Below are 144,179 nucleotides of genomic sequence, written 5' to 3' on the forward strand. Positions count from 1 at the left end.
GTCTAAAGTGCAGTACGACTAAAGCAAATGATCTACATGAGATTTCAAGATGTCCTCTCCTTAGTTTGTTTTGGTGGAATGTAGATGTGCATACATGTGATATTATGGCTGGCATAATTGAAGAAAGCACCCACCGCGTGATTTCGGTTATGTTGTCCACAAATATGCCAAGTGACAAATATGTATTGCTTTACATGTTTTGTAATCATTAAGTCTCAACGTTGCGGCCTACTGCACCAGAATCAGTAGAGAACAACCAGAAATATATTTTTACTAGAATCACATAGTCGTAACAGGGACTTGGTGCATTTTTCGCCCTTGTATAAGAATTGGCTCAAAATGTTTTCCTGAAACAATTTCCAGAAGGTATAACCAACGAGCTGTATATCTCAGCAAGTGAATTCACCCATGAAGCATATACCATAGATCCCAGAGGAAGAGGTACAGAGGAAAGGCAATAATTAACTAATGAAATATTAAAAGAAATACAAATTATCCTCCTAATTTTCTCTGCAATAGAGAAATACTGAACAAAAACATAAATTGATGATAAAAAATCAATTTGTACTAAAGATGAATCAAATTTAGGGAAAGTTGGTACTGCTTTTATAAAACAATAGATTTACTTGAAAATCGATTTGTTTGATGATAACTATGAAGAAATTAATGGATTCTTGAAGGACAAATATTCAATTAGATATAAAGTTACCGCACCACGTATTTAATCTGGCTGATAAATTTACTGACTAAGAAATGCAGCAAATCAACAAATCATAGGGTTTTTGGTTGGTTAATTTGCCATTCACGTACAAAGAATTAAATATTTTCCCAGACCTAAAGTAAAGGGTCTGACTGCTTGGGAGGCATTGCAAAATAAGTCCCACTAGGTTGCAGTGCCGCTGCGCATGGAACCAACAATGTTCATATTGTAAATTTTGTTAGAAAGTTTACAAATCACTGGGACAGTGCAAAAAAAATCAAGCAACCACTGAGGCTAGTGTAAGATTGAAGGGTGTCATAAATATATGTATACACAAAATGGGCTGCCCCTAGTTTGGGTTCCTACAGTTCCCTACAAAATTTCCTCGAGATGCGGCAAAAGTGACGGACTGGCCTCACACACCGCCCGGTGTCATGCTTCATCATAGGCTGTCCTCGCCCTCTAAAAACTTCATTTGATAGAGGGCGGGCATACACCTGAAGACAAGGGATGCACTTCTAAATCTAAGTGGTGGCCCATGAAATAGTGAAAGGTGATCTAAAAACCATTACATTTGTCAATAAACTACTTTTATTCAGGGAGCAAATGCATGGTATTAAAAGAAGTGACGTTATTCTCCCTTCACCGTATTAGATGTGGTCAACATGTTTCTGCCTTCCTGCCCCCGTAGGGTACATAGCATTCGTCAGGACCAAAGGGTTTCTAAACATGGGCTCAGCCTTTTCACACGTAGTGCAAAAAGGATCTACCACTAGAGGGTTGAGGGTCGTGAGTATCAAGTTCCCCGGTCAGTATAGTACTGGGGTGAGTGATTCTGTAGGAAAAAAGGAAACAAGAAAAGACATTCATACCAAAAGTGTAAGTATATATTTAATGGCATTGTTGCCTTTCATGCTTCATCACACCTACTGCGCGCGTGGTGTAGTCTATGTGAGACACGTGACAAACATACGTGTTATCATTCGACAAATGAAATTAGTAGAGTCCACTTCTTACCCTGAATTACTATCCTACTTGCTCCATGGGAGGTCGAGGGTGGAAAGGCCTACTGTGATATTCTGTAATGGAGAAGTACATAGGGTCATAGCCTGTTGATATGAATACAGGTCCGTGACTCCAATTAAAAACACACAGATATGCTGTTTAAAAATTGCCTGCCCAGTGTAGGGAAAAACATATACAATTATCAGAAGGTTAACCCGTTCCCTGCTCATGACGGAACCACTCCGTCATGAGCCACGGGCACCGTGTGCTCATGACGGAGTGGTTCCGTCATGCTGCAGCCGTTGGCGGCCGCTCCGCCCACGCGGCACTGATTCCCCGCCTGTGCGGGCGATCAATGCGAGTGGGCGGAGTCGTGACGGAACCACTCCGTCATGAGCACAGCGCGCCCATGGCTCATGACGGAGTGGTTCCGTCATGAGCATGGCGGCGCCGCGCTGACCCCGAACCCCCCCAGCGCCGTGGCGGAATTCGTGACGCGGCGAAGGGGTTAAACAAAGTTACACCTTCGCAATCATCCATGGCATTCACACTCTTGTTGTCTACTTCAGCGATTGCAGCCGCTCCATCTACGATCGTCCGCTTCGTCTCCCCGCCGTTGGATTGTGGTGAGTGAGGAACGGGTTTATATACTGTGGTTAAGTGGCTGATTAGTCGCTAATAAGTAGGTAAATGGAAATGCCTACTGCGTATCCTGTGTCTCGCTGGAGCCGTGCCTAGTCGCCTGGTATGGGGCGTGCCTTTGTTTGCCCTCACGCATTGGTGGTGCATGCGCTCTCACTAGTTGTGCCCGAGTGACTAGAGCAAATGTGAACTGGTTGCTGCCATTCGCCGCTGCTGAGGAAAAACCTGTGACCGCTAATGTATGTGCACGGAAAGAAGTGTTCTAGCTGCACGCATGCGTTCTCGCTGGTTGCACCCGAGTGACTGGAGCAATTGTGAAAAAGTTGTTGTCATTCGCCTTTGTTGTGCATTTGTGGAACGAGTCTAGGTCATGTGACCGGCATGTCCCGCTCCAACATTGGAACGCAAATATTTGCGATACAGCTAATTGAGAGCTATGTGCACAATGTTGTTCTAGTGTAACTGATATGAGCCATACCTCTATTTGTCATGGTAACCCTGGTGTCGAGGACCTGATATGTGTCGAGTTGCTGGCTCGAGGGTTCAGCCATCACTCTTGCTTGGCAGCAGATACAGATGGAACATGCATATCCATGTCCTTTTATTTAAGTAGTGATTGTGTTCCATTTTTATAATATTAATAAAGGGCTGCTATGCCTGAGGTGGCGCCTATATTGCCTTAGGCTACATCATGCAGGTTTGTTACATTGTTGTGCTCATATGACCACCCACCGGTGGTCCAGACACATGTGATTTGATGGTGGGTGTGTGTTCGGTACATCAGACTAGGTATGGTTACTGCGCCAGTTGTAGCCAAGGTATTTCGTCATTGAGGCCTGTTCCCCACGTGTGCAGCCGGTACACCCAACGTTGTTCCCGGGTGTGTAGTTGTCTGCTGATGTCTGTTTTATGTTTTCTCATCACCTCCAAAATCACCCAACGTAGTTCTGAATCATTGTTTTTTTTTCTGTGAAATGCTTTGTCAATTTGGTGTTGGTCTTCCTGCACCGGATCGTACTGCTGTGTTCGCTGATCCGTATTTTTGCCTTCCTTGTCGTTGCATGGTCAGGAGGTAGATCACGTTTTCCGTGTTACAATTACTGAAGCCTTTCGCTTCCATGGGTTGTCCGTGCTGATGTCAACTTCCTTAGTACTGATGGTCAGACGACAGAACACACAGTTGCCGCACGGGTAGTGGCCTGTTGGTTTTGGTTGACTCCAGAGGGTCATCTGGTTATTGTTATCTTCATGTGTGATCTTGGAGTGCACCAGGTCATCTCTCAAATTTCTACTTCGCTTGAATGCGAACAGTGGGGGTTCCCACTTACATTGTCCGCTGTTCAGAATTGCCCACTTCTTTATGATGTTTTGAATTTTGTTTGAAGTAGGAGTGTACGTGGTTACACACACCAGACGATCATATTATTCCTTCGGTATGGTGTCCAGTAGGGCTTCCCGGTTATTGTTCTTCGCCCTTTTCTTGGCTCGTTTGATCATTCGTCTGGGGTAGTGTCTCTCCAGGAGTTTGCTCTCTCGTTGTTCTGCCTGTGCTTGGAATGTTTCTAACTCAGAGCAGTTTCTTCGAACCCTGAGAAATTTTCCCACTGGCAAGTTCCTGTGAAGAGCCCTCGGATGGTAGCTCTCGTAGAGGAGGAGACTGTTCCTGGCTGTTGGTTTTATGTGCACTTTAGTGGAGATCCCTTCAGTCTTCAGGGTGATATTCAGGTCAAGGAAGACAGCATGGTTTTTCTTAATGGTGTGAGTGAATTTTAGATGGGGGTCTTTACTGTTGACCCATTCCACAAATGTCATGGCTTCATCTGTTGTCCCCTGCCAAATGATGGGGATATCATCTATATACCTCTTCCATGTTTTCATCTGAGTTGTAAATGGATTCACGGGATTGAAGATGTAATCCTCCTCAAACTGATGGACGTAGAGGCACGCCATGCTCGGCGCAAATGTACTGCCCATGGACATGCCTTTCACCTGGTGGTATAGTGTGTCCTCGAATTCGAAAAAGTTCTCAGTGAATGCCAGCTCTGCGCACTCCATGATGAAATGTGTTGGTGTTATGTATGTCCATTCTTGGTCCAGAAGGATTTGTTCCACCACTTCCAATGTGCGTCTCTGGGGGATGCTCGTGTAGAGCGCTTCAATATCCATGGTTATGAACAGGTCTTCCTCAATGTTGGTCTCCAGGTCCCTTAGATGGCACAATACATCCTACATGTCCTTCAGGTAAGACTGGGATTTTTTTGTATGATTGGTTTTAAGAACCAGTCGCAGAACTGTGATAGAGGTTCTAGTGCAGGGCCTATTCCCAACACTATCGGTCTCCCTGGTGGTGGCATCCTGTTTTTATGGATTTTGGGGAGGGTAAAGAATCTGGGTATCCTATGTTCCGTGTTGATGAGAAATTCAGCCTCATGTTTGGTGATCCAGTCACTGGTCTCTGCTTCACTGACCAGCCTCCTAATTTTGTTCATTATCCGGGTTGTGGGGTCATAAATATATGAGCTGTGTTTAGTTTTGCTTTGTATGAGTTTTAGTTCAATACAAGAAACTTTAGTTCTTGATCGGACATCAGTGCACATGATGGAAGCAAAGGATATGTCTCTCCACTTTTCCAAGGTCTTAATTTACCCATTTAGGATGCTGAAAATGTTCTAATCTCAAGTGGGACTTACATTAGGAGACTCCAGCATCAGATTTGTTTACAGTTGAAAGGTAACTTCAAGCTTTCCACAATCTCATTTGATTAACAGAAGGCATGTAAGAACTGTACATCTAACTGAACAGGCCATTAAAGTAACCAAAGTTGGGGGAACGGAGATAGCCACCATGAAGTGAGTAGAGGCTGACTGTAGCACTTTAGCCGACCTGGGGATCCAAACCTTGCTCCTGCTGCCTAGGCGTTGCTTTATATATGGCGGAACCTTGTGCTGTGGCCCGGTGACATCCACATAGTAGAAATCTCCAAAGAATCTGTCTGTTCTTGCCACTGCCAAGTAAAAGGAGCTGACTCAGGTGGCAGAATGAAAGAAAGATGGTGTCAGCACTGTGACCAACACTGCGGCTGGGAGAGCTGGAGTGACTCAGCTGAGCATCTGGTAGTAGCCGGCCTAAGCTGAGTGGTACAAGGCCTGCACCAAAGGGTTACACCCTGCAGGGCCACCTTCTTTTCTTGACAGTGGCCACACTACAGCTGGTTAAGTGCCCAAGTCGGGAGGAGACCAGGTACCACTACACATGTTGGTTGATTGGGCACTGAGGTGGAGCCATTTTAGTGAAATATGTGGAGGTGGTGAATCTCATTCCTGAGGTGTAGACCCTGCAGTTGGGCTGCTCAGAGGAAGATGCCTTCACTATGAGGCCCCTCTGGGCATCCCCTGTCCTGGATTAATTGTGCAGTGAAAGTGCTGCTGCCAGGTCTCATCGCTGCATACTCCCTTCCCTACCGGTAACTGCCATTTCATTACTGTATCAATGCTTGAGGAGATACCTTCCATCCATATGTGTTTTACTCTGGTAGTGAGCTCAAAGGCCAATCCTGAAGGGTATTAAAGGATGAGGGTAAAGAGCAGTGATGATGCCTGCCTGGGTGCATCCCCTGTCTGCCTGGAGGTATATGCAAACTTGTTCTGAGGTGTGTTTGAGTGCAGCATGTGGGGGAGACATCCTTGGTGTTGAAGGGACTTTGAGGAGATAAAACAATCAACCCACGCCTTCCCCCCCATGTGTTATATGGAAGTGTATTGTGAAAGCCATCAGAAATCATCTTTAGTGATGGGACATGTTGTCCATCGTCATGGTCCCTTGGTAGGCACTAGGGATGATTTATCAGGCATGTACACATTGTGAGGAACACAGTTGTTAGACCAAGCATATACCTGGTGATAAGGTTGGAATTTTTTTACATGTGATTATTGATTAGGATGTCTTTCTGTTTCTGGGGCTCCTACTTCCTCCAGCCTGGTTCTTTGTCTTCTGTTTTGTCATACTTTATTGTTCACCACTGAAGGGACGTACCATAGCATCACAAGATCATTAAACAATAGGGTGAACATGGAGACTCAAGGAGGAAGTTCCTAGGGTTATACTTGCTGGAAAGAGCAATGCAGTGCATAATGCGAGGAGTCTTGACACCATTTGGGTTAAAATATCAGAGGATAAACTGTCTATTGGCTCAAATAGAGATGCACTTAATAGAAGGATTGATGCATTATTAGTGGACCTTGACCTACTGAGCGACACTCATAGGAAAATGATTGAAATTGAGCATTAAGTGGAGACAACCATGTCAGAACTAGCCCCCACTTTGAAAGAACTTACCAATGAAATGAGAACTGTGTCTGATCATTTCAAAGTGTTGGAGAATATAATAGAAGACCATGAGGGTAGATCCAGGCAGAATAACATCAGAGTGATTGGATTACTTGGGAAGATAGAGAGAACATCAATGATATCCTTCCAAGAAGACTAGCTGCAGGAGGTGGTTGCACCTGAGGGATTATCTAACTCTTATGCACTTGAAAGAGCACACAGGGTGCCCTCACGCATCCCAGACCTGGCATGCCCAAGGTCTGTGATGGTGCGTATAATGCCCTTTAGGGATTGTGACTTTATACTGCACAAGGCACGCACCTCCAGCCCCTTGATTGTTGAAAACATGCCTATGTTGATATTCCTGGAATTCACCACGATGGTACAAAGAAAGAGCACCTTGTTTATGACTTTAAAGAAGAAGCTATTTAACTTTGAGTTACCATATGTGCTGTTGTTCCTGTCCAAGCAAAAGTGCATTTGTATTGGAAAGCTGTCTTTTTCACCGACCCAAAAGAGGTGTGGGAATGGATATATAACTATGATTCTGGGGATTGGCCAAGAATGAGGCCAGAGTTTTGAAAGCCTTAGGGGGGGAAGGCTTGATGTTGGAGGGGAGGAGTACCTCAGATGTGACAGGAGGCCAAGTCTAAACAGGATCAGGTAGCCAGTGCAGCTGCATCACTTGGAAGACCTCAGGGGAGATCTGAGAAAGCAGAAGCCTCCAAGGAGTATTGTGGCTCTGCAGTAGAGAGTGCTTCAGGATCCGATGATGGTCACAATCTGACTTAAACAAATTCTGACACCACACATGCCTTTATGTAAACAGATACAACTAGAATTGGTGGTTCCCCTAGCTTGCGATAGGACTTTTCATGACCAAGGTAACCCAATATCTTTTAAGTTATATGAATGTCCTGAAGGGAGGCTGGGGACCACAATGTTGTCTTGCTCCTTGCTTTCTCCATATAGCACTTTTGACTGGGAGGAATAATGGGCCACAATAGAGGCATGGTTAAGACATGTTAACACACTGTTTGGACTGCATGTACTATTGTAACTGTCATGGGTGGGGCAATTTGGTGTGTTATTTTGATGGTTATTATGTTTTTTTTGTTAATACAATGTTTTTACTGGATATTGTGCGGTGTTGGGTTATGTGATGATGGGCCCAAGGTTTGGGGAGTGGGATGCAATGGCCAGAGCACTGTGTTAACTATGCTTAGTCATAACTTATAGCAATGTTCTTATCAAGGTGTTTACATAAAATATGAGAGGCCCCAATTCTCCAAGTAAAAGATATGAAATGTAAGCATATTTTAAAAGGCAACAAGTTCTGGTTGCTTTCATCCAGGAGACATACCTTATGAAGGCATAGAGACAAGCTTTGCACAAGTGATGGTGTGGATAAGTGTATTGTAAGGCATATTTTGCATTTACCTGTGGCGTGTTGATCTGGATTCTCCCTGTACTGCCATTCCAGCCTCAGCTAGAAATGATGCATGTTGAAGGAAGAAATATAGTTCAGGGGGTAGTTGAGATGGGAAGAACATAGATTTTTTGAAGAAAGTTGATCAACAACCTTATTTGGATGCCTTAGCGCCCCGTATCAAGACTGTATGCACTGTCCATTAGCTATTGGTGGTGATGACAATTGCATAGCAGATATTACATTGGACCGGTCACATCCTTCCATGCCCTCTTCTTTGACCTATAAAACGGCTTGTTCCTTCGCATTTGGATGCTTCAATGGGACTGATAGACTCATAGAGGTTGCTCAATCCTGGGAGAAAGAAGGGGTACTGGTATTATTCTGGGATGTGTGACTACATGTACGGTTAGATAAAGATATGCAATAATTGTATGCATGGAAGGGTCACACAGGTTGAGCATCTTCCTAAAACTCACTTGGACAATAGCACATTGATAGAGTCTATCCCGAATTAGAAACTTCATGTAGAAGTGTTGGAGAAACCGTTTTAAAAACGAAATTAGGGGAAACCATCCATATATACTTTACTGAGAAATAAGGGCATGCATTGTTGCCGCTGATGGACTTGGAGGTGTTCAAAACTATGGTCAGAGGGCACTGTATAGCCTCCTCAGCTGGAGTTGTTGCAGAACTTAATGATGAGATTCTTGAGCAAGAGAACCTCTTAACCAAGTTGATAGTGGTGAATTATCAGGCTGCCAGTCACAAACTGCGGGCAAAGAGAGGACAGCTATTATGTGTGATAGATTGGCAAAAATGCTATGATTATTGTAATTACATCCCTAAGGCTGACAATGAAAGGTACATAGATGGCTAATCCAGATAAGAAAGGCTCCCCTAGCCTAAAGATATGAAATGGTGAAGGCCCATTAGTTTATACACAAGCAGAAATCAATGCAAATTTCTGGGGTTATTATACGCATCTATATGCTGTGTGAGATGCTCCTGACACTCAGGCTTTGCATAATTATGTCTTGCCAGCTATAACATACAGGAATTGCACAGACAAGGCGAAATATGAACTACACGCTGAACAACTGACAAACAAATTAAAGACAAAATCTTACCCAAAAAGATTGATTAAACAAGCATATAAGAGAGCAAAGAACAGCAACCGAGAGGGATTGCTTGAACCTCGAATTAAACCTGAGAACAAGAAAATAGTTTGTGTCACTACCTTCGGAACAGAATCAAATGAAATCAAAGGAATTATCCTACGACACTGGAGAACCCTAAACTCGGGGGGTCTGGGTTTGGACAAACCATTATTTGCCTTCAGGAGAGGGAAGTCAATCCGGGATGCAGTTGTTCATACCCGTCCAAAGAAGAGACCAACAGAAACAGGGCAGCAACATACCTTGTGGAATCTCCCAGAAGTGGTGGGACATTTCCCGTGTGGTTCGTGCAACGTATGTAGATTAACAACAGCTACGAAGGAAATTAACGTAGGCCTAAGAACTCCGTGGCAGCAACGCACCTTCAGCAATTGCAATAGCAAGAACGTAGTATACCAAATAACATGCAAATGTAAGAAGATATACATTGGTATGACCACAAGGAAAGTTAAAACCAGAATAAATGAGCATCGGAGTACATTCAGATGTGGCAAAACAATCACCAAAATGATGCGACATTTTCAATCTCAGAATTACAATGAGAACGATTTCACTTGGACGGTGATCGAAAAACTACCCAACAGTTGCAATGAGGGACAACTACTCAAATTGGAACAGAGATGGATTTACCGTCTGTCCAGCGCAACACTTGGCCTGAACGAGGAAATCCCGTGGACCTCCCTAACGTAAACAGAATACTACAAATATACAGATGGTGAATGTGGCAGTTATGGTAGAGATTAACCAACATAACCCGACACTGGCCTAGAATAAATCCCTTACAATGTGAAAAAACGGAAGGGATGGAAATATATACCATCAGCAATAGGGCTCATAAACATAGGACAGAGCGTGAGAGAGAAAAAATCACACTCTCCATTAATTCGCTTGAATATATGTATAACTAATGAGGATTGGAAGAATCACTACAAATCATGGCAGTAAAAGTACATTCCACATACTCTGTAAAATTTAGCAGCAGAACGCACGATGTTCAGGGGTCCCAATCGGCATAAAGTTTCACTGATTCGAATAAAAAAGAAGCAGATCAACTCTGCGGGGGTTGAATAGCGCTGACACTGCATGAAAAACTACACTACCCAGAATTCCGGGCAGATCGGTCAGACATATGCCTCGACACCCCCTTTCCATATCATAGAGATCACTCTGCACCAGATAGAGCGATCAATCAAAAGAGGGTAAATGCCCCACTTTAGGCCCGAGCATTAGCTTAAAGTTACACTGATCCTAACAACAAAAAAAGAAGTTGATTTAAGCCGCCGGGGCTGAACATCGTGAACAGTACAGATCTAACTACATTACCCAGAAATCCGGGCTGACTAGTCAGATAGATACCGAACATCCCACCATTCCTTTCTCATATCATAGAGATCACTCCACAACAGATAGAGCGACCAATCACGAGAGAGCAAAGGTTCCATTTAAGGCGGGAGCACTAGTGAAACCTCTCCGACGGCAGACGATGTGTCCCGAGAGGTGGTACAGCGGGTGTTATCTTTGACGAAGTAAGTGGGGATTTAATCGCATTCAACCTGGGAGGCCCCCCGCCCCGCCCCCCCCCCTTTTTTCAGCTCCATTGGAGTCTAGAATGGTAAATCACTCTAGACTGACGGGGAGGAGATGACGTGTCCGAAGTGCCAGATCAGCACACACATTGTCTTGAAAGGGGCAGACAAAAGCAGTCCACATTGAACCAGCAGATATAATATTCGTAAATGTATTTGGCAAATAGACACGGAATTAAGTGATATAGACCTAACTCGATAATATATTAAGCCTCATGACAAGCACAAGTATAGTGAATATTCACTACGGGCTGTAGGCAATAACACCACGAGTTGGAAAGGACACATATCATCAACATCACGTGCTGGCTGTTTCACAGATGGAAATGTCAGACACACATTGTCTTGAAAGGGGCAGACAAAAGCAGTCCACATTGAACCAGCAGATACAATATTCATAAATGTATTTGGCAAATAGATACGGAATTACGTGATATAGACCTAACTCGATAATATATTAAGCCTCATGACAAGCACGAGTATAGCGAATATTCACCACGGGCTGTAGGCAATAACACCACGAGTTGTAAAGGACATATATCATCAACATCACGTGCGGGTTGTTTCACAGATGAAAATCTCAGACATTCAATAAGCGAGTCGTGTCTGTGCATCAAACAACATGTATCATACATTGTTTTTCCAATCTAGTGTGTGACTACAAGATATCACCCCTACACATGAGAACTGCATGGTGCAAGTAGGCATCTCCCAGTAGGTGAGAAACAACGGGTTTGTACTTTATCTAAAAAACACGGTTGGAAAGATAAATCTCCCTTCACCTTTAGTGGGAACTATAAATATATTCTGAATAGAAGTTTATAAAGAAGCACCATAGAACACGGAGACTAATAGAATTCAAATGAATGAACTCTACATACCACGTGGAGCGCCGGTCCCGAGATAAGAGAGAGCGCGGCAATTGGGTTTGATTCTAACCTCCACAACAGTTGTGACCACTACAGTTATGTTTTTAACAATCCCCTTTTTTAGAGAGCACGTAGTGTGGTGAATAGATTTCAGTGAACTGGCACAAAAAAGTTCTTTGGATTATACAATTTTTCTTTAGTCCACAATGCCACAACTAGTGAGCACATAGTCAGGTGGTGCACGCACACTCCACCTCCATTGTAGAGAATAAGAGCACAATATAGGCACAGTAGCAGTTCTAATATGTTCATAAAATACAAATGTTTAATTGTTTCTGTTTGATATTTTCAATAGAAATACTACTGGCGTCGGAGTACGAACACGTACAGGTGAGTGCACTAGGCCTCACTTTCGGGGTGCATGTAACACATGCATTAACACACGGCAGGGATATATAAAGAGAGAATATATTTATCGCCCTGACGAAGGCCCCCAGACCCGATTGGGCTAGTTGTAGGGCCGAAACATGTTGGCAGAAAATTGAGGGTACATTTGAATTAAATTAGATTCAAAACAACCCCAATACAAAGTTTTTTAACGATACCAAGAGTACCCAAGAATAAAGGACCTATTAAGGGTATACTCGTAGGTATTTTTAATTAGAACCTGGTTCCCTGCTTAACCAGTACCCACTTATCTAAGAACTCCAATTATATCTGTGGTTGAGTCCGCCCGGAGAGTACCATCTTCTCTGGGTGTGGAGTAATTGCCTATGATGAAGCATGTCACTATTATGTGAGTGAGGCTTTTACTTCAATATCTTTGATATTCCACCTGACAGTTGGGTTTTGGAAGATTACTCCACCACAACGGATGATTATTATCTTCTACTCTTCCTAGAACAGTTGCTCATTGTGAAAAAAATTTAGGACGGGAGAACGCAACTGTGTCGTTTACTCTCTCACTCTCCATGTGTGAAAAACAGATTTAGAGGGGCCTCCATAGCCCAGAGAGCCTTGCAAAATACAAAACCCCCCTTAGGGTTACAGGGACACTGAAGAAAATCTATTCTGGTAGGACCCCTGACGGAATTGGGAGGCGATACACCTCTCCCTGTTGGCTAAAAGAACCCTTTAAAAATGGATGAAGGGTTCGCCTATGATGAGGATGAAATATCATCCATTTTAGCTTTGCCATCATTGATCTCTGACACTACACTTACACATGTAAGCCAAAATAATGGTGATTGGGAGTCCTTAACTGAATTGAAACGAACACAACTGAAAACCCTGTTACATGGTGCTATTATGACGGAATATTTGAGGGGCAATATAGCACCCAACGGTTTGATTGTAACAAATTCTCCAAGAATATTTCTGAATGACCCAGAATTTAGACGCAGCTGGTCCTTGATTGCATGGAAATGCAGCAGGGACTGGCTCGTCTTAATTATAAAGACTGCTAAGAGACTTTCAGATGCCTTACTCATTGAAATTAAAACATTAGAAAACGGATTGAAGACCCAGATCACCATTGCACAGTTCAAGAAGAAACTAGATGAAAATAACAAAATTATCAATGAATACAAAGAATATCTCACCCAGGCAAAAATCACAAAATTCCAAAAGGACTTAAAAAAGTTCAAATCTGAAAATGTATTTCCATACTCCAAGGAAGATTACACACCATCTGAAAAAGATAAATCAGATTACACAGATACTGATAGTACAGGCTCTGGGAACTACTCAAGCGATTCATCTTATGACGGCCAGAAAGGTAACCAAAGACGGAGTGGTAATCGTCCCAGAAGGAACAGAGGTACATACCAACACCTTGGTCCTTACCAACAACCACCGTTTGGGTGGAACCCCTTTATGCAAGCACCATTTCAACCACCACAATTTGGATATCAATGGCAACCCTATCAACAACCTTTTTTAGGACGAGGCCGGACACAAAGAGGAGGAAACCGGAGAGGACCCAGGGTACAGTGGGAAACAAACAGAGAAGACCCTCTGGCACAGGAACCGAGACCCAGCACGAGCAAGAACACACGGGAATATTAAACCTGAGCACCAGAGTCCTGTCACAAACACAAGAAGAAGTACTAAAGAAAGGACTAGGTTTCGTCCCGACGAACAGGTCCAATCTCTTTAATTTAAGAATAGAACTAGCGGAATTTTTCCGCCGTCTCCGATTATCGGTGTTCTTTTCAGAAACAGAGGGAACAGAAGAACTGACCGACACTGGAGATAAAAACACTGGCCTGAAAAAGAAATCTAAATTCGTCCCTCCCAACCACACCATGCCACCAGCATTACTAGCCTTTGAAAAGGCAGTAACACGGGAAGTTGATCAACTGAAAGATAAAAACCGCAGAACATTCAACAACTTCACAAGTATTGAAAGGCGGACCCTAACGGAATTCGACCAGATGCAGGATATCATCATAAAACCAGCGGATAAGGTAGGAGCAACAGTGATCCTACCCATCACAATGTATAACACCAAATGCCTAAAACTATTAAATGACTCCCGTAACTACATACGGTTGCAGACAGATCCAACGGAGAACCTAAAACTGGAAATACATGAGATGGTAACAAAAGCCAAAGATGAGGGATGGATTACCACCTCCGAAGAAAATGACCCAAAGATACCGTACTTTTACATTCTCCCGAAAGTACACAAGAACAGACATCCACCTCCGGGAAGACCAATTGTTTCAGACATTGGTTCAGCACTCGAACCACTCTCAAGATTTGCTGACCACTTCTTGAGACCGATGGTACAAAAAATGCCTTCGTACCTAAAAGATACACAGGACATCCTGTTGAAACTCCAACAACTAAGATTCGACCCAACTACTGACTATTTGATGACCCTAGATGTGGAGGCACTTTACACCAGCATTCCACAAGAAGCCTCTCTAACAGTGATAGAGAAACTACTGATATCAGAAAATTGGACATCCATAACACCGATAAAGTTTGTTGTGGAGTGTGTAAGATTAGCTCTGACAAGAAATTACTTCAAATTCGAAGGAGAGTACTTCCTACAAACCCACGGTACATCCATGGGCATGACCTGTGCGCCGAGCATAGCATGCCTTTATGTCCACGATTTCGAAACAACATTTATCTATAGTGAGACTAACCCTTATTACACCAATTTGGGGACGTGGAAACGGTTCATCGACGATATATTCGTCATTTGGAAAGGAGATGTTGACAGAGCTCACGAATTTCTAGCTTGGTTGAACTCCAGGGATGCATACCTGAAATTCACGATGACCTTGGCAAGAGACCCCATCACTTTCTTGGATTTAAAGATCTGGCCAACCGAAGGAATACTAAAAACAGAAGTGTTTTACAAACCAACTGACGCTAACAACTTGCTCAGATATGATAGCTTTCACCCCAAAGCTTTGAAAGATAACCTACCAGTAGGTCAATTTCTAAGACTGAGAAGGAATTGCACAGACAAGGCGAAATATGAACTACACGCTGAACAACTGACAAACAAATTAAAGACAAAATCTTACCCAAAAAGATTGATTAAACAAGCATATAAGAGAGCAAAGAACAGCAACCGAGAGGGATTGCTTGAACCTCGAATTAAACCTGAGAACAAGAAAATAGTTTGTGTCACTACCTTCGGAAGAGAATCAAATGAAATCAAAGGAATTATCCTACGACACTGGAGAACCCTAAACTCGGGGGGTCTGGGTTTGGAAAAACCATTATTTGCCTTCAGGAGAGGGAATTCAATCCGGGATGCAGTTGTTCATACCCGTCCAAAGAAGAGACCAACAGAAACAGGGCAGCAACATACCTTGTGGAATCTCCCAGAAGTGGTGGGACATTTCCCGTGCGGTTTGTGCAACGTATGTAGATTAACAACAGCTACGAAGGAAATTAACGTAGGCCTAAGAACTCCGTGGCAGCAACGCACCTTCAGCAATTGCAATAGCAAGAACGTAGTATACCAAATAACATGCAAATGTAAGAAGATATACATTGGTATGACCACAAGGAAAGTTAAAACCAGAATAAATGAGCATCGGAGTACATTCAGATGTGGCAAAACAATCACCAAAATGATGCGACATTTTCAATCTCAGAATCACAATGAGAACGATTTCACTTGGACGGTGATCGAAAAACTACCCAACAGTTGCAATGAGGGACAACTACTCAAATTGGAACAGAGATGGATTTACCGTCTGTCCAGCACAACACTTGGCCTGAACGAGGAAATCCCGTGGACCTCCCTAACGTAAACAGAATACTACAAATATACAGATGGTGAATGTGGCAGTTATGGTAGAGATTAACCAACATAACCCGACACTGGCCTAGAATAAATCCCTTACAATGTGAAAAAACGGAAGGGATGGAAATATATACCATCAGCAATAGGGCTCATAAACATAGGACAGAGCGTGAGAGAGAAAAAATCACACTCTCCATTAATTCGCTTGAATATATGTATAACTAATGAGGATTGGAAGAATCACTACAAATCATGGCAGTAAAAGTACATTCCACATACTCTGTAAAATTTAGCAGCAGAACGCACGATGTTCAGGGGTCCCGATCGGCATAAAGTTTCACTGATTCGAATAAAAAAGAAGCAGATCAACTCTGCGGGGGTTGAATAGCGCTGACACTGCATGAAAAACTACACTACCCAGAATTCCGGGCAGATCGGTCAGACATATGCCTCGACACCCCCTTTCCATATCATAGAGATCACTCTGCACCAGATAGAGCGATCAATCAAAAGAGGGTAAATGCCCCACTTTAGGCCCGAGCATTAGCTTAAAGTTACACTGATCCTAACAACAAAAAAAGAAGTTGATTTACGCCTCCGGGGCTGAACATCGTGAACAGTACAGATCTAACTACATTACCCAGAAATCCGGGCTGACTAGTCAGATAGATACCGAACATCCCACCATTCCTTTCTCATATCATAGAGATCACTCCACAACAGATAGAGCGACCAATCACGAGAGAGCAAAGGTTCCATTTAAGGCGGGAGCACTAGTGAAACCTCTCCGACGGCAGACGATGTGTCCCGAGAGGTGGTACAGCGGGTGTTATCTTTGACGAAGTAAGTGGGGATTTAATCGCATTCAACCTGGGAGGCCCCCCGCCCCGCCCCCCCCCTTTTTTCAGCTCCATTGGAGTCTAGAATGGTAAATCACTCTAGACTGACGGGGAGGAGATGACGTGTCCGAAGTGCCAGATCAGCACACACATTGTCTTGAAAGGGGCAGACAAAAGCAGTCCACATTGAACCAGCAGATATAATATTCGTAAATGTATTTGGCAAATAGACACGGAATTAAGTGATATAGACCTAACTCGATAATATATTAAGCCTCATGACAAGCACAAGTATAGTGAATATTCACTACGGGCTGTAGGCAATAACACCACGAGTTGGAAAGGACACATATCATCAACATCACGTGCTGGCTGTTTCACAGATGGAAATGTCAGACACACATTGTCTTGAAAGGGGCAGACAAAAGCAGTCCACATTGAACCAGCAGATACAATATTCGTAAATGTATTTGGCAAATAGATACGGAATTACGTGATATAGACCTAACTCGATAATATATTAAGCCTCATGACAAGCACGAGTATAGCGAATATTCACCACGGGCTGTAGGCAATAACACCATGAGTTGTAAAGGACATATATCATCAACATCACGTGCGGGTTGTTTCACAGATGAAAATGTCAGACATTCAATAAGCGAGTCATGTCTGTGCATCAAACAACATGTATCATACATTGTTTTTCCAATCTAGTGTGTGACTACAAGATATCACCCCTACACATGAGAACTGCATGGTGCAAGTAGGCATCTCCCAGTAGGTGAGAAACAACGGGTTTGTACTTTATCTAAAAAACACGGTTGGAAAGATAAATCTCCCTTCACCTTTGGTGGGAACTATAAATATATTCTGAATAGAAGTTTATAAAGAAGCACCATAGAACACGGAGACTAATAGACTTCAAATGAATGAACTCTACATACCACGTGGAGCGCCGGTCCCGAGATAAGAGAGAGCGCAGCAATTGGGTTTGATTCTAACCTCCACAACAGTTGTGACCACTACAGTTATGTTTTTAACAATCCCCTTTTTTAGAGAGCACGTAGTGTGGTGAATAGATTTCAGTGAACTGGCACAAAAAAAGTTCTTTGGATTATACAATTTTTCTTTAGTCCACAATGCCACAACTAGTGAGCACATAGTCAGGTGGTGCACGCACACTCCACCTCCATTGTAGAGAATAAGAGCACAATATAGGCACAGTAGCAGTTCTAATATGTTCATACACATGTTTAATTGTTTCTGTTTGATATTTTCAATAGAAATACTACTGGCGTCGGAGTACGTACACGTACAGGTGAGTGCACTAGGCCTCACTTTCGGGGTGCATGTAACACATGCATTAACACACGGCAGGGATATATAAAGAGAGAATATATTTATCGCCCTGGCGAAGGCCCCCAGACCCGATTGGGCTAGTTGTAGGGCCGAAACATGTTGGCAGAAAATTGAGGGTACATTTGAATTAAATTAGATTCAAAACAACCCCAATACAAAGTTTTTTAACGATACCAAGAGTACCCAAGAATAAAGGACCTATTAAGGGTATACTCGTAGGTATTTTTAATTAGAACCTGGTTCCCTGCTTAACCAGTACCCACTTATCTAAGAACTCCCATTATATCTGTGGTTGAGTCCGCCCGGAGAGTACCATCTTCTCTGGGTGTGGAGTAATTGCCTATGATGAAGCATGTCACTATTATGTGAGTGAGGCTTTTACTTCAATATCTTTGATATTCCACCTGACAGTTGGGTTTTGGAAGATTACTCCACCACAACGGATGATTATTATCTTCTACTCTTCCTAGAACAGTTGCTCATTGTGAAAAAAATTTAGGACGGGAGAACGCAACTGTGTCGTTTACTCTCTCACTCTCCATGTGTGAAAAACATAACATACAGGGTGTCTGGTGAAGAAGCAGCCTTTTAGGTTGGGGCCATATTGGTTCATGAAGTGTGGGGTGCAAGAAAACTATTAGCCAGAGGAACAGTGCCTTCATAAAGACAGGAACAGTTATTACAGACTACATGTTAGGGAATTTACTTTAAAAAAAACAATTTTTGACTCACAGACCATGTTATAATTGCACTTTTGAATGAGTTTAAACTTCTGTAGAAATGTTTTCACATAGAAAATGGAACGCAGAAAATTTGCACATGAAAGAATCATATTCAAATGTGTTATTGATTTAGTAAATGATTCCTAGATTAAACAAATGTAGGAAAAATGTGTAGTACTTAAAATGTATGTGAAATAATATAGAAGATTTTTTTTTATTACCAGGCTATCATTCTTAAATGTGCCTTTTTAGTTGGGCCTAAAATGCCTTTCCTTTCGACTCTTGCTCATAGCTTAATGGATGATTATTTAGAATATTTTGCCTAGCAACTGGCTTAAGAATGTGCTGACTTCAAATCCGTGTTTATTTAGCTGCTTCACACCATGTTAAGCCATTTTCCTAACACAATGAGCTGCTGTGACTACTTGAATAAATAATGATTAAGATATATTTAGTGAATACCTTACAGAATATTATTGCTAGTTGGGCCTCATCATAGTCCACTTGCTTGGTATTCACAATAAACATGCAGTGCATCTTTTAGCTTAGGTAAGAAGGTTCTCATGAGAACTTTCCTCCATGTAACCAAGTCATGAAACAATGTTTAACACTATATCGAAGAGAATTCTTACCATGGGAATCAGGATGAGAAGCATCAGAAGTTGACAACACACCATCAGATGAGCGGTTTCAATTGGAAGAGGAGCGTTAACGCCTAATCATTATTGATACCTTATTGTGTGGTTTTATATTAATTAATGTTTCCAGCTAGTTAGAGTGGAAGAAGAATTGGATGAGAAGAAGACTCTGACCACGGGTTCTCTATCCTGCCGGTGCGAGTCTTCTACTGAAGAATGGCTTTTCTAACTTTGTTACCAACAGCTACAGTGAAAGTTGACTTTATTCTTCCTTTATTTAGAGACACTCTCTTGATCAATGTTGCTGCAAAGATCAATCTTTTTAAGTGGTTGCTATTACAGCTGTAAGGAACTCGGCCGAGTTTCTAGAATTACTCTTTATGAGTAGTTCTTTTTATAATCTAAATATTGCTCTTTTCCAAAAGGAACACTTCATGGGTTCTAAAAAGGTAGATTAGGCTCCTTAGCTAGCTTAGTGACAATTTCCCTTATGGAACACCCCCTAATGATTTATGTTGTTACTAATCAACCTTTTTATTGACATTTCTGTAAAATGACTAATCTGAATAAAGACCAACAAAAACAATAAAAATCCTTTAAGATAAATAAAGATGTTGAAACTTCATCAACCTCTCATCATTGCTAGAACAATTATCTGACTGTTGATGATGCATGCAAAGCTTATGCTTTTGCTCTAGCTCCTTTCTAACTCAATAGCAAAGGTCCGTCAACCTTTTTAAGAGCCATCAGGATATCCCAATGGATGAAATCTGTAAGTTGGGTGTTTAGACCTAAATACTATTCTTAGCTGATCCTCAAGCTCCTGCGCATGCATGGTTGGTAGGTGCATGAGGCAGGGTTGTCCACTCTCGTCTGTGCTGTTTGTTATAGCAATTGAACCACTGCCCCTTATTATCAGGCAGGGACATTTTTTATCAAGGCCTCATGATTAATGGATCACCCTTGTATTTTTCACTACATGCAGATGACATGTTGGTATATTTACATAGAGAGTGCTCAGAAGTAGCGGGCGCCTGAGAGGCTTGGAATCCTTCAGCATTGTGTGCAGCTGAAGGGTGAATTAGGGCAGGTCTAATGATTATTTGTTGCATGTGGGGAACAAACCTCACAAAATTGTTTATGAGCTTCGTTGGAAACCAAACATTTTCAAATATTTGGGGGAATACGGGCTATCAAACTGCAGACCAACTGCTAAATGGAAAGATTAAAGCAACCTTGTCCTCTTTATGAGTGTCTAGTAAGTTTTCTGGCATACACTTCCTCTTTCTGTAATTGAACTAACAGCCGTCTAGAAGATGGTGTTACTTCCAAGATTACTATTCTTCTCCGCTACTCTTTCACTACACAGCCTCAGAGCTGTTATTCGGGAAATACATGTATTCAATCCCAAAAAATATTATGATAATCGCAGAGCCTTTGAATTCGCATTGGTCAAACCTAGACTTCTGGCAGACAAAGGATAGATGGCTGTCCCTGATCGAGGATTGTGCTGTCTTGTGGCGCAATTGCAGTGGTAGGCAAGATTGCAAGATGTTCTGGTGCTTCCCAAGCTGGAGAGCTGAATTTACTCTTGTGTGGCACTGTATTAAATTTGTCTATTAACCCATCTTGTAAAGCACAATTTCATTAGAAAGGTCTCCTGATTACATTTTATTTTGTAAGGGCTACGGTCCTGCCAAGGACCCATATGCGAATACCTTATGCATGTGATTCTCCCCCAGCTTCTTTTGTGTTTCTACACAAGAGAAGCAGGGGGATATTACATGACCCAGAGTAGGGAGGATTGCACCTGGTGGGGGACTGTTTGGAAACTGGAAAACAGTGAAATTGTGAGACCTGGTTACCGAATTTGGTATCCCGGAACAGCATTTCTTTGTATATGGGGCACCAATGGCTAATATGCCCCCAGAACACGTTTGTTTGAAGGACATATGCACAATCGATGGGAAACAGTGCGACTGGCAATTTATTTAAGGCCCTATTTAGAAATCCAAGAGTAAGCTGAATGGGCTGCAGGATCAATAGTAACCCTGGGCGTAGTTCGCGAAGTAGCACTTCGCGAAGCTACGCAAAGTGCAGTTCGCACTACGCGAGCTACGCGCAGCATTTCGCGAACTGCGTAGTACCTTGTTCGCACTGTGCCAGATGTCGTTTTCAATGATTGCACAGTGCGGACAAGCAACCGGCACTGTGCAATCATTGAAAATTGCATCTTGCACAGTGCGAGCTGTAGTTTTCTGCTGCTCGAGTAGATTTTTACTCGAGCGGCAGCTTTCTCAACGCGAACTGGTAGTTTCTCATCGCGAGCGGTCGCGAGCATACGCGACCACTCGCAATGAGAAACCTGACCTCCTCGCGTTGGGAATCTCGCCGGGAGGTTTATTTTCCATGCTCGCGATCACCAACTTGATGTTGCTGATCGCGAGCAAGGAAAAAGTCTCGCCGGGATGTCATTTTGCTTGCCTGCGGTCGCCAACTTGACGTTGAGGACCGCGAGCAAGCAAGAAATGACCGCAGCACTACGCAACACTACGCTACGCGTGTTCGCACTGTGCTACGTGCAATTCGCGTAGTGCGAAGTAGCGCGAACTTCGCAAACTACGCGAGCGTAGCGTAGTGCTTTGCCCAGGCTTAATCAATAGGCCGTGGACACGGGAGTACCACTTGTCATTACTTCCACCTGCATATAGTGAATCTTACACTTAAAAGGATCAATAAATATCATATTTCCAGGTGCCGATACACAATATGTAGCACAGAGGGAGTAGATTTTTAGTTTTACCCTATGGTGTGGGGGCGTCATATGCTGACAAAATATTGAGAAACAGTAATGCATTTTTTAATGTGTGCACAGACAGAAATCCTGTTATTCTCTGACTATTCCCGAAGGCCATATCGAACGCTGTCACATCTAGATTCACAGATTTGGTGCTAATATTGGCTCGCACTCCATGAGCTGAAAACTTCAGGGGGTCCTGATCTATGGGGTGGAGATAAGAACTTCTTTAATGGAGGGAGCGCGAAGGGGAAGTAAAGCGGGGGTTAGGTAGCATGACTGTGCTCAGGGATGGTAAGCTATTGCAATCCCCTCTATGAAGTGCAGAGGGCAGATTCTTTCTTCTGTCAACAGTGATCTATCTTGATGAGCAACCCTGAGCACATAAAGTACTGCATAAACCCTGGTTTAGATTAGAGGTATTAAAATAGGCCCTCAGAAAGCATAACTCATCTGTGCAGATGTGTTCAGTAACCCTGCTGTAGATGTACTCACTCCTCAGGATTGTTGTGGGATATACCCAACTGTTTTGTATTGTGAGTTTTTTTTTTCTTTTTATATATTTGAGGAGTTAAGCAGGCAAAATGGTTGGAACAGACATACTTTGTTTTATTCAACATGACATTCTATTGCTCTCAAACATTCTCAAATTATTGTATTACGATATGTTTTAAAAATTGTAAAAGTCTGTAGAAAAGAAACATTCATGTTATATAACGTTATAATTGGCGAAACATGTTGCATATCGGAAAAGAAATAAAATATGTTTAAAAAAGGAACTAAAGTTATCAGTCAGCAACTTATTATTAAAGATCCTGGGGCAGGATCCTGAGCACATCCCGCACGAGTTCATTAATTGGAGAAGTGGGACTGTTTTGAAATGGAGTTTCTTCCAAAACATACATTTGGGCCTAATTACAAAATAGGGTCTAAAGGGAGAGATATTTACTGCACTCAGAGCAGCACCAACGCCCGAGGGGTGTATTTACGAAGTGCGATAAATACTTCATGCTCCGAGCTGCCTTCTCTCTGCTTGTCAAATCTAGCTTCTCTCTCAAAGTTGCCTTGCTGAGGGAGCCTTATCGTGGTCAACATATGGCCATCTCATGCTAATTTTTTTAAATTATTTTCGTTTCCAAGGGATATTCAAGCTGGTTTGATTCTAGTGTGCTTAAGTAGGCAGCGTGTTTTATTTCACTGGAAATAAAATATCTGTCTGCAGCTTCGAGCATAAACAGCAATTTTCGGTATGTGTTCAAATTAAAGTATGTGTTTGTCAAGGAAAATTACTTTTCTTGACACTGAAGATTACAAGATAGGGTCTAAAGTATGAGCTATTTACCGCACTTAGTAAATACCAATACCCTAGTTGTGGTATTTAGGAAGTGCAGCAAATACTTCTTCATATTTCGAGTTTTCCTCTCGGAAATAGGGAATTAAATTAGGAATCAATGTTTTCTGCATCAAATTCCAAATGCATTAGGAAATACGCCACATTTATCCCACAGGAACATTTTCAAATTGAACCTGGCAAAATGTGCCTGGGGATAATTTGACAGTGCAATAATGACCACATTACTTTAAATCCCGATCCTACAAAACCTCCTGTTAGCACTGGAGTCTGAATTTCCCCCCTTGCCACCTCGTGATCAGAGCCTTGCTCTGTAAATCTATAAGCTAGCAAACTTGAGAATTGTCAGAGTTAAAGTATGCTCTGTAAGTAAGGCAGTTTCGGCAAAAGTGAGCGCATGTACTTTTTTGGCATATGGGCCTTGAAGGCATTCATAATGTGGGCCATGATGCATGTGTTTGTGTGCATGCATCCATAAGTATATTTGTGCATGCATGGGACACAAAATAGGCCCGGGAAAATAGAAGTGGCTCCCATTAGTGGGCAGATCCCTAAAATAAAAAGTACCCCACATTTGCATATTAGGCTGGTTTTAACTTGTAAAGACATGATATATGGGTATTTTGCATGGTATGGGCTGGGCCACTGGAATTATGCTATTGTGCGGCTGCTACACATTTAGCATATGCTCTCCTATGCTATGCCATGTGGATTTCTAAAGCGCATGGCTACCCATAGGCTTCCCAGTGCTGGCTAAGACATAGCGTTGCTTCGCGACAAGTGGAGGAACACAGGAGGGCTATTTTGTGGATATAGCCATGCTTTTAGCCTTCTTCTGAACTGTCATTAACTGTTTAGACATCTTAATTCTTTAGGGAGAATATTCCAAAGGTTGGGGATGAGATATGAAAAGGATCTACAGCCCCATCTGCCCTTGTGAATTCTAGGTACCTTCAAGAATCGACCCATAAAGGATCTTAAAGCCCTACTGGGGGAGTAGGGGGTCAAGAGTGCCCTTATCACAGTGGGTCCTTTGTCATTAGGTCCTCTGTGTGCCAGACAGTGTGTTTTACATTTATATCCTTGCCTCAATGGAGAGCCAGTGCAGAGAAGCTAGAGCACTGTTTGCTGAGGCACATTTTGAGACCTTGTACAGAAAACTTGCTGCTGCATTTTGGACTACCTGGAACCGTTTAATGACATATTTTGAGGAAGTCTATGTACAGAGAGTTCATTCAGGAGAGAACAGGGGGTTGGACCACAATTCTCTGGACACACCCGGGATAATGTCTAGGAGTTTTCTAAGGGTGCCACAACAAGTCGACACAAGGTTTTTAGCCTGTGTATCCTTGGAAATTTACTTGTCCAGCCACAGCCAAGGGCTTTTGATAGGGGAGAGGAGGATGGGTGGATTGCCCACACAATCTGGCCAGTCTATTGCTGGTTGGGAGTCAGGTCTGTTTCACAGAATCATCAGCTCAGTTTTTTCCCCATTCAGTTTTAAGCAGCAGTTCGCAATCCATTTAGATATTTGTTTCCAAGTAGGGAGATAGCTGATAGGACTGTGAGCCTTTTCTAAGGTTGAGGGAGAGGACCAATTGTGTTTCATCGGCATATGATACTATTGACAGCACAAACTCCTGAACAATATCCGCCAATGGGTGCATGTACAGGTTAAAAAGTGAGGGGCTGAGAGACAAACCCTGCAGGACCCCACACTTCAAGGTTAGGATGTCAGAGTATTCTAACACATTTGAAAAGATCTGTTCTTCAAAAAGGAGGTGAGCCAATTAAGAGCGGAGCTCTTTATTCCAGCTTCACCCATTCTGTACATAAGTGTCTCATGGTAAACCATGTCATACACTGCACTTAGGTGTAAGGAAGATGATAGCAGCTGTTGCTCACTGGTCCAGCAGCTTATTTAATTCCTCTGTTACTGCAAGGAGGGCAGTTTCTGTACTGTGTTGTGTATAGAATCCCATCTGGGAAGTGTGCAGTAGATGATTTCTTCAAGGAATGTGGGTAAAGTTTGCTTGACATGCTTCTCCAGCATCTTGCCTATGACTGGGGGCAGGGAGATTGGCCTATAGTTCCCTGGACATGTTGGGTCGAGATTGTTTTTTAGCAAGGGGTTGACATCCGCATTTATCTACTTAGATGGCCCTATTCCAGTGGGTAGGGACAAGTTAAGGAGTTCCAATGTAATGGAGAACGTGGCTGGAGCTCCTTGTGACTGTGTGTGTGGGGGTGTCCGAACAAGCGAGGACCCTGATGTGACCTTGCTGAGAAGAGCAGGAAGGTCTTCCTCAGTGATGGTGGGGGAGAGAGGCAGGCCAATGTGGCATGTGTTGGGTATACACTTCCCTGATGTGAGGGCATTTAAAATTCTGTTCTCTTGTAGAGACAGATAAATATTGGCTATTTTGTTCTGAAAGAGCGCAGCCAATTACTTTGCAGTATGCTATTGAGGGGGTGGCAGGAGTGTTTCCGGTTTTTGGAGGGGCTGGAATTTCACAATTTTAAAAAGTTCTCTAGGGGCATTTGATGCCTGGCTTGTTTTGGTTTTGTTGTAGGATGCTTGGGTCTTTTTAATTTCTATATGTTAGTTTCTAATTACAGTTTGATGGACTGTTTAAGGGTGATCCTCATAGTTTCTTCGCCATTTCCTGTTTTTTATATTCTTTTTTCAAGGAAACAAGATGGGAGGTATATTAGGGTGCTTTTTTTTCTTTTTGACCTCTTTTGATCTTTATTATTGGAATATTGTCACCCAGAGACTGTGTGATCAATTCTTTGATATTCGTGTTGGCAGAATCAGGGTTTTCTTCTAATATAGGTTTGGTCAAGTCTATGGACGAAGTCACCTCTACTGTATTCAGCTTAGCCCATCTATAATCGATAATAATTATACTTATACATGTGCCACATAATCCATCGTCTGCTGCATAATCTGCAGATTTTAACAAAAAAAAATGTTTCTAGCTCAAACGGTTCAAAAGTTACAGAAACTTTAGGGACATGTGTTGCCTCGCAGTGGAAGGCCCTTTGCAAAGGTTGACTGGTCAACCTTCTTTTTCTTATTGTTATATTTTGGTGTTAAACTGGTACGAATGAAGTGCAATCAATGCCCAGACAGTGTAAAAATGACAAAATAATGAGGTAATACCATCATCAAATGTGCAGCTTTAGGTGGCATGATTTCCCTTTTTTGACACATAATTTTCTACTCTGCCAAATAATTTGGCCCTCCCCTGCTGCATAATTCCATTGGCCCTGGGTATGGGAGATTGCATGCATTTCTGATTTCTGTTTACTGCAGGAGATGCGTGCTGTAATATTAGGAAAATCAACAGTAAAAACCAGCCTACCTAGCCATAGAACAGGCTCACAGGCTGCTAAAAACCTGCAAACACACACATCTGTCTGACCAGCCAATCGGGGGGTTGCCTGAGTGCCCTATAGGCCAGCCCGACCCTGCATGCGTGCACGGTAAGCAGTGTCGCCAGCTGGTGCAGCTGCCAATTCTATCCGTGAGCAATATTCAAGAGTGGTTTGGGTTACCATTTCAAACATCAATACTTCCGAGAAAACACTTGGGCGAGCAAAAACACAATAGCAAGAATAATGACCGACTTTTATAAATCATTCTGCTTCAGCGTGAGACAAAAAACGATTCTGAGGAAGCTGATTTTGATGAAGTGAATTGGATTTCGGCCTGCCATTCCTCAACCACTTCAATTTAAAGTAAAGCAAACAAAATCATTCATTACTCTTGTCGGGTTTATTTTTGCACTTGAAGAAATGGCTGTTTTTTTTTTTTTACAGCGCATTTTTTTCTGAATCATTCATGAGGCAAGGGTCAGTGGAGAAGTGGCGCAGGTGCCAAGGCACAATACTTCCATCTCACTGCTTGCCAAATCCATCTTCTCTGTTAAGGTTGCCTTGCTGAGGGAGCCTTATCATTTCAGCATCTGGACATCTAATGCTGGATTTTGGATTATTTTTTATTTCCAAGGATTATTCAAGCTGGTTTGCCATCTATTGTACTTGAGTAGTCAATATGTTTTATTCAACTGGAAATAAAATGTCTGTCTACAGCCTGCAGCACAAACAGCAGTTTTCGATAGGTGTTGAAATGAAAGTATGTCCCTGTAAAGGTAAGTTACCTTTCTAGACACAGAAGTTACGAAGCACATGTGACACGCTCATTCCGAGTAACGTCAAAATATTAGAAAGGTGCAATAATCTAATTATTACACATTTGTTGTATTGCTCTGCTCCAGCACTGTTACATTCTGCATTTCTGAAATAAAATAATAATACCATTTCATTCCATTCAAATTACTTTATTTCGGCCACACAGGCCATAAAAGTGCATTGCAAAAAAAACAAGGGACACGTTAAAATATGAACAATTTCAACTATAAATCACACAACCTGAAACTAGCTTCATGTACAAAGTTGACAGGGCTAGCAAACAGACAGGTGAGTACTCCAATACAGTGTAGTAAAAATTATTAATACAAAGGCCTAGGCCGAATTAAAGTACAATAAAACAGTCCTCTGTGGAAAAGAGACACGTCCTAAAATTTGCTAAGATAGAAAATGAGTGAAGTACGACAATAAAACCAAGTTAAAATGGGCAAATATGGCCATATACAGGTTAGACAAATACATTATCTATACAGAAACTACATTAAAAAGGCCCGCCTGATATGCCACATCGAATTTAAGAACCGAGATACAGCAAAAACAATAGGTGGATGAGTATCATATTTTAAGACTCTGTATGCCTCTGCACAGCACGCGAAACCTAAATTCTTGCATAATTGGATAAGCCAGTGCTTACGCGGCGATTAGTAGGTAGGACAGAGGAACAAAACGTGTATTTCAGACTCTTCCTTATAGTTACAAGCAGGACATTCACCAGTATGTTTTTTGGGCCACTTATTAAAATGCATACAAAGCGGTAGGGTCCCAAATCTGAGCTGAACGTAGTTTCCTGGCCAAAATAAGTTGGATATTGTCCAAATTGTGTTCCCTACTATATTCATCTTTGACTTGAAAAAACTCTGCTGTCAGTCTACCACAGGAAGCACTTTCCTGGGTAGTCAATAAGTTGAGTGATCTATAGTGTCTTACTAGTTCCAACCTGGAGATCGTGGGACAAGATGCCTCAGGTGTCCTCCATAGGGCCGGCTTGCCTAGTTTTAAGGAGTGGTTCCTTATGTGGGGAAACCAGGGAATTTTCACGATACCATGGGTGGACAGGAGCCCGTTGAGCTCGGCCCTATAGATGGCCAGTTCCGGGGTCACCCCGAGCCGGTGCCAAAAAGTCATAGGTCTAAGGGCAAACGCTTCGTCAATGAGCCTAATACCCAGGTCCATATGAAGGGGAGTAAGAGGGGTATTGAGGGGAAGGCCTAATAGCTGTCTCATGAAGATATTCTCCACCTTAGTCAAGCTAGAGGTGGAGCAGTGTTCCCACTATTCCGCCCCATACAATGAGGCACCCCAAGCTTGTGCTTTATAAATTTTGACTACTGGGCCTGCTGGTTTAAATACGGAGGTTCTATGAAGTTTCAGAAACCCACCCGCTGTCTGAGTTATCCTGAGACTTGCTTTAACCATCTGTGGCCCCCACTCAAATTGCTCTGCCAATGTGACCCCCAGATAGTCAAATACCGACACTCTTTCAAGGGGTATGCCCTGTAATGATGAGTTTGGGCAGGTCGTATTGGGGGGGGGGGGTTGAAGACCATATATTTAGTCTTTGCTGTATTGATTTCTAACCCCCGCAACTTGCAGAAGTTGGCAAAGCCATCAAGGATGCGCTGGATACCCATTAGTGATTTTGAAAGTAAAAGGGTGTCATCAGCAAACATCAACGCAGGGACCTTCCCAGAGGCTAATTTAGGGGCATCATTATCCTTAAATTTTCTTAGCTGGTCAATGAGCCCATTGATAATAATAATACCATATTGGAACAAAAAAGTTAATTACGGGCCACTCCACCATGTTCAAAAGAGCAACAATCGCTAAAAAACAGAATTGGAAAAGCCAATAGGTCTCGCTGTATTACACAAGCATTGCCAAAATTATTAGGTTTGGCTTGTAACTGAAAACGCAATGCAAACCTAGGAGCTTTGGCAATGATTGTTCATATTGTATGTTTAGTCCCACCAATTACCAATTTCTGTATTCTGCACAAGCCAAAAACATAGGATTTAAGCAAACAGACATCACATAAAAAACTGCCAAATTTGGCACCCTTATGCATTCTTAGTTTTGATAAGCAACAACAGGTACTTTCTCTTTGCTGACTGCAGTACCATAGGCAGCCTCTAGAGGTCTCATGAGTCAAAATCAAATCCTTTCTGTAGCAGACCAGTATGTTGGGCCTTTGCTATAGGTTCATTATGTCAGATACAAATCCTTTCTTAGGCAGGCTGTTTTACTCTAAGCCGCTACTAGATGCCTCTTGAGCTAGATAAAATTACTTGCTTTTTCAGGCTGCAGGACATTAGGTCATTATCAGAGAGACAACAGATTTCCACCACTGTTCTGCCAATCTCAAGGTACCAGAGAATTATGAACAGATCAGATGAAATTGAATGTCTCCTTTTGATGAAAGTGGAAAAAACCAATATCAAAACCTCACCAGTGCTTCTGAGTTCAGCAGGCCATCTTACAGAGGGAGATTTGCTTTAACATATCAATACATATATTCACATCCTTAAATATAATGAATTTTGCATATGCCATTGCTGGGTTATTACGATGAATGCCCTAATCAAGACTCTGAGAAGAACTCCTATAGGATCTGCAAGAGCTGACACTAAAATTGATTAGAGTGTGACCAGTTAGCAAATGCAAATATAGAGCACACTATCATTCTAGAGCAGGCTTCTCCAACGAGTAGTTTGTGAACTACTGTAGCTCTCCAGCTTCCTGTGAGTAGCTCTCCTGAGGTAGCACGTTAAATATGGATCCTAAATCTGCTTTGCTGGGCTAGGTCTCGCAGGTGGAGAAACCATACACGAAGTTAGCAGCGTTGTTACTATTGCTGTCAAAAAATCTCAAAATGCTGGAGGAGAGGTGGCGTGCCGACGCAGACGGCATGGTTATCGGACTTGATGGACTGTAAATAACAGCTAGAGACCTATGCTGAATTGCAGCCTCCTTCCTCCAGGCTGAGAGATATATGGGGCCCTCTTCATGAATAGTTTCTCATTGTAGACACTCCTAGGTGGTCGATTCCCATCACCGGAGCACTGGATATGTCTTTACTTGTTTAATCTCAGCGTCATCAGTGCTGGAAGCTATTAAAATCGAAATGTTATGCATCTGTGAAACGTAATTAATGATGTCAGCAAACAGAATGTTTGTCAGATGCTCTTGACTGATATCCTGCTTTGTATGTTTTGTGGGTTGTTGCAGCAATGAAGCTATTATGTTCCAGAATGTGAGCAGGCAGCCACCAGTGTGTAGCAGTGGCAGCTGGCAACTACAGCGAGTGGTAGGGCAGGCAAATGGGTGATGGGTGGGGGTGCATACAAGAAATACAATAAACGCATTACATAAATAAATAAAAATTGAAAAGTTACTTACCGTGCTTGCTGCACGACACATCCTCCTCACTCCAGTCCACTTCTTCTCTCGTGACATAACATCCTGCACCCCAGACAACTCCCTTAGCCAATCCTGTCACTGCTCTCATGCTGCTAACCAGCATGAGAGCAGCACCAGGTTTGGAGGGACTGGCCTCTCTCCTCACTCTCAAGAGCAATGGAGGCCTGTGCTTTCTCTAACCCAGCTGTCTCAGACAGCTTGGTTAGAGAGGTTTGACGTGTGTATGTCTGGCTGGCCAGCGCAAGATAGCCAGCCAAAGAGACATGAACACTTTAAACTAGTTTACAAGCAGCCCACCACTCCTTCCTGCCATCGCTCAGCAAGCTCCATCCCATCCTGACACTCGGTTCGGGACGGACTGACGAAAAATAAAATGGTAATGAATACCACTTAATTTTTTCATCTGGGGCTCTTCTGGGGGCATTTTAGTGGGGCAACACTAGTCCGCTCTAATGAAGGAGCCACTCTTGGTGTGAAGAGACAGAAATGTAAGTTAAATAGAGGAGGTGACTGAAAATGTTGGAGCTGGAAAGCAGATGATGGGAACACTAGGGAGAGAGAATGCAGACGATTAGAGGTGGGCGGAAAGTGATATTGAAGAGAGTGAAAGTATATCACAGGAGGCAAGAGTAACAGAGAGGGAAGTATTGGGATTCTAGAAAATGGGGGAGGTGAAAGCAGATTGAGAACTGTATCCTCCTGAGGCGGAAGCCGGGAGTAAGCTAGTTGTTTTAAATTTTGAGTGTCACAAATTATTGTATTTTAAATTGCGTTTACCTTATTCCTGGGCACTAATTAGGGCTCAAAACTAGCCTTTGACAGGGATTCGTGGCGGTTCTTGGCGCCGCTGCAGGACCTGCTTCGCACACCTCGCACGCCATCACCGTTCAATCCCTCAGGCCACGCCCCCTTAGTGTGGACACGCCCCCTACCGAGACAATTTAAGGTCTCCGACTTTAGAACCAGTCAGAGAACTGTATCCTCCTGAGGCGGAAGCCGGGAGTAAGCTAGTTGTTTTAAATTTTGAGTGTCACAAATTATTGTATTTTAAATTGCGTTTACCTTATTCCTGGGCACTAATTAGGGCTCAAAACTCGCCTTTGACAGGGATTCGTGGCGGTTCTTGGCGCCGCTGCAGGACCTGCTTCGCACACCTCGCACGCCATCACCGTTCGATCCCTCAGGCCACGCCCCCTTAGTGTGGACACGCCCCCTACCGAGACTATTTAAGGTCTCCGACTTTAGAACCAGTCAGAGAACTGTATCCTCCTGAGGCGGAAGCCGGGAGTAAGCTAGTTGTTTTAAATTTTGAGTGTCACAAATTATTGTATTTTAAATTGCGTTTACCTTATTCCTGGGCACTAATTAGGGCTCAAAACTTGCCTTTGACAGGGATTCGTGGCGGTTCTTGGCGCCGCTGCAGGACCTGCTTCGCACACCTCGCACGCCATCACCGTTCGATCCCTCAGGCCACGCCCCCTTAGTGTGGACACGCCCCCTACCGAGACTATTTAAGGTCTCCGACTTTAGAACCAGTCAGAGAACTGTATCCTCCTGAGGCGGAAGCCGGGAGTAAGCTAGTTGTTTTAAATTTTGAGTGTCACAAATTATTGTATTTTAAATTGCTTTTACCTTATTCCTGGGCACTAATTAGGGCTCAAAACTCGCCTTTGACAGGGATTTGTGGCCGTTCTTGGCGCCGCTGCAGGACCTGCTTCGCACACCTCGCACGCCATCACCGTTCGATACCTCAGGCCACGCCCCCTTAGTGTGGACACGCCCCCTACCGAGACTATTTAAGGTCTCCGACTTTAGAACCAGTCAGAGAACTGTATCCTCCTGAGGCGGAAGCCGGGAGTAAGCTAGTTGTTTTAAATTTTGAGTGTCACAAATTATTGTATTTTAAATTGCGTTTACCTTATTCCTGGGCACTAATTAGGGCTCAAAACTCGCCTTTGACAGGGATTCGTGGCGGTTCTTGGCGCCGCTGCAGGACCTGCTTCGCACACCTCGCACGCCATCACCGTTCGATCCCTCAGGCCACGCCCCCTTAGTGTGGACACGCCCCCTACCGAGACTATTTAAGGTCTCCGACTTTAGAACCAGTCAGAGAACTGTATCCTCCTGAGGCGGAAGCCGGGAGTAAGCTAGTTGTTTTAAATTTTAAGTGTCACAAATTATTGTATTTTAAATTGCGTTTACCTTATTCCTGGGCACTAATTAGGGCTCAAAACTCGCCTTTGACAGGGATTCGTGGCGGTTCTTGGCGCCGCTGCAGGACCTGCTTCGCACACCTCGCACGCCATCACCGTTCGATCCCTCAGGCCACGCCCCCTTAGTGTGGACACGCCCCCTACCGAGACTATTTAAGGTCTCCGACTTTAGAACCAGTCAGAGAACTGTATCCTCCTGAGGCGGAAGCCGGGAGTAAGCTAGTTGTTTTAAATTTTGAGTGTCACAAATTATTGTATTTTAAATTGCGTTTACCTTATTCCTGGGCACTAATTAGGGCTCAAAACTCGCCTTTGACAGGGATTCGTGGCGATTCTTGGCACCGCTGCAGGACCTGCTTCGCACACCTCGCACGCCATCACCGTTCGATCCCTCAGGCCACGCCCCCTTAGTGTGGACACGCCCCCTACCGAGACTATTTAAGGTCTCTGACTTTAGAACCAGTCAGAGAACTGTATCCTCCTGAGGCGGAAGCCGGGAGTAAGCTAGTTGTTTTAAATTTTGAGTGTCACAAATTATTGTATTTTAAATTGCGTTTACCGTATTCCTGGGCACTAATTAGGGCTCAAAACTCTCCTTTGACAGGGATTCGTGGCGGTTCTTGGCGCCGCTGCAGGACCTGCTTCGCACACCTCGCACGCCATCACCGTTCGATCCCTCAGGCCACGCCCCCTTAGTGTGGACACGCCCCCTACCGAGACTATTTAAGGTCTCCGACTTTAGAACCAGTCAGAGAACTGTATCCTCCTGAGGCGGAAGCCGGGAGTAAGCTAGATGTTTTAAATTTTGAGTGTCACAAATTATTGTATTTTAAATTGCGTTTACCTTATTCCTGGGCACTAATTAGGGCTCAAAACTCGCCTTTGACAGGGATTCGTGGCGGTTCTTGGCACCGCTGCAGGACCTGCTTCGCACACCTCGCACGCCATCACCGTTCGATCCCTCAGGCCACGCCCCCTTAGTGTGGACACGCCCCCTACCGAGACTATTTAAGGTCTCCGACTTTAGAACCAGTCAGAGAACTGTATCCTCCTGAGGCGGAAGCCGGGAGTAAGCTAGTTGTTTTAAATTTTGAGTGTCACAAATTATTGTATTTTAAATTGCTTTTACCTTATTCCTGGGCACTAATTAGGGCTCAAAACTCGCCTTTGACAGGGATTCGTGGCGGTTCTTGGCGCCGCTGCAGGACCTGCTTCGCACACCTCGCACGCCATCACCGTTCGATCCCTCAGGCCACGCCCCCTTAGTGTGGACACGCCCCCATCTACCCTTCCACCTCCCTTATAATCATGTGTATCTTCCGGTCGCGCAGCGGACGCGCAGCGGGCGCGCCGCCAGCGCGCCGAAGGCGCGCCAAAGGCAAGCCCGTCTGCGCCCGTCCGCGCCTCGCCCGTGCCCAGTGCCAACCCCCTGCACAAAAAATCATCTATTCAAGAGAAGCCCTATTAAAAATCAAACCAGACCCAACATCCTGCACCAGATCCCTTGACCTGACCACCTGGTCTGGTTCTTGGACCTGCAGGTGCTGTAGTTACAGTCTTGGCTTCAAAGCAAGTAATCAGCCACCCGTACAAGCTAGGAATCTACGATGTGGACTGATCAATGTCAGGTCTATGGGAAAGCACGCCGCACATATATTTGATCTCATAATGGAAAATAAACTTGACTGTCTCTTTATGACGGAAACCTGGCTGACACCTAATAGTAACCCTGACATAACAAACTCCTTACCCCCAGGATATCTAATCTCTAGAGAGGATAGACCTTGTCAGAGGGGTGGAGGCATTGCTATTGTTTATCGCGACACCCTGAATTGCCAAACTTTCCTTATACCTGGCTTCAAAGGGGCGGAAAATGTTGGCTTTGCTCTAAAAATACATGACTCTTTCACCTTTACAGGGGCCCTGATTTATCGACCACCTGGCTCACATACTGACTTCATTAACAGTATCGGTGAAGCGATAGGCAACTTAGTCCTCAAATCAGCCAATTTCACCATCCTGGGAGACGCCAACATACACCTAGACGCCTACTCAGATCAGGCTACAATCTGCTTCACCGATACTATGAATGTACTCGGTCTGAAAATTCTTACCACCTCCGCCACTCATAAGGCGGGACATATACTTGACTGCATCTGTTCCAATATTGAAACACTTAAGGTAGATACCCCACAAATATTAACTTGGACAGACCATAGCTATATTCCGTTCGAATTCCCCGTAACATTTCATTCTCGGACTAAGAAAACCAACGACCTCCCAGGGTCTGACATGAAAGGACCCCGTTGGAAAGATCTGATAGGACAACCAGATTTCCTGATAAGAGCTGACATATCCAGACCGACTCTGTCGGGAGCCCCTGACAAAGACAGTCAGGCTTTTAAGGAATGGATCAACTCACTCATAAAGGGCCAGGAGTCCATCCTTCCCTGTTTGAGGACCAGGAGAAAACAGAGACCTATCGCCCCGTGGTTCTCTCTCACTCTAAAAGAGGAACAACGGAAAGTTAGGGCATTTGAACGAAAGTGGCGACTCAACTATACAGAGCATGACCAAGATTTGTATAAAATCGCCCGTCGCCAATACCACAGGTCGATTAAAACGGCCAAAAGGGAATACTACACGGAAGCCATTAATAATAGTAATAACAAACAAAAAGAAATCTTCAATATTGTTAATACATTTATTAACCCTAAAACTATGCAGAAAGACATCCCCCCCTCACAGAGTCTCTGCAACACTATTGCAGACTACTTTGAGGGAAAAATTTTAACACTGACCAAAGACTTCTCACAACCTCACAGTAATGAGAAGAACAAGGTCATCAATTCCGGACTAAAAACCAATACCTTTGCTTCCTTTCAACCGGTAAGCAAAGAAGAAACGCAGACAGAAATCCTTAAACTTACATCAGGATCTCCCTTTGATCCCTGCCCTCCGTTAGTGCTCCATTCACTAATAGTGGTTGTTAATCCATTCATCAATAGTATCATAAATTCCTCTCTCACCCAGGGTCTGGTCCCTGAGGAATGGAAACTCGCAGCAGTCAAACCCCTGCAAAAAAAAGCACTACCGGACCCCGCTACCCTTACAAACCTCCGTCCGATCTCCCTACTCCCAGCCTTCTGTAAACTTACGGAGAAAGCTGTTAACAAACAACTTACTGCCTTCATGGAAAGTAATAACATCTGGCATCCCAACCAAGCAGGTTTTAGATCCCAACACTCCACAGAATCAGCCCTAATCTTTTCCTCTGAAACCCTCCGTGGAGCATTAGATCAGGGAAAGAAAGCAGTCCTGGTTCTATTGGACCTGTCCGCGGCGTTTGATACGGTGTCCCATGCCATTCTATTAGACCGTCTAGCCGCGGCAGGAATTGTTGGAACCGCATTGAACTGGATAAAAAGCTTTCTCGTAAATAGGAGACAAGTTGTGGTCTTAGGACAGTACAGATCAGAGGAAAAGTTAGTAGGATCTGGAGTCCCTCAAGGCTCCTGCTTGAGTCCTACACTTTTCAATATATACATGGCCCCACTAATCACTCTTATCTCATCCTTTGGCATAGACACCATTGCATATGCAGATGATACTCAGCTCATTCTGATACTGGAAAATGATACCCAAGAAGCCGAGAGAAGGCTCCAAAGCTGCCTTACCGCCACGTTCAGATGGATGAACTCGAATCATCTCAAGTGCAATACTGGGAAAACTGAAATCCTTCCCTTTGGCAAAGATAATTTCTTCAATCCCTCATTATGGTAGCCTGACAATGCCATTGCCCCCCCTAGCACTGCCTCCTCAGTCCGTAATCTAGGGATCAAATTTGACCCCACCCTGAGCTTCAAACAGCAAGCTACAGCCGTAGCAGGGACCTGCTTCGGAATCATTAAAGGGCTCAGGAAATTCTACGACCTAATTCCCCTCTCTGCAAGGAAAACGGTCGCAGTAGCCCTCATCACCTCCCGCATTGACTATTGTAATAGCCTATATGCAGGGACTAACAAAGAAGTCCGCCATAAATTACAAATGGTACAGCATGCGGCTGCCAGACTAGTACTAGGGTGGAAAAAGAGGCCCTCAGCTACGGCAGCAATGAACCTCTTACACTGGCTGCCCATTAACAAAAGGGTGCTCTTTAAAATTCTATTGATCACCTTTAGGGCTTTTAATGGAAAGGGACCCAACTACATACTAAAAATGTTCAAACATTATAACCCCACGCGATGCCTCAGGTCTCAAGCGGCCAATCTTCTTACCATTCCTAAGTTCAGACTCAAGACTAAAGGAGGAAAATCCTTGGCAGTACTTGGGTCCAAGGCCTGGAACCTTCTTCCCTCCTTTCTCCGTCAAATCTCCACAGAAGCAACTTTCAGAAAGGCCCTCAAGACTTGGATTTTTGCTCTCCCTGAATGGGAGTGCAAAAATCTAGTCTAATTACCTTTCCGCCTGGATCATCATCAGGATCTGATTTTTCTCTACAGCGCAAAGATGCTCCCTGGAGTGCAACCTGCGCTTTATAAAAACCCCCATTACATTACATTACATTACATTACATTACATTACATTATAAGATGTGGGAGTGAGGCAGCTCAAGTGAAAGCAGATAGCAGGATTTGAGCAAGAGAGGGTGAGCACTGAGGGATGTATAGGGCTACTCCTGAAGCCTATCACCAAAGTATACTGTGAACAGCAATGGGGCAATGTAACTGTTAGAATGTGTTTTATTAGTAGTGGTGCGTAGGTACCTACCACTAGTTAAAAGGCCACGATCACTATATAATGCCCAGTCAAGGTCTCAATAAATTATTCACTTACCCAACCCTTGGTAGCTGGCTGCGAGCAGAAAGGCTTAACTTAGAAGACAGGTATTTAAAGTATTTACAACACCAATAGATTAAATAAGTAGGACACAACAGACAATAAAAATACAACACCAATTTATAACAATCGTAAATAGTTTTATGAGTACAATGACACCGAAATGAGAAAAATCCAATGCAGAGAACTGGAGATATATATTTTTAAAGATAAATGCTTTCTAGTGCCTTAAAACAAAAGATTGTACTTTCCGATTTAGAGCCTGATTATGATGTCGGTCAGAAAGCCTCCGACTGACAGTCGGATTCCCCTATACCGTGCCGGAATCCATCTGCCCTACTCGTTCGGAAACAATTCTGACCGACCGATTATGATGCTCGCGGTTGGAAGGGGAACCATTTGGTCATTCCGAATCGGTTCCGACTGGCATATGGAGAATCTGAGTCAGTCAAAGCTGATTCATACAGCTCAATGGACAGAGTTTCCGACCGACCAACTATGATGTCAAGTTCTTACAGCCTTTTCAACTTGGTCTGTCCCACATGAAAAGGTTGTCGGAAACTGACTTTGGGGGCCTTTAGCAGGCCCCCTTCATCCTGAGTCCTCCGATTTGTGGTTGAGGGAGTACCCAAGGGACCCCCTGTTAAACCATGCAAAGTGTGGCAGGCACCATTGGGTGCCTGCCACAGGGTGCACAGTTTTCTATAGAGACTCACTTTGCCCATAAGAGCCTGTGTTGTTGGTCGGAAAACAGGCTCTCATTGAAGTCAATGGGAGTCCTTACGAACGGTGTTCAGAAGCATCCTAATCGTTCAGGAGAAACCACCGACCACGAGTCAGTCGGAACTGAATCCGACAAGGAGTTGGCCGGTTTGCTTTCCGACCAACATCGTAATCAGGACCTTAGTCGTTTTGCTGGAGCTTTTTCTCTCAACGTCGAGCGAGGTACCTCATCAAACCTGGTTATGAGTGAATGATGGTGACTTGGATCAGTGCAAGGCCTCCATAAAATTCTGGAAGTCTTGAGCTCCAGAGCTTTCAGTGGGATAAACTGTAAATCCAAGCTGGGTCATGGTTCAATGTCTGCAGCTTGACTCTCGACAATGGGTCGGTCCACTTATGTAGCTTTTTACCAAAACTTCTCCAAACTTCTCCAAACCTATGGAACATCTTCAAGTAGGTTCCTTTTGGGTTCCAAAGTGTCCGCAACACAAATCCAAGGTTCCAGAAGCTCTTAGTTGCTCCTTGAAGGTTGGGACTACATCTCCCACAATGCACCTGGCAAAACCATTTAAGCTGAAGGTGGCCAACTGGTATCTTCTTGCTGGAGATGATGCAGATGAACCTCTTTTAACATGTTGCTTTCAAGGAGTCCACTCCTCTTTCCCAAGCAAGGAAAAGGCATTATTTGCTATAGTTCTTAAGTGTGCAGCAGGCGTAGTCATTCATAGTGCAGTCCTCATGGTGCAGGCCAGGGTTCCAGCAAGGCAGTCCTTATTCTTCTTGTAGTTACAGGCAGGAATCAGAGTTGCTGGGCAGCTCTCCCATATTTATCCATGCTTCTGGGGTGACAAGCAGGGAGGCACCCTTGACCAGTCGGGTGCAAGGTGCCATTCTCAGGTATGACAACTTCCTCCAAAGTGTGTCATGCTTTTGTCCCAGAAAACACTATTCTTTAAAATGCAAAATGGAGAAACTATTTCCTGGAGGTTCAGATCTGGATGAGCAATCCCACAGGTAAGGCTAACTTTCCCTAACACCCCCCTTCTAGCTCCTCTGCAAATTCAATTACTGGGGATCATGTCTGGCTAGGGGTGCATTAAGTGGGAGTGAGCCTGTGTCCTGCCCTGTCATTCCCACTTTGAAGACCTGTTTGATCACTCCACCCCATCCTGCCTTTTACTCTGCAGCTGAAGATCTCCTCCTAGCGGATGTTTTTGTCTGTGTGCAGGCCACTTCACGCCTCATTAGAGCAGTTTGGCTCAGCCTATCAAAGGCTGGCCAATCAGGAGAGGCTGCTAGAAGGCTGGATTTTAGTACATCAAAAAGGCAAGCTCTAAAACGTTGTTTCTGTAATAGTTATAATATGTCTACCTTTGGCAAGTTAATGGATTTATGGATTTATCATAGCTATTTCTAAGTCTTTGAATTTATATTTTACTAATATACTACAATATACTAATGTACTACAATTGGGAAAATGAAATGGGCAGTTTTTCACTCACCAGTGCATATAAGAATTTTTTTATAATGTCCCTGCTTATAGTTACAAGGTACCCTACCACTACGGCACCTATAGGAGACCGTAGGGGTGACTTACGTGTAGAAATAAGGTAGTTTAAAACTTTGGACGTACCTTTAAATCTAAAGTCGAAATTGCATATAATCTAATTTTAAAAGCAGCCTACAAAGCAGGGCTGCATTCTGCATCACAGCAGGCACCACAGCAGTGCACACTTAAGTGCAATAAATCGACTGGGCCTCTAAACCTGCATGCTCTACCATATACAAGGGGTTTACAGGTAGGTTGTCATATTAATTGTAATGACACTTAATTACCATATACCTTGTACACAGAACACTGGCCCTGGATCTGGTTAGTAGAGCCCAGGGCACAATCAGAGCCAGTACCACCAGTATCAGTCAAACAATGGGGGTGAACAGGGCAAAAGGGATTCTTTTCTCACAATGACCCTTCACAAAATGCAATGATCTTGATGCACGGCAACAGATCAAAATAATACTGCAAATATTTTAAAAATTTTCAGCCGCAAACAAAGAGAAAATTATGTATATTTTTCTTTTTGTCTAATGCTGAAGAGTTATGGAAGCAAAGATGTTAACAAAATTAAAACAAACCAAGACACTTTATTGTGTGATAAATGCAGCACATTTTAACATGTGTGTGCTATAAAGGTGTAAAAGTACATGCCTGATGCAAAATGTGCTCTCTGTAAATGGTGGTATCCTACCAATGCATGCTTTACTCCTATATTGGGACACAGTGCACCACTGACACATGTACAACCTTACCATTCTCCTGCGGAATGGGGGTGGCCAATTTGCTACGCTTGTCCTTTATGTACCCCTTTTTTTGCACAATCCTCGTAATTTCAGTAACGTGATATTGATGGCAACACCCCTGCTCAGAAAACTGTTCCAGTACCACAGATACCAAGAGAATGATAATTTAAAAAAATATATATAGGGGGGAAGCGGCCAATTAAATTGTGCCTAAGGGCAATTAGTGTTAACTGAGTGACAGGGCTCGAATTGTACACAGTGATAAAGAAATATATGCTATATATGCTGAGTATGAATTATCAACCCGATGAAGTATGCTCATTGCTGTCTTCACAGGCTCTCATTAACAGTGGCCACCTAATTCGGATAGGGCACGTCACAGCAGTTCCCCTCGTATTAACTGTCACACTCTTCCCCTATGCTCTCTCCCCCTTCCTGCATAGGTTTACTTGGCAGTAGAGAGAGCGGAATGGTGTACATAAGGAGGTTACAGCGAGAGATGGGAAGCTACAGGGATATTAGGGAAGAGAGATTAATAGTAAGTATAGGATCAGCCTGTGCAGGTAAGAGCGGTGGGGGCGGGTTGAGGGAGATTCAACAGAAGACCACTAGGGAAAATTAAATAAATAATCAATGTTCCCTCGTCGTCCTGTTTCAAAACGCCCCGCCCCCCAACCCGGCCCTATCGCCCCACTGCTCTGATCCTGCAGAGGCCGCTGCTGAGCAACTATCTCTAGTGGTGGCAATTCAAGCTTCTCTATCTCCTTTCTGTATAGAGTTGCCTCCTGTTTAGGAGAGAGTTCGAGGAGAAAGGGTCAAAGAAAGCGCAGAGGCGGGCACCTTGAGGCTTTTTTGTGTACACTATAAAAAAATATAAAAAAGTGAAATAAGTAAGAGGCAGGCAAGCATTAATTACAGAAGACTGCCTCATCATTCTGAACAGGTCTTCAACAATTGCATCGCTATGAGAAAATGACTACGGAACTCCACTGAGGTACCACAGATCAGTACCAGACAAACGCCATCAGTGTCTCAAACTGCTCACCCAAGGCTTCAGAGAAGCTCTTTAAAAGTTGAAAAGGGTTATCTCCTATCATCCCTGTTCCCTACCAGTCTGGAGCCACACAGGGATTCCCTTGATCCTTTGTACTTTAACATCTATTGTTTATGAATCACTAAATTCAAATCTATGTGCATGCCCAAAGAGCAAAACCTGGACAAACAATGTGCATGTGTACATGAAAGCTTAAATACTGTTCAATCAAGAAAAGTCACTAAAAGTGCCATGTACACCAATGAGTCACAGCCAAAGCATAGCTAGCATATTATACATGTAAATTCATGAGTAACTATCCTAAATTTTCATTTAATAATGGCAATTTCATTATGCATCCAGTGTGCATGGTTTTGTAGGTAGTCAGAACATTTGGTTGCACACACATATGACATGCACAATGGTGTAGCTATCAATACTGCTGAAATTCCAGTGGCACTGTGTACAATGTGCCTTCTGAGTAACTATTTTTGAATGTGTTTTACCACTAAGCTATAGACAGTGAGCACATTTTCTTCACCTGCATGAGGACCGATGGCTTCCCGGCTATGCCACTTCTTATACACAGGTGCTCAAGTGGACCATGCAGACTGTGAACTGTTCTAAATCTGCAAGGAAAGGGTGAAGACACTTTTACCGACTGTCATCACAAAGGACCTTTAGATTTTGTGGACGGGATAGACAGTCACAAACATGATGGATGTCCCATCCGCCATATTACAAATGCATTACAGTCTATGGCAGTGGTCCTTAACCTGTCTTCCGAAGTACCCTGGGGGTCCGTGAAACCGTTCTTCACGACTGGTTTAAAAAATTAAATAATATTAAAATTAAAAAATCAGAATTAAAGTGTATACAAATAATTTTCAATTTTGGTTGTGAATTGAACAGAATATTTCAGTATTTGAGCATTTGTTTGGTGTATACTTGTTGTTATATTTTTGTGTATTATTTTGAGGTTCAAATGATAGAAATTGCTTCGGCCAGGGGGCCCCGGCTCCCACTAATGACTGTGGGAAAGAGGGGGGCTGGATTCCAGTAATGATTCGGCGAGGGCCCACAGCAGTCAAAAGGCTAAGAACCAGTGGCCTATGGTACTTGTAGTACTGGTATACCGGATGTCCGTCATGTTTTGACGCAGTATCCCATGCACCACTAGCTGTGACTGGTTCTCTTCCTGCTGTCTCAAGGTCACTTGGTTTCAAGATATTCCAGGATTGCCTTTATCTGCATTTCCATGACAAATGACTGTAGCTATCAGCAGCAGAACATAAACGCAAGCAGTTGCCTAAAGGCAAATATCAGCATTTCCCAGTTCACTGAGACATCCATCCTTTTCAGTTTTCATTTGTTAAAGAAAAACATAGGGTCATAAAACACGATGACAAGCAGCCATTCATGACATTTTGTATTTTCCTTTTCATTTTGCTCTACTGTACACGTTTCATGTTTTATGTCACATGATGGACAACCTCCAGCAAACTCATGTGCATAGAGTTCATTTCACTTATCATCTGGTAAATGAACGAGGCACTGAAATGTTCGTCTCTTTGCCCATTTTCCAGTACATTAGTGAGGATTGCAAAAGCTCAGCTTGGCTGGAAGTGATTGAAAGAGGGTGAATTTTTAAGATTCATTTAATTTTAATAGTCTGCATTTCATCGCCTTTTTCACCTTCAAAAATGAAATAAAAACAATTTTTGAACGAATCTTCAATACTAAATCGCTATTCTGGAGAATACTTTGAAACTGTCTACGTCCTTCGTTTCAGTGTTTTTTTTTTCAGACTGTCGACCTGTGAGCAACTCAAAATTGTAAATGTGCACTTTTTAGATTAATTTACCCTTATTATTTTATGTCAACCTTGCAGGGATTTAGGCATGGTTTCAATTTCTTCTTGAACACTTTTTTGATAAATGGCATTCTAAGATAACTATCTTTTACGAGTGTCTTTCTCACCTTTTCCCTGTAAGTTGTAACGACGTAGGACTCTTGCGAACTCACGTGAAAGTACTAGATTCCTTATTTACATTTCATTGTCGGGTTTATTTCTCGCGAATGGTAATGTCAGTAACTCATCTCTGAGAACAGTAATTAAATACATAAAATTATAGACGACCAACTGTGACCACCGACAATTTAATCTGAGAGCCCTGTTAGACTAGTTTGGACTTCCTATTGTTGATACTTCATAGCAGTTAATATGAAAAATTGAACTCTGGTAGTCACTCTTGTGGCACTCAGGTGGGGCCATTCATTCTGACGTCCACACATTGCACATCTCAAGGTTGAAGGTTTAAGGAATTCTTTAATCATAATAATTATCATACACTATCAGCCAGATTTAAGTTCCCTCTAAACTGTCAAGTTTAATTTTTAATTTGTATTTTAATGTCTCCTGAAAGATTATGGGGTTCCTTCCAAAGATCAGTTTCTTCATGTTCATGAAGGTCAGAAATCAGTCACATTTGTAATAACTCAGTCTTGACCTATTCCATTTTTGCTTTCTGTTTTGAACCTTAGTGGGAGTCTGGGGCCTGTTGAACAAGACTTACTCGTCATCACTGCCAGATATTGACAATGCAGACGATCCACTGCCTACCTCCTTCAGAGCTTGCCTTGATCGCACAGCCTTGATTGGGACAGGTGGGGAACCCATGCAGGTTACCTGAGAGGCTGCGTGGTAGGGCTTCTTGGCCGCTGCTCCCATTAGGATCTCGTGCTGCTCCGGGGGTACTACCCCTGCGGCATCAGCCAAAGTGAATACCACCTGCTGGGGGTGCCTAAGGTTTCTCACCTGTGTGGATCCAAACAGGATTCTGCAACGGGCTCTGGCCTCGGTTGCAGCTGCTATCTTGGGTGCTGGATCGTCATGGCTGGCCAGCGCTTCTCTCCATGGGGGGCCTGTGGCAGCCCTGGAGTTTCTTCACTGACTTCTTGGGGCCTTTATGATAGTGTGGCCCCCTCCTGCAGGGCCTGATATCCGCCCAGAGACTGGTGCTATGTGACTGCTGACTCACATGGCTGGAGTGCGCTGACTGGGACTGCCAGCCATTGACTGCTTGTCAGCAGCCTTCTGTCTCTCTACTTTGCTGCCACTTCCCCTGATCTCTTTTTTTTCGCCTGTCATATTTTCTGCTTTACTGTCACTTTCTTGCCCTTTTTGAATTTTCCACTTTTCCACTTGTCACTGTGGCACCTTTTCCTCGCTATCTCCCCACAGCTGCTGGTCCGCCGTGGCCTCGCCCCATCATCGCCACTTCCCACGGCCACTGACCCGCCAGCACAACTTCCCACTGTTCCTATTCCCAGCTGTCTGACCCTACCCCTCACTCTACTTAATGGTGGCCACAGTGCGGCAGCGCAGCCAGCATGAGCAGCCGGCATGCCGCAGGTGTGCTGAAGAAACCTGGACCGTGCCCGGCACCAATGACCCTGGTCTTCTGACCATCCACCACTACACCACCAGCCCCCTCCATGCCCTCAACACCGGATGCCACTCTGCCTGCCACCGGGCATCGCAAAATGACACCCAGGGCTCCTTTTCTTGCCGAGACTGCAGCTGCACCTTCGCCTGGCATGGCACATGAGCCCCACCCACTGCACAACCGACAAATACTGGACCCAACCGCCTCAGCTGTATCCTGCTCTACACACGCTCCCTCCACATGCCAAGGAGATCTGGGACCAACTCGACTCCGTCTACCCCAACATCGTCTTCCTCACGGAAACTTGGATGAACTCCACCTCCACCTCAGACATTGCCACTGCCAACCCGGATGGCTACAAGATCATTCACAAGGACTGCATCAACAAGCCAGGTGGAGGCATTGTCATCTTACAGAAAAACACCCTCCACCTCACCACCCATTTGGATGACCACAAGAACTACATGAAGCACCTCCACTTCCAGGTCCAGACCAATCCAAACACCACCCGCAGTGGAACCCTCAGCTACAGACCCCCCGGACCCCTTCCACCTTTCAGCGACGCCAGCATTGACTTCATCTCACCCGACAATCTCTGCTCCACAGACTAGATCCTCCTCGGTGACCTCAACTTTCACCTGGACGACCTCAACGATAAGAACACAGCGTCCCTCCTGGAGAACCTCGTCACTGTCAAACTCAAACAATGGGTCACCTCCCCAACCCACTTAGCAGGACACACGCTTGACCCCATCTTCACCTCCAGCGACAACATCATCATCAGCCACACCTCAGAGCTCCCTTGGACCGACCACTGCTGTGTCCACCTCTCCTTCACCAAATCCTCGTACACCATCACACCCACTGCTACCCTCAGAGAAGATGGTAAAAGGTCACAGAAGAACAGCTCACCACCGCCCTCAGAAAAATCCCACCACCAACATCCGTGGATGCTAATACCTCAGCACGCAACCTCCACCGATGGCTCCCCAACTTCGCCGACACAATTGGCTCCCCTCAGGAAAGCCCCAGTCAGGCCACACTCCGAAAAAGTCAGCTGGTTCTCTCCCGCCCTTCATGAGTCCAGATGCACCTGTCAACGGCTCAAGGAGATATGGAGGAGCAGCAACACCCAGGAAGACCACTCAGCCTTCAAAATCGCTGTCAACGCACACCACCACCACATCAGAACAACAAAGAATTTGCCAAAACCAGCACAGAGACAGCAGACATCTTACCCTCCCGAGACCTCTGCAACAACCTCAGCACCTTCTTTCACCAGAAGATTTAGGAGACCTACAACAGCTTCAACAGCCTTGATATCCAAGACCCTTGCACTCCACCTACAAAAACTACACCCAACAACACCAATCCCCAGCAGACCCTGCTTAGCTGGGCTCCCCTCACTGCTGACGATACCCTCAAGATCATGAAGAGCATCCACTCTGGAGCACCCTTGGACTCCTGCCCTTACCACATCTTCAACAGAGCTGGCACCTCCATTGCCCCTGTACTCTGCCGCACCATCAACTGCTCCATCAACTCTGCAACCTTCCCGGTAGACTGAAAACATGCAGAGATTAACCCCTCGATGTAGAAACCCTCAGCTGACCCAAAGGACCTCAAGACCTTCAGACTCATATCCCTGCTCCCCTTCCCCACCAAGGTCATCAAGAAGGCTATCAACGCCCAACTTTCCAAGTTCATTGAAGTGAACCACATCCTGGACTTCTCCCAATTTGGCATCCGAAGAAAACACAGCACTGAGACAGCCATCCACGCAGCTACAGATGACATCCGCACGCTCCTCGAACATGGCGAAACTGCAGCCCACATCCTCTTGGACCTCTCAGCCACCTTCCACACAATCTCCCACAAGATTTCCACATCGCCGGCATCCGTGACAAAGCCGTGGAATGGAACCACTCCATCTTTACCGGTCGAACACAGAGAGTCAGACTACCTTTTACTCTGTACCCGCAGAGATCTGTTGCAGAGTGCATCACGGCTCCTCACTGAGCCACACTCTCTTCAACATCTACATGGCCCTGCTAAAAGCCATCATCAGAAACCACGGCCCCCACATCGTCTCCTACACTGACAATGCCCAGTTAATCCTCTCCCTCACCAACGAACCCACAGTCACCAAGACCAACTTCCAAGAAGGGATGAAGGCTGTTGCTACATGGATGAAGGACAGCTGCCTCAAGCTCAACTCTGAGAAGACCGAAGTCTTCACCCTGGGCTCCACCCCCTCGACCTGGGAGGACTCCTGGTGGCCTACAGATTTTGGTACCCCCCAAACCCACAGACCAATCATGAAACCATGGATTCATCCTGGACTCCGCGCTAACCATGAACCGCCAGTTCAACGCTGTCTCATCATCCTGCTTCCATACACTACGCCTGCTCTGAAAGATCTTCAAGTCGATCCCCACAGAAAGACAGTCACCCACGCACTCGTCAGCAGCTGACTCAACAATGGCAACACACTCTACGCCAGCATCACCCAGAAACTCCTCAAGAAACTGCAGAACATTCAGAACACCTCTGCCAGAGTCATCCTGAATATCCTCACTGCAGACACATCACCGGCCACCTGAGAGACCTCCACTGGCTCACATTCAACAAAAGAATCACCTTCAAGCTCCTCATACATGCCTACAAAGCCATACATGACACAGGACCTGCATACCTTAACCCCTGCCTCTCATTCCACGCACCCACCAGAGACCTCCGCTCTGCACATCTGGCCTTGGCCATCATCTAATGCATCTGCAAGACCACAGCTGGAGGAAAGTCCTTCTCCTACCTTGCAGCAAGGACCTGGAACACCCTGCCTCTCCATCTCAGGCAATCACCATCACAGCCTCAATTCAGGAAGGACCTCAAGACCTGGCTCTTTGATAGAACCACAGTGCTTTGGTGGATCAGCTGCCCCCCTCACCCTCCAGTGCTTTGAGACCCTTAACGGGCCCAGCTTTTCAAGTCACCTGATTGTTTGATTGATCCAAGATAATGATAGCCAGACACCAGAGGAACACAAAATTCACTGGCCATAAAATTTGGGATGGATTATGTCATCAAAGAGAGTAATCCATGAATTATCAGAAATGGGTGTTGCATTTTGCAGTTCCTGTGTGTAGGCTTCCTTATGACAGTGACTTGTGTTACAAAGAAGTTAGATGAGTTGTAATCGGGAGCTGAAAATGCGCATTTAAGGGGCCATAGACTCTTCCTCCCTGCTGTCTTTGTATGAGTTAGGGGTGAGGGTCCCTATTGTACACCATCATGTGCTGTCATCTGGTCGATTAAATCAAACTGAAATACTTATGATCTTTCCACTATTGTCTGAATTGTGATACACATTGTTATGTACTCTAATGTGTTGCCCATTAAAAAGTATGTCAGACCCACAATGGTGTCATGGATGCTGACATTGAAAGGGCACAGTATCTTCCTAGATTAATTTTCTCCAGATGCGTCTGCTTACACTTTGCCCCTCCTTAGTGCCTAGGGACTAACCCAATAGCTTCTGCATCTGCAATGAAATGCCGATACTCAGATTGGTTCTGGGATGTCAGCGGCCCAAGAAATATCTATCCTGATGTTTAGTGTGTGTCTATGGTTTATTCAGTAAGAAAAATATTGAGCACTAAATTACCTACATGATAGCCATTATCCATTACAGAAAGAAGGAACCTGTGGTTAAGAGTTCCGGCATTAGCAACCATGATAAACAGTGTAAAAGCCCCAGTTAGGTTAGGAAGTAGTTTCTGATCTGCTCATTTCTAGTGTTTTCTTTTTCTTTTGGATTTCTTGTACTTGGACCTCTGCTGTGAGAGAGACTCACTAACTGAATCTCATTCAGGGTAAGCCTCTGCTAAAATGGACTTGAGTGATATCCAGCAGTACCTGCCTTTTAAAATAAGACCTGCTGCAGCACACTTGGGGCTAGAGGTTCTCCTAAGGTTACACGTGAACACATCTGCACATATGTATACTCAAATGAGTGGACTGAACATAGACTAATGTGTAATTTAGCCTAGCATATGTAGGCTAATCTTGAGAAAATTGAATGTTGCCTGTGCAGACTTTATCATTGAATTGGGCAGCCAATAAAAAAAGGTGCATTTCATTTCTAGTAGTTTGTAAGTTTGTTTTTCTTCACTGCATTTTCACTTTGGGGAAAACCATGCAAAATATTAATTTTGGATTGCCTTAACATATGGATATGAGAAAAACCAAGCCAAGTTGGCTGCAAATGCATACACATGAGTGGTGATGCATCAGTGCCCATCTTGGAATGTGGTTTCTCATAGTGTAAAAAAAAAACACGTCAAAATAACTGTCCAATGTGACTCGCCTATTGCCCTTTTGATTTTCTTTCTTTTTTTTCTTTTTTACAGCGCTAAAGTAAACACACAGTGACAAAAGCCAATACCTCAGCACTCACATTTTAAATGTAAAAACTATTGGCATTGCTAAAGCTTACTAAGAATTGCTGGAAATGTAAGATTTTTGAGAATTACTGTAAATTCTCTTCCTAGTTTTCTTTTTTCATTTTTCCTATTCACTTCCATTAAATGATTCAACCAGGATTTACTTTATATTTCCTGACATTTTTCCCTAATTTAGTTTTTCTAATACCTCAAACTAATAGGTAGTAGGCTACCACCAACTGTATTATACAGCCTCTTTCTAGTTTCCTCTTCATCCTGCATGATAGGTTTTAGTGTCTTCAAAGCAAATCAACCACATTTTTAAAAAATGTCAATTGATACAAAGGCCTGCCAATTTTTTTTCAACTTATCACTATTCTCTCCGAAATTGGTAACATTTTAGAAAGGGTTGTAACCTCAACACTATCCCCACTTGGAACTGGACAACCACTTAAGCACATTTTCATTAGGTTTCCACATATACTGGGTTACCAAAACTGAATGTGCAAGCAGATCTATTATTGTGCGCTAATTATCCTTGAATTATCATTGACCTTTCACTTCTAAAACCACAGCATCCTCCACCAGTTGCAGACTATCTGCGGAAGAAAAAGGCAAATCTACAGTTGTACAAGTCATTGTCAGTACTTAAAACCAGGGACTTTTCAACAATGACGTCCCCATCCTTTCATATGGGTGTGGAAGAAATCGGGTTACTGGTTAAGGGTGGTGAAACCCTACTCAAGCAGCAACCACAAATCTTGTCAGGGTGTAGACACAAGCAAACCCCAAATTAACTTGTGTTCAGCCCTCTGGTAGCTTGACACATAGCAGTCAGGCATAACTACAAAGCAATAGTTAAATATTTATGCAGTACTTCAAACTGTAATAAAGTGAGACACAACAAAAGAAAACTCACACAAACTTAGACACATAGAGCAAAATGTATTACATTTGTTGAGACACAAAGCACAAAGCGCCAACTGTGGTTATATTATCACGCTGCACTGGGAGGAAGTCACAAGTGCAGGCCGACAGCAATGGTATGTGGGCAGGATACAGGGACCAAGTTAGGTTACCTTAATACCTTTTAGCGGAGCATTGCAACATCCTACGTCGAGGATGCATTGTGCAGTCGAGGCAGTGCGAGGTCCTGATGTGGAGATGTGTTGTACAGCGACAGTGCTGGGAATCTGTGAGGCTTCCATGCAAGGTCCTGCATCATCGTTGAGGATGTCATTGACGAGGGGCCTGTGATGCAGACAGTGCTAAGACAACTGGAGACAGGCCAGAGAGGTGTCTCTCTTTGAACGTCTAGTGTGCCAGTCCTCGGCAGTGATGTCAGCAAGGAGCAGTGCTGTGACCCCAGGAGCTCTGACTCCTAGCTGATGCCATTTTGAACTGTCCCAACATGCTGTGCAGGAGTTTTTGGACAGGGGTGGAGAGTTGACGCGCCACCCTAGATTTGGCCTTGGGTGCTTGGCGTCTGGAACCTTCCTCTCCCCTTTAAAAAGTCTTGCACAATGGGGAGACACTCTTTTGCTTGTGGATTTTTCTACATTTTAATGCTGGATCCTGGGATCAACATGGACCCCTCTGTCCCCCACTCAGGGATAACGGCTCTACCCCGTTGAACCCTGGGCCAGTGGGTCTCCCTATGGGTCAGCGTGGTTGGCCCCCTTAGACCCACTGAGGGCCAGTTGGGGGAAAGCCCTGGACTTTTCTGCACCCAGATACCAAGATTAGTTGGAGAGCTGGTGCAGGAAACCAGCTCTTTGAGGACTGTACAGCTGTGGAGGTGAGAATGGTTGCTGCAACTTCCACTAGTGGCTCACCACCATGAGTAAAATGAGCCCAGGATCATCCAAGTCAGCCCCACAGAGCCGAATGATGGCATTTGAAAGGTTGACAACCTTTGATCTTTTCTGTCACTGAGCACATGGAGCTCCGCTAAAGGTCCGGTGATTTCCCCAGGAGTGCCACGGCCTACGGCTCAGTACAATGAAGATGTGCTATTTTTTCATGGGGAGAGGGCGTGCATGGGGCCCCCTCCTCTGTTTCCTCTCTCCGTGCAGGGACCCCAACCCCAAGCATTACAATTCTGAAGGGGCCCGGACTCCAGATCCCTGACCCCCACATGCCCAGCCTGCTCCTCGTTCTAATGTCGAGGAAGCAGGAGGCTGTCACAGTCTGTCGTACTTTGATATTTGGGACCGCGTAGGAGACAGGGCCCTACCCCTGTTTATTCATGTATTAGCAAACCGCGATTGGTCAATGCGGTATTTACAAGCGCTTTGCATAACGTCCCATTGCCAAATGCACTATGTATACGTTATTATACATTGACTCCGTGGGTTCCATCTTGGAGCGGTGGCCATCTTAATAGTTGCCCTCACATAGACAAACACATTATAAGCAAGTACGGGCCTTTAGAATACATGTACTTTCTGCTTGACTTCTCCATGACCTGGGCAGCTGGTCTCCGCTGCCCCAGGTCAGTCCGGTCTCACGAGCTCCCCATCCTCCGGCCACCTGTGATTAGCATCAGGGCATGACACACCATAAAACATTTTTCATCCCACACAAGCCTCCGGCTAATCTCTTTCACACCTGACTGTTCCTGCTTTATGGCCTGTTTTTCTAAACAGGAGATGCCCGTGTTCAACTAGGGCCTGTTGATATCTGATGTGGGATCTGAGCCTTGCTGGGTAAATAATTGCGGGCTGGCTTAACTGGAATGTGGGATGGTCATCATGACTCTGCTCTTTCGTTTGTAATATATACTTTTGAATGACCATACCATAAACTGAAGAATGTGTGCCTGAAGCACAAGAATCTGTATATAAGGGAAGACTGTTTTTTGTTCTGTAGACTGCCTCATTCAGTTGCTAAGGCTTCTGTGCGACGTAGTCTCACTCATTTGAGTTTAATAAAGATGTCTTTTCATATTTCAGCTTCTGTTGCCAAGTTCTTTGTGAAATTATCAAGATATGCAGAATTTTATAATACCACATCAGGAAGTACTCAAAGTCATAGGGTGCTACCCCTAGCACCTATGGGGTCTCAAAAATTGGAGTACTTCAGTTTGGCGCCCACCAGCTGGGCCTCATCAGAGAAGTGACTTTCTGTGGGAGTGATCTTGTCAGGAGACTGAAATCTACTGGAAGGACAGAACGGGATTCTACCAAGAAGGTACTCTGTGCACAGGGATTCTGGAGATTCTTTGATTATGTAGTCCGGTATATTTCTGCTCTTCCTGTTTTTGATCCTCCACATGATGTCACTCAAAAGGTAAGAAAAAGAACCCTTTTGGCGTGAGTATTATAAAAGACGTTTGGGCATGTAGAACTTGACAATTAGAATTTGGATAACCTTTTGATTATTAAGAATAAGAATTAAGTATAAGTGGGTCGCTCCCAGTCCTTTGGTTCTTTGGGTCTTTAATTTGGTTATCGCAATTACCAAAGCCGAGGGGTTGGTTTCTTGGTTTCTGATTTGGTCATTGCAATTACCAAAACAGAGGGTCTCGCATATTTGCGAGTTTATTGGTAGAGATAAACCCTTGAAGTTTGAAGCTAGATTAGTGAGCTATAAGATGCCTGATCTTAGCAAATTTGGAAATGTAGCTTTTGGTTTGTATAGGTTTTGATATGCGAATTGCAATTTGCGTAGGCAGGTAATGAGGAGATATTTCTCCATTTGGTTTTGATTATAATACTTGCGTTTTCCGCAGTATTTTTGGCATGCCTGTTTGTAAGCTCACATGGAAAAATGTGTTGCTTTTTGTTTTAAAAGGTACCATAGTGTGGGAAATATCTAAATAGGTTAGATTTAAAAACATATTTCTTCCTTGGTGATTTTGTATCCCCAGGGAATTAAAATATGACATAATACAAAACAAGGATCCTTCGTTCTGCGCAGTTTCACGAATGAAGATATGCACAACGATTTTGTGTGGTGTTCTGCTAGGCAGAGCTAGTGAATTGAGCGCATTCACTACTTCTTGGACATGCATCTGTCTGTGGGGCTGTTCATGCAGCCTTTTGGAACACTATTGAAAAGCGTTGCTTGTAAATATGACCTACAACAGTATTTGCAAATGGTTTGTTTCAAGTATAGTCTGTGAGCTGTTCTTTCTTTCTGTCATGCGTATTGATTTGTAAGTCAACTGTGTGTTTAAATGTCTGTGGGTTTTTTTATCATTAGTGCAACTTCTGTAAGTAAATTGCGACGGCGCTAGTTATGAAAAATGGCTAAAGCGCGCTGTATTGTCTGTTTAACCCTTTTCTGTTTATGTCTGAAATGAGCTCAATATGTGTTTGTGGGTCTTCTGATGTTTTCAGTCTGTTAAGTAAATTGTTGGTTAATTAATATCAAGTACAAACTTAGAAAAGGAATCCAGAAATGAACCATGTGATGTGCTAAAATAGCTATATGGTGCTCTTTAATTTATAGAATGAGCAATTGTGCACATATACAAAACTGCCGTTAAATGCTTAAAGGATAAAATTAGAAACACATTCAATAGATATAAATCAGGCCCCAAAAACGAAATTATCTATTTTTGCAAAAGTAAATAAATTTACATCATTTTCCTTAGATGCATTGTATTAGATGTTCACAGGCAAACTTTTCAGCTGCAGTATATTTGATAGGAATGCTCCTTCAGCCAGCACTTTCCCAGTTAAACACGGGTGGAATTTTGCAGAACCGTCCTTTTAAATGAAAGTGGCGCAAAAATGTGACGCGTTTCAAATTGGGCTTATGCACTTAGGCTTGTGAGTTAAATGTGTCCAAAATGATAGGCAAGGGATGCAGCTTGTTTTTTATACATGGAATTATCACAAAAACGAATAATTGGGATTTTTTAAAAAACAAATTATTAATCATGGGAAACATTATTTTAAAAAAATAAGTGCTTTTCAAAATCGTTTTTTGATATTTATAAAGCTTAATACTCATACTATGACCTCCTAGCATTAAAATTTGATTTAAGTTGTGTTGCATCACTAAAATGACAAGCATTCGCGCGTACAATTTTCCCTCGGCGCAGGCGCAAACAAGCTCATTTTTATAAAGTATAAGTTATTATTTCCAATGCCTGACTCATGGGTTATGTAATAGACATTCTGGTAATGCATATTACGCAAGAAAATTGTAGGATATTCATTTTTTAATGCTTAAAATATCAAAGTCGAATTTGGGTAAAAAAAACTGTTTCAATTGCATTTTCTTTCATTCAGAGTACTGTTTAAAGTGTCTCAGGCTTCAGTAAATGCATACGTTTAGGTTTTGATATATATTTACAGGTTGTGCCTTCTTATGATTCAATGAGTCAATGTGCCAGTACAAAGGCTTGTTTTAATATCAGGGTTGAAGGTTCTAACTTTAGCTGTGTCTGTCACGATACTACTGAACACGCTATGAAAAACAAGACCTTTTTAAAAACTTGGGGAAATTAAATAAAATATGGTGTCGCAACCCGCAACTATTTGATGTTAATAAAAAACGGCCTTAATGAAGTTAGCACCCACACAGAGAAAGAGAAATGGAGAATTGTTTTTTGATGAAGGAAATAGAGGATGTTTGTGAGCAGGTACGTGATGAAGTCAGTAATGATAGAGGGGTGGAGAAATGTAGAATTACGGTTATAGGAACTAGGTAATACATAGGAAGGAGAAGAACAATTGGGAAAATAGAATGCCGTGGAGGGAAGAGAGATGATGAAGGGGAGTAATAAAGACATGAAGAGTAGCGTGAGGAAGGTTGTATTGACGAAGGGAATAAAGAGGAATGTGGTACCGGTTTGAGTAAGTAGGAGGGGAAAGATGAGATTGCAGGTTCTAGCAGTAGGGGTGAAAATATTGTAATTACCTGGCGGGAGGCACTGAGTTTCATATGCTAATATGAAAGCGACAAACAGAGCTTGAATAAAGGCAAATGACTAAATGATGAAGAAAATATCAAAACTCATTGCGAATACAATTCACAGTGCCAGTGGACTGGGGCAGAAAGCGGTCTCACTTGCTGGAGTTCAGTCTAACTTTAGCTGGGCCTACTGAGACGTTCATTCATTTAAGGTTGATGAAATGTATACCATTGCATAGGATTGCAACAAGCATTTATTCTAAAAACCGGTATGTGTGTTATTAAGTTCTGTGAATTTTTCACAGTACATGTAGTTTAACAATCTGGGAATAGGGATAATTTTTTAGCGCCTAACAAGAAGAAATTATTTTTCAAAATAGAGCGAATTATTGCAAGTTAGGAGGAATTAGGAAGGCCTTCTGGCTTTGACGAATTCAGAGTGTCAGAAGCTGGGGGATGGGAGAGCTGCAGAGGCTGGCTCGGTCACGCTGCTGAGATGCTATCTTTCCCCTAAACAATGGAGTTGACATTTATGACCTTTTAAATTAGGGCCTTGCCTCTGTGGAATGCAGAATGCCCTTGCTACACGGGCCTCTAAAGGTGGGGTTTCTGGTTTCTCCATAGCATCACTAAAACTAAAGAACTTAATTCCACCAGGAAAATATAGCAAAGGGGTTTTCTTTGAAAGTCCAAACATCATGTTAAATGCTTTGCTGATACATTGGTGCTCTAAATAAGAAAATAGAATGATGCCTGCTATAGTTGCTCTTCTTTAACAGAAAACGAAGTGTTGCATTAAGTCTTAGACAGACAAAAAGATTCTAAAGTTTTTTTAAGGCTACATGCCTAAATGTGAACAAATTGCTATCATGAATTGTTCTTGCTGGTCCTGTATGTTAGAAGAGAAACAGTAGAGTTATATTTGACAGCAGATTTCCATTGCCTGGTGATCTACTGTCAAAAAGGAGGGTAAGTATTTTAAACCTGACAAATTAAACAGGCCCAAATATTGGGTTTTGGGCTGCAGTTTTACAGTGCATAAAGTACATGACATGGTGTTGTGTGTCACCGCTTTTTACATATGCTATTGTTTTGTCTATGCTTTTTTGTGCTTGATATACAGCAAGTATATCTGATGGCTTGATGTTTTGTGCGTTTTTATTATTTTTTGCATGTTTTTGTTGTTTTTGTTGCTGCTTTTTATACTATTACAAGTTTACCTGTGTTGTGAAGAGGATGGTCATGACGATGCCCATCGCTACGCAACAGTTGGTTGAACTTGTTCTGGTTACTAAATTCCACAGCTAATGATATTTTCATGCTGTGGGCATGAGAGACAACACTTCACCAGTGCATGTCTAAATTGGCTATAATGGTATTACAGAAAACTAAAAGAGATCTACAGGATCAAAGTGTGTCACCTGTCACCTGTCACCTGTCACGTTATACTGCCCTTCCCTTAAAGGAACAGGCAGCCCTACATTTATGTATCCTTGATTGGACCTAAGGATGAAATTATAGATCTGTAACTCAAGGTGGCCTAATTTCTATATTACATGAGGTAATGGTGTCCTGTCTCCTAAGTAGCATATGGCCTTTGCTTCTTAAAGGAAACTAGGTTTTCATTTTTCCCTGCAGAAGGAACTGGAACATTAGCTAAGATTACCGTATATGGTGTAGTCGCCAGCGGTAGAGTTAAAACGTATGTGACTTTGGCCTTTTGTGTATCACCCGTACTCTTGGTGATGTCACATGCCTGACTACCACCCAAGTGAATTCTTGTCCTTCCTATAGATTTTTATTTTTTATTGTTTTTGTTTCTTCCCTGCCCAATGTCGCATTATGCTTAGTGATTGGGGATTTCAGTTGTGTCCTAGTTCCAATTCCCTTTTCCGTATTCCTTTCACCAGTCAGCCCATTTATTATTGTAGGTGTATTGTTCAGGTACATACTTCCAGACTGCAGTGATGCACCAGGAACCCCCATATTATGTACAATTCCCTTTTGCATGACCAGACTGGTTTCCAAGAATTTTCCTTAGGCCTGCTTCAATGTTTTCCAGCCTGACTGTCAGGATAGCGATAGACTGGCTAACTGACTCAATATTATAGTAAGACAAGTTTTCCATACCAATAGGAGATATCTTGCGTTTACCCTTTTGAACACGACAAATTTTCAATGTCTATTTTTTAATGCGGTTTTTACCCTTTTTGTTCCTGCTGCTTTAATTTTCGGTGGGATCAGAAGTTTCTAATCATGCAAATATCAGGACCCTCTAGTTCTTGTCTTTTGTTTTCATATCTGACTATTAGCCTGTGTATTGCCTAGTGCACCTGATATGAAAGGTTTCTACATGCCTATGATAATCTGTACCATGTGATTTCTCTATTGAAATGTCCTAGATAAGAATTTAGAAACACTTATATGTAATCATTCAGGAAAAAAAATGTGTTTGCCCTATTAGACAATGCCACCATATGTGAAGACATCCATTTTAGATAGAATTCTCGTGTAGTTATCTACCCTTAGATGATGGAGGCTCTCACACGGAAACCCAATTGAAAAGCTTAGAGGCACTGTTTTGCCTACTGCCTTTTTATTTGTATTGCTTCCTGAGAAAGACAGTGTATTCTGGACCAAAATTGTCCCATGGCGTGTGGCCACTCCTTTGAAGGACCGCAGGCCACCTGTTTACAGTCCCCTTGTTATACAACGAACTGTTTAAAGCATCGCACTTGCTTCATCAGAAGGCGTTCAACATCAGAAAAGAAGGAGGAGCTGGTTTTGCCACAGAACCAGAATTCCAGTGCAAAAGAGCGCCTGTCATGTGCTGGTAACCTCTGACAGTGTGCAGTCCCTTGAGCCCCTGGGCCTGAGTTTTTGGCCACACACACGCCCTCTTTTCCTTTGCCCCAATGGAAGTGCAGTGCACCGGCGGATCCAAGATTGACAGAAGGCACTACATTCCAGTGCCCATAGAAGAGCAGCCTGAGCGTCCTCTGACACTGAATGACGAGTGTTGGAGTCTGAGAATGGTCCCGAATCTGCACGAGATGACCTGTGCCCTTGATCAATGGAGAGCACACTACCTGTAGTGCCTGCCGCAAAGGAAAAATACTGGCGCACTGCCTTGAGACATTGAGACTTTTTTCCGAGTGAGCTGTGGGTGTTTGCCAGGAGGGCACTCCAACTAAGCAGTACTTTTCTCATGAAAGGCTTGAATGAAGAGGCCCAGGCAAAAGAAAACAACAGAAGAAGATTTGATGGACAATAGAAGCCTGCCAGAGAGGCTTTTTGAACGGACTCTGGGCATAGGTGGTTTCACGAGAGGTTTCCGTGTGATTGTATAGACTAGGTGTTAGAAGACTGTTTGTTTTGCTGGCATTGTCTAGTATAAGCAGAATAAAATCCATTTTCTGTGGAAAGGTGCCCCCTTTTCACCTCAGAGCATTGATGAGGGTCACCACTGTTTCACCTGAACATACAAAAATGTATAGGAGCCCTAAAATTTTACTAAATATTTCATTTGTAATAGTGGTCGCTACTTTCTCCCGTTGTCTATATATTCCTAATAACGTGTTTTTTTAAACATGACGTTGTCATTTATGGGTGGGATTGATTTTCTCTACTCAATTGACTTCTGCACCCTCTGCCCAACCTATGTCTTTTCCCACTACTGTTTCTTTGCACTCTTTTCACCCTTTTCCTGAACATGAGCAGGTTAAAAGATCAGAATCGTAAGCAATTCTTCTATACAGCTTCTGCATCGACACTAGTTAGTAGTAAACATCACTAATTGTTGGGGGTGTGATCTTATGCCACCTAGATAGAGGTATTCCTTATTTTGTCCTGCCATATGTGGCCTTTGTGCTACTACATGTGTCCCGTGAGAGTCGCTAAGTAATACGATGATGCTACAGCAACATCTCCATGACTTCATGTCTGTAGACCTGGACTAAGATCAGTATGAGTATAGTGATTGCCTATGTAAGGGCAAAAGGAGGGTCTGTCGTACTTTGATATTTGGGACCGCGTAGGAGACAGGGCCCTACCCCTGTTTATTCATGTATTAGCAAACCGCGATTGGTCAATGCGGTATTTACAAGCGCTTTGCATAACGTCCCATTGCCAAATGCACTATGTATACGTTATTATACATTGACTCCGTGGGTTCCATCTCGGAGCGGTGGCCATCTTAATAGTTGCCCTCACATAGACAAACACATTATAAGCAAGTACGGGCCTTTAGAATACATGTACTTTCTGCTTGACTTCTCCATGACCTGGGCAGCTGGTCTCCGCTGCCCCAGGTCAGTCCGGTCTCACGAGCTCCCCATCCTCCGGCCACCTGTGATTAGCATCAGGGCATGACACACCATAAAACCTTTTTCATCCCACACAAGCCTCCGGCTAATCTCTTTCACACCTGACTGTTCCTGCTTTATGGCCTGTTTTTCTAAACAGGAGATGCCCGTGTTCAACTAGGGCCTGTTGATATCTGATGTGGGATCTGAGCCTTGCTGGGTAAATAATTGCGGGCTGGCTTAACTGGAATGTGGGATGGTCATCATGACTCTGCTCTTTCGTTTGTAATATATACTTTTGAATGACCATACCATAAACTGAAGAATGTGTGCCTGAAGCACAAGAATCTGTATATAAGGGAAGACTGTTTTTTGTTCTGTAGACTGCCTCATTCAGTTGCTAAGGCTTCTGTGCGACGTAGTCTCACTCATTTGAGTTTAATAAAGATGTCTTTTCATATTTCAGCTTCTGTTGCCAAGTTCTTTGTGAAATTATCAAGATATGCAGAATTTTATAATACCACATCAGGAAGTACTCGAAGTCATAGGGTGCTACCCCTAGCACCTCTGGGGTCTCAAAAATTGGAGTACTTCAAGTCATCAGCGCCTGCCCGCAGGAACGGGCAGGCAGAGTAGCCTTGTCGGCTCCTGTGGCACCACAGAGGAGTGCTTTGTGAGTAGGGAGCTGGGCACACCTGGAAAGAGTAAAAAATGCAGCGTGGCGCAATGCAGCCCAGCCAAAAGTGTAAAAAAAGTGAAAGTCTCATGGCTCTCCTGGCTCAGCGGGAGAGCTGATACAATTTTATTTACTGTACTTGCTGGGAACAGCCCATAATGTCCTGTGGGGCTGGATCATTCTGACCACATTTTTGGCTATTTCTCATCTTGTGGTTGCCCCAGGACAATTGGGTCACCACCAACAGCATCAGAAAGGCGCAGCCTTTCCCCACTACAGATTTTAGGAGTCCCCACTTTAAGGTGAGTCAAAACATTGCCCACCCCAGAATTTCCCTCATATGTTTAAGCATGCCAAAGGCTGGAGCTTTTGTTCTACAACTGGAAGTGTTGCTCTCGCTAGCGAATATGTGTATGGTTACATTCATTTGGAGCCTGGAAGGTCTAAAGGTCATTAAAGGAAGTCCACGTATTGAAATGTCCACTAGGGGCCAAGTATCTGGTTGCAATGCAATGTAATTACAATGTGACGCCCTCTAGGGGCTTTTATAAATGCAGTTTATAATAAGTACACAGGCACAGGTTTTACTCATTCTAATGCATTATTGGCTCATCATAATGATGTCATTGATTAAGTATGATGTCAATGATTACTGCTCACAATATATATGTGTTATCTTTATTCATATGTACATTCATGCTGGAGTATTATTTGTGATAAATGCAGCTAAGTACAATATGATGATTTTAACATGTGGTTTGTTGCTCTTAACCCGGACGAAACCAATAGACTCACTTGAAATGTTTACCTTACCCCTTCAGGGGGTCACAGGTGATTACATTATATCATATATGGTATTTTCCATCTGCCAATATATATATTAGTAAATTATTGCATAGTATTTACAAGTGTGTGTAATAAATGTACTTCTCCTTTTTCTAAAGAAAAAGTACTGACTGGTAAATCATTTATTGAGTGTTATTATTAAATGCCAGTGAATGGTGATTGCTATCCCACACCACTTTCCCTGAGTAGGCCTTGGACTGCTCTGCCTCGCGACCCTGAGTGAGTCAAGCACTACAATGGGGTGCTTGATTTCCAGCAAGGACAATTGTGGACCTATTAAATGGTGCAGGCCACACAACTAATAACACAATTTCCTACACCAGCTGATGCTGCTTTACTAGTTTTATTTTACAGGTGGCTAAAGTTTACTTAGTCTCCAGGGCCCCCTGCAAAATACAGCTCAGGAAAAAGTCTCATGAGCCTGTAGGCTTTGCTGGACAAGATCTGTATGTTTTCCTTATTTCTCTAAATCTAACTAATTGGAGTAATTTGTCAAGAAGCATGCCAAGAGGTATGGTATCCTGCTTAAGACTTGCCAAGAGTGAGGCAGTGATACTCCAAACCATTCACAGTGCGTCCATCTTAGTGATCAAAAGATAGTGGTTCTCGCACACTGGTGTGAGGCTTTAGGTGCATGGAGGATGCACTATGAAAGGGTGCCCCCAAAAAATAGTTTTCATCAGGACATGAACTCTCGTGTTTTGAGATGAAAGTGGCCACATTTGATATCTGAGTTGAACCGCCCTTGTAGTTCACAATGTCTTTGCGAGGTAATTGTGATACAACATTGCTGTAGCCAGCACTTTGCTATGCAGATGTAGGATTTACTTACCAAAGACTAGACATAGTTTGGGGTTATTTTTAGGATTCTGGGACGCAGAGAAGTATTCTGAAAGTCAAGTTGTGTTATGAAAACAAACTTTGAACTTTTTCTGGCATTTAACATTGACTTTTCATAAGTATGTAAAGTTTGTTGCATTACCTTGAAGTTATACTCGGATTGAACAGGGGCAGTTCTTTGCTCCTTATGTGTTGAAGCCTCTCTTTATCGGTGTTGTGCTCTATTTATTTGAGAAAGTTTGTTCTTAAACTTTCATCCATGTTTTCTATAAAAGATTCACTGTCTAAATCTGTGTGTGTTTTCACTAATGTAGTGGATACTAAATGTACTCAGTTTTTGTAGATTTGCCTAGTGGAAATCAAGAAAATAGCCAGGATGTAACATTTCTTTGGGGGGGGGGGGGGGGGATGGGAAAAAATGGAATGCAAGGAAGTGTGTGTTTTTTGTACTAGTGGCATCGACAAGGAGGTTGCTGTGCTAAAATCATCCTCTTCCCAGTTTTCAGGAACAGGCAGAATTAAAACGAAAAGTTTATCACAGTTTATAAGTGGTATACAATTGTGCATGTTTTTGCTGTTTCTACTTACTTGTCATTTGTCGGGGAAGGATGTGTGAAGCCCATTATTTAATATAGAGAGCTGCAGAATTCAGTAAAGTAGACCACATCCTGAATTCAGCAATGATGGTTAATAAGGGTACTGTATTTTCAAATGTCTTTAAAAGTTAGGAATTAATTAAGATGCATTACTTAATTAAGTTTAGATAATTTCAAGTTAGTTTAAATTAAATTGCTCCCTATTTTGGAGGTCAGCTTGCTATGGGATCAACTCTGTCATACAACTTTGAAATTAATTTGCAAAATATTTAAAATAAGTCTCTGTCAAGTGATCACCTGCATTTGAATCAATGGCCTTTTGTGCTGCATCTCAAACAGGAGTTACACAAAGTACCATTTCAAATGGTTAAAGTAACAAAGAAGAAGGTAGTTGAGTTTGAAGCTATGAAATCTTGATCAGCAGTCAATTGCTCTACCACTGACATTTCTCTGTATATATTCCAATCATTTAGAGCTGTGTTAGGTAGAATGATCATTCATGTTCATGTAGGCACATGTACATATTTTATACTTTCCACCTTAGTGCTTACAGATATTTAATATGTATAGTTTGTAATTTAATGCCGATCAGATTGGGTGTGTTCATTGCAAACCACTACTAACTTCATTGGTCATTTTTGATCTACTATTTACAATCATAACTTAATTGGCAATAACATTTTAATTACAAAGTTTCATAGTTGACTGATGATTTCCCCGAAGGAACTACTCATTTAAACCAAACATTTATAAAAAATAAGTAGGCAGAAAAAGAGAAATATTTGAATAAGCTTTAATCTGTAAGTGTGTGCCCCAAAGACTGTTGTACAAAAGTAGAATACTGTTATGACTAGCTGACCCTTATAGTTGTAGGGATGTACAGTGTTTCTTGATTGCCCAGAAAAACATATTAGTTTTAGTGCCAAACTTACCAACAAGGACACTGGAGGGTGGCTGGAGGAATTTGCAGTGGAGGAAGCCCTTAATGCAATTTATGCCCAGAAACCAGGGAAAGCCCCTGTCCTCAATAGGGTTCCCTTTGACCGGTACCACTTGGAACCACTGATTGGTGGCCCGTATCTAAATTGTGTGTCCAGTGCTATAGCTCCAGGAGACCCAGTACCTAACTACTGGAGATGGGCAGAAATCATACCAATTTTTATAAAGGGAGAAAGACAAGCCCCTTGCAACTATCGGCCTATAAGACTCATCAATAATATTCAGAAGACGTATAGTAAGCAGCTCTTGATAAAACTCTGGGAGTGGATATGATATTGCATCTCCAGGCAGGGTTTGTTGCCAAGACCAGTACAATCGATAAGGTCCTGCGATTCCTGACTATCATATATAAAACGGTTGAAATTGACAGAGCTATGTCACGTATCGCCTTTATAGATATACAGGCCACCTTTTACCTCATCCTCAGGTCAAAACGTTGGGAGGTCTTGGGGAATATTTGGGGGCCTGCCAGCTTAGTTATGCTCATCCAGCAATTATAAACAGACAATTTAGCTATGGTCAGGTGGGTGCCAGGTGGGGAAACTGTAGAAGATATCCCCATTAGATGAGGTGTGCACCAGGGATGTAATGGCGCTCACTCTCTTTCTAATATTCATTATTGGTTGTATCTCCTGCCACATGGATTGTGTGAATGACTCCTCCAAAGTGGCTGGGCATAAAGTGCTGGGTCTGCAATTCACCTAAGATACACTCCTTTTTTCTAAAACTGTGAGGGTCCTAAGCACCCTGTGGGGAAGTTTAGCCTATTTTGTTACGATCACGGTCTGGAAATCAATATATGATACTCAGGCCTTGGATAAAGGCTAGAGGGAATGGTGTTTAAGAGGGGGTCCCAATTCGGATTCCGAAGCAACCACAGCACAGAGACCGCCCTACTCACAGCCACAGATGACATCCACACCCTCCTGGACCAAGACCACTCCGCAGCCCTCATCCTACTCAACCTATCAGCGGCCTTCAACCCCGTCTCCCACCGCACACTAGTCACCAGACTACACGACGCAGGCATATAATGAACAGCCCTGAACTGGATCCGATCATTCCTCACCGGAAGAAGCCAAAGGATCAGACTCCCACCCTCCCTCTCCGACCCCACATAAATAACCTGTGGAGTTCCACTGGGTTCCTCCCTGAGCCCCACCCTCTTCAACATCTACATGGCCCCCCTCGCAGCCATCGTTCGACAACACAGCCTCAACATCGTATCCTACGCCGACGACACCCAGCTCATCCTCTCCCTCACCAAAGGTCCCACCACTGCCAAACTCAACTTCCAGAAAGGAATGCAAGACGTCGCAGTCTGGATGACCAACAGCTTCCTGAAGCTCAACGCAGAGAAGACAGAAGTCCTCGTCCTCTGTTCCACCCCTTCTGCATGGTACAACACCTGGTGGCCGACAGCCCTCAGAAGCCCACCTACCCCCTCAGACCACGCCAAGAACCTCGGCATCGTACTCGACTCATCAGTCACCATGAACCGACAGGTCAATGCCGTCACCTCCAGCTGCTTCAACACCCTCCGCATCCTCTGCAGGACCTTTAAGTCGATCCTCCCTGAGTCAAGGAAGACAGTCACCCACGCACTCATCACCAGCAGACTGGACTATGGAAACGCACTCTACGCCACATCAACAAGTCCCTACTCTGCAAACTCCAGACAATACAGAACACCGCCGCCAGACTCGTCCTCGGCATCCCCCGACATGAACATATCAGCCAACACCTACGAAGTCTCCACTGGCTCCCCGTGGAGAAAAGAGTCACTTTCAAAATCCTCACTCACGCCTACAAATGCCTACACAACAACGGACCCAAATACCTCAATGACAGAATCAACTTCCAAGTACCTAAAAGAAACCTCCGATCTTCCATCCTCGCACTGGCCGAAACCCCGCGCATCCACGTAGTCAGAGCAGGAGGAAGATCCTTCTCTCACATTGCAGCCAAGACCTGGAACGAGCTATCGGCAGACATCAGATGTGCCCCCTCCCTGAACACCTTCAGGAAGACCCTCAAGACCTGGCTCTTCGGCTAAACGGATCTGTGGGCCCCCTCCTCAGCGCCTTGAGACCCTCACGGGTGAGTAGCGCGCTTACAGTTCCCTGATTGATTGATTGAGGGTGTGATATTAGATGGGTCACTGAGTTTGATTACCTGGGGGTGAGGTTAAATGACTCTCATAGATGGTGTGCCCAGATTGAAAAAAGCTCAATAACCCTAGAACATATAGCTGTGTCAAACATTAGGTTTGCTAACATGGTCTCATCATACCCCATCTCTCCTGCCCTGGAAATATATAAGGCCCCTGTATGTGGGGCAGCTTCATATGGGGCGGACCTGTGGGGCTATTGTAATCTGTACTCATTAAACAGAAGTGAGAATCTTTTCATTTATTCTTTACTCAGGCTTCTAAAGAGTGACCCTTTACTCCCATTAAGGTATGGTTTAAATCTCAAACAAATTTCAGATAAAACCAATCTTACACTGGGTCAGGCTTTGGATGACTAAAGAATTATGTGCCTATAGAGATTGCCTCACGAAGATAATGGTCAATCATCTGGCACGCACAATCCCTTGGTTCATACATGTAAAAGCCTGGTTGGATATGTTAGGGTTGAGTGATTATTGGCTGTATCCTACCACAATACCAAGTTGTGCCCATGAAACTGTTAAAATATGCTATTGGAACATTGTTTCTTGCTCCGAAATCTCTGCTGTTGTCTCAGGGAGTATTACAGACTCGTGATTCTGAATTTGAGGATATTTTGGATTATGTCAATGTTGCTTTTTAAAGATCCATTTTTATTAAAGTTAGGCTAGGAGTTTTGCCTACAGCTCTTTTTACTAGCTCATGGAATAAAAATGGTAAGTCTTCCAACTTATGCGCCATGGGCTGTAATGCCCTGGAAATTTAGGAACATCTTTTATTTTTTTGTACTGCTTATGCTAGACAGTGTGTTTACTTGATTGTTCCTCTTTGATAGTTGCTTGGGCCCAGGACAGATACAATTCTTTAAGAGTCTGATAGACAGACAACAGGAGTAGCACTGTGTACTCGATTTCTAAGTACCTATATTCAATCTGGGATATTACTGCGAAGCGTGTTGCTGTGAACCTTCTGTCATAAGATTGTGTCCTTTAAGCAAATACTGATGTCATGTGATTCCATGCATTTTGCATTTTTGCCTTGAAAAAAATAATAAGTACTTTTGAGTTATCTTTGTACATTAGGTTGAGGCATACTGGAGATAATCTACTGTTATAAAACTGTTTTTCTTTTGAAGATCTAAATAATCCTATGCACTTTGTGTCTTTATCTTTATGAGGAAGCAAGCGTTACTGAGATATTCTTTAATCTTTCATGTTTCATAGCCATCTTTCCGGATGGCATGGCAGATGCCCCTCTGAGCCTATGCACTGGGCGTTCTGAGCCTATGCACTGGACGGTCTGTGGTTCTTGCTTTTCCGGCAATTGCGACAGTATGGAAGTACAGTGAATCACACCCTTTATATGCATGCAGTATGACTTCTCATTCGCCCAGTGCATCCTACTGCAATGCCCTGCGTTTTAAATACATTTTTGTATGCCTTTTATGTGTTTTATATGTTTTTATTATTATGTAATTTGATTGTTCTTTGAAACAAAATAAAGTTGATTGATGATTGCCCAGAAATACATGATACCCAGAACCATCAATAGAGTTGCAGTTTCTAATGGTTATTCATAATGTAACATTTAATGAATGAGAAATTAGCATAATGGAAAGCCATGCTTTTTTTAAATGTGACCAAGATTGTGAGATTGGAAATAGTGGTTATTCATACAATTGTGAATTCGAAGTTACCGACCATATCATGTGGTTCAGAAGGTATTTTGCAAAATCTGTTCTTTCGTGCACAGATTGGAAGTCAAAATTAGAGGGAAATTCAATAGATAATAAAAAACAATCTGCTAGTCTCAGTTCCCACACTTCTCTTGATAAGAACAGTACTGGAGTTGCTTTGAAGGTTTAAAAATGCAACATGGAGACACTAAGATTTTTTCTTGTACTTTCAATCTTTCTGGGGTGTGGGTGGCTGCAGTATTTGGAATCAGCTAGAGCTTGCATGCAATGAGACCTACCTAACCTAGATGTTTCATAAAACTAGAAGCAGAATTCAACAACTTTTAAACACCAGAAAAGTTCATGAATGTAATGAAAATTGTAAGAGAGTAATGGGAGTTTCCCACACACCAAGCCCATACCTGTGTTAGACTTGACATCCTTGATATTTTATTCCCCCAGACTTTTTACCTTCACTTCGTGATTTTTGCTGAACTTGTCGTTATTGCCATTAGGACTCTTTGCATTTATTCCCTGCTAACCAGTGGGAAAGTACTTGGACTCTCTTCTCTAAACATGGTAACATTGGCATACACCTAATTGGCACATTTAATGTACTTACATGTCCAAGTAAATAGTACTACGTGTACATAGGGATTGTAAATTAAATGCTACAAGTGAGGTGCAACGTGCGATGAGCCACCTACTAAAGTAGCCGTGTAAACCATTCTCAGGCTTGCAACTGCAGTCTGTAGTGAAATTTTAAATTCACATATTGACCTGGCAAAATAAACCTTTTTGCCAGGCCTAAATGTTTCTTTCTAATAATTGTAAGTCACCCCTATGTTTGGCCCTAGCCACCCCTAGGGCAGGGTAAATGGTAAGTGAAAAGTGGAATGGAACGGAAAGACATTTGTAGGGCGCATGGCTACCTGGAAGCGTCCCAGCACTATGAACTGGCAATGAGGAGACAGAAAGCTAGGGAAACAGCACGGTCTTTAATTGCTTACGAAAAACCAGATGATTGGAGACTGTACGAAGGTGTAAAGGCAGAGAGTTCCAGAGTTTGGAGGCGTTATAAGAAAACAGCCGGCCGCCACTTCTGGACCTCTTGATCCTAGGGATCTCTACTAGATACAGGTCATCTGACCGGAGATTCCAATTTGCTTTCTAAGGGCGTATCATCGTTGAGTTAATGGGCGGACCGATCCCCTGCATTGACTTATGTGCCAGACATAAGGCCTTGAATCTAATGCATTCCTGCACTGGAAGCCAATGGAGGGAGCGAAGAGCAGGTTTTGCAGATTGTCTGTTGGCGGTTCCAGTCAAAAGTCTGGCAGCGCTGTTTTAAACTGATTGGAGTTTAGCGACTACTGATGTGGGGGCGCCCAAATACAAAACATTCCCATAGTCCAATCTAGAGAGTATGAGTGAATGGTCCAGTACTTTTTTTGCCTGGGAGGGGAGGAGGGGCAGAACTTTTCGGGCCATTCTATGTAGGCCATAGCAGATGGCTGCCGTCTTCCTAGCCTGCATCCTAAAGCTCAGGTCCTGGTCCAACCATATACCCAGGCTCTTAATTTCTGACTTCGGGACCGGGGCTGGACCCATGCTGGAAGGCCACATGGAACTGGACTTAAAACTAAGGGTATTGCCCAGTATCATAATCTCGGTTTTTCCTCCGTTAAGCTTGAGCTGGGACGCGTCCATCCAGTTTGAAATGTCCTCTAGGCAGATATAGAGGACATGAGTTTTTTGGTGTGCTTGGTTTAACCTCACCACCAGAAAAGTAGGACATATGTGTTTAGGTTTTACATGTCCTGGCAGTGAAGAACTCCTAAACTTGTTTTCCATGGTTAAGGCTCTCCCCCCATAAAACTAACACTGTGTTGCCTTATTACACTTAATAAGTGGTAACTCCAGTTTGGGACCACAAAAAGCAACACTGATTCTATTCAATATAATTGTAATTTAAACCCTCTTTAATTGTGAAGTCATATTTTAAAATGCAATTTAGAAAAGTTGGCATTTATTTGCTCTAACTATATGTGTCTTTATGCCAGTGTCCTTCCCACATGACTGTGAATGACTCTCCTGTTGTGGGTTGTGTATTACTTTTAGACTTGTGAACAAAAAAGGCCAAGGAGTGAGGGGAGAGGGTCTTCCTGACTGGGATGGCTCAGGAGGAGTAGTGCTCTACCCTTATTGCACTTCAAAGGCCCCTGTCTGTAGCACATGCAAACTAACCTGACACCAGGCCTGCCCTTGCCTTTGTCACCCTGGGCAGTTTGAAGACAGGACCAGAGGAAGGTGAAGAACAGTGGTGGGGTAGGCCATGGGAATCTCCCACACAAAGGCTGGCACCAAGTATAAAAATGGGACCTTCAGAACCCTCTCATCAAAACACTCCTGGACCTTGGAAGGATTCAGATGAAGGACTGCCCTGCTGGCTAAAAAAAAGAAGAGTGGGCCTGCTTGCCTTGAGCCAGGCTCTCCACAGTAACTTCAAGGGTCAGATGGCTGACCTCCTGTTTGAGCTGCAGGGATAAAAGAAGCTTCCAGCGGCACTGCAACGGCCTAGCTGACCAGCACTGATTGAATGTATCTGTGCATTCCTGAAACCTGCTGCAGGCCTCTGCTAGAGTGACTCCTAATCCCCAAGAGGTCCCCTCAGGTCCAGGACCCTTGGCTTGCATCAGAGTGAACAACTCCTGAAGAAAAAGTGAAGATAAAAAAATGTGCAGCAACCGCCAAGGTAAAGCTCCAGCAAGACCTGCTGTTAATGCGGACAGTGACATCTCGTGTTGACCACCAACGTGAACCTACAGCAACGACTAGCTCTGCGGACTACAGCAATGACCATCCACGATGCCCGACCTTCTCCGCGCGCTGACAGACTCCTCCTCATGGCTCGCGCCAATGCGAATTGCTCTCTTCGCATAGGACTTGGGAAGGTAACTCTTCAATGGGAATAGCCTAGTCCCTCTATTGACCAGCACTTCCTTACAGTTGCCCTGAAATTGGGACTTCATCCAGTCCAGCGCGAACAGTTAACCGCCAGTGGTGCTTTTGTCACTGTATTCACCTAAAAAATGTAAAACTCATATGTCCATTTGAATTTGTGTTGTTTTGGTGTCATTTTAGATATTAAAACTTAGTCTATTTGTTCTAAATTGGTTTGAGATTTTTCTTGTGTTGTGTTTTTGCTTTATTACTGTTTGAGTGTGTAGTGATCAGGTCCACTCAGTTCAGATGATTTAAGGAGGTTTTATTGAAGATGGTACAAGATCACAGGAAGATTAGAACAAGACTAGGGCAAGACCCCAGTTAACTGTCCCTTCTCTGACAGATCCCCAACATTCTGACAGCATCATCACATTAACATTCCAGTCAGTCAAATAATCTTTATTTCGGTCATAGACCCTAAAAGATACATACTTACAGACAATAACATATCAAGTATTTCGAGCATTTAGGATAAAAAACACAGTGTAATTATCATATTATGGGGATTATTTACAATTAAAAGATAAAAAATATAAAAATCAGAGGGGAGGTATAGGTCAAAATAGTTATAAAAAAGATCTTCTCCTGTGCCACATAGCATTAATAAAGCGCGAGACAGAAAAAACTAATGGGGTGGAAGTATTAGATTTGAAAATTCTGAGCGCCTCTTTGTAGTTGCTGAACCCAAGGTTTCTACAGAGTAGAACAAGCCATCGTTGTCGCATAGATTTGTACCCCATACAGAAAAAAAAACATGGGCTACAGACTCTTCCTTGGCCCCACAGGCCGGACATTCTACGGACTTATCTGTCAACCATTTATAAGAAAAGACCCTGAGTGGGAGTGTACCATATCTAAACTGTAGATAAAATTTTCTCGCGGTGCTCGGCAGGATCTCATCTAGAAACGGCTCCACTCTATAATCAGTTTTTATGTTCAAAAAGTGGAGGGTAAGCGAGCCCAGCCCAGGGTTACTAAAGATGGCCGTGGTACTACACGTACAGCTCAGCACAGGCTACAGCAGGATTATACCAGAAGCCTGGTATACCCAATCTCATACTTTCTTTTTTTATGAAAGCAAACCAGGGCAATTTCTGAGACCCCAAAAGGCCCATTATCTCTGCAGTTTCATCTCTAAAGTGCGTCAGCTCAGGGGTAACCCAAAGTCTGCGCCAATAGAGTAGAGGCCGTAGGGCTACTACTTCTTCTATGGGTCTAATACCCATGTCCATTCTGATGGGAATGAGGGGGGTACTAGATGGTAGAGCCAACAACGATCTAAGAAATACATTTTCAAACTTGCAGATGTCTGGTATCATGGAGTGACCCCACAATTCCGCCCCATATAGAATAGCTCCCCGTGCTTGGGCTTCATATATTTCTATGATGGGAGCAACAGGCTTAAGGGAGGATTCTCTGTGAAGTGTTAGGATACCACCTGTAGTTTGCACAAGTCTTAATTTAGCCTCGGCCAGTTGTGGGCCCCAATCCATTCTGTCAGTCAGAGTGATACCCAGATATTCGAAGACTGTTACCCTGTCCAATGCTATACCATTCAGAGAGGGTTTAGGACATCTGGTCTTTGGTGTGTTGCAGAGCATAAACTTGGTCTTTTGGGTGTTAATCTCTAACCCCCTTATGAGACAAAAATTGGCAAAACTATCCAGGGCACGTTGGATACCCATAGGGGATTTAGACAATAGGAGGGTATCGTCAGCGAACATTAATGCCACCACCTGATCGTTTAATAACTTTGGGGCATCGATGTCTTTGACCCCTTTGAGGTGGGCAATCAGTGCGTTCACAAAAAGACAGAATAGGGTGGGGGCCAGAACACAGCCCTGTCTGACTCCTCTTTTAACTGGAAATCTAGTTGTTAGACCACCCCATTTACCACTCCTCACTTGTGCAAAATTATCCAGATGGAGCCTCCTGATGATATTAAGGAGGTTTGCAGGGACCCCCATATCCTCCATTACTGCCCATAGTGTATGATGGGGTACCAAATCGAAGGCAGATTTGAGGTCAACAAAGATTAGGTAGAGGCTGCCACCCTCTACTCTCATGGTTTTCCAGTGTAAGAGTTGGAGCCTTAATAGCTGGTCGACCGTGGATGTCTGTTCCCTAAAACCGGCCTGATAACGGCTAAGAATCGACTGATCCTCCATCCAGATCTGAAGCCGATCGAGTATTATACGTGGGAATAGTTTTTGACTTACATCGATCAGGCTGATCAGATGATAATTGGCCGGGAGTAATGGGGATTCTTTTTTAAACACTGGTATGATCTCAGCTCCCACCCAGGTATCCGGTAGTTTGGCTCCCAAGATTATGGCATTAAACAAAAAACAAAGATAAGGGACCCAAATCGCTGTTTGGTCCTTATAGAGATCGCCGGGGATGTTATCAAGGCCATGCGCCTTACCTGCTGGGAGCCTTTTTATGGCAAGTTCGACCTCCTTCAGTGTGACTTTAAAATAGGATTCTTCATTAGAAGTGTGGAGTGAAGGAGGGTTTTCGAGGGAGCAATTTAGTGCCGCATCGATGTTCTGGGACAGTGGCTGGGGAGAGGGGTCCGGAGAGAAGTTTGGTTCTATCAGGGGGGCATACAGCGACTGGTAGTGCTCAACCCATCTCTCTGGTGCAATATTAGGGTTGTCTGCCTTTTGACCAACCCTACTGCCAGTTCTTATAATTGACCAAAATTCCCTCATGTCCCTATTCCCAAGAGCAGATTTTATAGCATCCCATTTGCTGTTATCCCAATACTGTTTAGCCTCAATTAGCACTTTCTTATAATCTAGTCTCTTTTGTCTTATGAGTGGTCTATTCAAAGATTTGATTGCTTCCAGAAGTGCCCCCTTTGCTTTCTTACAATTGTGATCAAACCAAGTAGGAGCCTTCTTATTCTTCCTTGATTTAGCCATTAGTGGGTTTAGTAGTTCGGCAAGAGCAGTCACTAGACCTGTATGGATGTTATATATTTGATAGCCAAACAATTCCTGACCCTGGTCTTAGTATCCACTTAATTCAAAGAGCGCCTGATAAACAACTTGGTAGAGAGTGGTCATTTTATCGGGGGACCTTTTCACCATTGGCCATTTAAGCCTTCTTCTATCATTAGAGAGGAGGGGGGTACCTCGGTTGTCTACTCTTTCCTCTGTATTTAAACCCATCTCAGGGAGACTTAGGTCAAGTACAAGGGCGTCGTGATCGCTATCATGACGTGGGAGAATCTCAAAATCAATCACCCTAGGCCAGGTCCTTGTCTCTACCATAACATAATCTATGCGGGAGGTCTGACCTGGACGATTAAAAGTGGGGCTACCCTCCAGGTCGGATTGAGAGCGACCATTACAGGCTCTCAAAGAATGTGCCATAGTAAGAGAATTCAACTGGAGGGCAAGTGGTGTCCATGCCTTGATCAGGGGAACTTGGAGATCTGGGATAAGCCAATGTGAATCCTCCTCGGAAGTGATAGACTCCATAATGCCCGGCAGAGGTTCGTACTGGCAATTAAAGTCCCCAGCAACGATCAGAGTAGTCTCCCCCTGTACTGAAGATATACATTTGTCTAGAATGTCCAAAGTTGGTGATTCTTTTCCCATCTGGGTAGGATGAGAATAGACGTTAATGATAGTCAGACTAGATTTAGACGGAAAAGAGAGTCTGATACATTGTAAATCAGGGGTTGGAGTGTCTAATTGGGACACTGAACAGCCTAAGTGTGAGCCAATCAGGATGGTCAAAGCCCCAAAGGGTCTACCCCTCTCAGCAACTGTAGCCAAATTATTAACAGACAAAAAACCCAACCTAAATAAAATGCTCCCAAAGCCAGGTCTTCCGGAACAGGCAAACATCGAACTGATCAATAAAAAGTCCCCAGTCTGGTGAGGCCATCTTGTTACGGAGCCCCGCCACGTTCCAAGACAAAGTGGAAAATTTGTTATCAAATGCCGGTGGTTCGCAACCTTTATCATTTAGGGACCTTAACACCGTGGTTGAAGGAGGGGGAGGAATGATGGCCATATCACTTACAGGGTTGTTAGTTTCGTTCACCTTGTGGGGGCATAAGGGGAGAATAGGTAGAGGTTGAAGGGAACCCACAATTACATCATACCTTGTTGTATCCGATTTTGTTGGAGTAGCATTATGATCTAGATTGGTTCTAGTCCCCAAAGTACTAATAGAGTGAACGGGGTAGGTAGCTGTATCAAGGAGACCTAAATGGAGTCCACCAGCATTGGCAAGGAGACCTGGATAGTGTCCGCCTGAGTACAGGTCGTCTAACCTGCCGAGTCAATCTACTTCCTCCAATTGGGCGTAGCGGTTAGATACGGGAATATTAAAGAGAGAAGAATGATGTTGCGAGCTAGCGGGTGGGATCTGAGGGTTCAAGCCTCGTCTTTCAAAGTTGTTAGAAGACTGAGGGACACCCGTCCTCCAGGGACATGGATAGAAAAAGTCAAGGGTAAGAGCACGGATATTCACGGGAGATTCCCTGTTGATCGGGGATTGGAATAATGATCTTTGGATGGTTTCTGGGGATCTAAAGTTAATGATCGCACAATCCCCACCAATGGACTTCTGTGTAGGGCCCACCCAAGCAACCCGCCTTACCATCAAAATATCACCAGCCTTGTTATATGGGAATTGCTTATTTTTAGCCAACCAAAACAAGATCTTATTTCGTAGTTCTAAATAGGATTCTTTGTGGCCTTTCTTAAGTTCTGGTATTCCTGCCAATATAGTTACATAGGGAGCAGCTTCCGGAGGTAGATTAATTATAGGAAGACAGGTTTGTGGCAGCGCATGACTACCCCCCCTACATTCCCTATGGCAGGTAGCGGTACACTTTTATCAGTATCGGAAACATTTCTTGGTGTAGGTAGGGTATGGGTTGCTATCGCCCGCACAGGATTATGGGTATTCTCATGTAGATTTTGAGATGATGGCCCGGCCAGTCCTTGTCCACCGGTTAAAGTCACTCCAGAGTTATAACTACAGGCTTCAGAATTTTGAAGGGGTCGATCTTGCGTCAATTTGGTGGCTTCAAAAGACTGCAGAACCCGGCAAAGAGGTAATTCCTGTGTGGTCGAGAGCCCATGCTTATGTGTGGGAGCTATGGGGATTGCTATAGGTTCCTGATTGGAATGGGCTTGAAATATATTGTTAGTAGATGCGAGGTTTTGTAGATGTTGAAGGATGGGGGCAATCTCTTCTCTCACAATTGCTCGACACTGGTCTAAAAAGTCCGCCATTTGAGCATGAGCCCAGGGAGGATAGGACTGAAATGGCAGAGATTTGGGCGAGATGGACAGAGAAGTTCCACTGTCAATTGACCTCACGGTACCTTGAGCGGACCCTCCTCTTATTTTTTTCCCTTTAGGGCCCCCATGCTTGTCTAGTTTTCTCTTCCTAGGTCTGGAGGTTTTTGCAGTGGTACCCTCAGATTGGGACTCAAGGTTTAGAGTAGGAATAGGTTCGGAATTAGAAGGAACCGCACTTTGGCCGAGATTCAGTTCTATAAGATTCGGAGAGTCATTTGGGGGCGATTGGGTCAAGTGGAAGCAATCTGGGGTAATTGAGAGGCATCTTTCAGTCTGTTCAATTTCAGATGTGACGACTCCAATCGCCTTCTGAAGCATTAGGTCAATAGCTGTGGGCAAAGATGGTGAGGGTGGATTTGACTTTAAGCCAGGGAGCCTTACTACACATGCGCGTCTCCCCTGTCTACGAAGGGGTGGGTCTGGAGGAGCCATTGCAGCGCAGAAACAGGTAGTTGGTAGTTGCACAAACAGATATTCTGATTAATGGCAATGTACCTTCTGACTAGTAGAAAGGTGAAGGACCCAGGACTCCAAGGATTAGAGGGCTGGCCCAGCCCAGCCACCTCCGGGCGATGGCGGGCAAGGACAGGCCCGCCCTTGGACCGGGCTTTGCCCGGGCGAGCCCGCGCACGTCCCCTTGCTGCGGGAAGCGCTCGTTGCTTTTGAGGGCCTCTGACGCCCTCAGGTGACGCCCAGCACTGGTTCCACGGACTGCCCCCTGGGATGGGTAGTCCGTTCGAGAAGCCGTTCCCCTCACAGCGGTGACAGCTCAAGAGGCGGTGGAGCAAAGCGACCCAGTGTGTGGAGGCTGCTGCAGAAAGCGGATTCAGAGACCAGCCGTTCCCCTCACGGCGTATGCAAATAGATGAATAGCGCGTCTACTTGTGGTAGAATGGCATTGCATTAACATTAGCAGGATATGACAGAGTGCTGCATAAACAGTTTACACATTGCCTGTAAGTTAAGCCTGGCTATTTTTGTGCCAATCTACCTGAAGGTAAAGTATAGGTTTTTTTTGTGACTTTTGTGGTTCACCTGGACAAGCACTGTGTTTAATATTTGAGTGGGATTTCATCCCTTTCAACTAATAACCCAGTTTCTTACAATCTGTATTTACTAAATTGGTTGTCTATTTTATACTCCACTCCACCCTCCTTAAGTATTACTGCTTATTTATATTTGCAGTTATTTTTCGTTCAGGAGTGGTATCACTAAGCACTACAAATAGTGTGAAATAGCTATTCTATTAGTATGGTGCCTGATGATGTAACAGTGTTTGATACTTGTTTAGGATAACACCGCGAAGGTGTTAGGGTGGCAAGCATATCAGAACAGATTGATTTATGTTTTCTACTTATTGTCTTTCTGCTTGGTCCTGAGTATGCTTATGCAAGTGTGTTGTAAAAGAGAGAGTTATATACCAGAATCTCTACCCTCTCCTGGTGGTGCAGCACTTGCTTCTGTGAACTACGCTTCAATGTTTTGAATGGAGTATACTAATAGGTATTTAATTCAACTGATTTCGGGCTAGACGCCTAAACCATCTTATCACCTACAGGGTCAACTCCATGACCATTACAGCTCTCTCCAAGACTTCACCATCAGTTATCAGCTTACATGGGTGTTGTTTCTTGTTGTTAACTATTGTATATGTTGAAGATCTACATAACTTAATACATCTGCCTCAAAGGGCCCTGAGACTATGCTGCAATGGCTTGTTGAACTTTACATAAAATCAAAGAAATCAAATTTATATATATACATATATTACCTACTGGCGGTCGCCAGTAGGTAGTTATAGTTAGGACCTATTTTCCATAGGAAATCCGCAACATTCTATTCCTAATAAGTCTGGCACCGGTTGACGAATCCTCGCGAAATTTTCCAAACTTTTGGCCAGCTCCGCTCCACTCCTACCCTGAAAGTTGGGGTGATTCGTCAAGCGGGGGCCGAGAAAAAAGGGGGGTCCCAAAACACGTTTTCCCCATGCAATTTCCCATAGGATCTGTTGTCGCAGCTACAGCCCGAAACGCTGAACGGAATAACACCAAATTTGGCAAAGAGGTAGTCCTCAGTTCAGAATCGTGCCTTTTGCATAAATGGTGTGAATCCGTTCAGTAGTTCCTGAGAAAATTTGATTTAAATGTACATAAATATCTATGGCCACGGAGGATCTGCGGACCATACACGCACCGTACGCGCACCCTCCCCGAACCGAGCTCGCACCCTCCCGATCGCACGCTGAATGCTAATTGGCTGTTGAGTGTCTCTCTACATTCGAAACCAGGAACTGTTGACGGCCATTTTCTGCCTCGGTAGAAGCGAGGCTGAAGAAGCAAGGGGAATAAGTGTGTAAAACATATAAAGGGGGCAGAGTGGAAATACTCTGACCCTCTAGAGGTGCTTAGGGGGCCCCCTTTTAAAAAAAAAAAAAACGGCGAAATGCGCGCATAGTGCGCGCATCCTATTGCGTTGAGTACGCGGATCCACGGATTTTTTTTAAAAAAAGACAAGAAATTATTGGTTGTATGACTACTTTGTACACTGAAAGGTAGGGTGTATATTTCTGTTTTATAAAGGTATGATTCTTATTGGTTAACAAAAACAGATTGTAAGGAACATTATATATGATTAGCTGATATGTTGAAAAGTAAAAGGAACATTGTGTGCTGAACTTCTGACCTGTGTGCTTAGTGCAGTGTTCCATGACCTGTTTCTATGGTAACAGGCAGAAGGCAGATTGGGGGAAGGGTTGAAATGTCTTTCAGTTGGAAAGGGTTGAAATGTTTAACCAATAGAAATGTGTGTTTGCTTTTGAGTTTATGTGTGAAGGATTGTGATTTGATGTTTACATGTATTTGTGTGGAAAATGAAAGGGAAACTTTTCCATTCTTTGTTTTTGCTGAGAGGTGCACAGTGCAGAGATTCTGTAAAAGAAAATATGGTGAGTGACTGATATACTTCTTAATCTACAAAAGAACTTGAAAGATGAGTTATTTAATTGTGAGGGGATGTATGTAGACTATTTTGATTTTAATCAGACTAATGTATTTCTCCTGCTAAAGTGTAGGGAGTACTTTTTTTCTCTACAATCTTATTGACAGTGTGTGTGCATGTAGAAACCATTCTGTGATAAGCATTTGTGTTTTTAATGTGTTTGCAGACAAATAACTGCTGTTTTTATATTTTGGTAGAATTAGAAACCAGTCATTGTTTATGAATTTGTGAAATGAGTTATGTTATGTTTCTATACTAAAGTGTAGTACTGCTTCTAGATGAAGAAATGTGTTTTGGTATAGTGCAAGGGATAGTGTTGTTTGTTGTCTAGAATCACACAGTGAGTCTGTGTGCATTTGGGAACCACTGTGAGAGAAGCATTTGGTAACATCGTGTATTTGCTGACAGATAACTGTTTTAACCTGTCATGTTGTGGAGTTTTAGTAGCATTAGAAGACAGTTATGGCTTATGATTTGATTAAATGAGTCAGGCTTTGACAGAAAAGTGCAGGCCTGAAATATGTAGATTGTGTGCAGTTCCCTTACCACTTGCACTGTAGTGAATGAGTTTTGGTAAACTCCTAGGGATAGTGGTGCTTGTCTAGAATCACAGTGTGAGTTAGTGTGTATTTGGGATCAGTGTGAGAGAAGCATTTGGTGACATCTTGTATTTGCTGACAGATAACTTTTTTAAAAGATGTCATGTTGTGAAGTTTTAGTAGCATTAGAATCCAGTCTTTGCTTATGCGTTGATGAAATAAGTCATGCTTTGACACTGATGTGCTGTACTTAAATATGTAGATTGTGTTCAGTACCATTAACTCTTCTAGACTAGTGAATGAGTTTTGGTAAACTCCTAGGATAGTGTTGATTGTTTAAAATCACACTGTGAGTCTGTGTGCATTTGGGTAAGGATTGTGAGAGAAGCATTTGGTAACATTGTGTATTTGCTGACAGATAACTGTTTTAAAACCGGTCATATTGTCAAGTTTTAGTAGCATTAGAAGCCAGTCTTTGCTTATGCTTTGATTAAATGAGTCAGGCTTTGACACAAAAGTGCAGTCCTGAAATATGAAGAGTGTGTGCAGTTCCCTTACCACTTCCACAGTAGTGAATGATTTTTGGTATACTCCAAGGTATAGTGGTTGTTGTCTAGAATCACACCGTGAGTCTGTGTGCATTTGGGGACCACTGTGAGAGAAGCATTTGGTAACATTGTGTATTTTTTAGCAGATAACTCTTTTAAAACCTGTCATGTTGTCAAGTTTTAGTAGCATTAGAAGCTAGTCTTTGCTTATGCATTGATAAAATGAGTCAGGGTTTGACACTAAGGTGCAGTACCATGTACTATTCTGTTCACTGTGCCAGAAGTGAAAATTTAAAAGTTTTACCTAAGCACTGTCCTAGAAGTAGTCTGATTATTTAGTCAGTTTCTAAGTACCAAATAGATTGCTTCAAATGTCTATGCAGTATGCATGCAGTGTTCTAACATACTATACACTTGTTTTTTACACCTTCAATTCCCTAGTCAGTATCCATACACTTCCAGGAAACACCCTGTCACTCCCTTTGCAGTCCTCTAGAGACCCATTCAACAGCATGTACTAATCCATTCACTGTGCCAAAACCCAAACACTTATACATTCACCAAGACACTCTATTTCCAGTACTCTAATGATTCAGTCACTGCCTAAGTGTTCATGCACTGAGCCAGGTCTACAAACACCTATCCACTATGCATGCAGTCCTCTAACCACCTACACACTTGTCTTTCACACCTTCAATTCCCCAGTCAGTATCCATTCACTTCCAGCAAACACCCTGTCACTCCCGTTGCACTCCTGTAGTGACCCATTCAGCATCATGTACTAATCCATTCACTGCGCCAACCCTAATAAATTCACCCAGGCACTCTCCTTGCAGTACTCTAATCATTCAATCAGTACCCAAGTACTCATCCAGTGACCCAGGCCTTAGTATATGGACTGCTTCAAACCCCTATCCACTATGCATGCAGTCCTCTAACCACCTACACAAATGTCTTTCACACCTTCAATTCCCTAGTCAGTATCCATACACTTCCAGGAAACACCCTGTCACTCCCTTTGCAGTCTTCTAGTGACCCATTCAGCATCATGTACTAATCCATTCACTCAAACACTTATAACTTCACCAAGATAGTATCTTTGCAGTACTCTAATCATTCAGTCAGGGCCTAAGTATTCATGCACTGAGCCAGGCCTTAGCACATGGACTGCTTGAAACCCCTATGCACTTTGCATGCAGTCTTCTAACCACCTAGAAACTTGTCTTTCACACTTTCTATTTCCTAGTCAGTATCCATACAGTCCAGCAAACATCTTGTCACTGCCTTTGCACTCCTCTAGTGACCCATTCAGTACCAAGTACTAATCCATTCCCTGTGCGAAAAGCCTAGCACTTATAAATTCACCTAGGCACTCTCCTTGCTGTACTCTAATCATTCAGTCAGTACCCAAGTAGTCATGCAGTGAGCCAGGCCTTAGCACATGGACTGCTTTAAATGCCTATGCAGTATGGATGCAGTCCTCTAATCACCTACACAGTTGTGTTTCACACCTTCAATTCCCTAGTTACTATTCATACTCTTCTAGCAAACACCCTGTCACTCACCCAGTGTGTCTCCTTATAGTACTGTAATCATTTAGTCAGTTAGCATGTAGAGTTTTAGGGCCTCATGTAGGTAATTAAAATTTACCGATTCTTAAATACCGAACCGTACCGAATCGGTATTTAAGAATCGGTAGGTAATAATTCGGTAACATTTACCGAATCGGTAACATTCGGTATTCAAGAATCGGAATTTACCGAATCGGTAAATACCACGGTGGTATTTACCGAATCGGTAAATACCGAGGTGGTATTTACCAAATCGGTAAATACCGAATCGGTATTTACCGAATCGGGAAAAGAAAATCACATGACTGGATGAAACAGCCAATCCTGTGCAACCACACCCCACCCAACCAGTAAGTGGCCACACCCAGGCAGGTGCACACAATCAACAGACTCTGGAGAGGCTTGGAGTGCCGAGGAGAGGCAGGGAGCCAGTGCCTGTTTGTGCAGCTCAAAATCATCATGTCCAGCCAGAGGACACAGAGAGATGGAGGGGAAAGGAGGAGGAAGATGAAATTCAGCCCCAAGGAACTCCAGGTGCTAGTGGAGGAGGTGGTGAAGCAGCACCAGAAGCTGTTTGGGAGGCAGTCCCTGCAAGTGCCGGAGTCTGAGAAGCGCACTATATGGCTGGGTATCCAGGCGCAGGTCTATGCTGTGGGAGTGACCCACAGGGACATTCAGGTACTCAAAAAGCGCTGGTACGACCTGAGGATTGTGACAAAGAGGAAGATGGGGGAAATCCAGAAGGAGGCCAGCCAGACTGGAGGTGGAATCAACAGGGCACCTGCCCTCACCGAACTGGAGGAGCTGGTGGAGGCCACAATAGAGCATGAGAGCGTCGTGGGGCATGGAGATGACGACAGCTCTGCCAGAGCCGCCACCCAACAAGGTAAGACGAATGCACAGCAATGTAGCCCCTCCTACCCCTATCCCACATCCCCCATTGTGAAATGAGTATCCCACTCCAGTCCATGTGTTAGTGCAGACAGGCAATGCATTATGGGAGATGTAGTCAGGGAACCCCCAACCATGAAGTGAATAGCACAGGACAACAATGCATGGTACACACATTAGCCAAAAGCAGGCAGAGGACAATGTGAGAGTGTGACATGAATGTATTGTGATGCTTGCAATGCAGCCCTTCAGGTACACTGAGCTGATGTTGCATTTCTGTCCACAGATGTAACATCGTGCAGGACTGCACATGCTACAGGAGAGAGGGCACACCGGCAAGACAGGTCAGCTCTGGCCAGCACGAGTACTGCACAGCCAGCATCACCACCACCACAGCCTGCATCACCACCACCACAGCCTGCATCACCACCACCATAGGCCGCATCACCACTCATGCATGAGTCACCGCCCACATCACCACTTGCAATTGTGATGCCGAGGAGGCGTGCTGCTGGCAGGTTGGCAGCGTTAGAGACCTCATCGGACGACAGCAGGGGCCCGGAGCCAAACACAATGCCCCAGGATGGGAGCTATGCCACTGTGCCCACCACCTCACAGGGAGCACACACGGGTGCAAGACGGCGCCGCAGGTCGCGGGTTCAGAGTCCACCAGCAGACGGTGACAGCCATGGTGTCTTTGCGGGACTCGAGGGCAACATGCTCAAGCAGCAGCGCCTACAAACAAAGGCAGTCATGTCAGTTCAGCGGCATGTGCGGGGACTGAGAACCACATTCAAAAACATGGACAGGAACATCAGCGCAATGGCGGCGGGGATTACTGACATGGCAGCGGGCCTGCGGGACGTGTCACAGTCCATGAAGCTGTTGTGCAGCAAGTTAGACGCAGATAGAGCTGCAAGGCGCCGGGAACGCCAGAGGGGAAACAGGCACACCAGGGCACTCAACCGCCTGGCAACTGCAACTTCACTACTCTGCCGGCGCTCAGTGAACATGCAGGAGGGCCTGACACACTTCAGCAGCAACGTTACTAGGGGGATGGTGCAGGTCACCAGTGCCCTGGAGGTGCTATTGACCAGTCAGGCGGCCACAAGTGGTGCAGGGGATGCTGCAGAAAGCATCGACACCAGCAGCAGGAGCAGCATAACACCCTCGGTCCCAGAAACCCGCAGGAGCAGCAGGCGGCTTGGGGTTGGCAGTAGTGAGGAGGCTCAATCCGTGCCATCCCACACTGTAGCGCGTGGAAGCAAGCATTAATGCTGCACCGCATAGCCAAATACTACTGGGTGACGTAACCCTGGACTTACTCCTTGTACATACGCAATGTTGCCAGAATGGCATATTTTTGGTGTTGTGGCGTAGTGCCGCATTAAAACTACGTCATGACATACAACAATTGGCTGTGTCCCCTTACTTACTCAGAAATAGTTGCATGTGATCTCTGCCCGTCTCTCTCTCCCATCTGTTGCTGTTGGCACTCCAGCAGCGTTGTCCTCTGGCTGACCTGATTCATCCTCATTGTCCTCAAAATCTGTTAGTTCCACCTCTGTACCTCTCTTTGTGGCAAGGTTGTGCAGCATTGCACAAGTGGCAATGATCTTGCAACAGATGATGGGTGTGTACTGGCGTGCGCCTCCGCTTTTGTGGAGGCAGCGGAACCTGCTTTTCAATAGTCCAAACGTGCGCTCCACCACGTTGCGTGTAGATTTGTGTGCCACGTTATATCGTCTCTCACTCTGGGTTGATGGGTGTAGGTAGGGAGTGAGGATGAATGACCGCACGGCATATTCACTGTCGCCTAAGTGAGTGAAAGTGAACCATCAGTCACATGTCTCAATACACTATGATTTGCAAGTCTCATGGGGTGTCACTGTTACTTACCTAGCAGGTATCCGTCTCCAAATTCTCCAGCAAGCAGTCATGTGTAGATCCCACTGTTCTGGAAGATGTAGGAGTCGTGGGTGCTCCCAGGAAACTTCGCAACAATATCAGTGATGATGTTCCCTGCATCGCAGATTACCTGCACATTGATGGAGTGGGTGGACTTTCTGTTCCTGTAGATGTGCTCATTGGCAGCTGGTGGGCAGATTGGGATGTGTGTGCCATCAATACAGCCAATGACATGGGGAAACTGTGCCATGTGATAAAAGTCAGTTTTAGTTTTCTGCAGTTCAGCCTGTGTGTTTGGGAAGCTGATGTAGGGGTGCATTCTCTGCATCATGGCATCCAGGAACTTCCTGAAGAAACGGGACAGGCAACTCTGGGATACACCGCCCACCGCAGCTATCACCCCCTGGTAACTGCCAGATGCGAGTAGATGTAGGCTGCAGAGCACCTGCACATGTGGTGGTATGGCATGCGCCCTTCTTGTTGGCTGGTCCAGGAGTGGGTGGAGGTCCCTTATCAGGTCCATGATGGTTTGTGGGTGTAGCCTGTACCTTTCATGTATCTCTGCGTCAGTCTGTTGAAAGAGTGTGATGCGCTGTCTGTAGATGCGTTCCTCCCGTCTCCAAATCCTCAGACCTGCTGCCTGTAGACGTAGGCGCCTTGCAATGACATACAGAGCGGCCATGTTGTCCACGCTGTTGCATTTTGGGATTGCTTATATGCACTGTTGATGCTTACCACCTGCTTTCAATCCGTGTTAATTACCGACTCTTAATTACCGAATTTCATGGATTTCTTAATTACCGTATTTACCTACATGTCTTTTTCAGTTTTACCACTTCATATTTACCACTTCATAGTTACCACTTCATATTTACCACTTCATATTTACCGATTCGGTAAATCTGTATTCGGTAAATATGAATCGGTATTTACCGCTTCATATTTAACGAAAACTGGTTTTTGGCCTCCTACATCTCACTTGACTAAATACCGGTCGGTAACGGCATATTTACCGAATTTCGGCCGTTACCGACCGGTATTTAGCTACCTACATATGGCCCTTAGTGAGGTAGGCTTTAGGGCATGAACTGCTTCAAAGTAGTATGCACTATGCATGTAGTGTTTTAACCATCGTCACACTTGTGGTTCAGGGACATAGTTTCATAGTCAGTATTTATATAAAATGCGTTTGTACAGTAATGGAATAGTATAATTTTGAGTTATTCATATACATTTATTTGTGATTCTTTTTTACAGATACAGAACAGGAGTGTTTCTCATCTGTTTGCACTCTTCTCGTGCAAGATTGTTTGGATGAAGGGTCCTTAGGTGTTTTTTGTTAGGATCCCCTCGTAACAGAACTCTTTTGAAAATCTTGTGCATGAGAAAGGTGGTATTGGTCTTTGTTTGCCCCTCGAGAAAAGTATAACATTTCCACATCACTGAAGGAAAAAGTTGTGGGCGTGGTGCATCCTCCAAAAATTCAACTTTAGATTTGGTGAATATTTTATAGCGACATCATTTACAGTTTTTGTAAGTTAAAGTTAAAAAAATGTGTTAGCTGTGTGCATTTTATATTTCTGTGATTTGTATTTTGAGAATTGCATGTTGTTTTTTTTTTTAACAATCTTTGAGATTGTGTTTTTTTTGCCCGCTGTTAAGTGATGAGTACGATTGAAATCACTATTTTTAGTGAAATTTAATATATTCTGAGAACAGCAAAAAAGGCAAAAAAATTACTTTGTGGAAATTATGCTGTGTTGTATAAAATGTATTATTACATGTTATAATTTTTTTTCCTTTTCTTTCACAGATCCAAATTTTAAAATAAGCAATTTATATGAATTTATATTTGAATGAAAAACAGAAAAAAATGTATACAATTTTTTATTCCTATTACTGTGAAGGTAAGTTTAACTAAGTCTCAATATGCAGAATGAAGAGGCCTGCAAGAAGCTACAAAGTTGAAACACGTTTCTAAAAACAAGGGGCCCGATTCACAGAATTAACTTAAGACAAAATCCTAAACTTACTTCTTTTGGAATTCACAGAATGCACTTACTACTTTTGGTATTCACAGAATGCACTTACTACTTTTGGTATTCACAGAATGGATTTACGACTACTAACTTTACGTCCACACTCGGGCCGGAAATTCCGGCCCGGAGGCGGAGCTTCCGGCTCGGAGGCGGAGCTTCCGGCCCAGAGGCGGGGCTTCCGGGCCGGAGGCGGAGTTTCCGGCCCGGAGGTGGGGATTCCGGCCAGTGGCGGAAATTTAGCCATGGGCAAAATCTCCACCTCTGGGTCGGAAGCTCCGCCTCCGGCCCCGAAGCCCCGCCTCCGGGCCGGAAGGTCTGCCTCCGGGTCACAAGCTCCGCCTCCGGGCCGGAATTTCCGGCCCGAGTGCGGACGTAAAGTTAGTAGTCGTAAATCCATTCTGTGAATACCAAAAGTAGTAAGTGCATTCTGTGAATACCAAAAGCAGTAAGTGCATTCTGTGAATACCAAAATGGTAGTAAGTTTAGGATTTTGTCTTAAGTTAGTTCTGTGAATCGGGCCCACTCTGTTTATGTAGTTTTGAAATCTGAACATAATCAGATATCATGTGACCTGCAAAAAAAGAGATTTGAGGGGTTCATAATATTTCACCTTTTTAGCTGTTGAAGGACCGCAATCATTTCAATCATTCTTCTTTGAACATCTTTGCAGACAAAACTCTGTGCTTACCTTCTATCATTCGCAAGGATATTTAAAAACAGAAATATGTAACTTTTTGTAACATAGTTATTGTGCAAGATACTCTTTTATATTTACAAAGAGAGGAAAAGGCACTCTGTGCACTTTTTACACTCCATGTAAATATAACCTCATCATGCACACCACTTTGTGTTGAAAGGGTGTTCTATAAGTGTTGTTGTACATGATTGCACTTAATACTCATAGAACAAGACACATGTCTAGATTTTTCAGAAATCATAAATCTCTTTATGTGTGTGAATGCTGCACCATTCTAAAATTGGTGTAGGAAAGCACAACAAGGAGAATTGTTTTAATTTCTCCACATTTTTATATCTTCAATGCATGCTGAAATGTTCAGCATACATTGAAGAAGAAAAATGCATTTTCTCATTGTTTTTGTGCAGATAGGTGTGTCTTCATGCAGAAAAACAAACAGCACATCACAAAGATATCCTTGCACTATGGTGTCACCACATGGCTGCAGTTTAAGCAGCCGTGCAGAGAGAAGCATAGATTTGCAACATATTTATATACATATGTTGCATCCCTGTGCTTCGGAAGTACTACAGCACACTGCAGTTAAAGAGGTTATTGTGTGATGCTGCAGCACTTCCTCATGGTTCTGCACTTAAACATTCACCATACGCTACTAATGCATTCATTCAGTCAATTACATACTACACATACATTCATCTAAACTAACACTAACAAAGAAATTTAGCTCTTTTTTTAAACCAGGAAAGTTAGTTCTTACAAGAACTTTTTTTTTTCTTCTTTCTTCTTTTATAATTTTTGGGGGGGTTTCTGAACAATTTTTAATTTTTGGGGGTTTTTCTGCAAAAAAAACCCAAAAAACTAAACAGGAGAAACCAAACAATGAACTTCAGGGAACAATAAATTAGTTTTTTTTTAAACTAGCAATTGTGAATTTCTTGCCAGCGGCAGATCAGATCGATCGACTGCTCACCATAGCACAAAGTCTTATTGCACTTAGTGCAGAGCACTTTTAAAAATTGAAATTGAGGACGGATGTCCAAGATTTGGGCTGATGGATGCACTCTTGATGTGCTTGGCTGCGATGAGGTGGATGGCACAGGAGCAGGAGTGTTTCTCATCCGTCGGCACTCTTCTTGTGCAAGATTGTTCGGATGAAGGGTCCTCATGTGCTTCATCATACTTGCTGTGCCGCAAGAGTATTTCTTGTTAGGATCCCCTCTCGATAGGACTCTTTTGCAAATCTTGCACGTGACCAAGGTGGCATTGGTCTTATTCTGCCCCTCGGGAAAAGTAAAAAATGTCCACACCACTGAAGAAAAACGTTTTTTGGGTGGTGCCTCCGGCAAAAATTCATCCTCAGAAGTATGAGGTGATGCAGGTGAGGCCTGCTGCCCTGAAGCCATTTTTGGTTGAAAAAAGTTAGAGCTAAGTGTAAACTTAGTCTAAAAAATCTTCTTCTCTCCAAAGAGATGGTGCTCTAAAGAAGGTCAAAGAAGAATGATTGAAATGGGTGGGGTCTTTCAATAGTTAGAAGAGGAAGTGTAATGAACCACTAAAATCAGTGATGTCATCAGTGATGTCACTGACCATGTCATGAGTGATGTAATATGTGACGTCATCAGCAGTGCATTGCGGTGGCGCGAGTTATAGTTAGCTGAACTAACTATAAGGGGGAAATTCTAGGGTTTTGTACGAGGGAAATGTCCAGCTAACTATAACGCCACTGAAACCTTTGGTTTTTTTCAGTGAATATATATATATTACCTACTGGCGATAGCCAGTAGGTAGTTATAGTTAGGACCACGTTTCCATAGGAAAACCTCAACAATCTATTTTGAATAACTTTGGCGCCGGTCGACGAATCCTCGCGAATTTCTCAAAATAGGTGGGGCGCTACGCTCCGCTCCTACCCTGAAAGTCTCGGGGGGATTCGTCAAGCGGGGGCTGAGATAAAAGGGGGGTCCCAAAACGTGTTTTTCCCATGCATTTTTCCATAGGACCTTTAGAACGAGCTACAGCCCGAATGGCTGAACAGAATTACTCAAAATTTGGCAGAGAGGTAGTCCCTAGGTCAAGGAAGTGCCTTTTGTAGGTTTGGTGTAAATCTGTTCAGTAGATTCTGAGAAAATAGCCTTTAAATCAATATATATATCTGAGCCAGCTTACGGTACGCTTACCGTACGCTTACGGTAAGCGTACGGTGGCGTGCGCGAGCGCGATTCTGATTGGCTCTTAGATCTTAGTAAACATTCGAATCGGCCGAAACCAGGAAGCGGCGGCCGCCATTTTGTCTCTCGCACTGAGAGAGATTTTTAAAATCGGAAGCCAAAAAACATGTAAAGGGGCTGTTTTGACAACTCCCTCCCACATAGTCATGTTGAGGGAGTCCCCAAACATCCCCCAAGTGCAAAAACGGTTTTATTTTTTTTTCGGCAATTTCGCGGGGTACGCTTACCGTACGCTTACGGTAAGCGTACGGTAAAAAAATAAAAATAAAAAAAACACTATCCACACTTACCCCACCCCCTGTGCTTTTGGTGGCCGAAGGCCACCAAATGTGCTGGGCTTATTACAATGGAAAAAAACACTATCCACACTTACCCCACCCCCTGTGCTTTTGGTGGCCGTAGGCCACCAAATGTACAGGGCTTATTATAAGGGAAAAAAACTTAGCATTTAAAAAACCGTACTAATTCACTGAAAAAACCATAGGTTTCACACACGTTATAGTTAGGAATTAGCATTTAAAAAACCTTGCAAATTCACTGAAAAAACCATAGGTTTCACACATGTTATAGTTAGTGGAAATTTTACTGATAAAAAACCAATGAAATTGCCCCGTTATAGTTAGCGCAGGCAACTATAACTCACGCGACCGCAATCCTCTGCTGATGACATATGTGTCTTTATGAAAAAAAAATATTTGTAATATATGTATAGCTAAAAATGTATGGAAGAAGGCATGGGCAAATAAGTGTCTAAATACAGTATTAGCATCAGCAGAGGATTGCGGTCGCGTGAGTTATAGTTGCCTGCGCTAACTATAACGGGGCAATTTCATTGGTTTTTTATCAGTAAAATTTCCACTAACTATAACATGTGTGAAACCTATGGTTTTTTCAGTGAATTTGCAAGGTTTTTTAAATGCTAATTCCTAACTATAACGTGTGTGAAACCTATGGTTTTTTCAGTGAATATATATATATATATATATCTTTTTTTAACAAAAATACAGATGTGTTGGATATAGGACTTTTGATGACCTCCTGTGAATTTGCAGAGAGCTGGAAAAGGATCTGGAATGTAAAAAGAGATGGACCAACAGGGCTTTTTGGATATTCTTAGTCTTTCTAAATGGTCCTAGACAAACGTAACATGATGGATCGGGCCTTTTGGAGGTACTTGCTTCGAAAGCTCAGCTAGCAGGAAGCCTGTTAGGCATTGAAACTCATCTACAGAAAGATTGGCATGAAGAGTCATAGGTATGGGCGACCTGAGCTGACTGCTGCCAGGCCAATGTGTCCAGCTAACAGATGGCTTGGATTTTGAGTAGGATCTGGTCAGGAATGAGTGAAGAAAATCAAAATTTTCAAGGGGGGGGGTCTTAACTACTGATAGGTTTTCTCCTGAGGAATTCAGGGCTTACCATAACAGATGGAACATTGTAAAATATTTCTCTGGATCAGGACTGGATGGTCGTGTAGCCCAAAATCCCCGTGTCCAATGATGTTTGGAAATCAAATTGCTTGAAGTCCATTCTGTTGTTACATGAGATATAAAACAGTTTTCCTAACGCAACAATAAAAAAGTCGAAACAGGTAGGTTTGAAAGAGCTTGCTTGCTTTACAATATGCCAAGTGTGTTTCTGTACCTTGCAGCTTCCTCTCAGATGAATTGCCCTTGGCTGAAACTAATAGGATTCCCAAATTTGCTCTGAGAAAAATATGGATTATATTTTCCGATGAGCCAAGTACATTCTGTTCATGTTTCTTTTGTTGATAGCAGCTGGCTTTTTCATCAGCACACCCAAATTAGGTGTATAGAGCTGTTCTAAAATTTAAAGCAGTGCTTGCATCTTGGTTTGCCAAAGACCTTTGAGCACGTGCAAATTCATATTATACAGCAGAAAGAGCTTCCATTAAATTAGCAGCGGCGTGGTCCGTTAGGATAACATATCTTAAAACGAAGGGGATTTAAGGACAACTAAAACCTGCACAATTGACAGAAACGAAATCGTTTTCGTAGCCATTACAAATATGTTCAGTCATTGTTGCCATCGCTCCAAAAACATGGACAGCACATTTTGTCCAAAGAAAATCAAACTAGGCCTCCTGTTAGCATTAGCACTTTTTCCAATATCAGCGTCAGCGGAATTAAGTACCGTGGGAAAGTAGGCTTTTTCTCATCGGAATCTCTCCCACATGACCTCGATTACTCTTCATACCAAAGGCAAGGTAGTACACGAGGAAATGTTCTGTCAAGATCTGAAATGCAACACTTAAGCTACCAAAACATAGATTCTGGTTCTCGATCTTACAGAAACATGCAACAGTGCAAACAAGTCAGCACATGAAACTTGCAGGAGGAGCAATTCATAAACATGTACATCTGCAGCCATTAAAGTAATTGGAGCCTGATTTACATTTTCCCTATATAGAAACCTGTTGACCTACATTTTTTCCCAAGTTTGTGGGTCATTTGTTCCCCTACCATCTTAGAGTGGTAGTTACTCCAACCCTTTTCTGGAGTAATTTTCCAACCACTTCCAAGTTGGAGGTGGGATGTCTGAGTTGGTAAATGCGGACGAAAATTCAAGTGTGTGGGTTTCCATTAACGTTCAAGACTTTATAAGGCCTTATTCCACTAGGATTTCTACTTCTTGCCTGGGAGTTACTACAGCACATTTCTCCACACTCGTGGCAGAGAAATACACACTAATAAGTCCATTTACGCCTCTCAGAATTATTTCTTTAAATTTATGGCTAGATTTTCTAGTAGGTCTTTTACAGAAACATTTTAGGACTAATCAATGATATTTCGTTGTGCCTGTTATATCGCCATTGCCTCAGGGCAAGGCTGCTGCTGAGGAGTCTTGGTGTCACTGGAGCTCTGTCGTAACAGGGTTCCCAACATCATCAGACCCGTAACATTCCACTAGCCCACCAGGGCCCTGCCACTGTCTGCATTGCTTCTAGAGGGGACTCCAAGTCCCAGAACTCCGTGCTAGACACACAGCTGAGTTTCACCTCCTTGGTGCTATTTAAGCACGCTTATGTACCGCAGTGCGGAACGTGCCCTCACCACGCCTGGACCAAGGGCAGGCCCATTCGCACCTGTCAGAGCCCGGAGGAGACTGGGCTGGGCCCACTTTCATGGCCTTTCGAGTTGGATGCATAAGGTAATATTATATGCTCAAGCCATTGTTGTATCTCATATGTGGACTTAACTACGTTATAACATTATTTTATGTATAGAGATGTCTGATGCTCCCATTTCTTATTTCTTGGAAGTGAATATAATGGGCGGAAGCTGATAGTGTGTTTTGTCACAGCTATTTTAAACTGCAATCCAGCAGAAATTATAGCTCTAATATTTCAGCTGCTCCTGATTTTCCTGTAGCCCATTCTAGAAATGAGGCACCCAGTCACCTGACTTATCCCCCCTTTATTTCCTTTGCAGCAATTGCTGCTTGCTTCTTTCAGAACAAATCCACGCCCTGGTACTTTCAGCGTTGGGCATCGGGTCTGAGTTTTCTTCAACTTCCATCTTGAGAGATACAGCTCAGCTTTTCCAGCAGATTAAAGAACTCAGGGGCATATTATCAAGGACGGCGTTAAAATTATCGCTGGTTTAGCGGCAGAAGGGCTTGATAATATGCCCTCGAGAATTCCAATAGAAGCCCATGTTCACACCAGAACATGGACTTCTATTGGAATTCTCAAGGACATATTATCAAGCCCATTATCGCCTCTAACCTGGCGATAATTTTAAAGGGTTGGTATAACGTCTTTTGACCATGCTTAACCAATTATTTGAGAGATTGCCACATTTTCCTGGAAAAACCACATGCATCTTACACCCAATGAACAACCAGCTCTTGCCCAGGAATTTTAGACCTACTGAGAGTAGGAACACAGTAACTTGTCACATTTCTAGCCATGCAACGCTTCCTCCAGAGGAATTTAGTGGAATGGGGGCCCAAAACATATTAGCGAGCATAGACTTGTTCAATCTACCCATTCTTCTCAGCACTCTAATTTCTCTGATAGACATCCTTATGAAGAACCTGAATAGGGTGGGCATCCCTCCATCCCAATGCACCACAATAGTTCTCAGCAGCTCTTAAATCCAATTGGTCATTATTTTTGATTGTTTTTCCTAAACTTACACACCCTTTGATCAGGAAGGTGAGAATACACTAATTAACAAAACAGCCATTGGATCCGTAGGTGAGTGGTTCCCAGTAATTTATACAGGAGGATATAGTTTGGGCTAAAAAACATCTACAATGTGGAAAAGGGTTTGACGGCATCGAGCTAATCCTTGGAAAAAGGGACTTAGTTAATAATTTGGTGGCCCCTGATATTCAAACATCCCTTATTCGACACAAAAACCCGATTTAAATATAGGCTCCCCGTGCAAAGGCATCAAGCCGAATCATGTTTACCCATCTCATGTATGTGGTGGATCTCCCACATGGGATATAGATTGCCAATCACTACTCTCTTCTCCTATTAGACCTTTACACCCCCCTGTTTCTGTGCAGTCTGGCGATTCTGTTGTCCCAAGTTTGAACACTGAATACAGTAACCAGGCTCCAGGTGACATTATAGGCACCATTGACCCTTCTGATTGTCGAGCTTTGCAGAGTATTTTCTTTCCAGCTACTGTAGATTCGAGGAGACCCACAATGTTCATGATCTCTTGAAATGTGGCTGGTCTTTGGTCGAAGGGTGCTCTTCCAGACTGGAACAACTTCATAGAGGTGTATGACATCTGTCTGTTCCAGGAAACCTGTTGCCTGCAACCACTCCTTCAAACCTGGCTATCTAAACATTTTTATTCCTGAGCCATGTGGTCCTTTAGTACTGCCATCAGGGGAGATGATGTGCTGGATAAGACCAGGTGTTTTCTGTAAATTGGATGAACTCTACAACGATAGCCCTAACATCATGGCTATTCATCTTAAAATGGACAATACCACCTGCATTGATGTTTATAATGTCTATGCTAGCCGGATTAGGGGAGGCCCAAAGTCAAAAACTGTCACGCTTTTGGAAGATAATTTGGCAAAATATCTTTGTCACTCTTTTTGATAATAGAAGGGGACTTTAAAACAACTTTTGAGCACCTAAGTAGTGAGGCTATACAATTAGCCAGTGAGGTGGATGAGCTGTGGGATATCCCATGCTTAGGACAGCCAATGTCGACTAACTCTCCTGCTTTGACTACCACCAGGGAAGTACAATATTCTAATGATACATAGTGTATTAAATGGTCTCCCTGGTATCTTACCCACTATTAGTGAGGACTTGGCATCCTACTTACTTGAGATGGCCACTGGCCTGGAAAGAGAAGGAAAGTATGGGGTGATTACTGATTCTCATAACAAGCTCTTCAAGAAAATCTTGTCTTATTTTCTAAGTCCTGTATCATCCACTCGGAGACCTTCCCCTGTATGAAAGAGTTGGTTCAATAGTGAATGCAGGCGCTTGCGCTCTTTATTGGTTAAGGCAAATAAAGCTAAGGACATGTCATGGGAGCACTCCACAAGGACACAGTACAAATCAGCCCAGGCTCAAGCTAAAAAAGAGTGGAATGAGGGGAGAAGGCTAGATCTCAAAGCTGCTTGATCTACTAAAGAATCTATCAAATCTGAGTCCCTAGACAAGTGAGGTAGAGATGGGCAAGCTCTCCCCCCTCCATAATTATATTGCTCCCGCTGCCTGGCTTGATCATTTTTCACATCTGTATTCTGAGGGCGCATTTCAAAATGATAGTGGGAATGTGACACGTGACATACAATCTGATTGTTTCCTATCCCCACACCTCAAGTGAGCGTTTATTAGACACAGTTACTAGAGGCAGAGGGCCGAGTCCTGAAGGCATCCCAGCCAACATATTCTTGCATGACAGAGCTAATTGGTCTAGCTACATATTAATCCTCACAAACGCTATTGCCAGCAGTGCCCCTATTCCAGAGTCTTAGAGGGCGCTAAAATAATCCCAATATATTAAAAAGGAGATTGATGTTTGCCTGGGGAATTATCAGCCAATAAGTTTAATAGAGTCTGTCCGAAATGTTTTCGCCTGTTTAGTTTTGGCCAAAAGTCAGGAATAGCAGATTTATAACACATTCTTATAACATTCCAAGCAGTTTTCTAGAAGAGAATTAGCATGATCGACCAGGTCTTTTATTTCTTGCTTTTACACTGGATGGTATTGGAAAGAGGCAGGGGTAGCATGTATGTTGACTTTGTCAATCGCATGTTGGCTTTCGACTTAGTCCTCCGCAAGAAGCTATGGTTGGACCTTCATGAACTAGGTATGCCCTCGGATTTATTTTCTCTAGTAATTTGTCTGCATCAAGGTAATTTTGCCCAAGTTTAATGGGGTGGTCAGGGTGAGCTTACCGCTGGGTTTCCTATTGACAAAGGTGTTCGCCAAGGTTGCGCCTTGGCCCCCAACTTATTCTCCCTTTTCATTAATGACATTGGTCATTTTCTTTCCTCTGTTTCTACTAATGCCCCTTCTTTGGCTGGAATAAAAATGCCTATTTCCTATTCACGGATGACACCATGCTGATCTCGGAAACACCTAGCAGTTTGCAGCATGCGCTGCACCATTTTGAGGAGTTTTGACTATTGAACCAACTCTTTCATACAGGGGAAGGTCTCCGAGTGGATGATACAGGACTTGACGAACACCTTTGTCAATAGGAAACCCAACTCATGTGGCGAGGAAGACTATACTCGGAGTAATGAAGATTACCGGTAAGTAACCGGGGCATTATCTCCTCGTTAGTCTTCCTCGCGACATGAGCACATACCAAAGCTCAGCGGCTTCATAGAAACTCACAAGAAACCAACAGACCAGAATGGGACACCCACGGAAGAGGGCAAACCCAACAGACCCGAGAAGAGGAGAACCACCCAAGAGAGAGGCCACCACGAGCAGGAAGAACCAGCCCAGGACAGAAAGACACCGGAGGGCCGAAATCACGGACCCCCGAGACACGAAGTGTCGCCAGAAAATCCGCCCAACCAAGACCGAAGGAGCATAGAAAAAGCACGGCACCGGACCGCACGGAGCCAAAAGCCACAGCAAACAGGCTCCAGAACAGAAAGCAGCCAGCCAGGCCAAACACACCAAGACCGCCCATCGGACAGCCAAAAGCGAGAGGGGAGCAAAAACCCAAACAGAGCAACCGAAGAAACAGAGGGCAACCCCACCATAGCGACCCAAACAGCAAAAGACAGATCGACCGAAGCCCTTACACACCGCACGGTGGACCACCAACAGCAAAAGAGATGAACTACCCCCAAACCAATGACCGGAGGGGAGAAGAAAACAAAACCCACCAGGCCCAGCAGCAACCGAGGGCCGAAGCAGAGGAACCAGAAGGAACCAACCCAGATCGGCAGGAGCCGCAAGAAAGGACGGAGGCGCAGAAAGGAAAACCAGCACCCCACTCTCAAAAACGAAGGGCACCCAAACCTCACCAGCAAGGAGAGACAGGCTGGACACGGACCCTGGGAACCCAGAGGATCCCCGGGAGGGTAGTGCGTCAGCAATGCCAGAGCCCAGTCAGGCGCAAGGCAAAACAGACCGCAGGAAACCAACCAAGCGACCCGCCCGCCAAGAGCAAAAAACAGCAAAAAGCAGAAAGCCCACAAGGCCGCCCACAGAGGCCGAAGAGCGGAAAAAGAACCAGGACCAAGGCCAATCCCCAAACAGGAAGGCGAACGCCCACCAGGGGACCACATGCACAAGAAAACACAACCAACCTGGAAGGAAGGGGAAAGCAAGACGAACAAGCGAGACAGCTCAGCGCAAGGGACAAGCAAACCGCTCCCGCAACATTCCACATGCAACAATGGAGCCGCCGGGGCGAGCAACCAGGACCGACCCAGCAGAATAACGGAGAACCGACAGGAACCAGAGAGACCCCAGAGGCAAGGCCACAGGCAGCAACACACCCAAGGTGGGCGAACACGTGCATATGCAAAGCGCACGTTCACACTGAGGCAACCAGGCGCTTGAACAAAGTCAATGCAACCCAACAAAACGGTAGCCATGTAAACCACCACAGAGGGACGAAAGGGCCAAGTGGACCCACCGGGACCTGAACCCGTGACCAAGAGGACGAACACAGGCCCCTGAAGTAGATGCAGCAGTCCACCGAGCCACCAGAACCGGTGCCGAGAAAGACAGAAGAGCCGGGAGAAACAAGCCCGAGAAGGGGCAACACCCCCAGGGAGCAATCCCAAGCCGGCAGGCCCATGGACCCCAAACCACACAGGGAGCACCGGGCTCGATGGGGGAAGAGAACCGGGAGAACCAGCATCCCCTAGACCCGAGGGTGCCAGCGCCCAAAGAGGCACAACACGGAACCCCGAGCAAAAAGAAACCAGGGCTACCAACCCCAGAGCAGAAACCATGCGAGAAGCACCCAGGCGAGCCCCCACCACCCTGCCAAAAAAACAAAGGGGCAAATCCCCCAGAGAACGAGGCAGAGACCCAACCCCCACCTAGTAACAGCCCAGGCGTCAATGCTTTGGTTGCAAACATCACCCACTGGCTCACGACGGCTAGCGACCAATTTGCCCCCCTATCCCGGTTCCCTCGCTCCCGACACAGTAAATCTCATAAATGGTTTAACTCAGCTTTGAAATCTCAGCATCTTTAGCTACGCCAAGTGGAGCGCAGGTGGAGGCGTAATTACCTTAGCACCGACAGGGAGGCGTACGTGCTTGCACGTAAAGAATACAAAAAAGCCATTACCACCACTAAGGCCGCCTTTGTCTCCAAGAGAATACTAACTGCCCCTAATAAATCCAAAGAGATATTTAAGGTTCTTGCGGAATTAACATCAGACGCCAGGACACTCCCCAACCAGGCCCCCTCCGCCGAGTCATGCAATGCCTTGAACTCTTTCTTCATCGATAAGATTTCGGTAATTAAAAATTCCATTCCTCATTCTCCCCCTCTGGCTACTGCTGCAGTCCCTTCTATTAACACCTCTACCTTGACTTGCTTCCCGACCCTTGACTCCGACTCCCTAGCCGAATTGGCTACGCGAGTGAAATCTGGCTCCCCCAAAGATTGTTGCCCTCCTTCAGTGTTTCGTGAGATCTGCCATACTTTCCCGCACAGTGTTTTACCCCTACTTAACGCCTCTCTCAGCTCTGGAACAGTCCCCAGGTCGTTCAAGGAGGCCATCCTGGTGCCTTTGCTGAAAAAGCCTGGCGCGGACCCTGCGGTCCTCGCCAATTATCGGCCCATCTCCCTCCTACCTTACCTGTCTAAAATCTTAGAGGCACATGTCACTGCTTGCCTCTCGCAATTCATTGAGGAATCCAACTTCTTAGAACGAAATCAAGCCGGCTTTAGACCAGCCCATTCCACCGAGGCTGTTATCCTCGCCGTGCTGGACAACCTCAGAAGCAATGCTGACAGAGGACTCTCCCAGGCACTGGTCCTACTGGATTTGTCGGCAGCATTCGAACGCGGTGGATCATGCCATCTTACTCCACCGTGTCGAGTCAGCTGGAATCCGTGGGCTCGCTCTGACCTGGGTTAGGTCTTTTCTCGAGGGAAGATCCCAAGCTGTCAGCCTGGGCCCTTTCAGAGCTCCCAGCGCCCCGTCGCTCTGTGGCGTCCCCCAAGGATCATCTTTGTCCCCCCTTCTTTTTAATTTGTATCTCCAACCCCTTATTCACTCCTTGGGTAGGTGGGACGTCACCGTGTTCAACTACGCGGACGACCTACAAATTATTTTTCCCCTCACTTCCCCTGACGCCATCACCAACTTCCAGGCGGTCATGATACACATCCAGCACTGGATGAATCAAAACCAACTGAAGCTCAACCCTGGGAAAACTGAGCTCCTCCTTCCCAGGAGGAGCGCTTCCCACTGGGGCCCCCAGTATTGGCCCTCTGAGCTCAGCCCTCCGCCTCTCCCAGCTGGTTGTGTAAAGAGTCTCGGGGTCATCATTGACTCTGAGCTCAATCTCAAGGCCCAGGTGAGCGCTGTAACATCCGCTTGTATGTTCCAGCTTTACAGGATACGGAAAGTCGCCCACCTTCTGACCCCGGAAGCCTGCTACAGGTCATAATAGCATTGGTGATGTCCCGTTTGGACTTCTCCAATTCCCTGTACCATGGCCTCCCAAAATCCCTGCTATCCAGGCTACAGATCATTCAAAACCAGGCCGCAAGACTTGCCTTTAAAATTCCAAGATGGCAGTCGGCCAGACCCCTACTCCAACAATTACACTGGCTGCCCATCAGTGAAAGAATAGCCTTCAAGGTCTGCTGCCTGGTCTTTAAAGCCCGGACTGGCCCCTCCCCGGCTTTCGTGAAGTCCCTGGTCACCCCCTACTGTCCCTCCCATACTTTGAGGTCCACTAACCTCCTGCTTCTGGTCATCCCTCGTTTCAAACTCTCCAGACTAGGCGGCCGCAGCTTCATCCACCTGGCTCCCAAGCTGTGGAATTCTCTCCCACTCTCCCTCAAGACTGAGCCCTCTCTTCTGTCCTTTAGGAAATCCTTGAAAACTCTGCTCTTTTCCCACCCCCGCTAAGTCCCCTTTGCACAATCTCGGTGGTCTATCAGCGCCAGGAAACTCATGGTGACAGTGCGCTTAACAAATCTCCCTTAACATTAACATTAACATTAACAAATCGCCCAGGAGAGAAACAAGAAGCTCCCGCGGGGCCGGGGCAAACCCCCAATAAACCAAGAACCGGTCAACAGAAGGCAGACGAGACAACCGCCAAAAAGCGCACTAACCGACCCAGCATGGACGGGGAACCCAAGCACGCCCCACAGGCTGAAAAAGCCGCCAAAAGCCGGGAAGGTGAGACCAGAATACAAATAACACCGGACGGACCGGGAGACAGGGCGGGAAGGGAGCCACCAGGGCAAGAGAAGGGACACCCATGGGAACAGGCAAAGTCTGGAAACCCCACAAAGCACCGGGACCAACCAGATGAGGAGGACCCCCAACGGACAGCTCGGGCAAGCACCGCCAGACACCCAGGCACAAAGAGCCCAAAACCCACCGTACGGAAGGATCAAAACCAGACAAGGGGGGCCACATAAACCCAGAGGAAGGGAGACAGCCACCCAAGGGAGGAGCCCTACCACAAAATCACAGCACATGGGACCGGTGCAGGAAGCCCAACAACCGAAGCGACCCATCAGGGGCAACAGAGCCCCAACCCCCAGGAAGCGATGAGAAAAATGACCAGGAGGAGGGCGCAAGGGACGCCCGCCGAGCAATGGAGCAGGAGGAGGAGGGGACGCCACCACCAAGGCCCAAGGCAAGAAAAACCAGACCCCAGGAACAGGAGCAGAAGCCAAAGGCCACCCAGAGACCACAGAAGCAGCCAGAAGGAAGACCAGGAGCAAACAGAGGACCGCCCCAATCTGACAAGCAGCCGCCCACAACCCCCGGACCCACGAAGGCCACATCAACCAGGACAGAACCCGCATAACTGTGGCGAGCAGGTGGGGACAGGAGAAGACATGACGGAAGTGCCGCATGACCAAAACCCGAAAGAAAAGCCTGGGAAGGAAGGGGAAACACCCACTCCACCGGGCCAAAAGACCAAGAATGCGCGACATACCAGCACATAAATGGCAAAACATCCAAGCCAACAAGAGAAGCGGAGCACCACTTAAAATATTCCCCAACCTTACTGTAGGAAACACCATTGCCAACACTTTAGACCGAGCAAACAGTGACATTGAAAGACCAGGGATTGAACATCCAATCTTCAGAGTAAGAGTCTAAGACCTTTACCAATAGGCCAGAGTAACTCTATTCCCATGGAAGAAATGAGAAACAAACTAGGAACGCATTATGAATGAGCACCACAGTCAAGCGCAGGGGCCATGCCACCAATAACTGAAGTGATCCAACGTAGAATATGTGCCACCGAAGCGAGCACCAGTCCGGAAGGACCCAACACCATGTTGCACGTAATAGGGCAAACAATCAGGGAACCAGATGAGCACGGACACCCAGAAGGGCATCCTGGCACTGAAGAACAGATGTCTACTGCCCCCCAACGGACCCCAAGGAACAGCCCCATAAGAAAGAAACATAGCGGCGCTAAGGGAAGAACCCACGACCAATATGTTGAACAAAACATCGCCCAACTTCACTGAAGGAAATACCGTCGCCCACAGAGTAGACTGAGCTAACAGCGACATAGAAAGACCAGGGATCGAACACCCAATCCACGGAGTAAGAATCAAAGCCCCCAACCATCATGCCAGAGCGACCCTCTCTCCGCCGAGCATGAACACAGCCAGAGAACACCAAGCCACCATACCCAGGCAAACCGCATCCTGGCACCACAAACACACAGGATAACAAACGGTGGCGCCGAGACAGGAACCCAGGCACCCATCGTCAAGGACGACCGGCCTAGCCCAAAGCAGGCCGCATCCCGGAAAAAACACGCCACAATGAACGAAAAAGCCGGGAAGGCAACAGAGACCCAGTGCAGCAACAAGGGGCAGCGAAGCAAAAGAACACAGAAATAAAAGAGCAGAGAACACTCACCCAGGGGAGGTGCATCCGCCATCCAGCACAGGGCCACTATGATCCCAAAACAAAGTAATCGTGGACGTCCGCACACCACTACAGCAGCCGCAAACGTGGAGAGAATGAAGAGATGGGAACAACACCGGCCTGTAGACGGAACCCCCAGACCGGAACCCGGGCAAAAACCCGAAGAAGCCGCTGCCGGAACCGCCGCACCAGAGGAACACAGCCCAGAGCGAAGCTGGGGGAGCCAGCCCCCGCCCCACGGAGGCCGTCCATCACCCAACGTAGCAACAAGCGGAGCAGGGGCAAGCCAAGATCGAGAAGACCTGAGTACAGGGTAAAAGCAGGCAATAGCAATCGCAGAAGCAAATGGGCGTCCGAGCACACAGAGCGAACCCATGAACACACCATTGACATGCCCCTGCAGAACACGCCGAGTAACCTCGGACCTCAAACAGTACCCAACCAACGGAAGGAAATACCATTGCCTACCCCACCAGGAAAAGGAGGGCCAGCTGCTGAAACCAACCGGCAACCCTGTGCATCAGCACAGGAACGTGCACCCGACCCCGCCCCGGGAGGACAAGCCCGACACCGGAGCCATGCAGCGGGGACACAGTAAGAGCCGCGCAGCGCTGCCACCGCCCGCTGCAATGTATGGGGAACCCAGAGCAGCACAGCCGCAGCCCGCCGCAGCGCCTCAAGGGCCGGTGGTGGGAAAAAGAAAACAAGCTCCCTCCCCAGCGAGGACCACCAAAACGCAGCGAGGGGCAGGCAGGCGGCAAAAGCAGCATGAGCGACTAACGCGGGGCACCCAGACATTTCAGGGGAAACAGCTGTATAGCATCACCGCCACCCGCCACAACGCCTCGAGGGCCATGCGGGTGGCGAGAAGGGAATACCAGCGCCTGCACTGTAGACTGAGCAAACAGTGCTGCAGACTTAGAGCCCCAGACCATAGGCAGAAACGTAGCGCCTGAGGAACAAACACAGCCGCAGCCCACCACAGAGCCACGAAAGACAGGCGGGCGTTGCACAAACCGGGCACAGAGTAAAGGGAGCAACAAAAGGACTGGCCTCCGGCCACTATCCCAACCCATACGCCGGCCACTCCCCCCTGCAAACCCATGGCCCGCTGGAGCAGAGCCTAACCGGCCAGAACACACTGGGGTGAAAAAAGGGGGGAAAAGAGCCCAAGATCCTAGGGTCCGCTAGAGAAGGACCTCCTACCTGAGACCCACGTACCTGCTACTGCAGGCACCACTTACCTGACGCATCTGGAGAGACGTGCAAAACAGGTTGTTGGGTTGGGCCGGCCCGCATTTTATAGAGGTCAGGTGGTAATGGGTTGGCCATATTGGGAGGGGATGGGAGGCATGGGAGGCTGACTTTTTGCTTTGGAGGGTTCTGGCGTGGAGCTGAAGCTCACTTTGTTAGTCATGTGGCGAGGAAGACTAACGAGGAGGTAATGTACTTTAATCTGCTGGGTGGCATAGCTGGTGCTGTAACTGCCACTAATAACTACTTAAATGTGATGACATGGGTGAGCTAATGGGATTTGTATAGGTCGTGTAGCTTTGCCCCCTGCAGCCTGACATACTGGGTCAAATGTGCAAAGAAGTGATGGAGCACGGCGTTAGCCTGCTTGACAATACTGAAACGCAGGGCTATACCATATTTACAACTGCGCTGGCTCTAATTTCAGCTGCCTAGCACCAACACAGGCACCCTTGCACCATAGTGCGTTGTGGGTAATGATTGTCTATGTGCAGGAAGGTATCACTTTCTACACACAAACAATGTTAAATGGCGATTTGTAACTTCTATGTGTGCTGCTTTGTGCAGTATACATAGAACTAGCACTCGTCATTTAAAAAATGATTGTTTATGTGCTGGAAGGTGTCCCTTCTTACACACAAACAATCTTAAATGGCGATTTGTAACTTCTATGTGTGCTGCTTTGTGCAGCACACATAGAAGTTGCAACTCGTCATTTCCAAAATATTGTGTGCAGGAAGGAGGTCTGCAAGTTGGAGGCCAAGAACCTTATCTGTGGAGAACCGCAAAAGATCTTCTAGTGTCTACTGGAGAACACCAGGAAAACAGTCACACAGAGCTTGATTACCACCAAACTTGAGTACCGCAACTTGACTATGACTGGACACTCTATGCAGGAATCTTTGAAAGGAAAAAATTGTATATTGTTGACAGGCTCATCTGACTAAATATGGCTAATCTTTCTAGTGGGGAAAAATAACATCTCCTAGAATTCTGTGGTATTCCCAACCCTAAAGAGATGGGTTGACAATGCCCAACATGCTGCATTAGACAATCATGATAATTTTCCTGCTACAAAGGTTTGAAAACCTTGAGGTTTTGCTCCATCACATCATGCAATGGTGGGCAAATCAAGAACATGCAAAGTTTTCCAGCCAGTAAGATATATTTTAGATTTCTAGATGTCAGCTTCAATTTTCCAACAGGCTCCAAAACTCTTGAATAAATATAAAACGACATTTGAACCCTAACTGACACCTAATTCATAGAGGTGTCCAGACACTATAGAGACATTTCCAGCTGCAAAGCTCTAGATTATAACATTCTGACTACAGTTGATAAGTAGACAGTGATAATACCTTTATTGCAATTTCGGTCAATCGGATATGAAACCTTTTTTACATTGTCAACTAATAATGTTGTCATTCTCAAGATAAAGAGTAGAATTGAATTTGAGCAATTTCAGTAGATGCTGCTCAAGGTCTAAAACCAGCTTGTAGATTTCAATGAAGGATTAATCTATGTGTAAATCACTCTTAACAGCAGTTCAACCACACTGAAAATGTTAAAGTGTCCTCTGAATAGTCATGTTAGCTGTGTAAAATGTTGGTTTCTCCAAGAATGGGTCAATCAATGTGGTTTTTCTTTCACTGGGCATTCCTGATTCTTTATAGAGTTTTTTAATGTTTTTTTTAGGTGTACAACAATTATGAGCTCAACAGCCAGTAATTAGAACATGAATTAGACAAATACACAGTGCAGAAGTAAAGTCCTTGTAATATTTCTGCATTCATCATCTGTTGAAATGAATTCAAGGCATGTGAACAAATCCCTCTGGGGAGACCTCAAATTATAAAAATGTACATTGCCACAAGGTTCAATTACATGCATGTGATGATACATTTGAAAAAACCAACAGATCTCCTAAAGGTCATAGAAAACAATATTAAAGCATTTGTATGGGATGGGAGGAAACCCAGATTGAAGTTCCCGAAGGTACATGCTCTCACCAGAGCAGGAGGTTTATGTTTACCACATACAGAATCAGATTTGCTAATTCATGATTTGTCACATACAGTTTATATACTCAAGAGACATAGAGAAACACCAACAAGTGTATATAAATTCTGAAAATGACAGGGGATTGACTATTCTCTATACACGACTCTCACAGGTACTATGGGGCATATTATCAAGACAGGCGATAAAATTTTCGTTGCTTTGGCGGCAAAAAACTGCCGCTAAAATGGCGATAATGGGCTTTATAATTAGGCCTGGGCGTAGTTCGCGAAGTAGCACTTCGCGAAGCTACGCAAAGTGAAGTTCGCAATACGCGAGCTACGCGTAGCACTTTGCGAACTGCGTAGTACCTTGTTCGCACTGTGCCAGATGTTGTTTTCAATGATTGCACAGTGCGGACAAGCAACCGGCACTGTGCAATCATTGAAAATGGCATCTTGCACAGTGCGAGCTGTAGTTTTCTGCTGCTCGAGTAGATTTTTACTCGAGCTTCAGCTTTCTCAACGCGAACTGGTAGTTTCTCATCGCGAGCGGTCACGAGCATACGCGACCACTCGCAATGAGAAACCTGACCTCCTCGCGTTGGGAATCTCACCGGTAGGTTTATTTTCCATGCTCGCGATCGCCAACTTGAAGTTGCTGATCGCGAACAAGGAAAAAGTCTTGCCGGGATGTCATTTTGCTTGCTCGCGGTCGCCAACTTGACATTGAGGACCGCGAGCAAGCAAAAAATGACCGCAGCACTACGCAACACTACGCTACGCGTGTTCGCACTGTGCTACGTGCAGTTCGCGTAGTGCGAAGTAGCGCGAACTTCGCAAACTACGCGAGCGTAGCGTAGTGCTTCGCCCAGGCTTATTTATAATATGCTCTATGGAATTCCAATTGAAGCCCATGTTAGATGTGAAGGACATCTAACATGGGCTTCAATTGGAATTCCATACAGCATATTATCAAGCCCATTATCGCCGTTTTAGCGGCAGTTTTCTGCCGCTAAAGTGGCGATAATTTTATTGCCTGTCTTGATAAATTATGGGGCATATTATCAAGACAGGCGATAAAATTATCGCCGCTTTAGCTGACGCGTTAATGTATTCAGAGTTAATCTGACGTTGTCGACGTGGCACCGGTTTTAAATACTTAGACTTCCGGGTTACGCTACTCCGTGGAATACTTGGAACTAGGAGTCATGCCGATATTGTGTGACTGCACTCTTTGGTAAGTTACTATACAGTCACGCGACCCGCATTATATTACTGTTTGGATCTTTAGATTATAGCATAGACCAGAATTTTTACTTTCAAGCTAATTTTTGATTTACACCGTTTTTAGAGCGTCGGATGTTTATGGCCATTTGCCGATGGATGTGAAAAACTTTTTGACCTGATATGGCTACTATTCAATATACGAGCACGTGAGTCTGGTTTATTCTCATTTTTTGACGGTTTGCCGGTTATATTTACACAGTATGATTAAAGATTGAGTTTAATGTGTTTGTGGAATATGGCATTGAGCAGTGAGTACAGATGACGTTTTCGTATACTGTGTGTTTATTTAACTCTGGTTTTGGCACGTGGCTGTTCATGTAGATACTGTATTTCAGATCCAGTTTACCAGACTGGTTATCGCTACTATGAATATTAGGAGCTCTATCCCATTAATAATTGGATATGTTAGGAAACTTATTTTGGTTTCTTGAACCCTAGTGTTACCATGCTCATGATGCACTTTGATATTTATATATATTTATTATTTCAGAACGATACACTGGAGATATATTCGACTATCCATTTAACGTAAAGGAGAGAATTGTCTAACGTAAGGTAGATACACTCGTCAATAATACATGTATATAGTCTTCGTGACTTGGTTCTGGGTCCTTGTGTCTCACCATGGATAATTGTCAATATACACTTTCTAGGTGATCAACACCTTATATTATTTTGTCCTTTATGGGACATATCCCTGATGTCACTCTTTGTTAGCAACGTGGGTGTCTAGGATCTATGTACATATGCGGCAACTTTCAGACCACTTGTAATATATGTCTCTCAACTGATGTGCTCCTCACCTTGGGCTCCACCTATCTCTCAGTACATGAGTGAATATGGAATGAGAGATATATAGACACTGATTATGATACAGACAAACAAATTATGTATATTTGTTCATTTTCCAGCCCTGAGGAAGTCGCGGGCACTCCCAGGCGACGAAACACGTGTTGGCTGGAGCAAGAATCAATAAATGAAGACTTGATCTTACACTTCAAGAAACTGAATCACATCATTATTAACACATTGTTGTATACTTAATGGGTGTGCTCAGGTTTTGTGACATCTAACATGGCCTTCAATTGGAATTCCATAGAGCATATTATCAAGCCCATCATCGCCGTTTTAGCGGCAGTTTTCTGCCGCTAAAGCGGCGATAATTTTATCGCCTGGCTTGATAATATGCCCCCAGGTTACACTGTGCTATCCACAGTAGAGAGCACATAAACTGATCAAGATTCGTCGGCGGCAGAGGAGGAGACGTTGCGGGAGGAGGAGGTGAGAGGGGTCCGCAAACGCCACATATCAATGGAATGGGCCATGCTATTGTATCAGTTCAAGCAGCTATCCCCGGGTGCAGATCCAACAGACAGCCAACTCACACCGTCGGCCCTGCAGGCGCAGTCACAGACCCCGCCCAACCAATCTCTCGACATTCCGCCCACACGATCTCATTACATACCCCAATATCGGTTATGCTAACATAATTCTAGGTCGACCCCCAATAGGATAGACACTCATGAGACACAGAGGTGCCTTACCCCTACAACGCTACAAACCCTCGCCGATGTCATTGGTTGTGCCTGTTCATGCCTCCCCCCCCTAGTTTAGACCTTGGTTTTACCCTAGTTTCTGTGCCATATCTGGAACCTGAGACAACGGGGTATACACCTCATATCAAGTCTGTACGTGGGTTAAGTTCTCCGATGACGTATCACCGATATATGCAGTTGATGTGTACCACTATTGAATGTACAATCTGTTATAACTATCTGAAAGATCTATATGATGTACAATGTGTCTAATGTAAAAATGGCAATAAAAATAAGTTAAAAAAAAAAAAACTGATCAAGATTCGGGGAATTTTACACTTTAAAGTGCCTCTATGGCGGAACAGAGAGGTACGAGAAAAAGGGAAATAATTTAGCTGCTCTCTTTAGTAAAAAAAGCAGGAATAGAAAATATAGATGATGTACTCTCGAGAGGCAATAAGAACCCATTTTACACACTAGTACAAGAATAAGAGTTATCACAAACACAGATAGATAGACATCTTCCATTGTCACATTGTGTAGAGCACACATTAGCAAAACCCATCCATTACCCTACCAAAATCCATCTTCCTTCTTTGCATACATACATGTAAAAAACACAGAGGTACAGTATCCGGCGGAACTGATAGAATGAAGGCCTGGCTGGCCCTTACCGGGCATTTGCAGTTACTGAAAACCATTGCAATAAAATGCAACAAGCAATAAAATCTAAAATACACATCAATTGAAAAGAAGAACGCAAGTTGCATCAAGTATTTGTAGCAGCTGAGCAGACTTAAAATAAATCACAGAGCAAAAATAAAGAATTAAGGGGCATATTATCAAGAGATGTATCGCCGCTTTTATGGCACATAGCACCGAAAAAGCGGCGATTTTATTACGGCACAACTTAAGGACTCGCTACCATGCAGTAGCGTGAGTTTCCTTGCGATAACAGCCGTTTTTTCCCCCACTTTGCACGTCAGCGATAGACATCGCTAATGATATGCAAAGTGGGCGTACCTTAGAAATACTACACGACAAACCCTCACTACCACAGCTTCGCGCTATTTACAACGCTGCACCGGTTCCTCGAGGCGATGTCAAAAGTAGCGCTAAACCCCCTTTTTCGCAGCTATTTAACTCCTGCTAATAATTTGACTTAACCATACTATGAATGGGAGGTGGATTGGAAGGTTAAGTCCACATCTCCCGATTTCCAAGCATTTCATTAGCGCAGTTCCCATATCGCTGGATTACATATGCTAATGATGCTTATCGCCGTCTATCGCCGGATTATACATCGCATGTGAGAAAAGCGTTGCTAATACAACGCTAATAGGGCGATGTAATCCGGCGATAGATGGCGATAATTAAAAACGCGCTAAGCCCGTTGTGCAATAATTATCGAGGGTTGTTGTTAATATGCCCCCAAAATGTATAACAGATTGGTAAGGTGTGAGCTGAGTTCCAGCGAGTTCAACCGCCCCTATCCTAAGAGGATCATGTGAGCGTGTCAGTTGAGATGAGAAACCAGGGATGCCAATAGGTTTGCATAAAGTGGCGACAGTTGAGAAATGGGTTTAGGTAAGTTTAATATAAACTCATGCCATCAGCTAAGAAAGCATCCAGGTCGGTAAAGGACTGTGGGCACATTGGGTGGCAATATAAAAACTACATCACCAGGAAAAGTGCTGCTGATTCATTAAAGTGCAAAGTGGGAAAGTCTAAGCCTCTTTCCCTGGTGGAAGGTTGGAAAGCGTGGCATGTGCCTAGTGTTCAACAGTTCGATATGCAGCAGTTCAATAAAGTGCAAAGTACGTAGGTTCTAAAGTGCTGATGCACAGCCTCCTTACACACAGTAAAAGAGCAATGTAGAGCAAAGCAGACTGGTGAAATGGTTGGCCTGCCCACCAATGAGGTTAGTATATCTAGTAAGACCCACGCTACTGGGGTACATTAAAAGCGCAAAGTGAGCGAGTTAAAGTTTAATTAAAGATGATCAATAGGGTACGGACTGGGCTAATTCAGGTGCAGGTGTGCAGCTCCTGCACCCATATTCATATCGAGGCTGCAGCTGCCCAATTTCGACAACAGATTTGACTGGCGACTTCCATGGGAGTTGGTGGTGATCATCAGGCCGTAGGTTCCCAATCCGGCCTTGGTGATCATGGTATTTAGTTTCGAGTAGCCTTCTGTTGGCATTCTCTTTTCCACCTGTATGAGATATTTTACCAGCCGGCAGTTCAGCTGCAAGTCCCCAGACACAAAGCAAGCGAACAGGCTTGCCTTCACCTGCGGATTCCTTTTTGGTTGAAGGGGACTCTAAGCAGCTGTTTCCTTTCGCCCAGTTACTCCTTGCAGGACCATAGTAAATGCGGCATGTCTTCTTTTCTGTTGTCACATAGGCGGCAGACATTTGATATAAGCTCCCTCTGCCAAGGGGGGACATGCAGGAGAGAGGGAAGCAACTCTAGCTGGCATTCTAAGAATGTTTCCTTAGTGGCTCCAGAATACCCTGTAATAAAGTATTTTGGGATGCGAGTATTCTGCAGTTATTTAGAGTCATGCAGGCATGTGCTCTGCATGCCATGACAGCTTGTCTTCATTTATTGTTTTCTATGTCAGTTGTTTTAAGACTGATTGGTTCATAGGAGTGTCCCAGAGCTGGGTTAGCCCGGTTACTGACAATAGTTCATGGAGGTAATCTCTGGCGGCCGAGGTGTCGCTGTATTACAGCTCCTGCCATGGGTGGTAGTTCAAGGTGTTGTAAACTGTCTTTCTGATGGTTATTCCAACAATTTGTCAACGCCCCTCACCTGGCCAAGGTCTGTTTTTGTAGGCCAAACTCCAACCAGATCTGAGCCGGTGATGTGTACTTCGGAAGGTTGACGATTATCCTATATGCTTTCACCATTGTCCTGTCCAGTGTTTTGGCATCACTCTTCCTCTCAGTAATTTGCTTCTGTATGCTATGGTTGGGAATAACTTGACTCGCACCACCCGGAGGAGGGATGACACTGTTGGCCCTGTCAGCTTCCTTTTAAGATTTTTGGGTGTTTCTGCCAGTGCCAAGCCCTTCTTTTTTATTGCCTTTTTCTAGCCGGCAAATAGTCCATCTTCATCCACGATTACTCCAAGGTATTTGTATTATTATGCTGTCATAATCCGTGAATTGTTCCAATATCAGGATTGTGTGCTTTTGTTGTTGTTATTAATAGTTGTTGTTTTCCTAATAGTTTTCAGGCAACAATAAAAGTGTCCAGATTTATATTTCTGGTGGTTTATCTTCATGCTGGAGAGAGATAGTAGTTATGTCTATTGGTAGTTTTGATATGGTTAATATGCCTGCTGCAAAGAACTTACACCATACAGATCACACAGCTGTTTTTAATGTGCATAGCTCAGTGGGTTACTGCTTTTGTCACAGAGATCCTTTAGTTATTTATAATTCATAACTTATAATCGTAATTAATCTAGCACAGTGTACTTTTTACTGCCACCAAAGAGCTGCCTGCAAATTGCATGGTTGAGGTTTGAAAGTTATTTTTTTTCACTATCCTAATGTTGCTAAAATCGGTTTATTTGGGTTGCAATACATTCCTATTTGTAAGTCCAACCACTGGGTTACGTTTTGAATCCTGAATTTGTGCTTCAACAGACCAAGCACTCTTAAAAAATGCCTACCAGTATGGATGACATATAAGTACTGCACCTTGTATTACATTTTGTCTTATGCAACTTTTTATATACACTAATTTACACACGTTTGATTCATTGTCTATGGATGTGTGCATGATGTAAAGTGCTCTGATTCCCTATACTATATGAGAGGCACTATAAATCAAATGAAATACATGTGCGAGGGACAATGGAGGGATGAGGGGCACTGTTGGAGGGTGATAGTGAGGTAACCGTTTAAGGGCCCCCACAAGATTATCATATCCTGGTGCACTGTAAGGTCATCATATACCGTGCTCTAAAAGCTAATACAATTGAATATATACAGAAAATGTGTTGGAGAATGTACCATTTTTAAAACATTTTTTGGGGGGAGTGAACCCCCCACCTTCCTTTGTAGTGGTCAGACTCGCTTGCTGCTCTCGCTCGCTATGCACTGTACGGGATCTGACCTGACAAAACTTGCCTGGGCTTCTTTGGGTTCCCAGTCTGGACCTGGACAGAATTTCCTCACAGGAAAACTCATCAACCGTACACAATTAGTGGGAGACACGCCTGAAGGAACAATTCCAAGACAGGGACTGGGAAGCAGCATTTGAGAAACATGAGAAAAGTTTGAGAGTCCCACTTGAAATGTAATTATTTTATGATCCTCTAGTGCTAACTCTGCTCATCAGGCAGAGGGCATGTATGTTCCCAGACTATAGATGCATGTGATGTGACAATAGAAACGGTGACAGAGTACATGCATCATGAAATCCCCAGCTGGGACAAATTATTGAAGGAAAACTCGGTAGGCGATGTAATCTGAAATAGATACCATCTTGTCCATGAATGCAAAATGGCGCTAGTACAATGATACTTTTGTTTTTCAATCATTAGCCTTTCATGTTAAGATACGACTCTCCTTTGCACTGGCAGTGGCGAAGGGAAGAACGCTTCGCTAGAGGTAAAAAGGCAGCAACACAGATGCATATAGAGTGAGTGGAAGAAATGTAATACATGTCCACACTTGAGAAATGTACTTGTAAAATAAATGACCGACTAATACAGTTTGAGGAAATCTGGCTTTGTTTTCTTATTTATGCCCTTGTAATATGGGGCATAACAAAGGCACAAACATCATCTGTGTTGTTAAAAGGGAACCGTATAAAAACAGAGATAAAGAAATCTGGAACATGTACAGTGTTACAGGATGGTGGAGACAGGAGTTCATTTTGTGATATTCGTTGTGAGGAATTAGCGAAGCATAAGCGTATGAACTTGCTGAAAAGTGAAATTAAAAACCTAAAATAGCTTATTGCATACAGGTCCATAAGGAAACTTTAGTCAAAATAGACTTTAGAGGATAGAGAATAGAGGTAGATAGGCACCCGGAAAGGGATTGCCTCTGAAACTAGCAATTAATAAGGAATAAGTAGTGGATATACATAAAGTTGTTGAGAGTAAAAGGCCAGACACGTGCTTTGAAGTAAGCAGTGGAAAGACCGGAATTGTGAGTGACTAGTAGAAAAAATGAGAATCGATAAAAAAGGATAATAAATATCGCACTGACGTATAAATACATACGGTTTAGCTGATAGACAATGTGGCCCAGAGGTAATACCACTTTTGCCAGCGCTCTTCTGCTCTTTCACTATCACGCAGCACAAAGCAGCAACTTCACTTGTTGCCCAAGTGGCATTAAATATTCGTAAATCGGGGCCTAAGAGTTTTCCCTTTGTTACAGTTTTCATTTTCATTTTCTTCCATAATGAGTTTAATGTGTGATGTACTTGGTAAAGGTCACTAAAGAACTGAAATATAAAAAAGGGTGTGTGAACATGCATTTATATGTTTTAAGAAAACGGCCCTTACAATGACTGCGTCTTTACACGAATGCCTTTACAATGAAAAAGTAAGGGGCAAATTTACAAGCCCCTTACGCCAGATTTGCGCCGCCGTTGCGTCACTTTTGTGATGCAGTGTCATGCTGCGGGCTATTTACAAAGTGACACATCTAGGGAGATGCGTCACGTTGTAAAGCCTTGCGCCACATGTGTGCGTTCCTGCACAGGGGGGGGGGCGTTCCGGCGCAGGAACGCCTCTGAAAAGTGGCTGAGTGAAATCTCCAAGATTTCACTCAGTCACTTTTACGGCCATGCTGCGTCAAAACCCTGCGCCTGCTTTAAGCAGGCGTAAGGATTGACGCAGCATGTTAGGGATAGGGGCACCCCGAGCCTTGCTGGAGCTGCGTCGCGCTTGCGATGCAACTCCAGCAATGCGCTGCCTTTCCGCGGGGGGGACACGGATCTGCCCATCCGTGCGCCACGGTGTGCCTCATTGTAAATGCGGCGCATCAGTGGTGGCGCACGGGTGGGCAGATGCGTCGCAACTCTTCTGGCGCATCCCTGCTGATTAGCAGAGATGCGCCAGAAGTAGTAAATCTGCCCCTAAGTATTCATTAGGTAAGTATAAAGCCTTTTCTTTATATATATATATATATATATATATATATATATATATATATTACCTACTGGCGGTCGCCAGTAGGTAGTTATAGTTAGGACCACGTTTCCATAGGAAATCCGCAACATTCTATTTTGAATAACTTTGGCGCCGGTCGACGAATCCTCGCGAATTTTTCAAAATAGGTGGGGCGCTACGCTCCGCTCCTACCCTGAAAGTCTCGGGGGGATTTGTCAAGCGGGGGCTGAGATAAAAGGGGGGTCCCAAAACGCGTTTTTCCCATGCATTTTTCCATAGGACCTTTAGACAGGGCTACAGCCCGAACGGCTGAACAGAATTACTAGAAATTTGGCAGAGAGGTAGTCCTCAGGTCAAGGAAGTGCCCTTTGTAGGTTTGGTGTAAATCTGTTCAGTAGATTCTGAGAAAATAGCCTTTAAATCAATATATATATCTGAGCCAGCTTACGGTGCGCTTACGGTACGCTTACCGTACGCGTATGGTGGCGTGCGCGAGCGTGATTCGGATTGGCTCTTAGATCTTTGTAAACATTCGAATCGGCCGAAACCAGGAAGCGGCGGCCGCCATTTTCTCTCTCGCACTGAGAGTGATGTTTAAAATATAAAGCACAAAAACATGTAAAGGGGCTGTTTAGACAGCTCCCACACACATAGCAATGTTGAGGGAGTCCCCAAAGATCCCCCAAGGCCAAAAACGGAATTTTTATTTTTTCGCTAATTTCGCCGATTACACTTACCGTACGCGTACGGTAAAAAATTATAAAAATAAAAAAATTATCCACACTCTCCCCACCCCGTGTGCAATTGGTGCCCGAAGTGCACCAATTGTGCATGGCTTATTAAAGATGAGTTAAACTAAAATATTAAAAAAATAATAATAAAAAAAAAAATTATCCACACTCTCTCCACCCCGTGTGCAAATGGTGCCCGAAGGGCACCATTTGTGCATGGCTTATAACATATACGAAAAATTAAAATATTACCTTTCAAAAGGAAGTGCATCATATGTCCTCCATGTGCGCACGGTGCGCGAAGCGCATCGTGCGTACATGGCCCATCTAGCGTAACGTGGGCACGCGGTGCGCGTAGCGCACCGCGTGCCCACCGTGCGTGCACGTGCACGGCACTAACTGCGTAAAGTGGGCGCACGGAACGAACTGCGTTAAGTGGGCGCGCACGCCACGAATGGCGTAAAGTAACTTAGCATTTAAAAAACCGTACAAATTCACTGAAAAAACCATAGGTTTCACACACGTTATAGTTAGGAATTAGCATTTAAAAAACCTTGCAAATTCACTGAAAAAACCATAGGTTTCACACATGTTATAGTTAGCGGAAATTTTACTGATAAAAAACCAATGAAATTCCCCCGTTATAGTTAGTGCAGGCAACTATAACTCACGCGACCGCAATCTTCTGTTGATGACATATGTGTCTTTATGAAAAAAAAATATTTGTAATATATGTATAGCTAAAAATGTATGAAAGAAGACATGGGCAAATAAGTGTCTAAATACAGTATTAGCATCAGCAGAGGATTGCGGTCGCGTGAGTTATAGTTGCCTGCACTAACTATAACGGGGGAATTTCATTGGTTTTTTATCAGTAAAATTTCCGCTAACTATAACATGTGTGAAACCTATGTTTTTTTCAGTGAATATATATATATATATATATATATATATATATATATATATATATATATATATATATATATATATATATATGCAGAAAAAAGGTCCTGCAATGAAAGTGGTCTCGTCCGCACAGGCGGGGCTAATGAATGAATACAGGCCCGTAATAAATACAAACTAAAGTCCTGAAATGTATAATTCACAGGAAGGCTCTCACTCCACAGTTTTAAGTTTATACAAAAGTTTATTGGCAATGCGGTTCTCCCGCACCCAGGCTTCCTGATGGCCACACAAGGAAAACACAGTGCCCTATCTCCCTTAAAAAGGAAACAAAAAGGGTGGAATGCGACCAATGACATAAAAGACATACTTTGGCTTTCGTGGCTGACTTATAAGTTATACATCTACAATTGGTGTAATTCCAACAACATCAATTGTACAGACCAATGTGATTTTTTTTTACAAAAAATGTGAATAATCAAGACAAAAATAATCATATTTGTCATGAACATTGCATCATGAGAGAATGTATATGCATAATTAAAGCCCAGTGGCTTATTACATAAATACAGTGCACATACAGGGCATAAATAAGTAAAGTAAATCCAAATGGCTTAAAAAATATCCACACTTTTCATAAAGTGCTGCACATAATTTCAATAGGAAAAAGTATCAATGACTAGGTGCAAAAATCACAGTACAGTCAGTCAGAATAACTTTATTTCGCCAACACAATGTAGGCATAAAAACTATACTACATTTAAAAGAAACTTTTCACAGCATTACAGCAAAGTTAAAATATATATAAAAATGTTAAAAACTATTACATTTAAAAACTACAAATTCATAGTTATTTACACAATACAATAAGTTGATTTCATATTTGGGGATATATTTTTAGCTGAGTGTACATCTCTTTTTTAGTGCAGATAGTAAAAAGGACGCCAAAGAGAAGCAAATAAAAGGGTCAGATAACAACTGCAAATAATAGAGGGCTACACAACACTGTTTAAGTTCATTTTATGCATAATGGGGAGAATAAATCGTTTTCTTTCAACAGAATAAAATTTGCAAAAGAACAAAAAGTGTATATCTTCCTGTATAGATCGCTCATTACAGGTACAGAAAGGAAGGTCAGAAGCAACATAGACATTACGGGGGAAGCCCAACATAAGTGGAATATAATTTAAACTATACCTCACAGGATGTACCTGTTGCAGATTAGTGACGAAAGATAGATATGTTATGGTTGGATCCATTAGATTTATGTTAGGGGAGGCCAGGTATGTTTTAACTGTCGACAAATTAATATTTTTGGTCTCCCTTCTTATCTGTCGATTAGATAATAATTGCACTTTTAAGTCAGTTTTAGATATGGAACAACAGATAGTAGGATCCAAAAAAAGATGATGTAGCCCAGCCGCCTTCAATGTCGATTCAACATAAGTTAACCAGGTAATGTTACCTACCCCATCTAATTTCAAAACATCCTTTATAATGTCTCTTGTCAGAGCAAGGGTCTCCTTTCGCCATATTGAGTGCCACATTAGGAATGGCGCAATTGCAATTTTATCGGTGATATAAGGTGCCCTCAGTTCCGAGTGATAAATAATTGAATATAATGGAAAACCCAATCTACCCTTGAGGGCTTGGGCAAATCAAATGAACGGGTAAAAGGCGCCTTCAAGGAATTTATTTGGAATACTCTGTTCTATTGCTTTTGATATATATTTTTAACTGCAAGAATTATTGATAAACTCACCAGAGAGATATTATTCAAATGGATTTTATCTAAGAAATATTTTTGTTCCTTGTGAGGAAATAAGATCCAATGAACCAATCACAAAACAATAAATATTCAAAACACGGGTATATATAGAAAAAGGTTTTATCTTTTGAAATTTATCAAGGGTACTACACAGTTATACAATGTAACAAGAGGAAAATAAATACAATTGTATAATCCTTCAATGTCACTATTGTAAACACTTCTTCTCATTGTACATTATTTTCCAGAAGAGGGTGTGAATGTCGACGTTTCAGTCTCTATGCATTTGTCCATGAGACCATCTTCAGGACTATCATAAATTCAACAGTTGAACCCTTGTGAAACATGAAATAAATAATAATTACCATGTGTGAATTTAAACTATACATTCCATAATTTACGGAAAATGATTGATACACCCGTGCAAAAAAATTATCATTTCTCCATTCACAAAATTTCACATCAATGAAGTTAAGAATATCTCAAGATGCATATATTCTGTAACATCCTTAGAACTCATAAAGAGATTTCTATCCACAAGAGCAAAGACATTGATTCTAATGTGTCTGATTTTGTAAAAAAACATGATTTTCATGGATCTTTTCTAATCTAGAGCCAAACATTATGGTATTGCATTTAAATTATTTTGAGATTGATTTGTACATGAAGCAAAGAGAATATATTTTTAAAAGTCATCTTATCTTATAATTCATCAACTACAAATTCAAACAGCCACATCGCATATTTCTAAAGTCTTTTATAAAAGAGTTATGTTGTGGAGCCAGAGCAATGGTGAATACACATATCTCACTACCATCTTAAAATGCCTTGCCATTATTTCGGATTACTTGGAAGACCCATTTCTTGATTCTCCATGAATATATACTTAGCAATCCTCAATAAGTTCCATTATAAGAGTGATATTTAGCCATCCTTACTGATCTGGTATTATAGACTGCCTAAATAGTTACATGAGAGCCACACATAATAACTATCAGTTTTTTAACCTGTTTACAAATGCCCCTAGTTGTATTGTCAATTTTACTCATTAAAATATGGACCTTTACTTTCTGTTATAACAATTGTGACTTAATCAAAAAGGAAACAAATATCTGAATGGTGTTTCCAAAGATTCAAGAATTATAGCATACAATTGATACATATATCTCAAATCGATCGTCGTTCTGTAGCTCTATTAATAAAAAGACAATACATCAATTGGAGTTTATTTATCTTTGTCCATATATGTGTTAGTCATTTAATCTCCCTACCTACTTTGTTTAAGGTGAATAATCGTCAAAAGATACAGGTAAGTGAACTCTGGTGCTTTTTGAACGGTGTAATTAAATTTCCAGTCCCCAGCAACTTCTCAATTGAAGAAGTTTATTCTAAAAAAATTACATGTAATTTGAGTCAATATTAAATTTACATTGATACCAGGCATTAAGTATAAATGGCCCTATCTTTTCTAAGTCATACCTGTTAAGTTTTGTAGCGCAGCGAAAATTCGGCAGTCTGCAGTCAGATTAGTATCAACCCGACTGCCGGTTTGAGCTAGCATTTATACTTTGTTTGGAGCTCAAAAGAGGACTAGCCTCATGCATCTCTTTAGTAATGGATCTCACTGTGGCGGCTATCTTGAACACCCTTTTTCCTATTGGTATGATACTGTTTATATACAGAGTGTCTATTCTTATTAAGTTATGGGGCAATTTGGCATGAATTATATCCTCAACTTTTATACTTGACGATATAAATAATTTTAAACTACTATTAGTATATGTTACTTGTGTATAGTATGAATGTCTTATTTTTCTCATCTTGTAATGTGATACAAACGGGAGTTATACAATGATTATAGCCACTTAAAAACACATTAAAAATACAAGTACTGAAATCATTCAAAATAATCGTATAGTATTAACATCCACATTTCAAATTAAATAAATTAAAAAAAAAAGAAATTATTGTGAATAAATGATATGTTTAAATTAATCCATGCAATATACATCATTTATATCGCTACTAATACCCAACATTTTTGATACAAAAGCATATTTTAATCTTACAAATGACTCATATATTTACATCAATCAGATCATGTGTATAGCCGCTTATTTATATATACATGATCCGTCAATTTAAAAATTACTAAATAGTTTCATATAAATCACAACTATGATTATGAGTTTTATTCTACACAAAACTTAGCTTGTGATTTTAAGAATGTACAGCTTTTCAATCATTAGCTCAGACAAAGGTGCACAATGGTTTACATTCAACTAGATATCATAAAGCATATAACATACTAAGAATCATTGCATTTTCGTGACTTTTCCTAACAGTCTAATGTCTTTTCTTCAACTTGGCTGGCACTAACATCTATTAACATATAATCCTTTTAAGAAAAGCTGTTATCTAAACTGACCTATAGTACATAATGAATTATCAGTTTGTTGCATCTCTCATCGTTATTTATCCCCAAAAGGAAATAAAGTACCGATTGTACCAACGGTGTTTTATTTATTTTAGACTGATGTTATCTCTCGTAATCATACGAAGGACCTCAATTCTCTTTATCTAATGGCATATGTGTGAGCCCACACAATTCATAGCATAGGAAATTTCTGACACATATTTCACTTAATACATGCTAACGCATGCCATTCCGAAGCGGAGTTGAGGCCTCTATTAACCAAGTCAGTGCAACAGATCCATCTGCCTTCTTTTATTGACAATGTTTGCTCTACATTGTTTTGTCTCCTTGTGACTCTCACTACTTCAATTACCCACCAACGCATATCTTTTTCTGAATGTCCGGTTCTTTGATAATGGTCTACCAGTGGGGCATTATCTACACCACACCTAATACGCGACTGATGTTGAAGGATGCGTTTTTCACTGCCTGTATTGTTTTACCAATATAATGTAAACCACATGGACACTGGATACAATAAATAACATTAGATGTGTTACAATTGGAAAACGTCTTTGATATGATCGAAATATCATTAATCACACATGTTTTAACCATTTGGGTGGTATTGCACGCCAAACACATATTGCATCTGTGAAGACCTATTAAAGGTGTCAGTTGTCTCATGTTGTCTACTGTATTCTCTTTGTTCTCTCTATATGCATGAACTAGGCGGTCTTGCAAGTTTGTACCTCTATCAAAAGAGAACATGGGTTTTTGCTCAAGTCCCGAGACACCTTTTAATAGACTCCAATGCTTAGTGACAAGATCCGTGTGGCACTTATAGTTGGCACATGACTTTGGTAGTGAAATGACCCTTTTATTTTTAATTATCTTCAATAATCTGCAGTTTCGTACAATCGCTCATTCCCCAAACAGCTGCCCCATAAGTGGCAGCAGATACAGTCTTAGCTTGATACATTGTTGCATCTCTCATCGTTATTTATCCCCAAAAGGAAATAAAGTACCGATTGTACCAACGGTGTTTTATTTATTTTAGACTGATGTTATCTCTCGTAATCATACGAAGGACCTCAATTCTCTTTATCTAATGGCATATGTGTGAGCCCACACAATTCATAGCATAGGAAATTTCTGACACATATTTCACTTAATACATGCTAACGCATGCCATTCCGAAGCGGAGTTGAGGCCTCTATTAACCAAGTCAGTGGTGCAACAGATCCATCTGCCTTCTTTTATTGACAATGTTTGCTCTACATTGTTTTGTCTCCTTGTGACTCTCACTACTTCAATTACCCACCAACGCATATCTTTTTCTGAATGTCTGGTTCTTTGATAATGGTCTACCAGTGGGGCATTATCTACACCACACCTAATACGCGACTGATGTTGAAGGATGCGTTTTTCACTGCCTGTATTGTTTTACCAATATAATGTAAACCACATGGACACTGGATACAATAAATAACATTAGATGTGTTACAATTGGAAAACGTCTTTGATATGATCGAAATATCATTAATCACACATGTTTTAACCATTTGGGTGGTATTGCACGCCAAACACATATTGCATCTGTGAAGACCTATTAAAGGTGTCAGTTGTCTCATGTTGTCTACTGTATTCTCTTTGTTCTCTCTATATGCATGAACTAGGCGGTCTTGCAAGTTTGTACCTCTATCAAAAGAGAACATGGGTTTTTGCTCAAGTCCCGAGACACCTTTTAATAGACTCCAATGCTTAGTGACAAGATCCGTGTGGCACTTATAGTTGGCACATGACTTTGGTAGTGAAATGACCCTTTTATTTTTAATTATCTTCAATAATCTGCAGTTTCGTACAATCGCTCATTCCCCAAACAGCTGCCCCATAAGTGGCAGCAGATACAGTCTTAGCTTGATACATTGTTGCATCTCTCATCGTTATTTATCCCCAAAAGGAAATAAAGTACCGATTGTACCAACGGTGTTTTATTTATTTTAGACTGATGTTATCTCTCGTAATCATACGAAGGACCTCAATTCTCTTTATCTAATGGCATATGTGTGAGCCCACACAATTCATAGCATAGGAAATTTCTGACACATATTTCACTTAATACATGCTAACGCATGCCATTCCGAAGCGGAGTTGAGGCCTCTATTAACCAAGTCAGTGGTGCAACAGATCCATCTGCCTTCTTTTATTGACAATGTTTGCTCTACATTGTTTTGTCTCCTTGTGACTCTCACTACTTCAATTACCCACCAACGCATATCTTTTTCTGAATGTCTGGTTCTTTGATAATGGTCTACCAGTGGGGCATTATCTACACCACACCTAATACGCGACTGATGTTGAAGGATGCGTTTTTCACTGCCTGTATTGTTTTACCAATATAATGTAAACCACATGGACACTGGATACAATAAATAACATTAGATGTGTTACAATTGGAAAACGTCTTTGATATGATCGAAATATCATTAATCACACATGTTTTAACCATTTGGGTGGTATTGCACGCCAAACACATATTGCATCTGTGAAGACCTATTAAAGGTGTCAGTTGTCTCATGTTGTCTACTGTATTCTCTTTGTTCTCTCTATACGCATGAACTAGGCGGTCTTGCAAGTTTGTACCTCTATCAAAAGAGAACATGGGTTTTTGCTCAAGTCCCGAGACACCTTTTAATAGACTCCAATGCTTAGTGACAAGATCCGTGTGGCACTTATAGTTGGCACATGACTTTGGTAGTGAAATGACCCTTTTATTTTTAATTATCTTCAATAATCTGCAGTTTCGTACAATCGCTCATTCCCCAAACAGCTGCCCCATAAGTGGCAGCAGATACAGTCTTAGCTTGATACATTGATTTAATTAAGTCTATTGGTTTTAAGCCAGATTTTTTAATGGATTTATTTAGGGTCCCAATATCTTTTTCCATCTGAGTCCCTCTAGTAACAGTCATCTTTTGCCAGTTGTTTTGGGAATCAAACATAATCCCTAGGTAGTTAAAAGTATCGACAACCCCCAATTTTCCCCCTTCAGTAGTAATTTGCGGTTGATTTAGTTGTTTTGTGCCTGCTACTAAAATAAAAGTCTTCGAATAAATAACTTTCATACCTAGATTGCTCATAAACTGTGTGTATTCCAGGACTAGATGACCCAGTGCATTACTAGTACGCGCTAAAAGCACTGCGTCGTCCGCATACAGTAGAATTGGTACCTGTGCTGAGTTAATATAAGGGACATCCGGAGTTGAACCCAACAGTGCAAATTCTACACCATTGGTGTAGAGTGCGCACCTCTTGCATTTTTAAAAGACCTGGTGCACTCACCATCCCTCCCATAGCGAACACAGGCTGAAGCACCTGAATACATGTCACGGATGATATTAATAATGTTCTGGTCAATCCCCGTTGCCTCCATGATCTGCCACAGCCTAGGCTGTGCCACGCAGTCAAAGGCTACGGACAGATCCATGAAGGCTAAATGAAGATGACCTTTTTTGCATCTGTCTATTTCACTATAATTAGGCTCAGGTTCAGACACTGATCCACAGTGCCTTTCCCTTTCTAAAGCCAAACTGACATGGGATGATAATATTCCTTTCTAGGGCCCAATCCTCTAGTCTGTTTAAAATCAGTTGACCCATTAATTTTGCAGTAGAGTCTATTAAAGAGATAGGTCTATAATTTTTCGGAATCGACCTATCCCTTTTTTTCTATATGGGGACGATTACAGTTGTTTTCCACGATGGCGGTGCACTTGTTTGGGCAATTTTATTAAAAACGCATGTTAAAAGTGGGGCCCATAGATCTTGGTTATCTAAGAAGAAATCAATAGGGACTCCATCTGGTCCGGAGCCTTTGCTCGTTTACACTGATTTAAATCAAGCTTTGTTTAACAGGTGTAAAACTAGCAGCAGCCTCGTTATTCTGTAAAATTTGCGGAAAGGATTGGGGGGTTGTCTTATCGACCGCTCCAAAAAGACCTTCAAAAGGAGTCACCCATTCATCCTGGTCAACATTGGTATCTGTGGTCATAGACTGCTCATCTTTTAGAAACGGAGCATTAATCAGAGACCGGAATCCTTGCAAGCTTTTTAGTATAGCAGCCTTCTGCAAGTTTTTCCACCATTCCTCCTTTAAGGACTTCAGTCTAGCGGTCCTTGCATTTTTATAGGCTTGGCGCAAACTTTTGAACAATAGTGGATTGCGAGGTTTGGACTTCAAAGCTATTTGTAGACTCCTTAGAGTTTTGTCACAGTTGTCATCAAACCAACTATATTTTTTTCGCCAGCCACTTCGGATAACACGGGTTAAGTTGTTTTTAACATCAGATAAAATTGCTCAAAATCCGAAAGCATGCTGTCATATGGGTCAGAATCTAAGCAAAGCATTATCTCCCCATATTGTTTGGACACTAAATTGCCAGAAATATCCCAGTGTCCACTTTTTCCCACTTTAGAACAATGTAATTTTCTCTTGTAATTACAGGGTTTATACGGAGTTTAAAGGCACAGTCCTTTTTCTTTGCAGTTTGAATAAAAAAGGTTACTGCAGCGTGATCACTGAGTCTTAAAATGAGAAAAAAGGCCTATTATTGAATCAGAGACCAAAACATAATCAAGGGTAGAAGAGGAAAAATGATTAAAAAAGGTAAATACTAACTGACCAGTTAAACCATCGGAAACATTTAAAAATACAAGATTATGTATCGTTAGTAATCTGTTTAGGGTGTTACCATATTCCATATGAGAAAAGTGGGGGGCACACTCCCCATCATCATCCTGTATTGCACAATGTAACTCATTGAACTTATCACATGGGTGAATATTGAAATCCCCAAGCCAAATTATATTACAGGGTTTGGTGCATTTATCTTGTAAGTCAATAACATCTCTTTCCAGAGGGAGCAACACTGCTGCTTGGTTACTTCCAAAGTTATTATTGTAGAAGTTAATAAGGAGCCAACAGTCATCCAAACAATATTCAATTAAAATGATATGGTAATAAGGTGACCTATTCAAGAATGACTTCACTTTAAAAGGAAAAGCATTGGAGAGTAATGTCAGCAAGCCACCCTTAGCCCGACCAGCAGGTGACGGTACGGAGAGAACGGTAGCCATTCAAATATATTGGATGTATTTCCCAGGTCTCTTGAAGGCACACTATATCACTAGATGTCGACAGAGGGAGCCATTCATTATTAGACCTTTTTTGGTTGTAACCAGCAATGTTCCAAGACATAGCCGTTATAGAACCAAAAAGATTCCCTCGAGGTAACGGACTCTGAAACAAATTTAGGCTGACTTGACGTCTGGCTAATGTCTCTATGGGAATAATAAAGGGAGCCGTGTGCGAGGGAGACCCCTTTTGTAAATCTAGAACACCATCCTCACTAGTAAACATAATCTGAGAATCCAGTCAGTCGCAGGCAGACAGGCCTTCTAAAGCAGCAAATCTATTTGTTATAGAAAGCGGAGGGGCTAAGGCGGGAAGAAGTTGATTAAACAAGTGACGTGAAGGCCTCCAGGTAACTTGTGATCTAGGAGTAAACATCTGTGATGTAGAATAGGGTTTGTAAAAGAAACGCAAAGGTAGAACAAAAATTTGAAAAGAGTGAAATGATGACGTGTCTGGTAAAACAGATAATAGTTCACCCACTATAAGTTCACTACGATGCAGTCACCTGTGATAGCTTTGGGAGCTCTTCCTACCCAAGATAACCTCCTAGCCATAATGATATTATGGTGGAAATTAGAGTTTTCACCTAGACGATTAGATAGCCAATGCTGAGTTTTATTTATTAGCTGCTCCGTATTTTCTAATGTATTTGGTTTGAGTTCCGGAACATTAACTAGAACTATAACATATGGACAAGCGGCTGGAGGACGATCTAGTCTTGACTTAGGCTTCCCAATTTCAACTTGATGCTGAGAAGTTCCTCTTCCCAAGCATGATGGTTGTGGCCTTTCCTTCTAACAAGTTGCAGGTATAGATGGGGTAGTACGTGGGTGAATAGCAGTAGAGCTAGAGGGTATTTGTAGTTCACCATGTACCCTTGAACAACCAATATTCTCAGAGTTACCTTGTGCCTGTGTCTGCGTTTGTGTCCTACCGTGAGTTCTATATACATTAGCTCTCATCTTTTTGGCAGAATCATGGGCAGAGCCAGGGAAAACAGTAGGAACCCCCATAGTTTGTTGTTGGGCGCGACTTTCCATACTATCAATAATTACATTTGGCCTATCAGGAATCATGGGGGGACCATACCTAGTTGGGGATTGGATCTAACTACGTCAGTTAACACAATGGTATTAGAGAGGGGCTGGGTTGAGAGATAAGAGGCCTCAAGAGAAGATAGTTTTTCCTCTATTTAGGACAATTTATATAATATATGATTTAACAATACAGTCATCATAGACTCTAGTCTTTTCATTAGATCAGAATCACAAGGATGATCACTCCCCAAAGCTGAGTGATTGGTGATTTCATTTTGTCTGGTGAATCTAGTAGATCTTAGTTGTAATGAAGATCCTGTGTCCATTTTCTTACACCCAGTATCTTTCTCCTTACAGATCCTTTTTAATGTTCTTTGTTTTAAGGGGCTACCTCCCTTTCCTTTTTTGGATTTCGTATCTGGGTGGTTATTTTCTACTTGGATGGCCGTTAATTGCTCCTGGGTTGTATTGCAGTCTTCGTCTATAGCGTTGGTAGATGGCGATGGATTCACTGCTGGAGATATAACAGAACTCAGTTTGTCTACTAATTGGCCAGAATTCAATCGGTCAGTGGATAGAGTCCCTTGACCTAAAGAAGAACATTTTTGCATGATCAAAGTATCCAAAGACAGCCTTCTCTCAGTAAGCTCAATTTCATGAGCCACAACAGATTCTGCCCTAGTTAAAAAGGCATCCAGGGTGCCAACATGGCCAGACCCTTGTTTTTCCTCAGGATTCTTTCTTTATTCATTTTGCCCTCAATAATACTAATCACCCTACTCAACGTGCAACTTCTCCAATGGTACAATAGATAGTATTGTATTCTGCAGTTTGTAAAGCCAAATGAGGTCCAACACCTCCCTACCTATTCCTTCGAGAAGGCAGCACTCAGTTCCTAATGCACCAAAAAACTCCTACAACAAGCCAAGAGGGTAGGCCCAGCCCAGCCTCTTCCGGCCCCTGACGGGCACGGACAGGCCCGCCCTTGGCCCGGGCTGTGCCCTGGCGCGTCCGCGCGGGTCACGCGCTGCGGGAGCCCGTTCCTGATTTCAAAGTGCCTCCTGGCGCTGGATTTGGCTGCGCGGCTCCGGACGCAAAAGGAACCCAGCAGGAAAAGGAGCTGATGGCGGGACTCGCGCTGCGGGAGCCCACTCCTGATTTCAAAGCGCCTCCTGGTGCTGGATTGGCTGCGCAGCTCCGACCGCAAAAGGAACCCAGCAGGAAAAGGAGCTGATGGCGGAACCCGCGCTGCTGGAGCCCGCTCCTGATTTCAAAGCGCCTCCTGGCGCTGTATTGGCTGCGCGGCTCTGGCCACAAAAGGAACCCAAAAGGGAAAGGAGCTGATGGCGGGACCCTGGCTGTGGGAGCTCGCTCCTGATTTCAAAGTGCCTCCTGGAGTAGTTTTGTTGCTTTTGCTGCCCTGTAGGTAGTGGGTACTCTCTGGAACCCCTCGCCCGACAGAGACTCAATAAATTGGAAAAGTGTCTCTTATCTTGATTTCAGTGCAGACCCGGGCCCGGGGAAGAAAAGGGTAGGGAACCCGTGAAGTGACCAAGGGTCCATTCCTTTCCTCCTACAGAAGTCCAAAGTGTGGATTGAGCCTGTCTGTCTCCTAAGAGATTCTGAATAGAGGAGCAGCTTCCAACTCCCTGGCCAGCATATTTGTATATGAAAAATGATCCGTGTGAAGTATATAAATGAGCCTAGTATCCAAATAGTAAAACATCCAGTCAGTAAACCACCCAAGCATATCCATCAGTTGGGCTAACACCATGTGCATACACAATAAACAACCACCTGATGCCCCTATATAAACACATATAATTTTGTAGAAAATGAAAAATAAGAAATAAACATTAAGCGAAAATCAATAGGAAATAGTGTTAGCAAAATAAATTCTCTCTGATAATATATATAACCAATAAAAGAACAATGATGAATCAGATCAAGGGAGGGAAACTGTATACATGGAGAATATACTCCATAGGAAAGGAAGGGGGGACTTCATCACAATTCAGCAGACATCATAACCAGGAGAATAGGAAATGTCACAAAACTGTCAGAGCAGAGATAACAAGGTGATGAATTAAACATAAAGGCAAAAACCAAAGCATGGGAATCAGATATGAGGCCAAAAATGACATGGAACATAAAGATATCACTCATCATGTGTTGTATCAGCCGATATGAACATAGAGTTCCTCATCCTCATTGATGCCTCCCGGGGATTTACTCCAAAGCAGGATAACATACTCCAACTCCAGTTGTCTTAGTTTCTTCTCCCTGTCTCCAACATGGGCATTCTGCAGGTTCCTGTCAATGCCAAAATAAGATAATAAATTAGCATTAGGATCATGCAATCTGGCCCAAAGTATAATTACTGGGTAGTTTGTGTCACAGTTCCTAATCGGTCTGCAATGTTCTAACACCCTCTTTTTCACAGTGGAAACGTACTTCCAGCACATTGAATTTTGTTAATGTTCATAGTTTGTCCTGTAGGTAATGTGTATTCTTTTTTGTTCTTGCTACCACGGCACACATTGCAGTTGCCACATTTGTGGAAACCCCTCTGTTTTTGTAGCCAACCCCTTCAGTTAAGGGGGGTAGTGCTGTACCTATATACTAAAAATGTTTCAGGGATTCTGACTTGCGATAAGTGACTGGAGGGTATGGTGGCATAGCTTTCCCAATAGTGGGATTTATCTTGACCAAGTGCCAAAGCCTATTCAGGATCTCTCTTAAGGCACTTGTTCGCTGTTAAATGTACCAATAAACCTAACCACATAGGTGTCCTGTTCTTCCTTTTTCTTGTGGACTAGCAGGTGTTACCTCGTGGTTTGGGCTTCCTTACTGTCAGCTGCATTAAGGATTTTATAAGAATACACTTTTTCTCCGAATCTGGAAACCATGCTGTCTTCCTCATGACTGAAACTTGAAGGTGTGCTGCATGCTCATTTGGCCCATAGGAATTCACCACATGGGATGCTCCACTTCAATTTTTGTGGGTGGTGACTTCCAGCATGGAGAATGCTTTCACCTGCTCTTTGTTTACGATACAGACTGGTATTGAGACATCCAGTGTCCATATGTGTCTTATCAATTTTATACGTGAAAGCCAAGAATTCTGTGAAATATGTGTAAGAAAATCAAGAAGTTCCACTTCTGGACCCTTCCATACTACAAACAGATCATCTATGTATCTGGTCCAGAAAACAATTTTGCTAGTCCACCTGTCATTCTCCTCAGTCTGTATATGTTGCTCCACCCAACATCCCATAAACATACAGGCATAGCTTGGAGTAAAACAGCTTCCCATAGCAGTCCCGACAATTTGATACCATACATCTTTGATAACGGGGACATTGTTTTCTAGGTAAAAATGTAACATTTCCAACAACATCATGGAATGATCATACCCATGCAGTGGTTTATCCCTGAAAAAATGTTAACATGCATATATGCCTAGATCAAGGTCAATGCAGGTGTATAAAGAGACCACGTCTAAAGTAACAAATATATAACTAGGCATCCGTGGTATCTCTGGAATCTTTGTAATACATCAGTGCTGCTTCTACAGTAAGAAGGCAAAGCAAGTGCATATGGGAGAAGGTGAAAATCAAGGTAAATAGATATTTGCTCTAGGAGACTGCAATTGGCAGACATTATTGGTCTCCTGGGTGGATCCGTCTTACTTTTATGTTCCTTGGGAAATAAGTGGAAGAAGGGGGCAGTCGGTTTCTTCACTAACAGAAATTGATATTCATCCCAATTTAGTAGCTCTCTTGACTTCCACCCAAGTAACCGATCATGATAATTCCCAATAGCTATGGTATAGGCATGGTAGGAGCTCTTTTCATAACTGTTAGAGTGAAGTTGCCTATGTGTTTCTTTCTGATACTTATTTATGTCCCACAGGACCACATTGCCCCCCTTCTCAGAAGGCTTAATGATGATACTCTGGTCCTCTGATAAGGATATCAAAGCTTCCCTCTGTCCACTGCTCCATTGGAAGCAAAATTGTTGGCTGATTTTTTCCACAATACCATTAAATCACGGTTCACTATCTCATGAATTGAGTCTAACAGGTCATGTGGGCTATTAGGGTTACAGAGGGGTTGGGGTTAAAACTATTACTCCCAGTCCCAGTGCCAAACTATTGCTCCTAGATTCTAGGATGTTAAAAAATCCCTCTCTGAGATCTCCCCACCCGCAGATTCATCCAGGAACTCAGCTAGGGTGCTGGGAATATCTCCCAGATTTAGTATGTCGAAGGTAGTTTCATGAGCCGAGCCTATTGCATACACATTGCTCCCATTACTTTGCTGCATAAATATTTTTGGTAGTTTTAATTTACGCACAAAGAGAAAAATGTCAATGCGTGTCCTGCATAGTCCAGTTTCACAGTGGGGAAGAAGGAAAGGCCCAATTCCAACAACGATTGTTCCTCAGGGGTCTAAATATGTGATGTAAGATTGAGAATTGTCCGAAGGTTCTCACCCATTACCGCTTGTTTGCCTGCCTTGTGTTTTTCCCATGAGGCATGTTTTCTTTCGCTGTATCCTCCTCTTCTGGTAGCTTTCCTCTTCCACTGCCTCCTCCTCTTCCTTTTGGTTGTCTTCCCCTGATTGTCTGATTTATTTATAAAACATTGTATTCATCCATGGCAGTTAGGGAGTTTCCCTGGATGAACTGGAATCCTAGTCATCCGAAAAATACACATCAGATCCCGATTTCGAGGTAATCAATTCCTGTTGCCATAATATGCCTTCTTGAGTGAATTGCCTGATGGCTCCATCGAACCTCCTGACAAACGTAAGGATTCAACCATTTGCATATTCAAACTTGTCATGTAGAAATTAATGACGTTTTAGCCTTATTTTCATCCTCATATTTTTCTAGTCCATCTGGGAAATAAAATGTCATATTTACTCTTGTCCAGGCTTCTTGCTTAAAGTGTCTTTCAGATCAGCCATTTCTTTTGTAACTAGTTTCAACTCCATATTGGCATATTTAAATAGGGGGCCCATCATGTTTTTACACATCGAGGCCATCAGCTGAAATTATTCCTCCAAATGTTTTAGATGAAGATTTTGATAAGTGGAAGTAATTAGTATTCTCAATCCACGAGGCATTTTTCCTAATTCAATGTTATTGTCATTTGAGATGTCATGAGTGATGTCATGAGTGATGTTACTGACCATGTCATGAGGGATGTAATATGTGAGCTCATAAACAGTGTACTGCAGGGGCGCAAGTTATAGTTAGCTCAGCTAACTATAACTGCTGAATTTCTCTGGTTTTGTATGAGTGAAACCTGAGCCTAACTGTAATGTCTCTGTAACTTTAGTTTTTTAGTGAATTTCTACATTTTTTTAAATGCTAATTCCTAACTATAACATCCCTGTAATCTTTGTTTTTTTCAGTGAATTTCTATGGTTTTTTAATAAGTAGTCATGTTGGCAGAGTGGTGGAGGAAGGGGGCTTGGCTTCTGACCAGCTCTCAGGAATCCACTGTGTAGGACTTACAGGAGGCACCAGGAGGGCTTCTTGGCCCCCAAGGTCCCTCTGGAGTAAAGTGAACTTCATCCCCCGGCCAGTAGTGCACCATGAGGCGTGTTTGCAGAGTTGTGGAGAAAGGGGGCGTGTCCTCTGAAACCCTCATGGCAATCCCACTTTGTAGGACTTATTGGAGATAACAGGAGATGTAGTTGGTCTCGAATTACCTCCAGTAAGTCCCACACAGCAGGATTGCTGAGACCTGACAGGAGGCCGCTCCCCCTTTCGCCACGAATCTGGAATCGCGCCTCCTATAGCACTACTAGTAGGGAGATGTAGTCCCCTTGGTTATTAAGGGTCCTTGGGGGCCAAATAGCCCTCCTGTTACCTCCAGTAAGACCCACAGGTAGATTGCGGAGAGGTGGTCACAGGCCACACACCCTTTCTCCACCACTGTGTAAATGTTCCTCCTGGCACATTACTTGTTGGAGGAAGAAGTCCACTCTAGTCCTGAGGCCCTAAGGAGGCAAGATGACCTCATCTCCCTCCAGCAGTGCACGGAGAGGCGTGTTTGCAGAGTGGTGAGGAAAGGGGGCATGGCCTCTGATCACCTCTCAGCAATCCCACTGTGTGGGGCTTATTGGCAGTAACAGGGTGTCTTGTTGGCCCCTGAGGGCCCTCAGCAGCCAAGGGGACTTCATCCCCCCAACCAGGAGCACGCCAGGAGGCGCATTTGCCAAGATGTGGAGAAAGGGGGCGGGGTCTCTGGTGAGTTGCCAGCTTTTTTATTTTTTTATATTTTAGGGAGGGGGCCACATTTCCCCCCTTCCATGGACACTTTTGGGCCCCGGGGATCCCATCCCCTGGGGCCCGACCCTTTTAAAACTATTTTTTTTATAAAAAAAGAGGGGGCTGTGATGCCTCCCTCCCAGACCAATGTCGGCACTGGGGACCTTATCCCTGGGGCCCAGCCTTTATTTTGATATTTTTTTATAGTTCCAAGGGAGTAGAGCCGTGCACCCCACAGGACATTTCCTGCACTGGGGACACCATCCCCCATGGCTTGCCATTTAAAAAAAAGATATTTTTAAATAGGGAAGGTGCCGCGCAGCCTCCCTCTTGAGGCCAATTTCAGCCCTGTGGACCACATCCTTAGTGCCAGGCCTTTATATTTTTCTTTAAAACAAGGGGAAGGGGCCAGGCCTTTTCTTTTTTAAACATATTCTTTAGAGGGAGGGGGGCCATTCTCGCCCCCGGGTACCCCATCCTGTAGGACCAAGCCACTTAGTAGGGGACTGTGGGGGGAGCCTGAAGGGCCCTGTGGTCCCTGCTGTCCCCCTCCTCCTATGAAAGCCAGCATTGCTTTGACACAGAGGGAACTGATAACACAGTTCCCTGTGTCAAAGCAATTGTGCTTGCTTTCAACAAGCAAGAGCATTTTGTATGCCCTGGCTTGTTGAAAGCAAGCACTGTTTGCTATGGCGGGAGATGTGCTCTCGCCATGCCATAGCAAACAGCAATGTCTCGGGGTGGGCTCCTTGCAGCAGCCGGTGCTCCCAGGGCCACCTATGGCTCCAGGAGGGGGGCAGCCCCCCTCTCATCTTCTGCAGAGCCCCGAGGTGGTAGTGGTCGCTGGGCATTGGGAGTCCGCAACGGACCTCCTCCATTAAATTTTTTCAGCCGGAGGGAGATGGTTGTCCCTGGTGTTGCGGGGGGCCCAGCGAGCCCATGGCAGTTCATTAAGTATTTTCCCGGGGGAGTTGGTGTTCCACGTGGCTGCAGGAGGGCTATGTGGGCCCTCCTGTATTTGAAACATTGATTGACCCGGGGAAGTGCTGGTCCCCAGGGCTTCAGGGGGCCGAGCAACCCCCATACCTCAATTATAACCCTCAGGGAGGTGGTGGTCCCCGGGGTTGCGGGAGAGCTGTGCGGGACCTTCTGCATTTGTAACTTTGATTGCCCCGGTGGGGTGGTGGGCCCCGGGGCTTTGGGCGGCCCAAGTGGTCCACCAGCATATATAATTTAAACTGCTATTAGGAGGTGACGGTCCCCGGGGATTTGGAAAACCCTAGGAGGGGGGCCCCATGTGCCCACTCCTATATTTGACACATACCCTCAGGACCTAGCCCACCCGGGGGTTATTCCAATAGAAGCGCGGGAGCCCGTGCTTGTTTTTTTTTACTCTGCCGTGGATTCATTGATCCACCCGCAAGTCTGCAGCAAAATAGAAAAAAAATGCTTTAAATTCCTGACGGGTCCCTGAGGGACCCCACCACCACCATGTCTGGGGGGTTCAGGGTATTCATAACTTGCCCCCTTTTTTTTATTTTTCACTTATTCTCTGAGACTCAGCCTCAAGTTTTGTGAACATTTTGTGGAGATTTGTCAAGCGGCATCAAAGTTATTGGCAAAACAAAAATGCTTTTCCCAGGGAAACTTTGGTCCTAACTATAACTACCTACTGGCTTTTGCTAGTAGGTAATATATAGCGGTACAAATCTAATTGCACACACTTCTGGGTGCCCGCTGTTTTTCTGGTGACGGACCAGAGCAGGGAGAAATCTATCTATCTATCTATCTATCTATCTATCTATCTATCTATCTATCTATCTATCTATCTATCTATCTATCTATCTATCTATCTATCTATCTATCTATCTATCTATCTATCTATCTATCTATCTATCTATCTATCTATCTATCTATCTATCTATCTATCTATCTATCTATCTATCTATCTATCTATCTATCTATCTATCTATCTATCTATCCCGACAGACAGATAGATAGATAGATAGATAGATAGATAGATAGATAGATAGATAGATAGATAGATAGATAGATAGATAGATAGATAGATAGATAGATAGATAGATAGATAGATAGATAGATAGATAGATAGATAGATAGATAGATAGATAGATAGATAGATAGATAGATATAGATATAGATATAGATATTTATAGATAGATATATATACAATGCACTCACAGGGTGTGTTAGATCCCTTTATTCAAGCACACAAATCACGAGGACGCGTTTCGGCATTCTGCCTTCTTCCAGCTCCCGTGTGCATCATCAAACGCGTGTGGGTGTCTTTGCTTTAAAATATCACAGCTGGATACTCATTGGCCGCAATAGCTGGTAGGGAGAGAGGGATAGGTTGCTCAATAGCCAATGTCATGGGCCCCTCTGCTCGCACATCTCCCTATTACCACTGGCTAAGTCCCCACCACGTCAAACGTAGTCTTAAGGGCACCCCTCGTCAACCACCAGGTTTCATCACATGACAGCGCAGGGATCGGCATGTATCCGGTTGTCCTCCAGTCTGTATGGCTGGCGCTTTATACGATGCTGGTGTTTCCGATGCCCAGTGGTGGTGCAAGACGCTGTATGATCCTCGCTCCTTTTCCACCTTTTGCGCCCGCTGCACTCTTCTGACGGGTGCAAGTAAAAGGGAGGTGGGTCCATTCTTAAAATATCTGGCTTGGGTGTAGAAACACAATGCACTCGCGGGGTGTGTGTGATCCCTTTATTCAAGCACACAAATCGCGAGGACGCGTTTCGGCATTCTGCCTTCTTCCAGCTCACGTGTGCATCATCAAACGCGTGTGGGTGTCTTTGCTTTAAAATATCAGAGCTGGATGCTCATTGGCCGCAGTAGCTGGTAGGGACAGAGGGATAGGTTGCTCAATAGCCAATGTCATGGGCCCCTCTGCTCGCACATCTCCCTATTACCACTGGCTAAGTCCCCACCACGTCAAACGTAGTCTTAAGGGCACCCCTCGTCAACCACCAGGTTTCGTCACATGACAGCGCAGGGATCGGCATATATCTGATTGTCCTCCAGTCTGTATGGCTGGCGCTTTTCACGATGCTGGAGTTTCCGACGCCCAGTGGTGGTGCAAGACGATGTATGATCCTCGCTCCTTTTCCACCTTTTGCGCCCGCTGCACTCTTCTGACGGGTGCAAGTAAAATGGAGGTGGGTCCATTCTTAAAATATCTGGCTCAGGTGTAGAAACACAATGCAATCGCGGGGTGTGTTAGATCCCTTTATTCAAGCACACAAATCGCGAGGACGCGTTTCGGCATTCTGCCTTCTTCCAGCTCGTGTGTGCATCATCAAACGCGTGTGGGTGTCTTTGCTTTAAAATATCAGAGCTGGATGCTCATTGGCCGCAGTAGCTGGTAGGGAGAGAGGGATAGGTTGCTCAATAGCCAATGTCATGGGCCCCTCTGCTTGCACATCTCCCTATTACCGCTGGCTAAGTCCCCACATGTGTTTGATGATGCACACGCGTGTCACCTCAGGCCCCACCCCCTCCCTTCACCACTGTGCAAACACGCCTGAGGTGCGTTTTAAGTTGAGGGATAAAGTCCCCTTCAATCCTGATGGCCCCTGGGGGTCAACTAGCCTACCAGGTACCTCCAGTAAGCACCACAGAGCTGCGTTGCAGAGAGGTGTAAAAAGGGGCATGGCCTGGACCACCTCTCTGCAACTCAGCGCAGTGGAACTTACTGGAAGCACCTGGTGGGCTAGTTGATCCCCAGGGGCCCTCAGGATTGAAAGGGAATTAATTCCCCAACTTTAAATGCACCACAGGGCGTGTTTGCACTCATATCACCTCAGGCTCCGCCCCCTCCCTTCACCACTGTGCAAACGTGCCCCATGGTGCATTTTAGATTTGGAGATTAAGTACCCTTGAATCCTGAGGGTCCCTTGGGTCCAACTAGCCCACGAGGTACCTCCAGTAAGCACCACAGAGCTGCATTGCAGAGGGGTGTAAAAAGGGGCATGGCCTCTGAACACCTCTCTGCAATGCAGCTCCCTGGTTCATGCTGGAGGTACCTGGTGGGCTAGTTGGCCCCAGGGACCCTCGGCATTCAAGGGGAATTAATTCCCCAACTTACAACGTGCCAGAGGGCACATTTGCACAGTGGTGAAGGGAGGGGGCGGGGCCTGAGGTGACATGTGTGCAAACACGCCCTGTGGCGCGTTTTAAGTTGGGGAATTAATTCCTCTTCAATCCTGAGGGTCCCGGGGGGCCAACTAGCCCACCAGGTGCCTCCAGTAAGCGCCACTGTGCTGCGTTGCAGAGAGGTGGCCCAGACCACGCCCCTCTTTACACCTACAAGGACCCCCAGGGCCTAAAAAAGCAATTTTTTAAAATAATTTCAGCCGAATTCACGCTGGGTGCGCGAATACGGCAGAAATTATGTAAAAAATCATGAACTGTGCTTTGTTTGTTTCAAGCCCCGAGTGGGCCAGGTAATTATATTGTGGCGGCCCGAGGACTGCCACCTCCCCAGAGCTTTCCTAATTATGTGTCGGGGGCCTTGCAGGCTCCCCCAAACCCTGGGGACTGCCACCTCCCCGGGGCTTAAATTACTGTAGATAAGTGTGGGTGGCTCCTGCCCCTCCCCACATTGCCCCGGGAACCACCACCTCCCCAGGGCAATTTTAAATACAGGGCAGGTGTCCGTTGCAGACCCCAGCCCCTGGGGACCACCACCTCCCTGGGTTTTAAAAATGCTGGGAGAAGGGCCGCACGACCCCCCTCTTGGAGCCCTCAATGGCCCTGGGTGCCCACTTCCAGGACATTGCTGTTTGCTATGGCAAACACTGGAAACCTGCTTTTGCTTCAACGAAGCAAAGCAGAGTTGCTTCTGGGTAAGGGGAGCTGCATGTTAGCTGCTCCCCTTGCCCAAAAGCAATGCTGGCTCCCACAGGTGGCTGGGAGCCAGCAGGCTCCATGGGGCATTGGGGCTCCCTCCACGGTCCCCATCAAAAAGGGTAGGCCCCGGGGTATGGGTTCCCCGGGGCCCAAAAATGATTGAAAGAAGGGGGGTCACACAGCACCCCTTCTAACAATTTTATTTTTAAAAAAAGCCGGCATCTCATCAGAGGCCCCGTTTCCTCCCTGCACCACTCTGCAAACGCACCTCCTGGCACGTTCTAAATTGGGGGATTAAGTCCCCTTGAATATTGATGGTCTCTGGGGCCAACTAGCCCACCAGGTATCTCCAGTAAGCGCCACACAGCTGGATTGCTGAGAGGTGGTCCGAGGCCATGCCCCTTTTTACACCGCTCTGCAAACATGCCTCGTGGCGCACTGCTGGTGGGGCAATGAGGTCCTCTTCTGTCCTGAGGACCTCAGGACTAAAGTGGACTTCACCCCCAAATAGCAGTGCGCCAGGAGACTTGTTTGCTGAGTGGCGTAAAAAGGGGGCGTTGCCTCGGACCACTCTCAGTAACCCAGCTGTGTAGGACTTACTGGAGGTACCTGGTAGGGACCCTCAGGATTCAAGGGGACTTAATACCCCAACCCAGAACACGCCAGGAGGTATGTTTGCAGAATGGTGGAGAAAGGTGGTGTGGCCTGTGTCCACCTTTCAGCAATCCCACTATCTGGGACATACTGGAGGTATCAGGTAGTCTAGTTGGCCCCTAAGGATCCCCAGCAGTGAAGTGGACTTTAATTCCCATCCAAGAGCACACCAGAAAGTGTGTTTGCAGAGTGGTGGGGAAAGGGGGAATGGCCTGCTATGATAACTTAGCAATCCTGCTTTGTGTGACTTACTGGAGGTAATATAGGGGGGTCGTTGGCCACCAAGATTCACCTTGGGGGCCAACTACCCCTCCTGTTACCTCCAGTAACTCCTACACAGTGGGATTGCTGAGAGGTCTTCTCAGGCCACGCTCACCTTTCTCCACTGCACTGCAAATGCGCTTCCTGTCACAGTACTGGTTGGGGGATGAAGTCCACTTTACTCCTGAGGGACTTTGGCGGCCAAGTAGCCCTCCTCGTATCTCCTGTAAGTCTTACGCAGCTGAATTCCTGAGCGCTGGTTGGAGGCCTAGCCCACTTTCTCCACTACTCTGCAAACGTGACTACCAGTTAAAGAAGCAATTGTAATGTAGTAGGTCTTGCATTTGCAAGAGTTAGACCTATTGGTGTTGTAAATCTAAAAGTTTTTTACTAATGTTTTTTGGAGTGGAGTGAATGTACTATGTGTGTAGTGGAATGTGGTATGTTGTGCAGTGAAATTATGTGGATAGAGAGTATTTATTGTATAGAAATTATGTGGAGTGCAATTATGTGGTATGGTAGTCTGTGTTGTGGAGCGGTAACCTCAGGTTTAGTCTTCCTCGTTTCCATAGAAGCTAAATTATGAACTCAATGAGACAAAAAAAGAAAGAATAACTGAGGAGCACTTCTGGACCTATTCAGAGGTATGAGCAGGGCCACTGGAAGTATGCAACTGTTTGGCTGCACTGACTTTCGCACAATTATACATTTTCCACATTAGCCACATAATCTATCATCTGCTGCCTAATTTGCAGATTTGAACAATCCTTGTTTCATGCTCAAACAGCTACCAAAAATGCAGCGACAAGTGTTACAGTGTGGTGGAATTCCTTTAGCAAACTTAGAATGGTCACCTGTTACTTATTGATTATTGTGGGTGTTAATTGGTACTAATGGTGTGCAAACCACTCTAGCTTCTTTCTGTGCCTCTCTTGCCACTTTCTGTATTTCTGTTGCTTCTTTCTGCAACTTTCTTTTTTTCTGCACTTCTTTTGCATCTTTCTGCTCTTCTCTTCTGCTTTATGTACCTCTCTTGCCTCTTTCTGCACCTCTCTTGCCTCTTTCTGTACCTCTGTTGCCTCTTTCTGCATCTCACTTGCTACTTCCTGTACCCCTCTTGCCTCTTTCTGCACCCCTGTTCCCTCTTTCTGCACCTCTTCTGCTTGTTTCTGCACCTCTCTTGCTTCTTTCTACACCTCTCTTGCCTCTTTCAGCACCCCTCTTGCCTCTATCTGCACCTCTGATGCTTCCTTCTGCACTTCTCTTGCTTCTTTCTGTGCCTCTGTTGCTTTTACTGCACCGCTTGCCTCTTTCTGCAACCCTTTTCCCTCCTTCTGCACCTCTCTTGCCTCAGTCTGCCCACCTGTTCCCTGTTTATGCACTCCTTTTGCCTGTTTCTGCAACTCTCTTGCCTCTTTCTGCAGTTCTCTTGCCTCTTTCTGCACATTACTTGCCTCTTTCTGCAACTCTCTTGCCTCTTTCTGCAGTTCTCTTGCCTCTTTCTGCACCTCTCTTGCCTCTTTCAACACTTCTGTTGCCTATTTCTGCACCTCTCATGCCTCTTTCTGCACCTCTATTGCCTCTGACTGCACCTCACTTTCTACTTTCTGTACCCCTTTTGCCTATTTCTGCATCCCTATTTCCTCTTTGTGCAACTCTCTTGCCTCTTTCTACACCTCTATTCCCTCTTTCTGAACCACTTTTGCCTCTTTCTATACCTCTGTTGCTTCTTTCTGCACCTCTCTTGTCTCTTTCTGCACCCTTTGTGCCTCTTTCAGCATCTCTGTTGCTTCTTTCTGCAGTTCTCTTCTTTCTTTCTGCAACCCTCCTGCCTCTTTCTGTACCCCTCTTGCCTCTTTGAGAACCACTGCTAACCATTTCTGTACCCCTCTTGCCTCTGTTTGCACCTCTCTTGGTTCTTTCTACACTGCTCCTGCTCCTTTCTGCACACCACTTGCCTCTTTCTGTACTTCTTTTGCATCTTTGTACACCTCTGTTGCTTCTTTAAGAAATTCTCCTGACTCTTTCTGCACTTATCTTCCTTCTTTCTGCACCCCTCCTGCCTTTTCTGTACCTCTCTTGCCTCTTTGTGCACCTCTCCTACCTCTTTCTGTACCCCTCTTGACTCTTTTTGTACCTCTGTTGGTTCTTTCTGTACTGCTCTTGCTTCGTGCTGCACCTCACTTGCCTCTTTCTGCACTACTCTTTGTTCTTCCTACACCTCTGTTTCTTTCTGCAATTCTCTTTCTTCTTTCTGCACCTCACTTGCTTCTTTCTGCACCCCTCCTGCTTCTTTCTGCTCCTCTCTTGCCCCTTTGTGCATTTCTATTGCCTGTTTCTGCATTTCCCTTGCCTCTTTCTGCACCTTTCTTGCCTCTTTCTGTACTTTTCTTGCCTCTTTCTGCACCTCTCTTGCTTATTTCTGCACCCTTCTTCCCTTTATTGCATCCCTCTTGCCTCTTTCTGCTGTTCTCTTGCTATTTTCTGCACCTCTCTTGCCTCTTTCTACTTCTCACTTGCCTCTTTCTACACTTCTCTTGCTTCTTTCCACACCTCTGTTGCTTCTTTCCGCAATTTTCTTTCCTCTTTCTGCACTTCTCTTCCTTCTTTCTTCACCCTACAGCCTCTTTCTGTACCTCTCTTGCCTCGTTGTTCACCCCTCCTACCTCTTTGTGCACTCCTCTTGCTTGTTTCTACACCTCTCTTATGTCTTTATGCACCTCTGTTGTCTCTTTCTACTCCTGACTTGCTTCTTTCTGTACCTCTCTTGCCTCTTTCTGCACCCCTCTTGCCTCTTTCTCCACCCCTCTTTTCTCTTTCTGCACCTCTCTTGCTTCTTTCTGCACCCCTGTTCCCTTTATCTGCACCTTTCATGCCTGTTTCTGCACCTCTTTTGCCTCTTTCTGTACCTCTGTTGGTTCTTTCTGTACTTCTCTTGTTCTTTCGGCACCCTTCGAGCCGCTTTCAGCACCTCTCTTGCTTCTTTCTGCACTTCTCTTCCTTTTTTCTGCACCCCTCCAGCATCTTTCTGTACCTCTCTTGACTCTTTTTGCACCTTTTCTAATTTTTTCTGTACCGATCTTGCTTCTTTTTGCACCTCTGTTGGTTCTTTCTGCACTGCTCTTGCTTCTTTTTGCCCCTCACTTGCCTCTATCTGCACTTCTCTTGCTTCTTTCTACACCTCTGTTGCTTCTTTCAGCAATTCTTTTGCCTCTTTTTTGCACTTCTCTTCCTTCTTTCTGCACCCCTCTTGCATCTTTTTGTACCTCTCTTGCCTCGTTGTTCACCTCTCCTACCTCTTTCTGCACTCCTCTTGCCTCTTTCAGCACCTCTGTTGCGTCTTTCTGCACTTCTCTTCGTTTTTTCTGTACCTCACTTGCTTCTTTATTCATTCCTCTTGCCTCTTTCTGCACCTACTTTTCTCTTTCCGTGCCTCTCTTGCCTCTTTATACACCCCTGTACCCTCTTTATGCAACTTTCCTGCCTGTTTCTGCACCTCTTTTGCCTCTTTCTGTACCTCTGAGGTTATTTCTGCACTTCTCTTACTCTCTTACTCTTTCTGAACCCTCCATGCCTCTTTCAGCACCTCTGTTGCTTCTTTCTGTACTTCTCTTCCTTCTTTATGCAACCCTCCTGCCTCTTTTTGCACATCTATTGCCTCTTTCTGCACTTCACTTGCTTCTTTCTGCACCTCTCTAGCCTGTTTTGGCACCTCTGTTGCTTCTTTCTGCACTTTTCTTGCATCTTTCTGCACCTCTGACTTAGAGGTTGTTTTAATCCCCCTGCCCTCTTATGTACTAGGGCCTTAAAGGGGAGGTCATGCCCATCACAGGGGTACCCCAACCCATAGTGTACCCTAGAGTATGTAGATGTTTTCTCTGTAGTCTAAGTGTCTTTCAGCATAGCACTGGCTTCGGGCCTGGTTAGTCAGAGTCAGTTACCACCAGTAGCAGTCAGCAAAAGGTTGGGGCACATGATGACTTTGCAGCAAGGCCTCTTTCTGCCCCTGTGTTGGTTCTTTCTGTACTTCTCTTGCTCTTTCTGCACCCTTTGCGTCGCTTTCAGCACCTCTGTTGCTTCTTTTTTGCACTTCTCTTCCTTTTTTCTGCACCCCTCCTGCCTCTTTCTGTACCTCTCTTGACCATTTGCGCACCTCTTCTTCTTTTTTATGTATCGTTATTGCTTCTTTTTGCACCTCTGTTGGTTCTTTCTGCACTGCTCTTGCTTCTTTCTGCCCCTCACTTGCCTCTATCTGCACTTCTCTTGCTTTTTTCTACACCTCTGTAGCTTCTTTCAGCAATTCTTTTGCCTCTTTCTGCACTTCTCTTCCTTCTTTCTGCATCCCTCCTGCTTCTTTCTGTACCTCTCTTGCCTCGCTGTTCACCTCTCCTACCTCTTTCTGCACTCCTCTTGCCTCTTTCAGCACTTCTGAAGTGTCTTTCTGCACTTCTCTTCCTTCTTTCTGTACCCCTCTTCCATCTTACTGTACCTCACTTGCTTCTTTACTCACCCCTCTTGCCTCCCTCTGTACCTACTTTCTCTTTCTGCACCTCTCTTGCCTCTTTATACACCCCGGTCCCTCTTTATGCACCTTTCGTGACAGTTTCTTCACCTCTTTTGCCTCTTTCTGTAGCTCTGTTGGTTCTTTCTGCACTTCTCTTGCTCTTTCTGCACCCTTCATGCCTCTTTCAGCACCTCTGTTGCTTCTTCCTGTACTTCTCTTCCTTCTTTATGCACCCCTCATGCCTCTTTTTGCACATCTCTTGCCTCTTTCTGCACTTCACTTGCTTCTTTCTGCACCTCTCGGCCTGTTTTGACACCTCTGTTGCTTCTTTCTGCACTTTTCTTGCCTCTTTCTGCACCTCTGGCTTAGAGGTAGTTTTAATCCCCCATCCCTATTATGTACTAGGGCCTTACAGGGGAGGTCAAGCCCATCACAGGGGTACCCCAACCCATAGTGTACCCTAGAGTATGTAGGTGTTTTCACTGTATTCTAAGTGTCTTTCAGGATAGCACTGGCTTCAGGCCTGGTTAGTCAGAGCCAGTTACCACCAGTAGCAGTCAGCAAAAAGTTGGAACACAGGATAACTTTGCAGCAAGGCCTCTTTCTGCCTCTCTGTTGGTTCTTTCTGCATATCTCTTGCTTCTTTCTGCACCTTTCT

This window comes from Triturus cristatus, chromosome 6 (assembly GCF_964204655.1).
Source record: "Triturus cristatus chromosome 6, aTriCri1.1, whole genome shotgun sequence".
In the NCBI taxonomy this organism is placed as follows: Eukaryota; Metazoa; Chordata; class Amphibia; order Caudata; family Salamandridae; genus Triturus; species Triturus cristatus.